We start from the raw sequence: 144,179 nt of genomic DNA, 5'->3' as shown, positions 1-144,179 counted from the left end.
CTTCTTACCCACCCCTAGCCCAAACACCCCTCCTCTTCTCAGCCACCTCTGTCAATTTTAAACACTTCAACTTGCTTAAAGACATGAAAGTCTTGCTGAAAGATCTTAAAACACACTTGTTTTTACATTTCACTTGCTTATCCCACTATCTACGTATATTCATCTCATTAAAGTTGAAATTAGATTTAAAATTTAGTTAGTTAACAAATTAAATTTTTTAAAGTTATATTTTAAATATTTAAAAGTTATATTCATGAAGCAATTCTATAAGAAAAATTAAAAATATACCAGCATAGAAAAAACAAAAAAGATTGAGAAGAAACCCCCAAAATGTAAAAGTAGCAGTGTCTATGTGGTAGCCTTATAGGTACTTTTTATGTTCACGTTTTTCACATTTTCCCACAATAAGCCTTAACAATCAGAAAATAAAAACAATCAGCTTCCCCAGTGGCTCAGCAGTAAAGAATCTGCCTGCAATGCAGGAGATCCAAGAGACGTGGATTCAATTCCTGGGTCAGGAAGATACCCTGCAGAAGGGTATGGAAACCCACCCCAGTATTCTTGCTTGGAGAATCCCATGGGCAGAGAAGCTTGGCAGGCTACAGTCCATGGGGTTGCAGAGAGTTGGACATGACCGAAGCAACAAAGTATGCATGCATGCAATAAAAGCAAATCTTTTTTAATATAGTTGGAAAGTCAATTTTCCTGTCACACGCTCATTATTTCTGCTCTTTACTACAGATAAGCACTGGTCTTTTGTTTTTTAATTAATTCATTAATTTGGCTATACCAGGTCTTACTTGGTGGCACTTTCATGGTACCCTGCAGAATCTCTTAGCCGCAGTATGTGGGATCTAGTTCCCTGACCAGGGATCAGACCCAGGTACCCTGCATTGGCGGCACAGAGTCTTAACCATTGGACCACCAGGGAAGTCCCCTTGAAGTCTTTTCTAAGATTTCCCCTTGAGAGATCCTGGGTGCCCTTAGCTGGAAACAGAAGGCACTGTGGCAGAGGGGCACAGGCATTGATGGTTGACTCTCTGGAGCCCCCCTCCAAAGCCACCTCTTCAGGCACCTTAGTTGGGGCTGTTTATCTCCAAGATGCTCCTGCCTTCAATTCCAGAACACAGGCCTGCAAGACTGCTGCTGGCCTTGGTTTCTGAGAAAACTTTTTCCAGGCTTCACCTCTGGGTGGGTTATAACCACCCACTGGTAGAATCAAAGGGGCACTCATTTTTCTGCACTTCCAAGGGACTGACCATTTTTTCTGACTGGGAAGTTGGGTTTTACAGAGGAAAGGGTCCACTTGGTCAAGGTGGTCTCCAAAGGGAGGGTAAGCTCTGACGGCTGGTTAAGGATAAGGGAATGAGGAACTATGGAGCGGAGGTAAAACAGTGGTAAAATTCTGGAACCTCAGGAACTTCTCCACATGGGTCTTGACTGTTAACAGTCGCCTGCTCCGTAGTGATTAGCAGGAAAACTCTTGAAATGGAAACGGGTCAATGTGCTTGCCTTTGATAGCAGAAAGAAAGAGGGAAGCAGGGTGTTCTGGGCAGCCCTCCTCAGCAATCCAAAGAGTAGAAGGGTGAAGGGTGGGTCAAGCCCTCCTGCAGAGGGGGGAGATTTTCTGGGAGGATGGTCCTGATACAGGGGACTCTGGGCTGAGCATCGGGAAGTCCAGGGTGGAGCCCCCAGCAAAACTCACCTTCACATTATAAATCCCACATCCTAAGTGAAGCTCAGGAAGCCTGATTTAAAACCCACATAGAGACTTCCCTGGTGGTCCAGTAAGACTCTGCACTTCCACTGCAGGTGGACACTGGTTCCATCTGTGGTTGGGGAGTTAAGATTCCATGTGCATCGAGGCCCAGCCAAAAGAATAAAATAAAATAAAACCCAGATAAATATTAATAGTAACTTGTTGAATTTTTAGAGGCCAAAGATACTTCTTCGTAGTATGTCATCTTTTAAGTTTGTCTATGATGTCTTCATTGTTTACTTATTCATTTAACCAACACTTAGCTATAGTATGTCTTATTTGCCTGGTTCTGTTCTAAGTCCTTCAGAAAAAGATCAATACATTGAAACTACTGTATTTTATCTTAAAACTAGAAAGTAATTAATTTAAAAATCTCACTCCATATTTTTTTGTAATTTTTAAGAGAAAAATAAATATTTTTTTGCCTGGCTTTTACACAAAATTCAAGGCCATAGGTGCTTTCAACTAGATTGACGGTGTCTCTTTGTAGGTGGCATTTCTCTGTTTTAGGCATGAAACTCAGCCAACTTATCTATCAATCATTCTACAGATTTCAAGAAGTATATGAAACAGCGAGGACCTCCCCTTTAGGATGCTCTGTGTCCAGTTCACCTTCCAGGCCCTGCTGTGCTTGGTAGTGGATGGTGCCCCACCATTCAGTTGGGGAGCAGAGGTTGAGCCCCCATGACAGGGACACACAGAGGCTTAACTTCCTATGGACAGGAGATTAACAGGTGTTATATGATGCCTGAGGAGTGGGCTCCTTGTCCATTTTCCACGGCGCCTTCATGCCACAAACGATGTCCACTTCTATCTCAAGAAGCCTGTGAAGGGACGCCCCCCTCCCACAGATGCAGTTTCGCAAGCTCCTCCCATTAAAAATCAGATCTCTGAGGAAACCACAGGGCCTGACCTGAGTCTGACTGTTCTTGTCACAGGCCCTGTTTGTTCCAAAGCTGATCAAAGAAGCAGCAAGAAGCAAAGCTGGCAGCATTTCCAGGCCGGGAAAAGCACCTGGACCCTGTTTTGAAAAGCCTTTGCTCCATTGATAATTTGCCCCAAGGTGCTCAGCTGAGATATTTCAAGGGCAAATTAACCAAGTGTATTAGAGCTTCTCCCCTTTCATCTATCAAAGCACAGGATTGGGAAAGTCATTTTATATCCAGAAAACTATATGCCTCTCTGTTCTGAAAGCAGAAAATAGTTACCAAAAAGTTATTTTGTAGAAAATCTTTTAAAAATCTAAGTAGAAAAACATATCCTGTTCTATTCCAAGGAACACTCTTGGAACCACTATCTTGGAAGTTGCTTTATTTAATGGAAAGCAAATAAATTTATGGGCTGACATTAAATAAGTCATCAGGAAATCAGTGAATGGATATGAATGAATCACTTAACCTGCTGTCCTTCATTTTCTCTGATAGACAATGAGAGCTACCTTTATTTGCAAAATTAATAGTCCTAGTTGGTTTTGGGGGGTTTTGTTTGTTTTTTAGTTTTTGGCCCAGCCTAGTAGCGTGTGGGATCTTAGTTCCCGGACCAGGGATCGAATTGGCACCTCCTGCAATGGAGGCAGAGTCCTAACCACTAAACCCTCAAGGCCTAGTCCTACTTGTTTTATCTCATGGTGAGGGAGGTCTTGAAATCCCAGCCAATCTTTCTCTTAAAATGTAGTCTCAACTCTCCAATCTGCAAATGATAGTGGCTCAGTACTTCTGTTTTGCTTTAGAATGAAATTGAGTGATGTTACATTTAGAATGAAATAGAATGTAAGACAGTAAATTACAAGGACTTTGGATTAAAAACCCAGAAGGAGGTAAGAAAAGGCATAATGTAAAAACAGGGGCTTGAACTATAACAGGGGGTAGAATACTGAGGGTTTTTTTTTTTTTTCTTGTTTTGTTTTGTTGTTTTGCCAGTTTTTACCTGTCCTTGCCAATTTCCTGACCATAGGTTGTTAGATTTTTCCTGTTGGAGCTCAAGGGAACCTGAGGGGTCCTTTAACTAAGGGATTCCATGAAGGGAATCTGTGAGCCCTCAAATTTGACAGGTTAAAATGTTGTTGTATGAGGGTGTATTGATTCTAAGATATGCCCACAAATTCTTTGATAATTCTCCCCTCCAACAGTGTACGTTGATTCCTCTCCCCTTCCTCGTGGGCTTGTTCAGTGACGTGCTTCCAGAAACTCAGTCATAAAGGCGCTGCATACAGGTCCTCCTTGTCGTCTCTCTCAGTTCACTTGCGGAAAGCCAGCCACCACATTGTGAGGACACCGGCAGCCCTCACCAGCCACATGAGTGAGCCACCTCAGAATGGGGTCCACCCAACCCGGTCCGGCCTGTGGACCAGGGTTTCTCAGCTTCAGCACTCTTGACATTTGGAGCTGGATCATTTTTTGTGTGTGTTGAGCTCTCTAGTGCACTATGGGAGGTTTAGCAACATCTCTGACCTCCAGTCCCTAGGTTCTGATAGCACACACAACACACTCTTGGTGATAATCACACATGTCTTCAGACATTGTCAAATGTCCCCTGAGGGGCAAAGTCACTCTCAGCTGACAGCCACAGTGTTAGATGACTGCAGCCCTGGTCGACCTCTCAACTTTAACCTCATGAACCAGAATCTCCCAGCTAAACTGCTTCTGAATCCCTGACCCACAAAAACTGAGATAATAAGCCACTAAGTTCTCAGGGGTGATTTATTATGCAGCCATAAGTAATCAGTTCAGTGAGCATGTGAATTTTCAGAGGAAAACAAAGGTCCTTCCCTTTCTTCAGGTTCCTGGCGGCACCTGACCCTAAAAGGTTTAAGAACCCTGGGTCTAGTCCAGCCTCCTAACCTATGTAAAAATCCTTTCTAAAACATCCTTGAGTGTAGGTCAAACATATACTACTTGGATACTTCCAGTATTCCTACTTCACTCAGTTCATTTTTTTTTTTCAACAGTGACTTGTACTGAGCCAAAATCTACTACCTGAGCTCCTGCCTGTGTGGCTGGTGACCTGTGTATTTTCATTTGTCCTTCCCAGCTCCTCAATCCCTATCAATTTAGCTTTCCCCTGCCCTGTCTTCTTCATTTTTTTAAAGATCCCCGTTAACTAGTAAAATGTTTCTTGCTGCTCTGAAAATATCAGCTCCAAAAGAGAGTGAATATTCTGTGTAGCGTTTGTGGAATAAGAATGCCAGGCAAGGGGCTTCCCTGGGTGCTCAGTGGTAAAGAATCCACCTACCAATGCAGGAGACACAGGCTTGATCGCTGGTTTGGGAAGACCCCACGTGCTGAGGAACAAATAAGCCCATGCACCACAACTACTGAGCCTGGGCTCTAGGGCCCAGGAGCCACAACTACCAAGCCCACGTGCCACAACTACTGAAGCCCGCACACCCTAGAGCCCGTGCTCTGCAACAAGAGAAGCAACTGCAAGGGGAAACCCAGCACCACAACAAAGAGTAGCCCTGAGTCATCGCAACTAGAGAAAGCCCGCTTCCAGCAATGAAGACCCAATACAGCCAAAAATAATAAATAAATGAAGAAAGAAGTAGAAGAGGGAGTGCCTTCCCCTGGGTACTCTGAGTCTGGATGACTAGATGTGCCGTAACCGCCAATCACCACGAGAAGAGCTCTCTCAAGGACAAGGTGATGTGCTGAGAAAGGCAGAGCAAGAAGAGAGACGGGCCCAGGCCCTGCTAATCTCCCCAAACTGCACACCCACCAGCCCAAGGCTGCCTTCCTCCAGCAGTCTCGCTACCTGAGACAATACTACTTTATTGTTTAAAGTCACTCCAGTGAGGGTAGTCTGTTACTTGCAAAGATGCTAACTGATACAATTAAGAATTCTCAATATATAAAGGACTCACTACATAAAGGCCACCAGACGCAGAGAGCCAACTCATTGGAAAAGACCCTGAGGCTGGGAAAGATTGAAGGCAGGAGGAGAAGGGGGCGACAGAGGATGGGGTGGTTGGATGGTATCACCAAGTCAACAGACACGAGTTTGAGCAAACTCCAGGAGATAGTGAAGGACAGGGAAGCCCAGCGTGCTTCTGTTCATGGAGTCACAAAGAGTTGGACACAACTTAGTGACTGAACAACAACAACATAAAGGACTTTAAAAAGATATTCCTCACTGGAGGGAAAGCTCAGGAGTGGGAAGTGTGTGTGTGTGTGTGTGTGTGTGCGCTTGCATGTGTGTGTGTTTGCCCCAAGGGAATAGCAACATCTAAGGAACAAATGAAACAGAACAGAAAGGCAGAGGAAGATAGGGGAATAAGAAGTCAAGAGCTAAATATAGACAAAAACCCATATATATCGTTGAAGAGGAGATTATGTTTAGAAGAGGAATTAGAATGATACAAGAAGAAATTAAGAGGAGGTGCTGAATAACTTCAGGAATTTTAAAATACTGATGATTAGTGGAGAGGTAATATAGTTTTTGAACACAGAGGCCCAGGGAAAAGACGAGAATTAAAGGACTAAGGTAGTAGGAGAAAGCACCAGTTCTAGGACCAGGTGAGAAGAAGCAAATGCAAAATTACCTATTAGATACCCACTCTGTGTTTGCTCATGCAGGTGACACAATAAATCCAAGAAACGGTTGCAGCCAAAGTACAAGATTTTCTCTCAAAAAAGCAAGGGAGAGCATTCTATCCTGCGCATAAGATGCATACAATAAATATTGCTTGAATCAATTAGGAGCAATATTTGATCAAGAAGCAAATTGTCAGGTTAGGGTTATTGTGTCTTTGGAGTATAGGGAAAGGAAAATTAGCAGAGTGGCTAGAGTGATTCTGGAAGGGACCATGGAATATATGAACTGGGTCTTGAAATTTATAGGGAATTTATTTGGGCATGGAAAAATGTGTAGATACTTATTGATATTGTGGTGGGTCATTAAATTCTCAGTCATAAATGCCTGGCAGTTGCTGCAGTCTAAATAAGTCCTATTATTATGATCCAGAAACAAGCATATTATCAATGCAGTAGAATTGAATGTGTGACTAATTGTTTTTAACTTAAAAAGTAAAAAGGATTTCATTCAAACAGAAAAATGTATGAAAAAACTTGAGTGACTAATATAATCTTTGTGCCACTCTTTTCAATGTTAGCAGTTCTTACATTTTTTAATTAATAAACAGGCACCACAAAGAAGCTTAACTGAAAGACAGTCTTTGTTAAGCTTGGTGCTTGTGTCACTAAGAAATTGAAGCTGTCATAGTCACTCTGCAGTGAGGAGTGTAAGCTGCCTGACTGCTTCTTGCTAGCCATGTGATGATGAAAAGTTTTTTAAACTCTAGGAACATCAGTAAAATAAAGATAATAGTAGTGCTTCTCTCAATAGATTGTGAGAATGAACTGAGAAAAATGTGGGTAGTGATGATTGATGACTGGTACATACTAAGTATTCTTAAATAAGAGCTACTAGTCATTATAGAGGACTTCCCTGATGGCTCAGACTGTAAGGAATCTGCCTTTGGTGCAGGAGACCTGGGTTTAATCCCTGGGTCAGGAAGATCCCCTGAAGAAGGGAATGGCTACCCTTATTATATAAAATTTTTATAAAATAAAAAATTATTATATAAATGCACAATAACAATTATCACAGGGATGAAAAACAGTCTAAGGCCTAAAATCAAGTGGGCCAGAAAAAAGATAAAAGTAATGACCAATAATTATGAAATAATCACCAAATAACCAAAGTTACCTACTATTGACATTTTGGTATATTTCCTTCCAGTCTTTTCTCTATATAAAATGTTTTGGTTGTAACCATACTACATGTACAATTTTGCATCCTACTTTTCTTTAAAATTTACCACCTTCAAATCAATGATATATTTCTAAGTCTGTCCATGTACAGTGTTCTGAGCTCTTTGTTATGTATAATGTTTTTGAATTTGCAGAAAAGCTGTTTTTGAATTTGCAGAAAAACCTTCATTATTGGGGTCTCTGAAGTGTCATTCTGCCTTGGGCAGTGATGCTCTTCACCCTGTTCTGTGATTCTTGAGGGCAGTGGGCACCGTCTGATTCACCTTTGTTCTCTCATGTCTAAGCAAGTAAGTAGCTGACATCAGGGCAGGACTGAGGATACTCTGGCTGAATGAATGAATGAGTAAATGAGTTAACAGGGATGTAGGTTGCTTGAAGTTTATTTAAAGACTAAGGAGATCATTTTAAGGTCAACCAGCTTTATTTTGATTTGAATACTCTCTCATGCACATGTGGCAAAACAGGATCATGTCTAGATTATGACTCTTATTTTTTGCACAACCTTAGGTCTCTCCCCAAAAATGCACATTTGGGGTGCAATGCAGAAGTACACTAAAGATCCAAAAGGCTCAATGAACCTGAAGCAGGAAAAACTCAAATAGACAACATGCCAAAGGACATTCTAATCAAATTGCTGAAAACAAGCGATAGAGCTCTTAAAAGTAGAGAAGACCAAAGATACGTTACATATTAGAGGACCGAACAGTTTTCATCAGAAACAATGCAAGCACCCGCTCCCAAAATGCCATCTTTAAAATGCTGAAAGATGTGAAGTAATTAGCCTCCAACTAATAAAAAAATAAAAAATAAATAAATTTTAAAAAGTGATTACAAAAAAATAAATAAATAAAATGCTGAAAGAAAAAAACTTACCAGTCTAATGAAATAAAGATACTTTCAGATAAGCAAAGGCTGAGAGGGTAATTTCCCGCAGAATTGCATTATTAAGAAATGCTTTTAAAACAGTTCCTCAGGTTGAAGGAAAATGATGTCAAATAGAAAATTCAGAGCAGCCCAAAGAAATTAAGAGTGGCTGAAATGATAAGTACATAGATAAATACCAAATAGTTTCAAAAAATCTTTAAAAGACAATTGATCACTTAAAGAAAAATAAAAATATATTTTGAGCTTTATAACATATATAAAAATAAAATATATTAAGACAATAGGCATAAAGTTTGTGAGGGGAAAGTGGAGGTATACTATTAAAAGTTATTGTATGTAAAGTAGGATAACAGTATTTAAAAATATGTGGTTAAGTTTCACATTATAAACTCTAGCATGAACACTAAAAAAAAGAAATAATAAAGAGGTATAGCTAATAAGTCAACCAGTTCAGTTCAGTCACTCAGTTGTATCTGACTCTCTGCAACCCCATGAACCACAGCATGCCAGGCCTCCCTGTCCATCACCAACCCCCGGCGTCCACCCAAACCCATGTCTATCGAGTCGATGATGTAATCCAACCATCTCATCCTCTGTTGTTCCCTTCTCCTCCTGTCGTCAGTCTTTCCCAGCATCAGGATCTTTTCCAATGAGTCAGTTCTTCTCATCAGGTGGCCAAAGCATTGGAGTTTCAGCTTCAGCATCAGTCCTTCCAATGAACACCCAAGACTGGTCTCCTTTAGGATGGACTGGTTGGATCTCCTTGCAGTCCAAGGGACTCTCAAGAGTCTTCTCCAACACCGCAGTCCAAAAGCATCAATTCTAGAATAAATGAATGGAAAAAATGCAAACACCAATCATAAGCAACCTAAACTACTATCAGACAAAGTAAATTCCAGAATAAGGAGTACCACCAGAGATTTTAAACATTTCTTCATGGTGACAAAAAGGACAATCCATCAAGAAGATAAGAATCCTAAGTATGTGTATACTTAGTAAATGAAATTCAAAATAGAGGAAACCAAAAATGTAATGAGAAATAAATCCACAATGACAATTTCAAATTTCAACAATTCTCTCTGGGCAATCGATAGGTTAAGTAGGGAGAAAATCAATATGTGCAGATTTGAACATTATCAATCAACTCGACCTAACTGTTATTTATAGAACATGCCACCTAATGATTGCAAAATACACATTCTTCTCAAGCGCAAATGTAACATTCACCAACATAGTCTATATTCTGGGCATAAAACAAGTCTCACATTTAAAAGGACTGAAACAGTGTAGGGTATATTCTTTGACCACAAAAGAATCAGAATGACAACAACAACAAATAAAAAAAAAATGACAATATATTCACCTTCCAGGGTAAATCTCATCCAATTAGATGTTCATGTGGGCTTTTCTATCTCAGCTCAGTTCAAGAAAACTCACTAGTTTGAAGTATTTTCATAGTTGAGACCACCAGGTAGAACTAACCATTCTAGTTCTTTTGCCTGCACTGTATTCGGTATGAATATCTGTATATAAGTATGAATATATGCCATGCAATAAATACAGAGATTATGTTGATATTTTATGTACAGACACACATATGTAATTCTTATTTTGTAGTCAGTATCATCTAATCCTTTCACTTTTGATAAAGGACCGACTCTAAAATCAAATTTTAAAAATACAATAAACTATAATGGAATATAATTTGCAAAAATACTAAGTCAGGATGCTGTACACCTAAAACTAACACAAAAGGGACTTCCCTGGTGGTCCAGTGGCTAAGGCTCCAAGCTCCCAATGCAGGGACTTTGGGTTTGATCCCTGGTCGGGGAACTCAATCCCACATGCTGTGACTAAAGATGCCACATACTGCAACTAAAAAAAAGATCCTGTGTGCTGCAACTAAGACCCATGCAGCCGAATTAAAAAACAAACAAAGGAAAACTAACACAATATTGTAAATCAATGACACTTCTGTTAAAAAAAAAAAAAAAGGAAAGAAATGGAAAGAGCCCTGGGAGCACTGCTAGGGCTCAACCTCTCTCCTCTCTCTGCACCTTGAGTCCACCACTTTCTTTTCTGTGGACCGACTTTTTCTAGCCACAGGGCAGAAAACAAAGGCAAAGAAAAGGACACATTTGTGCCTTACCGTGTAACCATTTGGCAAGTGACTAAGTCCACTCTTTCAGACCCCATTCCCTACAATCCCTACAGGAGAGAATCACTGATTCAGTTTCCTATTCTTGAACCGATCACCTGTGGCAAAGTGAGAGAAAGCAAATCTCAGGTAGGAGTTACATTTGAGCCAATCAGCTGTGACCTGCAAGTCCTAGTGGAGACACATTTCAAGTCCCACTCTGTTTTCTTGGTTCTTGCTGTCTGACTCCGCCCTGGGACCTTCTGCTGCAGCCAGAGCAAGGATATTTAGGACAGTATAGACATGTACTAACAGTGCCGGAAACAAATATTGACAATTCTGATGAGCAATGATTTCCATTTCTGGCAGTGATGTATATTCTTATCCATGAAAATGACCACAAAATTAGACCTAGAATCAAAATAAATTGTGACTTAGATGAAAACATTGCGAAAAGACTATTGCATCAAGGCTTAAGTGTCATCTTATTCAACACAGAAAATCAACTCCTGATATAGCAGAGATCAGATGCTAAAATTTCCTTTCCATTTTGTTTTACCAGCACTTGCAATTACCCATTAAGTCATAAAGGGGAACTTGAAGAAAATAATGCAGTTGAAATATGAAGGGCATGGGAAAAAAAAAAAAGAAATACGAAGGGCAGCACAGAGGCCTTTAAAAACTGAATTAGGAATTTCCATGGCACGGGTTTCCCCAGAAGATACTAACTTTTAAAATTTTATTTATTTTTTACTGCATCTGGTCTTAGTTGCAGCAGCGGGATTTTTTCCATTGCAGCATGTGGGTTTCTCTAGTTTGTGGCGCGTGGGCTTAGTAGTTGAAGCATGTGGGCTTAGTTGCCCTGAGGCATGTGGGATCTTAGTTCCCAGACCAGGGGTCGAACCTGAGTCCCCTGCATCAGAACGCAGACTCTTAATGACTGGACCACTAGAGAAGTCCTTTTTTAAAATTTTATTGGGATATAGTTGATTTACAATGCTGGGCTAGTTTCTATTGTGCAGCAGAGTGACTCAGTTATACATATACATACATCCACTCTTTTTTAGATTCTTTTCCTGTATAGGCCACTACAAAGTATTGAGACGAGTTCCATGTACTATAGGTTCTTCTTAGTTATCTGTTTACATATATTAGTGTGTATATGTCAAACCCAATCATCCAATTTATCCCTCCCCCAGATCCTCTGGTAACCAGAAGTTTATTTTCTACATCTGTATTTCTGTTTTATAAATAAGTTCACTTGTGTTTTTCTTTTTAGATTCTACATATAAGCAATATGCTATGGTATTTGTCTTTCTCTGTCTGACTTACTTCACTCGGTATGACAATCTTTAGGTCCATCCATGTTGATGCAAATGACATGATGTCATTTTTTAATGACTGAATAATATTCCATCGTGTATATGTACCACATCTTCTTTATCCATTCCTCTGTTGCTTGACATTTAGGTTGTTTCTACATCTTGTCTATGGTAAATAGTGCTGCAATGAATATTGGTGTGCATTATTCTTTTGGATAGTGTTTTTCTCTGGATATACGCCCAGGAGTGGATTGCTGAGTCATATGGTAACTCTATTTTTAGTGTTTTAAGGAACCTCCGTAGCGAATACACCAGTTTACATTTCCACCAACAGTGTGGGAGGGTTCCCTTTTCTCCACACCCTCTCTAGCATTTACTGTGTAGATTTTTTTTGACAATGGCCATTCTGATCGGTGTGAGATGACCCCTCATTGTAGTTTTGATTTGCATTTCTGTAATAATTAGTGATGTTGAGCATCTGTTCATGTGCTTTTTAACCATTCATGTGTTTTCTTTGGCGATTTAAACATTTGAATATTTTGATACTCAAATTGATATTCAATTTGAACATTTGAATATCTGTTTAGATCTTCCATCCATTTTTAAAATTGGATTGTTTGTTTTTTCGATATTGAGCTGCATGATCCATTGGTATGTTTTGGAGATTAACCCATTGTTGTTGTCGGTTGTTTCATTTGCAAATATGTTCTCCCATTTTGAGGGTTGAAAGACAATAATTTTTTAATGAGAATTCACTGCAATCTGATGACATTTGGGGTGAAATTAGGTGCATTTTGCTTGTGAGGAAGAACGTATTAATAGCTTTGGATTCCAATGCCTGTGAGATTAAGAGCTATTGTTATGTGTCCAAGGGAGAACTAGAAGATTTCTGAGAAAAGTAGCCAATGGTGTAATCAAGATAACGTCAGGGTTTATTTATTTATTTATTTTTTAACGTCAGGGTTTAAAATGATCTCACAGATTTTTCTTTTCACATGTTGAGGTAACTTTATTTGAATCAGTTCATTGAACTTTAGAAAACATGAACATGAAAGTTCATGAATGATTTTACAAGTACTGAAAAACTGGTCCGTATTAAAAGAGACTGATGATGACCTCAGGCCTATGACTATCAAACTCAGATGTATGTTCAGAAGTCCTTGAAACATCTAGGTATCCGCTTTTCCTCAGTGTATTGTCACTTGAATAAACAGGTTCCTTTGAGGAATGACTAGGAATCATTAACCACATGAATCAAGGGTGCTTCCTCCTAGGGACTTGGCCAGCTCTTCCATCAGTGCGTCCCAGATCTGTATGTAATTTGGCTCAGGGTTGGGAAATGAGCAAGGCATCAAGACTTTTTATTAGGGTGACTGCCCTCCTGTTCCTACTCTTCCAACCTTGTCTTGACCGTAGATATTAAGTAGTTGCTTTGTTGGCTACCCATCTATTTTGCCCCTAGAGACACCATATCTTACTAACTATTTCCATTTCCACATGTTTCTGTGGGTCAACTCCCTTGGCTGTCCCTTTAACCATGCCATTTTTTGTGGTAGAAGCATCCCCCACCCACACGACTTTCCCATGATTAAATACTGCCATCTGGCCTCTGTTATTTAAAAAAAAATTCTTTTATATTTGGTTTTGGCTACATCAGGTCTTAGTCATAGGCTCAGTAGTTGATCTGTGAGATGTGGCATCTTAGTTCTTCAACCACAGATCGAACCCATGTCCCTTGCACTACAAAGCAGATTCTTAACCCCTGGACTACCAGCGAAGTCCCTAGCTGCTGTTTTTTTCAATAGGCCCCACATCATTCCCAGCACTCTTAAGGAGCCCAGCCTGAGACTGCCTCTCCTGTGATCACCCCTGGCCTGTAGAGGAGAACCACTGCTGAATTTCTCCACACTAGCACTTTCTGAATGACATGTCCTCTGGGCTTTCCCAAATAGCACACTTCTCTGCTGATTATTCTGGCTTGTATGAAGTATCCATTGCAGCAACCCACTTCTCTGAGCCCATTTATTCCTTCCTCTACAGTCTGCCAGGGCAACTCAGGAATTTCTACTTCATTCAGTGTAGACTGTTGCTTTCTCAAGGCTTCTTTGTGATATTGTAGTAACCCTTGAGACTTTTGTCAGGACATTAAATCCTACATCCCAAGAGAAGGTCCCCAAGTCAATGAATCCTTCCTCATCCATTTTATATTTATTTTAAATAAAATAAATATTTTATTTATTTAAAAATTTATTTTAAATATTTTAAATATTTTTATATTTTATCTTTATTTTATTTTTTAAAATATATATTATATATATAGTCTTCCTGATCAATAAACTTCAAAATCCAATCTAGGGACTTCCTTGGTGGTCCCCCTGGACTAAGACTCCATGCTCCCAATGCAGAGGACCCAGGTTCAATCCCTGGTCAGGGAACTAGATCCCACATGCCGCAGCTAATGACCACACATGCCACCACTGGAAGATCCTGCATGCCACAATTAAGACCCAGTGCAGCCAAATGAGTCAATAATTTTTTAAAAGTCTAATTCAAAATCTCCTTGTTTCTACCAGTATGTGCTGGGTAATTCTGGAAACTCCATCTGGTATAATCTCCTCCTTCTTTTTCAGTCTTAAGCTGGGATTTAACCTTGGTTATCAGTCTAGCAACCAAGAGAGGGTGATTGGGATGGGGGAACCCTGTTGTTTTGTCAGAGAGAAGATGCTTCAGTGTCTTCCTGAGTGGGAAGAGAACTAGTTCTAAAAGGAGGGCTGGATTTCTCTACACCTCCAAGGGTTCAGGAGAGTCTGCAGATCCAAATCCTCAGGGACATCCCCCTACAAGTCTCCTTCCCAACTGTTAGTCACTCAGTTGTGTCCAACTCTCTTGCAATCCCATGGACTATAGCATGGCTCCTCTGTCCATGGAATTATCCAGGCAAGAATACAGGAGTGGTTAGCCATTCCCTTCTCCAGGGGATCTTCCAGACCCATGGATCGAACACTGGTCTCCCACATTGCAGGCACATTCTTTACCATCTGAGCTGCCAGAAGAAGCCCTGTAAAAGGACTCCAGGTTTTCTCTAGGAGTCTGACTTAGACATGACATAACCTGCCCTGGCTGAACATTTAAATGTCTCTGGAGCTCAGTGACTCTAGCTATCAAATCCTACTCTTACTCTTTTGCTGTGTTTTCTCTTCATGGAAGTGATAAAGACCTCTTAATAAACTAGCCAAGAACCCTCTGGCTCTCCACTTAGCTTTTAGGTTGGATAACTTTTTTTTCATTATTCCTGTGCAAGACATCAATACAACTTAGTAATAACCAGCCAATCCACTGTCCTTGTAAGCACCATTTTCCCCTTTTCTGTCAATGCCTGAATCATTGCATCAATGAAGGTGTGTTCCCCTCCCCTGGGATATTTTTCTAGGACACCACAAGTGAAATCTTCAGTTACCAATGTGCCAAGAATTATGTCCCACATTCCAGCTGGGTTGGGATATTCCCTGCCAGCCAGGTGATGAGTTATCCAGTTCAAAGTCACTGTAACACCTGCTTTTCCAGACTATTTCCTAATACACACAGTTCCAGTTCGGGTGCTCTGAGAAGCAGATGTCAGGAGGGAATCAGATATGCAGAAGATTTATTTGGGGAAACAGTTTTGAGAGATAAAGCAGAGAGGGAGCAAGAGGCTGTGGGGAGACCTTCAGAGCAGACTCCAGGTCTGACACCTGTAAAAGGAGATGAAAGGAAGGAAAGAGCTTCTCATAGGAGGAGGCTCCAATTGTAGTGCAGCTCCAGGACCATCTTGGGCAGGCCAGTTGGGAGACTGTTAACTATGCTTTAATCACTTTCAATGTTTGATTGCTGGAAGGACTCACAGGACTCCAACAGTTTACACTCATAGTTTTTTTGTTTATGTGTTTTTAGACTTTATTTTTAAAGAGCAATTTTAGTAGCAAAATTGAACAGAAGGTACAGGGGTTTCTTATACACCCCCTGTCCCCAATACATGCACAGCCTCCCCATTTACACATCTCCCACCAGAGTGGTACATTTGTTACAACTCATGAAGCTATGTGGACATACCATTATCCCTCAAAGTCCACAGTTTACATTAGTGTTCAATCTTGGCACAAGACAATTTTTCTATTTGTTTGTTTTTATTTTTTATTTTTTTTTTACTATTTGGCCATGCCCTGTAGCATGTGGGGTCCTTGTTCCCTGACTAGGGATTGAACCCATACCCCTTGCATTGAAGTGCAGAGTCTTAACCACTGGGCCACCAGTGGTTAAGGAATTCCCAGTCCCTGTTTGCTTTTTAACAAGCAAAGGATACAGTATGGCAACAGCAAAATTATGCAATGAAGGGGCTGGAGATCTCAGATACAGCCTTCTTTGTTCACCCACTGCTGCATCCCACGGCATGCATTTATCTCCAGGTCTCAAACACCATTCACTTGTGTACCAAGAAGTCCAAAATTGACTCATGGTGGAGATCACTTAGAGTGAGCTGACAGTGTAGGCATATTCTAGCTCCATGACCAGCTCTAATCATTGAAATCCCCAAGACTCCACCAAAGAAACAACTGTGAATCAATGCTGACAAGCTGGTATATCTTGCACCCCAGATACAGACCAGCAGTCACAGAACATTATTTATTATGTTCCGTAGTGTTGCCAAGGGTCACCGTCATGTTGCAGGCAGCTAGATGAGTATGCAGCCAACCCAGACCATGCCATGCAGGAGCCCCAGAGCCAAGATTGCCCAACACAGGAGGCCCATATTGAGTACAAATGGTTTGGCTCTGGCAGCTCTGCCATGCTCAGTTACTGGCTAGGAGCAGCAGCCCGAGGAGAGCCTGGCATCAGGAGAAATGCTGAGCAGACCTTAGGGTGCAGCAGGGGGGGCCCGTCAACCAACCACATTCCTCACAGCTGGAGATCTCTGAGGCGTCTACCACCATAGCTAGCAAAATTCACTTCAGGAAAAGTTTTTCAAGCTCCCTCTGACTCTTGTGTGACCCATGTTTATTTCTCTAGTTTTTCCCCTTGACCTATCTTTAAAAAAAAAAATTTAATTAATTTATTTATTTGACTGTGCCAGGTTTTAGTTGTGGCATGTGGGATCTAGTTCCCCTAGCTAACAAGGGTCAAACCCAGGCCCCCTGCATTGGGAATGTGGAGTCTTAGCCACTGGACTACCAGGGAAGTGCTCTCTTGCTATATCTTAAACTCTCCAGCCATCCTGAACTACTTAAATATCCTGGAATAAAAGTCATTTACTTTCTCACCTCTGGACCTCTGCTCATGACCCTCTGCCATTAATACTATTATTTTCTTCTTCCACTTCCTTCCCCTAACTTCTACTCATTCTTCAGGTCTCAGTTCAGACATCATTTCCCTATGAAAACTTTCCAGCTCCCTGTCCCTCTATGCTTCTATAGCATCCTGTCCTCAACCTCATGGTAGCATTCATTACACTACTGTAATAGGTGGAAGAATCTGTGTCTTCCACTAGTTCACACAATATGTAAGGGTAGGTAGGCACTATGTCACACTGAATGTTACCTAATGCATGTCACACTAGGTGCTTAATAAATATTTGCTGATCAACTACTGGATAATTTCACCCTTTTGAATTGCTTAAAATCTGAGGGTTTAGAAATGAAAGCAAAATCAATGATTATCCAACTCTTAATGTTTTCTTACATCCCATAGACATATACACGTCCTGAAGGGACAATCTTTTTGGGGTTAGAATCCATAAATCCACTTCATGAAGCCATCTTTCTGGCTTGGGCATCACTGATGACACGGCACTCCTTATTGGGTAGTCTCGTCTCATGTGCCCCCTTGTTGATGTTCCCCAGTTCATTTAGAAAATTCTAGACAATGGTTGAGTATGTTCATTTCTGTAGGGAGTATGTTTTTCTACTTTCCCTCCCACGGGATAATCTAGTACAACTTTTTCCATAGTTTGTTATGAAAGATACTTGGTGAAAGAGGTTGCTCTTATTCCTTCAAGGAAGGAATCACTATCACTTATCACTTCAAGGAAGTGATGTTTTTCCTTAGGTTTGACTCCATTTTGTAGAATGAAAAACAAAGAGATCTTCACTAAAAAAAAAAAAAAAAAAAAAAAAAACTGGGATATGCTACTAAAGTTTGCTAAGCATAATGTCTTTAGAAGCAGTTTCTCAGAAATATAGCTCCCAACATTTAGTTTCTTCTTGGTACAGTTAGTGAAACAGGACATAGGAAAGAGTGGCAGGAGATGGTGTTTCTGTGCTGGGATATGGGCCAGGTGTTTTACATAAGGGATCTCATTTAATTCACAGTACAGCCTTAGGAAATAGGTTTAATGATCCCCTCCTCTGTTGTTGTTTTTAAACTAAATGATACTTTTACCTGGGTCTCAGGAAAAATTGGTATTGGATGACCCTCCTAAGGGTCATTCTAAAGAAATAGGATCTGTCAAGAATTCAATTTGCATCTTCCTGTAGTCACTTGGGTTGAACAGGAAAAGCAGCATCTCTTTTCAGCACAGTTTGCAGAATAGGAAGTAGAATGTTTGGCATAAAAGACAGAGTGGACAGGAAAGCATTTTGATATGGGTCATTTGTTTGCATCTATCATTTAAAATTGCCCAGCAGAGTGCAGTTGACTTTGCATCTTCATTGAGTGACTTAGAAAAGGATTCTACAAAAAGTGACTGTGGGGATTTGCCTGGTGGCTCAGATGGTAAAGCGTCTGCCTGAAATGCGGGACACCCGAGTTCAATCCCTGGGTCGGGAAGATCCCCTGGAGAAGGATCCCACTCCAATACTCTTGCCTAGAAAATTCCATGGATGGAGGAGCCTGGTGGGCTACAGTCCATGGGGTCGCAAAGAGTCGGACACGACTGAGGGACTTCACTTTCTTTCTTTTCAGTGGTAAAGAATCCGCCTGCCAGTGCAGGGGATGCAGGTTTGATCCCTGGTCCGGAAAGACCCCACAGGCCTCGGAGCAACTAAGCCCAAACGTCACAACTACTGAGCCAGGGCTCTAGAGTCCGTGAACCACAACTACTGAAGCCTGTGCTCTGCAACAAGAGGAGCCACCGCAACGACACCTGGGCACCAACAAGAGGAGCCTGGGCGCACCGTGAAGAGTAGCCCCAGCTGGTCACAACTAGAGAAAGCCTGCGTGCAGCGACGAAGACCCAGCACAGCCAGAAAGTGATAAATAAATAAACCTTATTTTTTTTAAGTGACGACCAAAGATTTTAGATCGAGACAAAACCCAAAGATTCTGAAAATAAGATTTATGTAACAACTTTATTGAGAGATAATTCACATACCATGAAATTTATCTGTTTAAAACTTACAATTCAGCGGGTTGTAGTACATGCACAGAGGTGTGCAGCCATCACTGCAATAAGTCAATTTTAGAACATTTACTTCCAAAAAGAAGCGCTGCATCCTTGAGTAGTTATTCCCAATTCTCCCACCTCCAGTCCCTCCTCTGTCTCCTCAACTCCATCCTTGAGCTGTGCTCTGCTTAGTCGCTCAGTTGTGTCTGGCTCTGCAATCCCGAGGACTGCAGCCCATCAGGCTTCACTGTCCAAGGGCATTCTCCAGGCAAGAATACTGGAGAGGGTTGCCATGCCCTCCTCCAGCGGATCTTCCCAACCCAGGGACTGAACCCAGGTCTCCTACATTTGCCAACTCCAGCCTTAGGTAACCATTAATCTACTTTCTCTCACTGTGGATTTGCCTATTCTGGACATTTCATATGAATGGAATCATACAATATGTGGTCTTTTGTGACTGGCTTTTTTCACTTAGCATGTTTTCAAGGTTCACCTACATTGTAGCATGCATTAGTACATTTCTTTCTATGGCTAGGTAATATCCCATTATTAATATTACTATTATATACCACTTTTTTTAACAACCGGTTTTATCATGAAAGTAACAAAAATCTTACTGTAGAAAAATGATAAATACAGATATAAAGAGAATAAAAATCACCCATAATCCTACCACTAAGAGACAGCTACCATTGCATATCTTTTGTTTTAGATTTTAGTCTCTGCATTTGTATTTATAAATGAGATCACATTGTGTACTATTTGTACAATGTGTATTTTTAATAGTGGTAAAATATACATAATATAAAACTTAACCATATTAACTATTTTTAAGTGTACAGTTCAGTAGCATTAAGTACATTCATACACTGCACAAACATTACCACCATCCATCTCAGAACTTTATCTTTCCAAATTGAAGCTCCATAACCATTAAACAGTAACTCCCCATTTCCCCCTCTCCCAGTCCCTGGCAACCACCATTCTGCTTTCTGTTTCTATGAATCTGATTATCTCATGTAAAAGGAATCATACAATACTTTTGTGTGTGTGTGGCTGGCTTATTTTACTTAGCATGATGTCTTCAAAGTTCATCTATATTGTGCATATGTTAGACTTTCCTTCCTTTCTGAGGCTGAGGAACAATATAATATCCCATTCTATGCATTTAACATATTTTGTTTATCCATTCAATATTGATGGACACCTTGGTTACTTCCACCTCTTTACTATTGTGAATAATGCTTCTATGAACATAGGTCTACAAGTATTTCAAGACCTTGCTTTCAACACTCAGAAGTAGAATTACTAGAGGAACCACCATACTATTTTCCACAGTGGCTACACCAGTTTACATTCCTGGCATCTGTACACAAAGATTTCAATTCTTCCATACTTTGTCAACACTTGCTATTATCTGTCTTGTTGAGCATAGCCACCCCAGTGAATGTGAAGTGGTATCTCATTGTTTTTTTTTTTTTTTAATATATTTGTTATTTATTTATTTGGCTGCACCAGGGTCTTAGTTGTGGCATGTGGGATCTAGTTCCCTGACCAGGGGTTGAACCTGGGCTCCCTGCATTGGGAGCCTAGAGTCTTAGCCACTGGACCAACACGGAAGTCCCTCATTGTAGTTTTGATTTATATTTCCCTGACTAATGATATTGAGCATCTTTTCAGGTGCTTATCGGCTTATATCTTCTTTGAATCCTTTGCCCATCTTTGAGTTGGGTTATCTTTTCATTATCAAGTTGTAAGATTTCTTTATATATTTTAAACACAAGTTCCTTATTGTGATTTACAAATATTTCTCCCATTCTGAGGGCTTTTTTTTTTTTTCTTTCTTGATAGTGTCCTTTGAAGTACCTGTGCATGAGTGCTAAGTCACTTCAGTTGTGTCCGACTCTTTGTGACCCTATGGACTATAACCCGCCAGGCTCCTCTGTCCATGGGATTCTCCAGGTAAGAATAGTGGAGTGGGTTGCTACGTCCTCCTCCAGGGGATCTTCCCAAACCAGTGATAGAACTCACTTCTCTTATGTCTCCTGTGTTGGCAGATTGGTTCTTTACCACAGTGGGGGAAGGAAAGTGTGGGATGAATTCAGTGAAACATATACATATGAAACATGAAACATATACATTACCATATTGTAAAACAGATAGCTAGTGGGAAGTTGCTGTGTAACACAAGGAGCTCAACCCAGTGTTCTGTGACAACCTAGAGGGGTGGGATGGAGTAGGGGGTGGAAAGGAGGTTCTAGAGGGCGGGGACATATGTATACTTATAGCTGATTCATATTGCTATATGGCAGAAACCAACACAACATCATAAAGCAATCATCCTCCAATTAAAAATAAATTTTTTAATGTTTTAAATAAACAAGAAACAAACAATGACTCTTATATAATCATGCCATTTTAAATTGGAATACACAATTGGAGGAAATTTAACAACATCATGATGTATGTATTATCTTCACATCATAGAGGGAGAAACTGAAGCTCTGAGAGTGGGCTAGAGTTCTAATTCTATCACCCAGTCAATGTTGTCCTTGAACAAGTCACCAGATTGTAAGCAATGATTATAAACATCCTCATATTAATATCCAGTAAAGAATCTCATTGAAAATAATAAATAGTTCAGTTTCTTGTTTGTAGTCACAAAACTAATAAGCAGTAGATCTGAGGCTGGGATACAGCTTCAGACTTCAGAGTGTGAGAAGATTCATTTAGGGTTCTTGTTTAAAATGCAGATTATCAGTGGAAATGGAGTACGTCAAGGCTGTATATTGTCACCACGCTTATTTAACTTATATGCAGAGTACATCATGAGAAACACTGGGTTGGATGAAGCATAAGCTGGAATCAAGATTGCCAAGAGAAATATCAATAACCTCAGATATGCAGATGACACCACCCTTATGGCAGAAAGTGAAGAACTAAAGAGCCTCTTGATGAAAGTCAAAGAGGAGAGTGAAAAAGTTGGCTTAAAGCTCAACATTCAGAAAACTAAGATCATGGCATCCGGTCCCATCACTTCATGGCAAATAGATGGGGAAACAGTGGAAATAATGGCTGACTTTATTTTCTTGGGCTCCAAAATCACTGCAGATGGTGACTGCAGCCATGAAATTAAAAGATGCTTGCTCCTTGGAAGAAAAGTGATGACCAACCTAGACAGCATATTAAAAAGCAGAGACATTACTTTGCCAACAAAAGTCCGTCTAGTCAAGGCTATGGTTTTTCCAGTAGTCATGTATAGATGTGAGAGTTGGACTGTAAAGAAAGCTGAGTGCCTAAGAATTGATGTTTTTGAACTGTGGTGTTGGAGAAGACTCTTGAGAGTCCCTTGGACTGCAAGGAGATCCAACCAGTCCATCCTAAAAGGAGATCAGTCCTGGGTGTTCACTGGAAGGACTGATGTTGAAGCTGAAACTCCGATACTTTGGCCACTTGATGTGAAGAGCTGACTCATTTGAAAAGACCCTGATGTTGGGAAAGAGTGAAGGCAGGAGGAAAAGCAGACGACAGAGGGTGAGATGGTTGGATGGTATCACCGACTCAACGGACATGAGTTTGGGTAAACTCTGGGAGTTGGTGATGGACAGGGAGGCCTGGTGTGCTGGGGTCACAAAGAGTCAGACACAACTGAGCAACTGAACCGAACTGAACTGTTGTGTATATGTGTATGTGTGAAAACTGCCTTAAAACCTCATTTGCCATAAGTTGTTTTTCATCTTTGTAGAAGGTAGATCAGAATGTGATTAAAAGGCGCAGAAGGGGTTAAGTTACCAATGAAAGGATTACTTGTAAAATTTAGTCACCCCTTTCTTTTTGCACCCTGCTTCACCTCCTCCTACCTCAGCAAGCGGCAGCACCCAGTTACCCAAGGTACAAAGTTGGCATCCAGTGATACTCTCTAAAGTAAGTAAAGTGGTGGTGGCAATAGCTAACATTTGAGCCAAAATGTGTTCCAGTAAGTATTATGAGGTCTTTATATTCACCAAGTCATTTATCCTCAAAACAACCCTGCTATTATGAGAAACTGAGGCACAGAGAATTAAGTTAAGAAACAAACTTGCCTGAGACTATACAACTAGCAGCCAGAATCCCAGGCCTTGGGGCTCCTGAGTCCACCCTCTGAAGCTCTAGGGTGGTTGGTACTGATTATCTGCTCTCCTTTGCCTGCCTGCCCCAGCAAGCTTCCTCCTGACTGGTTTCCAGAACTCTCAAGTTGTCACACTCAGTTTCCCACATTTTTATTCTACAACACAAATGGAAACATGCCAGTTCTACATTTTAAAACCCCACCTATCCACTGCTCCATTGCTCCAGTGCTCTTAGCAAGTTCAGCTCCTTAGCCCAGGCTGGCCTGTGTTCTGCTGTCTTCATCTCTACCACCTATCTCCGTCTACCACCTTTTAACTCTTTAGTTCCTGGAATTCATCCATGTTGTATTCACATTCCTTAACTATCTCCCTCCCCAACCCCTCCCCCATATATCCCTGGAAAGAAAGGACTGGCGCTCAATAACATTGTTAGATGAATTGTTGAAAAGCAACAGTGGTTTATTACTGCACAGTTAAAAAGTCTGAAATTGTGAAATCCTTCCCTGGGCTTCTTTCAAAATTGGATGAATTCTCATTCAGTGTTCTCATAACATTTCCATCAGGATACTTCATCATCTTGAAGTGTCACTGTCGAGTTTTGTCTGTATCCTCTCCAAGCCTCCACTTCCTGGTTCTGGAATTCTATCCCAGCTCACTACATGATCTAGTGTAAATGTATCAAAGAGCTGAGCAAAACAGTTCTTCGGCTGCCGACCCAAGTGACTAACTTCACGACCTCTCAAGGTCTCACCTCCAAGCTCCACGCAATTGGAAGGAGTGGCCCTGGCTAGCGAGGGGCTATGGGCACCGCGAGTCCAAGGCAGACAAGCTGTGGGGCTGAGGCGGTCCGAGCCCTCCTCCCCTCCAGCTCTCTGGAGAAGGGAGGGGATGGGAACGCGGCAGAAACGTGGGCTTGGGGAGCCGTGAAAATTTTACTTCGAGTTAAACCCCCTAGGGGAAAACGGCCAAGAACCTGGGGCCTCTCCCCGTGCCAGGCCCACAGGTGATGCCTCCCTTCCCCGCTCCTTAACCGGCCCGGGCCTCCTCCCCACCTTCCCTCCTTTTCCCCACTCGGAATAAACAGCCTGCAGTTCCCGCAGCTGCAGCGAGAGACGCGAAACGCGCGCCGGGAGCGAGCCCCGAAGGAGGAGGGCCGCGCGGGCCGAGAGCGGGCCCGGGCGGGACACAGCAGCTCGCGCCGCTCCCCCCGCGCTCCGGCGCCGGGCCCGGGCAGGGGCGGCGCGAGACGGGCCTGTCCGCGCGGCCTCCCTCCCCTCCCTCCGGCCCGGCCGGGGGCGGGGGTGGAGGGGCGAGACGCGGCCCCACTAGGCTGTATACCCTCCCCTGGCAGGAGCGGGCGGAGCCGGGCCCGCCTCAGCCGGCCGCGGCGGGAGGAACGCCGCGCTGCGCCGCGGGCAGCGAGCTCCGCATTCGAACCTCCCTCGCAAAGACAGTCTCCGCCCCACAATGCACCGCGGCGGGCAGCCTTTGAAAAAGCGGCGCGGCTCGTTCAAGATGGCGGAGCTCGACCAGTTGCCTGATGAGAGTGAGTAGCACCTCAAAGCACCCCCACTCTTCCCGCCTGCCGCTTGCCCCCGGGTTGCATCGGCCGGGATGGGCGGCCGTGCCCTCTGCCGAGCAAGTGGGCTGACTGCCAGCCCCGCCGTGGTCCCCTAGTCCTTCCACCTCGGTGTTGCCGCCGCGTCGCCGCCTTTGTTATGGTGTCTGTGTGTTGCTTTCTGGGGTGTGTGAGCGCCAGGGCCGGAAACCGAAAGCCCAGGGGTCCAGCCCGTGCGAGGCGGAGGCAGTGGCAGCTCCCCTGGCCCTGCTTGGGCCCCGGGCCGCGGTGGGGGAAGAGCGGCCCCCGGTCGCGGGGGCTGTCCTCGCCGCCTGCACCGTTCGCCTGGCGCGGAGAGACGCCTGACGGGGTTATGTAACTCGTTGTCCGGGGCCGAGAAGGTCTTGGGCTGGGGAGGGGGTGGTCACAGCCCTTCTTCTTGCCCGGCTCTCTGATCCTGTCCTGACACAGTTTCTGCCGCTACGGGCACTTGTGATCATCACTGCCCTTCCTTCCCTCCTCCGGTGTGTCCACCCCTAGAAGCGTTTCCGTGTCAAAGGGCTGGCCCCTTCCCCTGGGACCACAGGTGGCTGTGGACCTTTCCAGAGGTAATACAGACGGGGTCCACAAGTGTTCAGGGAGCCCCCATCCGACAGACTTTCTTCTGTGCGTGTGTGTCTTAGGAATCCTGGGGGGACCTTTATGCAGGGATGTGACCATCACACCAGGCACATACAGCACTCTCCCTGACCCCCACCCTGTGCATTGCCTCCCTTAACCGTGTTTATTCATCTGATATTCACTTGTGTTTAGTAAGTAAAAGCACTAATTCGTAGTTTAAGCACAATAGAACTTAATTTTGTAGTTTACAATATTGTATAAAGTATACAGGATAAAGGCAGATATTTTAGTTAATCACAAAAGAGACCCGATTCACACTCACTATTCAGTTTATGTATCCATATTATTTATGAGAGTTTTAGTATAAAGAAAACAAAAGTGATTTAACCATCACTGTTAAAATCTGTCTGTGCAAGACCCTTAAAATGAGAGCTGAAAACTGCCAATTCTGTTTTCCTTGTGTGGTCATATAATCTTAATGTGTTGTAAAGTTGAAATTTCAAGTTGCCAAACCGGCAAAAAGTTGTATTAAGAGAGTTTGTGTTTCAAATTTGCTCTAGACCAGTGCTGAATTCCAATGGAACTTTCTCAGTGATGGAGATTGTTCTGTTTTGCAACATCCAGTAGGGTAGCCACTGGCCATATTGGCTCTTGGAACTCTTCAGAAATGGCTACAGTGACTTTTAAATTTCATTTGATTTTTGTTAATTTAAGTCTGAATAATCACATATGGCTGTTGACTACTGTACTGGACAAGGCACAACCATAGGCCACCAGTGAATATTATTATTTCTTGTATGGAGGATATCTTTGTGATTTAGGATGCTCCTAAATAAAGGTGGGCCTCCACAATGCACTCATCATCTGGAAATCTTTGCTCTCTTTGTGATAATCTTTTATCACCTCTTGGAAGTCCCAGCCACTTGATAACTGTCATTTAGAATGACACACTAGGGTTCAAATTCCAGTTGCACTCTCAGACTGTACAAGGTAGTCATGTATATTGCTTTGTGATGTCGCTGGTACACTAGGGTGTGTGTGGCGTGCACCTTAGCTTGTCCAGTATATGTCTTGTTTAGCTTGACCAGAGCTTATTGAAAGCAGGGATTGCTTTACCTGGTTTGTCACACAGTGCCACAAGTCAGGTATATATGTATATATGCTTAGTTTACATGGGATTGAATGTAGGGTAAGAGGCATGGTTAATGACTGGAGCAGAAGTGATTTCAGTTTGATACTAGAAGTAGCAATATGTTTCTTTGCCAGATGTGGTCAAGGGGGCTAGTTGTAAGTTATCCAATAGTCTGTATAACATTATCAATGAAAAAGCTACTCTTTATTCAGTCCTAATTATGTATCAGGTGCTGTGCAAAACATTGGATACATTTGCTCATTTAATCCTCATTCCAGTTGAGGTAAGTACTCTTAATGAGGTAGTTGAGGCTATCTTCAGCCCAGAACTTTCCAGTGAGCCTCTGTGCTTAACAGCTCCTGCTCATTTCACACATCATCTTAGAGGCCCCTCAGACTTCATGGGTTCAAGATCTACCTCATCATCCTACCCCAGTACAGAGATACTTTCAGTGGTTCTGGTTAAATGAATGGCTCCACTGCAATCAGCTAAAACCTAGACTGAAGTTACCTTCCTTACTCCTCATATTTAAGCTTTTACTAAATCTTGTAACTTTTACCTTTTAAATATCTCTCAGTTTTACCTACTTTTTTACCTTCATCCTCATCCAAGTTGTCACCATCTTTCTGCATTATTCACTTCAGTCTCCCATTAATCCACCACCCCAACCCCCTCCCTTAGCCTACACACAGCCAGAGAGATCCTTTCAAAATATATGTATGTCATCCTATTGCTGAAAACTCTAATGACTACAAGATCCTTTGTGGTCTGGCCATTCCCCATCTCTCCAGCACTATTTTGTACCACTCTCCCTCTCATTCTATCCCTTTGAGCTAAACTGGACCTTTTTCAAGCCATATAATCACTTGGCTTTCTTTTTTGTAGGGCCTTTGCACATGCTATTCTGTCTACCTGGAAGGCTCTTCCTTCCCCTCACTTCCAGTTAACTTCTACTTTATCCTTTAGATCCCATTTAGGCTTCTGTCCTCCCTGACAAATAAATGTTTTCATACCACTGTGTAATTTCTTAGTGGCAGCTGTCACAATTGCAACTTTACATTTGCTACCTTTGGTTAGAAGCCCTACCAGAGAAGGTGCCATTTCTGTTTTTCTTCATGTTTGCAGTTTCATGCTTGACATCTGGTTTCTTTCTCTGCTCTTTTTTCATACCACCCTTCTCCTGCCAATGAGTCCCCAAGCTTAATATTGCCCCCTACCCTTCCTTCGTATTCCAAGTGATCTACCTCAGGGCTTTTTTACTTGCTGTTTCTACCACCCTGACTTGTTGCTTTCACCTCCTGTTCTCTCATGACTAGTGTTTTTCATGAGTTACCTTCTCAGAGAAGCCTTCCCTAACTACCATATATAAAGTTAGTTACTCTCCACACTGCGATCCCCTACTTATTTCCTTTACAGCCAGCTACCACCATTGTTGTCGTCATTTTATGTTCTTGTTTAATGTATGCCTCCTTCTGCTACACTGTAAGCTTCCCTGAGAACAGAGGCTTTGTCTGTCTTTTCCTTCAGTTAACCCTAGTCCCTAGGGCAGGTATTCAGTGAATATATGTTGAATGAATGAACATACCCAGGAAAAGCAGGATTCTAACTTAAGTGAATTCACCTGCCTGTAAAATACTATAACCTAATTCTTTTTTTTTGATCAAAATAATACTATCAATAAACATGGTCTGAAAATTAGTCTTGTGCTATGTACATTTTTCTGTAAGCAGTTTTACATGTACCAACTCATTTAATCTCCCATTTTACGAAAGAAGAGTAAGTAGCACAGAGAGGTTAAGTAACTTGCTTTAGATAACACGAAGTAGCAGAGCCAAGATTCAAACACAGGTAGTCTTCATCTGTGTTCTTAACCTCTGTGCTATACTATCTCTCAAGAAAGAAAGAAGGTTAAAGGTAGTAGGTCAGAATCTGCAAGATGCAGTCCCTGCCTTCATGGAGCAAAAATGATATCCTTACAGCTCACATCTCTTCTTTCAGATCTCTGCTCAGATATTACCTTTCAGAGAAGCTAATCATGAGCACCTTTTATAGAAATAGTCTTCCCTCCACCAGCTCCCACCCATGTTGCTTTATTTTTTTTTACCGGTGGTGCTTATCTTCCCTTGATATGTGTATATGTGTTTATTTCCCCTTGGTAGGATGTAAATTCCCAGGGGAGCATCAGGAGCAGGGACTTCCTCTGTTTTGCATGCTGTCAGTGTCCCCAGTGCCTACAGCAGGGGCCAGGATGCAGTCATACTCTCTGAATGAGTGAATGGTTACTGCTTTTTCTCAGATGAACCTTGTTTTTCTTGGTAACTACATGGATATGTGTTGCTTCCCAGTTGTGTTGTGTTGTTTGATCCTTCTTAGCAAGACATCATGGCCTCTCTCCCCCACGTTTCCCCTTACAGCTTTACTGCCTTTGGTCGTTAAACTTCAGTTTGCCGCGCAGAAGCTGGTTAAGGTGCCCTGTTAGCCATTCTCCACATCTAGGCAAGAGAATAGGGGCAAAGCAAGAGTGGCTTTGATATTGGTGGGTTGTCTGTTCTACAAGCCTCTCGTACTGCCTCGATGAGAAGTCAGTTGAGGTTTGGATACCTGAGATGCATAAAAATGTTTCATAGGCAGAACCATGATACTTTATCTGTTACTTCTCATTTAAAGTCTGCTGTCCATTTGTATGAGTTGTAAATAAATCATTGCTGCTTCTGTCTGATTTTTGTACTGAGTTCATGTTTTTCTATCTTCTACTTTATCCCCTGAGATCATAATTTATTTATTTATTTATTTTTGTGTTTTGTGTAATGTCATAATGGACTGGCTCCTTTTTGATGTTAACAGACATTTATAACAAACCACTTAGAAGTCTGCCTTTTCTCAATATAAGTAAATGGCTAACCTTTCAAATAACATCACTACTGCCTGATCTTACATTATATGTTTTTTAAGCATAAATGGATGTCACAGTAACTGAGGTGAAAAATAGCTGGTTCTAAAATAAAATAAATTTTAAAATGAGGAATGATAAGAAATAATGATTTGACTATAGTAAAAAAAAAGGTATTCAGTTTTTTATTTTTATTTATTTTAAACAGTTTTTCAAATTTAAAAAGGGTGATTTTGCTCACTAATAATTCTGTGAATAATTTCTATTTTGGACCACAGAAAGGTTTTTTCCCTCCCTATTATTTCTTTTATTGAGATATAATTAACATGTAACATTGTATTAGTTTTAGATATGAGTATAATGATTTGATATTTGTATATATTGTAAAAACAATTGCCACAGTAAGTTTAGTTAACACCCATCACCACACAGATAACAATTTTTTTCTTGTGATGAAGACTTTTAAGATCTACTCTTTTAGCAATTTTCAGAAATATAGTACAGTATTGTAAACTTTAGTTACCATGCTGTATATTACATCCCCAGGACTTATTTATCTTATAACTGGAAGTTTGTATCTTTTGACCCCCTTCACCTATTTTGCCTATCCTCCACCCCTGCCTCTGACAACTGCCAATTTGTTCTCTGTATCTCTCAGTTTGGTAGGGTTTTTTTTGTTGTTGTTGTTGTTTATTTATTTATTAAAAAAATTTTTTTTTCCGTTTATTTTTATTAGTTGGAGGCTAATTACTTTACAGTATTGTAGTGGTTTTTGCCATACATTGACATGAATCAGCCATGGATTTACATGTGTTCCCCATCCTGATCCCCCCTCCCTGTTGTTGTTTAAATTAAAAAATTTTTATTACTATTTTTTGGCTATCTGGGTGGATTGTGGGATCTTAGTTCCCTGACCAGGGATTGAACCCCAGCCCTCAGCAGTCAAAGTACAGAGTTCTAACCACTGGACTGCCAGAGAAGTCCCTTTTTTATTTTTTCTAGATGTCCCATATAAGTGAGAGAGATCATACTTTATTATTTTTCAAATGGCTTTATCTTCTTTGCAGTATACATATCTGACTCTGAGATTTTCAATTTAGTGCTCTCCCTCTCTCATAAAAGCTTCTTTGCCTATCAATTTTCTTACAGCTCCTCACCCAAATATCCTATATCCTTTATTTACACTAGAACCTGTAGTCCAGTGTTTCTCAATATGGGCTTGAGAGTTACCTACAACAGAATCCCCTGGAGGCCTTTATTACTCCTTCAGTTCTACATGTAGGAGGAGCTTCCGGGTTATTCTGCTGTTTTAGTTAGTGAATCCCTCCAGCTTTACGCTAGTCCTTCTTGGCTTCTCTGAATGCCCTAGTCAGACTTGTATCTTTTAAGTGTACATACTTGCATTCTAGACTTCCATTCTAGACTGCTATGACAGTCCCTGGATCATTTCCATCTTCTCTTTTCTAAAACTCTATTACCACTTTTGATCTTTGTCTCAATAAATGTCAGTTCCCTTTCTCTTTTCCTTTTCCAGAACCAGCACACTTTTGGTTGAGGATCCAAAATTGCTTCTGTCCCTACTCTTCCTCTTGACTCTCTTTCTATGTTTTTCTGTCTTACAACGTTCACCAGTTCTCATAGTTTCCAACAAAACTCCCAAAGGTCTCCAGTTCTTCCATATGTTGTCTGAGTTCTGGTCAATAGCTTGAACTATTAGTTATTTCTAATTGCACATTCAACTATGACTTCAACATTGCTAAAACTAAGTGGATCACCAAGTTCATTTTCTCTCACTCTGATTATAAAGTAATACTGATTTGTTTTCATTGCAGGCTCTTCAGCAAAAGCACTTGTCAGTTTAAAAGGTAAGAATCAGAGCTTGATTCTTTAGATATGGCATAAACTAGGAATTCAATTCATTAAATTAATTTGGTTATAGTATTTGTCTTTTCTTTCTAAGTTATGATTCACTATAGCTTTTAAATACTGGTTTTCACTGATGATAATTTTAAATTCATATGGGAATTTGGCCCTTGTTTTTCTCCCTCTGGAATTATTGATTAAAGTACTTTGTAACTAAACATTCTGAGCAGTTCTTACTGGATTTAAATAATGTATTAACAACTGGGCTAAGCTGTATTTTGAGGGCTTTCCAGGTGGCTCAGTGGTTTTTTATTTTTAAAGAATTTTGTGAGCTAAGTAATAATGCAAGTCTCTTGAAATAAAACAGTGATAGTGTTATTTTGAGAAAAAGTTAGATTTGTTCCGTGGTCTTGCTATTTCTTTGTATAAGTAGATTAGACCAGTCCTTTTAATATAATTTTGAAATTTTATCTCTTGAGCAAGATTCTACTGGTAAGTACATTTGGAACCAATCTAAATCTTTTCATAGGCTCATTAGTACTTTTTTAGTTTTTAAAGCTACTATGTTGTACCTTGGATGCGTGATGTACCAGATCAAGTCCTTCTGGCTTGAGAACACTTATCTTCCAGGATTACCCTCATTTATTTGTCTAGAAGGATCAACCCCATCTGATCTCTTTTGTACTTATTACAATATATGTCAGAAAAACAACTCCACTATTTTTTTCTTCAAATATTAAAGCCATGTTTCTTTTTAAATATATATAAGGAATATAAAATTTTTATAGGAAAATTAGAAAATGCTATCAGGTAATTAAAAGGAAATAAAAACAAATATCCTGTGTATATTCATCTCAATTTTCTCTCTCTCCAAATAAACATATTTTTATGAAAATTAAACTCACCTTCTTTAATTTCACAATTTTCATGTTTTTTTTTTTGGTTTTTTTTTTTTAAATATTTATTTATTTATTTGACTGCATGAGGTCTTAGTTACAGCACATGGGATCTTGTTCCCTGACCAGGGTTTGAACCCGGGCCCCCTGCATTGGAAGCACAGAGTCTTAGCCACTGAACCACCAGGGAAGTCCCCAATTTTCATGTTTAATATGTTTAATCAGTTGATCAGATTTTTTTCTGGTTGACTACAACTCTGGAGACGTTTCACAGAATTAAGGGAAAAAAATACCACATATGTCATTTTTGGATATTAAGGGTTTTACATATTGAAGCAGAAGACGTTTAGAAATATGCTGTAAGTTCAAAGTTAAAACTTTTCTCATTTTTCCTTGCCTGCTTTCAGTCAGACTCTACTGAGACAGTTCTTGACAAATTAGAATAGAGGAATTATTGAAAACCAAAATGAAATAAGCCACACATGTTTTAATATGAAAATGTAATAGTTTTAAGTAGAATTGGCTTGTCAAATTATTTAGAAAGTTTGACAAGAAAATACAGAAGAGATTTTTTCATTTGTAATAAACAAATTATGGGCAGTATATTTTTTCTGTATTGGTAAATATTTCAGATATATTGCTATTATTAAAAGGCCATATTTATAGTATAAAGTCCTTTGAACTAAACTTAAATAATCATAAATAATAATTATTTATTACAGAGGGAAGCTTATCTAACACATGGAATGAAAAGTACAGTTCTTTACAAAAAACACCTGTTTGGAAAGGCAGGAATACAGGCTCTGCTGTGGAAATGGTAAGGAATTAGTTTTTCTTACTCTTTAGAATATGATAGCTAAATTGTCTGTATTATTATCATGTACACATTCTTATAGCACTATAAAACTTTTTCTAAGGTTTTTCCCCATTTCCAACCACTTGTGTCTTTAAGTGTCATTGAACAGTATTTGGTCATATCTAGATAAATAATCTGTGATGTCTGTTCATCATTAAGCATTTGTAAGTAATTGTTGCTTTAACTAGGCAAACCAAAAAAACTCCTCAACAACCCAAAAATCTTACTTTTAATAGATTTTTAATGATTTAGTAGATTTTTTTAAAATAAAAAAATTGTGTGGGACTCTGGACCCTACAAAAAGATTTCTAGATAAGTGGTGAGATATTGAAATCTTGTGGAGGTCAAGGGTAAATGCATTTAAGTTGGGAAGTAGAGATGAGCACATGATTGGGATAACTAACAATTTTGGGGGCCTTTCCTCCTCCCCTAGCCCCAGGGAATTTTCGGGGTCAGTCAGAGCTGGGTCAGACAGTAGCTGTCTCAGGAGCCTGGGCAGTTGGCCGTACTCTTATCAATCCTGTTGTCATCATTTTCTTCTTCCTCTCTGCCCACGGTCAGGGGAGGAAAGCAGGGTAGAGGGGACTTCCTGTTAGGGCTATGCGTTCTTAAGGCTCTCAGTGGGTTTAATTTCAAGGGTCCATACCTCTAGTGTCATTTCAGTTGGATGCTTCCCATATGTTGCTATCCCACTTCCCCTGCTTCAGTTCAAAGTAGGCGTGGAACTGTCTTGAATGATAAGAGAAGGATTTGAAAAGGGTGTGGGTGTTATGGGGATATTATTTCTGGTGTTCTCTATTAATAAAGGCTCTGAACCTAGGATGGACTGTAAGTTTTTTCATATTACAGATGCTTAAGTGTGTAATGTATTTTGGATACTTAAAAGTTTTCAGTTCGTATGTACTTATCAAGCGTCTGTTATTATCTCATATTTTTATTAAATGGAAATTTGTCAACAATTTTTCATAGCAGATCTAGTATAATATTATATACCTTTAGATTTACTCTCTAAAATGAGTAAATGCACTCTCAAAGTCTAGTTAATTTGTCCCAATCCAGTCCTACACAGCAGACACATCCTGTGAAACACCCAGTTGGTTGGTATTAATCCAAGCACCAACATAATGAGAACTGGAATTTCCGGAACTTAATTTTCAAGACTACCAGCATACTATATGAAGACTTGGGTTCTAGTTTTAATTATCAGCTGGGTGTTTCATTTTTAAACAAATTGCATAAATATGTATATTTCTACTTTATAAAATCTAAGATTATTTGTATGCTTTGTATTTTCTGTTCTTCATTCTTCAGTACTGATGATAATTCAGCTAGCAGTATTTTCTAAGTGTAGAATTGTGCTTTGGAACAAAAATTAGATATGTTTGGTCTTTTCATTAAATAAAAAATTTCTATCATAGCCTTTCAGAAATTCAAAACGAAGTCGGCTCTTTTCTGATGAAGATGACAGACAAATAAATACAAGGTCACCTAAAAGAAACCAGAGGGTAGCAATGGTTCCACAGGTATGTGTGTGCTAAAATTTTGTTTCATTGAAAGGAAATGAGCAATCACTCAGCATAATAAAGTTTGTATTTATCATTCTATCACATTTTGAGTGACAAGTTCTTTTCTTTAAATCATTACTTCAGCTCAGCTCTGTTTCAGTTACCTGAAAGGGGGCATTATTTTATTGATGAACTTTAAACCAGAGTAGAAAGCCAATCCTCAGTCTTACAAATGCACACTCTTTTTTTTTGAGGGGCAGGGGGCTCTGCCCCACAACATGCAGGGTCTTAGTTCCCTGACCAGGGATCTAACCTGTGCCCCCTGCAGTGGAAGTGCAGAATCCTAAGCACTGGACCGCCAGGGAAGTCCCATGTACACTCCTTTTAAGCATGGAGATAGTGGACATTAAACAAATGAATTTGGCAAATTGGGATCAACTTGGCATTTTGCATAGAATTCAGAGGGGAAAAATCATTTTACTTTATCACTAAGGGAAGTATGTTGAAGACTTTCTTTATCCAGAAGAGGAAAATGTATAGTGAAAAATCGTATTTCCTTTTTCATTTTTGACATCTTTTTTCTTTTTAAAAAGTGATAGTAGACATATAAGAGTTAAAAGAATGAATGAAAATTAGAAAAGGAAATATTAACTTTAAAAATAAAGTAATTTTCTTCTGTGAAACTTAAAATTTTTGATAAAGTTATTCCCTACTTTCATTTTTTTTCAAAAGTGTTTTAAGATTTTCTAGTAGGATATATTATAGTAGAGATAATTTTCTTAACCAAAGATTTGGCATCAAATAAATTAGAAGTATTACCAGCAATACGCCCTACCAAAAAAAATCCAAAGTTTTTACATACCTTTATGGTCATTTCAAATAGTAAAATATATTGTTCTCTATAAAATGAACAAAAATTATGAATTCTTTTTTAACATCAAGGACAAGTGTGCGTCCGCATCTAAATTTCAACTTAAAAATTTGAACAATTGAAACTAATACACAACATGCATAGCCTGGCTCAGTAGATGTTGGTACAGGTTGAATGAACTTTGCAGGAGCTATCATTTTGGGGAAAAAAGATAATGTTTCTTTATCATCTAGAGAATTCCATGTAAACAGCAGGGGCAATAATCAGTGGCCTTGAGAATAAAATAGTGTAGTTTAACTTCTTTACCACCCTGCTGTATAGTACTTATTAGTATTATTATGGACATTGCTGTGGTTTTTAACCTTTGTAATACGTCAAAATTCCTGCTGCTTTTTACCTTGTTAAGAGTTATTTTTATTTTTTATCAAAACTATGCACTATGTATAGTTTTGAAATAAAAGGCTTATAACAACAACAAAAAAGAATAGTCAACAACTATTTTTGTATTGACTTTGATTTTTATATATTTAAAAAATTTTTGGCCACACCATGTGGCATGTGGGATCTTAGTTCTCTGACCAGGGATTAAATCCATGCACCTGCATTGGAAGTTTAGCATCTTAACTTACTGTGATCTTGGGTGGCCTCGGCCTGCAGAAGCTTGAAGTGAGGCTTTGGTTTTCTAGCCAGAGATTGAGGGTGGCTAGCACTGGTGAGAGCACTGAATACTGACTAGTAGACCAGTGGTCAGTGACAAGGGCCCTGGCCATTCAGCTTTGCAGAAAAAGAATTCCAACAAAGATAGAAAATAGTGAAGCAAGTAAAGTATTTATTAGGAGGATTAAAAAAGTACAGTGGATAGACACAGGGGCAGACTCAGAGAGAGAGAATCATCCCCTCACAGCAGTTTGAATCACTTACCTGGGGCTTTTCTTCCTGTCTTCCTCTGGCCAGTCATTTTGATTTGCCTGGTTCAGAGTCCATATCTGGTATATTACAGGATTCTCCCCAGTGTGCGCACGTATCTCTCAGCCAAGATGGATTCTACCAAAGAGACATATGGGTAGAGTATCAGTTAGCACCACTCTGCTTTTGACCTCCAAGGAGCCTTTCTGCACATATGTGGTCAGGGAGATCTCCTGACTTCGAGAATGAGAAATATGTGGTCTGGGCAGGGTCCAGTCTCCTCTCTTAATTGTTTTGCTATTCTTGTCTTGGAGTTTCTGTCCACAGGGGATGAATCTCCTATCGCTTTACCCTGGGTGGGAGCCCGATCTACCTCCTGCCTCAACTGGACTGCCAGGGAAGTCCCCTGTGTTGACCTTGGAAGAGCTGTATTATTAGGATAATTTGGATATTTTAATTCTACTTAGATTTTTTTAAATTTCCAAACATATGGAGTTTAAAAAAAATTGTTTTTTAAATCACTCTTCAGCTGTTTATTAGGAAAAATTTCAAACATACAGAGAACTCTGGTCTTTGTGACTGTGAAACCATCCTCCCCCAAGTCTATCCAAAGCCCTCCTCCCCGGGCACATTTCATTCCTTCTGGGACTGTTTTACAAAGACCTTTCAACTTCTGAGCAATACAGAACGAATATAACATAGGACAGATATGATATGAGACTTATTCAAATATGTGAAAAAATTTTATATCCTCTGAGTTTTCTCTTTTCTAGTCTTACATGCCTAGTTCTTTCAGTCTTCATTTATATGATATGTCTTATTTCCTTACCCTCCTAATCACAGCCTCTAATCTGTTGTATTCTTTTTGTTTAAAGAGCACCACTCAGAGCTGAAAGATTACTAAAATCCAATTTTTACTGAGTCCTTAGTATGTTCCAGATCCTGTTCTAAGCACTTCTTGTGTAATACTTAGATTTAATCTTCAAATTCCCCATGAGTTAGGTTACTTATTTCACATTTTTCAGATGAGAAAGCAGACACAGAGAAGTTATCTTGTTCAAGATCATAAAGCTGGGAAGTGAAAGCTGATACTGAATGGCAGACAGCCTGTCTTCAGAGCCTTTCTTTTTTTGTTGTAGCTTTATTGAGATGTAATTAAGAAAGCAGACAATTCAGTATGCTTTAAATATATGCATAGACGTGTGCAACAGTTACCACAGCCAATTTAAGACATTTTGATCATCTCAAAAAAAGAAAAAGCAGTAGTAGTCACTCCATTTTCCATTTATTGAATAAACCCTTAGAAGTGTAATTGCTGCAAGGGTCTTTACACTTAAACTTTGGAAGATACTACCTAATAATCTATTTATAAAAGTTGTAATAACTTGTATTTCCACTAACAAATTGACTGTATTTCTTCATACTCAACAGAGGGATCTTCAATAGTTTTATGTCCAATGAGCCACCAATACCCTGTTTTAAAATCTGGGTCAATAACTCAAAAGAAATAAGAATAGCACTCTTTCTGATAGTAATATTTTATAATAATTTGGTTATTATTTATGCTAAATGACTCATATAATTTTTTTTTTTGGTACATTAAAAAGTCAACTTTCTAAGTACCACATGGTATCCTGAATTGGATTCTGGGCCAGAAAAAGGACATTAATGGAAAAACTGAAAAAATCCAAATAAAGTCTGTGGTTTAGTTAATAGTATTATACCAGTGTTAATTTCTTAGTTTTGACAAACCATGGTTATATAAGATGTTAACATTAGGGAAAGCTGGATGAAGGGCATATGGGAACTCTGTACTGTCTTTGCAACTTTTCTATAAATCTACAGTCTTTCCAAAATAAACTTTTATATTTAGAAATAGTTAATTTTAACCTTCATCTACCCTTCAGATCTGCTTCCCTCTTCCATTGGTAACCAACCACTTTTAGACCTCTTTAATACTTCTAAACCTTTCTATATGTATTCATAGAAAATATATAGTATTGTTTTGTGTATGTAGTTTAAAAATTACATTTGTAGTAGTATTTTCATGATATTGTATCAGTCATCATTCTGTAATTTATTTTTTCACTCAAAAGTCTGTTTTTTTGTTTTTGTTTTGTCTTGTGGCTTGTGGAGATCTTAGTTCCCTGACCAGGGATTGAAGGTAGGCCCCCTGCAGTGGAATCAAAAGTTTGTTTTTGAGATCTGGCCATGCTGACTGATTTAGTTAGACAGGCTTTGGTGTTTCATTTCTTTTTGCTGTTTTGTAGTATTCAACCTTATACCATAATTTATTTATAAATTCTCTATTTATGGGCATTCAAGTGGTTTCTGAGTTTTCACTGTTATACACAATGCTGTGGTGAACATCCCAAGCATGTTTGTATAAATTTGCAAGTGTTTTCTAGGACAGATGCCTAAAATGTGGAATTGCTGATCACAGGATATGCACATTTAAAGTTTTTAAAGTAGTGCCAGATTATTCTCCAAAGAAATTGTACTGGCTTATACTTTCAGCCAATAATATATCACAGTACCTATTGTCTAATGCTTGTCAATCCAGTATATAACCAAACAGCTAGATTTTTGCTAATCTCATAACAGCATCTCATTTGTTTTTAGTTAGTATGTCATCTATGAGTGATGGTGAGATACTTTTCATATACATTTATAAACTTTCTTTCCTTTGTTCTAAACTTTCTATTTTTTTTTTTAATTTTTAATTTTATTTATTTTTTTCTGTGTTGGGTCTTTGTTGCTGCACATTGGCTTTCTCTAGTTGCAGCAAGTAGGGCCTACTCCTTGTTGTAGTATGTGGGCTTCTCATTGCAGTGGCTTCTGTTGTTGCAGAATACAGGTTCTAGAGTGTGGACTCAGTAGTTGTAGCTCATGGGCTTAGTTGCTGGACCAGGGATCAAACCTGTGTCTCCTACATTGGCAGGTGGATTCTTATCCGCTATAACACCAGGGAGTCTTTCTCCCATTTTTAAAAATTAAATTGTTGGTCATTTCTGATTAATTTGTAAGAACTTTGTATATATTAAGTATATTAGTCCTTTGGCTATTTATATTATAATTTTTTTCAGAGTTTGTACAGTAGTTTGTCTTTTGCTTTATTTCTGTGTTTTTCACCATAGAGGACTGAAAAAGATTCTATAGGTCAAATATACCTGTTTCCTTTTAATGAGTTTTTGATTGTATGATCAGAAAAACCTTCCCTAGTCTAAAATGTATAGTTTTAGAGTTCTCTATTTCTTATTTCATTTTTTAAAAAAATGTTTAAATCTTCAACTGTCTGAAATTTATTTTGGAGTAAGAAATGAGGTAAGACTGCAACCAGATTTTTTTCCCAGAGGACTGTTTAGTTGTCCTGGTAACATTTACTGAATAATCCATCTTTTTTACATTGGTTTATAATGCTACTGCATGACAAGCTAAATTCTGTATATATTTGGGTTTATTTCTAGACTTCCTATCTCTTTATATCTAGTATATCTCTATGTGCTAGTATCAAATTATTTTAATGTGTCTTTATATTATGTTTTGGAGAAGGAAATGGCAACCCACTCCAGTATTCTTGCCTGGAGAATCCCATGGACAGGGGAGCCTGGTGGGCTGCTGTCTTCATGGGGTCGCACAGAGTCGGACACAACTGAAGCAACTTAGCATATATTATGTTTTAGCTGCTGATATAACATTACTTATTCTTTTTTAAGATTTTCCTGAGTATTCTTTCACATTTATTTTCCCAAATGAACTTTAGAATCAACTTGACTAGGAAAAAGAGTCTGTTGGGATTTTCATTGATATTGCAGTAGTATTATAAATTAATTTGGGGAATATGACATGTAACATTGGGATTACCCTTCCGAGAACTGGTTGTAGTTCCACTTATTCAAGCCTTTTTGTCCCTTTTTTGTTGTCGTTTAGTTGCTAGGTCATGTTCGACTCCATGTACTGCAGCACAGCAGGCTTCCCTGTCCTTTGCTATCTCCCAGAGTTTGCTCAAACTCATGTCCGTTGAATGAGTGATGCCATCCAACCATCTCATCCTCTGTCGCCCCTTTCACCTTCTCCTGCCTTCAGTCTTTCCCAGCATCAGGGTCTTTTCCAAGGAGTCAGTTCTTCACGTCAGGTGGCCAAAGTATTGGACTTTTCAGCTTTAGCATCAGTCCTTCCAATGAAGATGCAGTACTGATTTCCTTTCAGATTGACTGGTTTGATCTCCTTGCAGTCCAAGGGATTCTCAAGAGTCTTCTCCAACACCACAATTCAAAGGCATCAATTCTTCGGTGCTCAGCTTTCTTTATGGTCCAACTCTCACATCCATACATGACTCCTGCAAAAACCATAGTTTTGACTAGACAGACCTTTGTTGGCAAAGTAACATCTCTGCTTTTTAATACACTGTCTAGGTTGGTCATAGTTTTTCTTCCAAGGAGCAAGCGTCTTTTAGTTTCATGGCTGCAGTCACCATCCACAGTGATTTTGGAGCTTTAGAAAATAAAATCTGCCACTGTTTCCATTTTTTCCCCATCTGTTTGCCATGAAGTGATGGAACTGGATGCCATGATCTTAGTTTTTTGAATGTTTGGTTTTTAAACCAGCTTTTTCCACTCTCCTCATCTTCATCAAGAGGCTCTTTAGTTCTTCTTCACCTTCTGCCATTAGGTTGGTGTCATCTGCCTCTATGTGGTTGTTGATATTTCTCCTGGCAGTCTTGATTCCAGACTAAGTTTCTTTTCCATGTCAATCTTGCACATTTCTTAAGTGTATTCCTAGGTGTTTAATGCTTTGTTCTCACCATTGTTGCTGTAATAAACAATATATTTCTTGTTTTATTGTCTAATCTGTTTTCATTTATATAGAGAGATGATAATATCTTTTAAAAATAGAGAATTTTGGATAACAGCTTTGTTTTCTCCTACTTTATTAAATTTTTATTCTTATTAAGTTCTTAAAGTTGATTTTTTTGAGTTTTCTGGGGAAGTCATGTTACCTGCAAATTTACAGTTTTATTCCTTTTCTTCAATTGGCTAATTCTACCATCAAAACAATGTCAAAATAGTATAATCAACATCTTTATCATATTCCTCACTTTAATGAGAAATGTTCAGAATTTTAATGTTGAATATGATCCTGACTTTTGGATTGGGTTGGGGAGAAATGTGTTAATTTATTTATTTTTGGCTGTGCTAGATCTTCCTTGATGCATGGGCTTTTCTTTAGTTGTGTAGAGCAGGGGCTGCTCTCGTTGCCGTGCACAAGCTTCTCATTGCAGTAGCTTTTGTTGCGGAGCACGGGCTCCAGAGCACACGAGCATCAGTAATTGTGGCCCTCTAGTTGCGATTCGTGGGCTCTGGAGCACAGGCACAATGGTTGTAGCACGTGGGTTTATTTGCTCTGTGGCATGGATCTTCCCAGATCAGGGATCGAACTCATGTCTCCCGAATTGAAGGTGTATTCTTTACCACTGAGCCACCAGGGAAGCCCAAGAAATGTGTTTTGAAGGTTAAGAAAGTATTCATTTATTTTTATTTTCTTGGTCAGTATAACTAAAGGCTTATTAATTTTGTTGATTTTTTCCTTCAGTTTTTTATTTTATTGATTTTTCTTCTATTGGTTTTCTGTTTTTTATTTCTATTATTTTTGCTCTGATTTTTATTATTTTTTTCCTCTAGTTGCTTTGAGTTTTCTTTGTTCTCTTTTTTCTCATTTCTTAAGATGGAAGGATAGATCATATTTGAAACTTTTCTTTTTTTCCTAGTACAAGCATTTACCCAATGAATTAAATGTTTCTTTCAGGTACTGCTTTAGCTGTATCACTTAACTTTTGGCATATTGTGTTTTTTTAGTCATTTTGCCTATCTTTATTCCATTAAGAGTTTTTTTAGTAGGTATTGGATTTTATCAAGTGTTTTAGCATCAGTGGAAGTGATCATATGATTTTCATTATTTCATTTATTAATAATGGCACATTATACTAATAGTTTTCTAATACTGGCTCTTTCTTGTATTCTTGACATGAATTTCATGTGGTTGTGTGGTATTTTTTTGATGTTCTGATGATGTTTTTTAAGCTTTTGTAAAAATGAAATATAATTGATATATTACCTTTAGGTATACAATGTAATGATTTCACTATTTGTGTATATTGTGAAATGATCATCATAGTAAGTCTAGTCTAGTTAACATCCATCCCCATAGTTAAAATTTTTTTTCTTGTGATGAGAACTTTAAAAATTTATTCTTTTAGCAACTTCCAGATATATAGTATGATATAGTCACCATGCTGTACATTACATACCCATAACTTACTTATTTTATAACTGAAAGTTTGTATCCTTTGACCATTTTTTATCCATTTTATCTGTCCCCCTGTCCTGTCTGGCAACCACCAGTCTGTTCTCTGTATCTGTTTTCTATAGAGTTTGAGTTTTTTGAGGGGAGAGGAGTGATTTTTTTTTTTTTAAGTTACACATATAAGTAAAAGTATATGGTGTTTATCTTTCTCTGACTTATTTCACTTAGCATGGTGTCCTCAAGCCCTATCCATGTTGTCACAAATGGCAAAATTTCCTTCTTTTTAACGACTGAATAATATTCCATCTGCATACATACCACATTTTCTTTACTTGTTCATTTGTCAGTGTATGCAGCAGTTGCTTCCATGTCTTGGCTATTGTAAATAATTCTACAGTGTACTTGGGAGTGCATGTATTTTTGGAGATAGTTCATTTCCTTTGGATAAACACCCAGAATTAGAATTGCTGGATTATATGGTACATCTATTTTTAATTTTTTGAGCAACCTCCATACTGTTTTGCCTTCTGGCCACACCAATTTACATTTCCACCAGCAGTTTACAAGGGTTCTCTTTTTTCCATGTGCTCTCCAACACTTGTTATTTCTTTAATTTTGGTAATGGTCATTCTTACAGATGTCAAGTAATATCTTACTGTGGCATTTCCTTGATAGTGATGTTGAGCTCTCCAACACTTGTTATTTCTTTAATTTTGGTAATGGTCATTCTTACAGATGTCAAGTAATATCTTACTGTGGCATTTCCTTGATAGTGATGTTGAGCACCTTTTCACATACCCGTTTGCCATTTGTGTGTCATCTTTGGAAAAATGTCTATTCAACTCCTCTGCCCATTTTTAAATCAGATTGTCTTTTTGTCGTGGAGTTGTATGAGTTCCTTATATTTTTTGGGTATTAACCTCTTGTCAGATATATGATTTGGAAATATTTTCTCCCATTCTGTAGCCTGCCTTTTCATTTTGTTGATTGTTTCTTTTGTAGTGCAGGAGCTTTTTAGTTTGGTGTAGTCCCACTTGTTGATTGTTGCTTCTGTTGTCTTTGCTTTTGGTGTCATCTCCAAAAAAAATTATCACCAAGACCAATGTCAAGGAGATTTTCCCCTATATTTTCTTCTAGGAATTTTATCGTGTCAGGTCTTACGTTTACATTTAAGGCTTTAATCTGTTTGAGTTTATTTTTGTGATGTAAGACAGGTAGCCAGTTTTATTCTTTGGCTTGTGAAAACCATTTCCAACACCATTTACCAAAGAGACTATCTTTTCCCCAATTGAGTATTCTTGGTTTCCTTGTCAAATATCAATTGACCATATTTGCATGCATTTATTTCTGGGCTCAGTTCTGTTCCATTGGCCTAACCTATCTGTTTTTAGGCTAGTTCTATCACATTTTGATTACTATAGATTTGTAATATAGTATATAATCTATATTATTAGATTAGGGAGTGTGATGCCTCTGGCTTTGTCCTTTTTTCTCAAGATTACTTTGGCTACTCAGGGTTTTTTTTTGTGGTTTCATAACAGTTTTTGGATTGCTTGTTCTGTTTCTATGAAAAATGCCATTGAAATTTTACTAGAGATTGCATTGAATCTGTAGATTGCTTTGGGTATTATGGACATTTTAACAATATTCTCCCAATCCATGAATACAAAACATCTTTCCCAGCATTTTTAAAATTCATATAAATTAGTGGTATTTTCTGCATGTTCTTTCTCTTAATCTCTCTCACAATTGTATCAGAGTCCTTACTGGTCTTTTCTAGCCCAAGAACTGCAGAAATAGTTTTTGTAAGTACCTTTTTTCTACATACTTAAATTGAAATTGTACTGTAGTGTAAGCATGGTGGGAGCAAATATTTCACCCTCCTTGTCAAAATTTGTTATGAAACTGGAGGCTTTAACTTTGTAAGATAATCAAAATGTGTATTTGTTAAATAGTGGCAAATTTATTTTGTATATTGTTGAATCTTTTTGAGTACTTAACCATAATCTTTACCTTTTTACAAATGTAGTCAGTGTTATGGATGTTCAGTTTTACTTAATGGGACTGTAATTAATCTCTTTTTTTCATTGTATAGAAATTTACAGCAACAATGTCAACACCAGATAAGAAGGCCTCACAGAAGATTGGTTTTCGATTACGTAATTTACTCAAGCTTCCCAAAGCACATAAATGGTGCATATATGAGTGGTTCTACTCAAATATAGATAAGTATGTATCACGGCTCATATCATGAATATCATTTGAATCAGAAGTTTAAGATTTTCACATGTTAAAAGCCTCAACGTTTTCTAGAGGTCTATTTTGATTCTGTTTTTTTCCTGAATTTCTTTTCCTATTCCTCATTCTAGTTTGATCTGTTTCCGTTTTTCATGCTTTTCTTGCTTCCTCTCTTTTGGAGAAGAACTTGTTATAAGTTTTTGTGAAAAATCAAATGAAAATATAATTTCTATATTATAATTTGCAAAGACTATGCAGTGGAGATACCCTGAAACCAAAGCACCATTATTTGCAGTGAATGGGACTTGTTTTATAAATCTTAAGATTTTAAATGCTAGTATAGTAGTGGAGAAACAGTTATGAATGGTAAAAGTGATTAAGGAAGATTTTTAAGAGTCTCTCTATTTAGGGGATGATATTCATGCACTTTTTAGTTATATGTAAGTGTTTAAGTAGAACATAGTAAGAGATTTCAGTGAAATTCAGTTATTTAACAACAGAATTCATTGAGGAAAGATTCTGATTTCTCATCCACTGCAATCTAATCTAATCTAACCCATGCTTGTCAGTGGTGCTTGCTTTGCTGGCTACTTATCTTTATTTCCTTTCTCTGTTGTTACCAGTTGCCTACTCTGAATCTTGTTAATCTCATGAACATTTCATATTTAAGCCCAAGACATTCATGTGTCATTACTAAGTTCCTTGTTTCCCAAATTCATCAATAAAATTGTCTTATTTTTGTCCACAAATTTTTTCATTATCTTAATTAAGAGAGCTCTCAGGGTGTCCTAGTATAATCTGTGTTCTGCATTTCCTCAGAACTAATTTAACTCTTTAGAGTCCCCTCCTTTCCTAAAACTAATTTAATATCAAAGAGAACTCCTTGGTGATGGTATTTATTGTCTTTGGGACAAAGATACTTTGTAGCTTATATTCTTTATCCTCACTAGATACAATGATAGTGCTAAAATAACTTCCCAAAGGATAGACTCCTATAGGAGATTTAATGAAAATCAGTGTCTCCTGGAATCTCAAGCACAGACAGTACCTGTTGAATAACTTTTACACATTATTTGTTTTATAAATGTAAATGATTTAGTTTAATTTTAACACTTGGAATTTGTGCCCATTTTGTATATATTTTGGGTAGAAGTGAAAGTTTGGTGTCTTGGGATTGATTGATGTTCAAAATTGGAATGCAAGTTTTGAATTTTATATCTCAAGCTGTATATTAACTCAAAATACCATTTCTCTTTTACAGACCGCTTTTTGAAGGTGACAATGACTTCTGTGTGTGTCTAAAGGAATCTTTTCCTAATTTGAAAACAAGAAAATTAACAAGAGTGGAATGGGGGAAAATCAGGAGGCTTATGGGGAAACCACGGAGGTAAAAATAATGTTTTGTTTAAAAGATTAGTACCAAAACATGACTTTCCAGAGTAATTAGTTATATGTTAAATATATTCTATTGACCAGCATTAATGTAGTGCTTTTTATACTTAGGCAACTTGTAATTAAATACACAATTTCATTTTTCTTCAGATCATAGGCTTTGAACATAATTTTTTTATATTATCTATGCCTCACTAAGAGAAACCCAAGTTAGACGGTGGGCGCTGAGAGAGGGCATCAGAGGGCAGACAGACTAAAATCACAATCACAGAAAACTTAGCCTAGCTAATCTGATCACATGGACCACAGCCTTGTCTAACTAAATGAAACTAAGCCATGCCGTGTGGGGCCACCCAAGATGGTCAGGTCGTGGTGACCTGAGAGGTCACCTGAGAGGTCTGACAGAATGTGGTCCACTGGAGAAGGGAATGGCAAACCACTTCAGTATTCTTGCCTTGAGAACCCCATGTTCTGAACAGTATGAAAAGGCAAAAAGATAGGACACCTTCCCAGGACACACCTGGGAAGATGAACTTCCCAGGTTGGTAGGTGCCCAATATGCTACTGGAGATCAGTGGAGAAATAACTCCAGAAAGAATGAAGGGATGGAGCCAAAGAAAAACCAACACCCAGTTGTGGATGTGACTGGTGATAGAAACAAGGTCTGGTGCTGTAAAGAGCAGTATTGCATAGGAACCTGGAATGTTCTATCCATGAATCAAGGCAAATTGGAAGTGGTCAGACAGGAGATGGCAAGAGTGAACGTTGACATTCTAGGAATGCAAACTAAAACAGACTGGAATATGTGAATTTAACTCAGATGACCATTATATCTACTACTGTGGGCAGGAATCCCTTAGAAGAAATGGAGTAGCCATCATGGTCAACAAAAGAGTCTGAAATGCAGTACTTGGATGCAATCTCAAAAACGACAGAATGATCTCTCTTCGTTTCCAAGGCAAACCATTCAATATCACGGTAATCCAAATCTATGTCCTGACCAGTAACACTGAAAAAGCTGAGGTTGAACAGTTATGAAGACCTACAAGACCTTTTAGAACTAACACCCAAAAAAGATGTCCTTTTCATTATAGGGGACTGGAATGCAAAAGTAGGAAGTCAAGAAACACCTGGAGTAACAGGCAGATTTGGCCTTGGAGTACAGAATGAAGCAGGGCAAAGGCTAATAGAGTTTTGCCAAGAGAACGCACTGGTCATAGCAAACACCCTCTTCCAACAACACAAGAGAAGACTCTACACATGGACATCACCAGATGGCCAACACAGAAATCAGATTGATTGTATTCTTTGCAGCCAAAGATGGAGAAGCTCTATACAGTCAGCAAAAACAAGACCAGGAGCTGACTGTGGCTCAGATCATGAACTCCTTATTGCAAAATTCAGACTTATATTGAAGAAAGTGGGGAAAACCACTAGACCATTCAGGTATGACCTAAATCAAATCCCTTATGATTATACAGTGGAAGTGACAAATAGATTTAAGGGACTAGATCTGATAGACAGAGTGCCTGATGAACTTTGGACGGAGGTTCGTGACACTGTACAGGAGACAAGGATCAAGACCATCCCCAAGAAAAAGAAATGCAAAACAGCAAAATGGCTGTCTGAGAAGGCCTTACAAATAGCTGTGAAAAGAAGAGAACTGAAAAGCAAAGGAGAAAAGGAAAGATGTACCCATTTGAACGCAGAGTTCCAAAGAATAGCAAGGAGAGATAAGAAAGCCTTCCTCAGCGATCAGTGCAATGAAAGAGAGGAAAACAACAGAATGGGAAAGACTAGAGATCTCTTCAAGAAAATTAGAGAGACCAAGGGAACATTTCATGCAAAGATAGGCTCAATAAGGACAGAAATGGTATGAATCTGACAGAAGCAGAAGATATTAAGAAGAGGTGGCAAGAATACACAGAAGAACTGTACAAAAAAGATCTTCGTGACCCAGATAATCACGATGATGTGATTACTCACCTAGAGCCAGACATCCTGGAATGTGAAGTCAAGTGGGCCTTAGGAAGCATCACTACAAACACAGCCAGTGCAGGTGATGGAATTCCAGTTGAGCTATTTCAAATCCTAAAAGATGATGCTGTAAAAGTGCTGCACTCAACATGCCAGCAAATTTGGAAAACTCAGCAGTGGCCACAGGACTGGAAAAGGTCAGTTTTCATTCCAATCCCAAAGAAGGGCAATGCCAAAGAATGCTTAAACTACTGCACAATTGCACTCATCTCATACGCTAGCAAAGTACTGCTCAAAATTCTCCAAGCCAGGCTTCAGCAGTACGTGAACTGTGAACTTCCAGATGTTCAAGCTGGTTTTAGAAAAGGCAGAGGAACCAGAGATCAAATTGCCAGCATTTGCTGGATCATCAAAAAAGCAAGTGAGTTCCAGAAAAACATCTATTTCTGCTTTATTGACTATGCCAAAGCCTTTGACTGTGTGGATCACAATAATCTGTGGAAAATTCTGAAGAGATGGGAGTACCAGACCATCTGACCTGCCTCTTGAGAAACCTGTATGCAGGTCAAGAAGCAACAGTTAGAACTGGACATGGAACAACAGACTGGTTCCAGATAGGAAAAGGAGTACGTCAAGGCTGTATATTGTCACCCTGCTTATTTAACTCACATGCAGAGTACATCATGAGAAACACTGGTCTGGAAGAAGCACAGTCGGGACTCAAGATTGCTGGGAGAAATACCAATAACCTCAGATATGCAGGTGATACCACCCTTATGGCAGAAAGTGAAGAACTAAAGAGCCCCTTGATGAAAGTGAAACAGGAGAGTAAAAAGGTTGGCTTAAAGCTCAACATTCAGAAAACTAAGATCATGGCATCTGGTCCCATCACTTCATGGCAAATAGATGGGGAAACAGTGGAAGCAGTAGCTGACTTTATTTTTCTGGGCTTCAAAGTCACTGCATATGGTGATTGCAGCCATGAAATTAAAAGACGCTTACTCCTTGGAAGGAAAGTTATGACCAACCTAGATAGCATATTAAAAAGCAGAGACATTGCTTTGCCAACAAAGGTCCCTCTAGTCAAAGCTATGGTTTTTCCAGTAGTCATGTATGGATGTGAGAGTTGGGCTATAAAGAAAGCTGAGCACTGAAGAATTGATCCTTTTGAACTGTGGTGTTGGAGAAGACTCTTGAGAGTCCCTTGGACTGCAAGGAGATCCAACCAGTCCATCCTAAAGGAAATCAGTCCTGGGTGTTCTTTAGAAGGACTGATGCTGAAGCTGAGACTCCAATACTTTGGCCACCTCATGAAAAGAGCTGACTCATTTGAAAAGACCCTGATGCTGGGAAAGATTGAGGGCAGGAAGAGAAGGGGATGACAAAGGATGAGATGGCTGGATGGCATCACAGACTCAATGGACATGAGTTTGGGTAATCTCCGGGAGTTGGTGAGGGATAGAGAGGCCGGCATGCTATGGTTCATGGGGTCGCAAAGAGTCGGACATGACTGAGCAACTGAACTGAAACTGATGCCCCACTATGTTCCAGAAAATATTTAATGATGCCCTCACAAGCATTTAATGAAGCTGTGAGATTATACATACATTATTATTACCTTTTTAAAAACTCTTATCATTTCAAGATAATAAGTGATCCACTTATTATCCTTTCCACAAATGCATGTTTTACTTTATGTAAAAATGAATCAAGTGAATATATCCAATATGTTACTTCTTGAGAATTACTTTTCAAATTACCTTTCATGTGAAACTACCTTTCCTTTTTCTAGTATTACATTGCTTTCTTAATATATCAGAAAATCTTACATTACTTTTGAGTGAAATTTTGTAATATACTATATATCATTAGTTCTCATGTTTGATCTGTCAGCCTAGTAAAAGCATGTTTAAGAGTTTTTCATTTTAAATGGTAGGAAAATTTAGGGGAGACTTGAAATATAAAGTGACTTGAACAAATAGACCTGGAATTTAGTTTACATGATTTCTATAGATAATAATGAAATTCAAGGAGAACTTTTCATTGAACTGGTTTATTTTTATTTTATCCCTTATATTAAAAGGTGTCACTGCTCCTGTTAAGTATTTCCCTCATTTATAAGAACAAATTAAAATGTGATGTGTATTGTGTTTCACACAGGTAATTTATTGTCTTTGGTAATTACTTTAGGCCATTTGAGGGCTTTTTGCTGTAACTTTACATGTTTGAGTAAATTGAGCCACACTGTTTCTAATTATTGTCAGAGTGAAGTATTACTCACTATTTTATTGTTTAGTTATAATTCTGCAGTTTGTCATTATTTCTCTTGTTAGTTTATCCTCTATTAATAGGGTTACCATAACATTGTTGAATCTTAGAGTTCTTTACTTCATCAAGATAGATTAACAGTTTAAATGAAGTCTTTATTATCAGCAAAAGTTTGTAGATTTTCTTTTTTTGAGGAAGCTGATGTACACTACAAATTATTGATATAATACACTTTTTCAAATATCCTTAAAAAAATCCAGGAAAGAGCTTAGCAGAAAATGTGCAGAATACTCAGCATTCTAAAATCAGTCCAGTGAAAATATCAGTAGGCCTTTTAAAAAAAAAAAACTAGACCAACTCATTCTAAATTTCACATAAAGAGAAGAAATCAAGCAGGAAGAGCCAGGAAAATTCTGAAGAAACAAAGTAATGAGGGGAGATTATGTAGTATCATACATATATTGTAGTGTGTATTACCAGATATTAGCACTGATATAACATGATCATAATCAAAATGATGTACTCAAAATGATGTCATAGTGTACTTGAATAAAAAGATGAATTAAAAAGGAGAGAAAGTCCATGAAATTGACACAACACTGTAAATCAGCTATACTCCAGTAAGGTTACAATATCTTTATTGAATCAAAGATGTCCACAAAATTTTAATACATAATAACACTGACTGCATCTCAGGCATAGAGGGGAGAAGGAGATTATTGTTCAGTGGATATTGAGACCACTCTGAAGCAATCTAAGAAAACACAAGTTGATTTCATACCTCAGACCTTACACCAGAAAAGATTTGAAAGGATCAAAGATTCAGATTTTTTAAATGAAACAGTAAAACTACTAGGGGAACCTGTAGGAGAGTTTTGCTTAATCTTGAATTGGGGAAGATCTTTTTAACAGTCCCCAGAGCTAGGAATCATAAAAGAAAATATTGATAAATTTGATTTTGTTTAAAAAAAAAAGCATTTTGCATTGCTCACCCCCAAAAAAACCCATAAAGTCAAAAGACAATGACAGAAATATTTATAATTCTTACCACAAAGGACCAATTTCTAAATATTTGAAGAACTACAAATCAGTTCAGTTCAGTCGCTCAGTCGTGTCTGACTCTGCCACCCCATGGACTGCAGCACACCAGGCCTCCCTGTCCATCACCAACTCCCGGAGTTTCCTCAAACTCATGTCGATTGAATCGGTGATGCCATCCAACCATCTCATCCTCTGTAGTCCCCTTCTCCTCCCACCCTCAATCTTTACGAATCAGTAAAAAATATCAAATAACCTGTAATAAAAATGTCTGTTTATACAAACAGTACCCAAGAAAGGAGAAAGAAGTGGCTCTTCTAAACAGATGAAAGAGTTCAATTTTACTTATAATGAGAAATACAAAATCAAAGTATGCCAAGATACTGTTTTTTAGCTGTCAGAACAATAGAGTTCCTAAAGTTTGAATATACTGGGTTGGCAATGGCGTGGTGAAAAAGCCACTGCTGGTGGTGAGAGAATAAATTTATGTAACCTCTGTGGAGGGCAGTTTGGTAATACCTGTCAAATTTACGAATTCCCATACTCTTTGACCTAGTACTTCTATGAGTACTTATACATGAATAAAATGACATGTACAGTGCTATTTGTAGAAGCAAAAGATTTTTAAAAACCTAAGTGTTCATAAATAGAGGAATGATTAATTAAAGTAGGATACCTCAATATCGGAGAACACTGAAATCATTTAATTTAAAATCAGAGAAAGTTTCTTATGTACTGCTAAGATACTTTAAGAAAGCAGAATACACAACAGAGCATATTGTAGCTATTTGAGGAAAATAGGAAGGAAACATAAGCATTTCTTGCATGTATATTTCTAAAGTATAATATCAGTAAAGGGCATGTACAAAATTTATTGTCATCATCTGGAAGACACTAGGAAACCGAGGGATAAGAATATTAGAGTTTTCTTTTTTAATCTCATTTAGTTATTTTTGGCTATGCCGGATCTTCATCGCTACACAAGATTCTCTGGTTGCAGTGAGTGAGGGCTCTTCCTTGCAGTTTGTAGGCTTCTCGGTTGCAGCAGCTTCTCTTGCTGAGGGCATGGGCTCTGGAGTGCGGGCTCACTAGCTGCAGCGCATGGGCCTAGTTTCTCTGTGGCACGTGGTGTCTTCCCGGACCAGGGATCAAACCAGTGTCCCCTGCATTGCAAAGCAGACACTTGACCACTTGACCACAAGGGAAGCCCTAGAGTTTGCAGTGCCTTTTGAACCTTTTAAATTAGAAGCCTATGAATGTATTTACTATGCAAAAATGCTATTTGAATAAAATTTGATTGCCAAAAGTGTGTATTATATCCAGAATGTATGAAGAACTCTGAAAATTCAGTAATAAAACTCAAACAGGGGAATTCCCTGGTGGTCCGCTGATTAGGGATCCACATTTTTCACTGCAGAGGGCACATGTTTGATCCCTGGTTGGGGAACTAAGATTCTGTATGCCGCGTGGCACAGCTCAAAAATAAAAAGAATCAAACATCCCATTTAACAAATTGGTAAAAAAAAATTTGAATAGATAATTCATCAGTGATATAGAGGTATCATATAAACCAATGAGAGGATGTTAAACATAATTAATCTTTAGGAAAATGCAAATTAAAACCAGTGTTAAAAACTTACACGACTAAGCATGCCAAGTGTTGGTGAATCTGTGGGAAAACTTGAACTCTTATACACTGCTGATGGGAGTATAAAATGGTATAACCAGTTTGAAAAAACTGGCAGTTTCTGCCCCCTCCCCCTTTTTATGACTTATTTTTTTAAGAGCAGTTTTAGATTTGCAACAAAATTGAGAGGAAGATACAGAGATTTTCCATTTATTGCCCCTCCCCCCACATACGTAGCCTCTCATTGTTAGTATCCTCTGTCAGAGTGGTACAGTTTTGACAGTTGATGAACCTGCACCAACACATGATAATCTCCAAAGTCCATAGTTTACATTAGAGTTCACTCTTGGTGGTGTGCATTCTATGGGTTTTGACAAATGGTGACATAGCCACCATTATAATATCAGTATTTTACAGAGTATTTTCACTGCCCTAAAAATCCTCCAAGTTCTACCAGTTCACCAATTGCTGGTAACCATGGATCTTTTCATGGATCTTTTTCCTTGTCTTCATACCCTTGCATTTTCTGGAATGTCATATATTGGGATCACACAAAGTGTAACCTTTTCAGATTGGCTTCATTTACTTGGTAGGATGCATTTCAGGTTCCTCCATGTCTTTTCATGGTTTTAGAGCTCATTCTTCTTTTTTTTTTTAACTTTTAATTTTGTCTTGGGGTATAACCAACTAACAATGTTGTGATAGTTTCAGATGAACAGCGAGGGGACCCAGCCATGTATATACATGTATCCATTCTCCCCCAAATTCCCCTCCCATCCAGGCTGATTGATATCTTCATATGTTCATTATCTTGACTGTAGTGATAGTTTTATGGATATATATTCTATGGCATGAAAGCTATGTTTAAATACCTTTGGTTCATCCTGGAATTTGAAAATAGAAATAAGATGGGCCCTAAAAATAAGAGTACATTTAATATTCATATTTAAAGACAGAAGATATGATTAAAAGTTTACACAGTGGCAAGTCTCATTTTTAATTCCTATATTGATATGCTCACTAGGTCTCAGGGAAAATTATCATGTTCTTTTGAATAGAATATTGAAATTTTGTTCTTAAGAGAGGACCTGGGATCCAGATGCAGTTTTGTCAGAGGATGGTGAACAGTAGATCCTTCCGCTTTGTAGGAAGAAGCAATCTGCTTATGTATCTTTCAATCTTGCAAGGTCCTGTTTTTAAAACAACATAAAGGTAATTTACTGTGAGGAGAAAATTATTTATTTATTTTTTTTTTTGAGAAAATTATTTTTAAGAACCCATTTTTAAATACAGCACTCAATGAAAGAAATAAAGGGATTAGTGATATGGATGGTGTGACTTGAAGTTTTTATATAGGACAGTTATCACTTTATATGATTTTTATAATTTATTCTAGATGTTCTTCTGCATTTTTTGAGGAAGAAAGATCAGCATTAAAACAGAAACGGCAGAAAATAAGGCTCTTACAACAAAGGAAAGTTGCAGATGTTTCACAATTCAAAGATCTCCCAGATGAGATTCCTTTGCCCTTGGTTATTGGAACCAAAGTTACTGGTAGGTAAACATAAGCTTATTACTATTTTGACTTGTGGTTTTTCACCAAGATAACTTTTATTAGACAAATGGACTTTACATTTAGAAAGCTTAAACTATATTTCTGTAGCAATATTCTGTAGAGGTTACTGTTGGTCATCTGTGAAGTCTGTTTTTTAAAGTAGTTGGATAAAAGTGTACATCTTCAAAACAGTGTCTTCCACAATGTAAACTGCCACAAAGATGAAATTTAAAGTTAAGTGTAATGTTTAAATTTTTTAAATTTTGTTTTTGCTTCTATATTATATTGATTTTCTTTTCTGACCAGTCTTACCTGGTTAGTTCACAAACACTGTTGTTCTTGTGATCTTTGGGTTTAGAAATACTCCATTTCTAATGACTAAATGACTAAACTACCTACTGAATAATTTAGTTTGCTCAAAATTTTGTAAAGATGTAAATTCTGTCAATTTGTAGGTAGTGATTCTATATGACCACTTCAGTTACAACATTGAGGGAAAGTGCTACTAAAATCTCAAATTTAGGTTAATTCTTAATAATTTAGTAATCTAAAATTACAATTTTTGTAGTACACGCAGTAGCAAGATGTTCAGTGAGTAGATAGAGTTAAAGTTTGAAAAATCATTGGATTAATCAGAGAGTTTTTTCTGGAGGAAAGGGATCCTGGTTTTTTCCTGGTTATAGAGTGGTACCTTTTTTCACTATATTGTAAAAATGGGTAGTGAAGAGGAAAAGTAGACAACAGGGAAAAGGCTGTATCATGCATATGAAATGCAATTGGAAAAGAGAAGAATGCATGTAGTCATAACCCACCATGTACAGAAGTTATAGGAGATATATATGATCTCTCCCTTAACAAAATTAGTCTGGGAGTGAGGATGGAGATAGAGTGAGGAAGAGATAGCTTTCCTGAAAACATGTGTCAGTTCTAGAAATCCCATATGAATAAGTACATATACAAAGTCTGCAATGTAACTGCTCATCAGAGAAGTGCTGACGTGAACAGAGTGACTCATAGATCCAGTTAGGAAATCTGTAAAAGTTAATTGCTCCAGAATTTTAAGTACTGGTGGTATTATTTAATAAGAACTGAAAGTTTTACAGAGGCTCAATAAGTAGGTACTTTTTTACAATGCAGAATAGGCAGACTAGATGTATCAAGATATGCAAGAAGTTTGTAGGAATCAACTACTAGAGCTTTTGAAAGTTTCTATTTGGTCTAGGGGATGTGTCAGCATATGATAAAAAATTACTAAACCTATGAAGAAACAGAAAAACAGGTTCGATAGTTAAGACCAAAAGCAAACAAGATAATTAGATGCTAGGCTGACTCAGATATTGGAATTAGTTTCAAAATATATGTTATAAAACATGTTCAAGAACTTAAATGTAAATGTGGTCATAATTAATGGGAATATCACAGATAAATGGTAATTACTTATATAAAACAAATAGAACATTAAAAGTATAAATGGTCTTAAAAGCATATTGAAAACAACAAAAAGAGTCAATGAACTTCAGAATAAATCAGTATAAATGATTCATTGTGAAAACATGGAGGAAAAAAGTGGAAAAAACATTCATAGAGCCTCAGAGACCTGTGGGACAATATTAAGCAAATAATAAACATATAACTAGTGTTCTTTAAAAAAGAGAGGCACAGTGGCATGTAAAAAGACAAAAGATTTGATTTTTTTTCTTCCAGTTTTATTGAGATATAATTGACATACAGTATTATAGCGTCCCAGGTGGCACAGTTGGTAAAGAATCCACCTGCCAGTGCAGGAGACACAAGAGATGTGGGCTCGATCCCTGGGTCAGGACGATCCCCTGGAGGAGGAAATGGCAACCTACTCTAGTATTCTTGCCTGGAAAATTCCATGGACAGAGAAACCTGGTGGCCTACAGTCCATGGGGTCTCAAAGAGTTGGACACAACTGATCATGTGTACATGCACACACGTGTATACACGCACAGACAAACACACAAGAGTCAAGTGTAGGTCATAAAGATTTAACTTACACCCACAACATTTCCTGGCCTCAGAGAAGTGACCTTTTGTAAGAACTCCTGTGCTTCCCAGCAGCTCACTTCCCTCTGGTCACCAGAGCTATATTCTCTAGGGGTGCCCCCTATGTGGGCTGCCTGGATCCTTCTGTTGTGGTGGACTATTTATGGGCAGTCTGGTAGGTGTGGCTGACCCTCCTTCTGGTTGGTTGCTAGGCTCTGCCTTGTGGAGGGCTTCTGTCTGTGGGCTAGGTCATCAGGTGGCTGGTTGCGGAAAAGGGTGGGGAGTCCTGGGACTGATGCTGGCTCACTGGTGGGTGGAGCTGGGTTTGGGGTGGGTGGTTGCAGATCTAGATCTGGGATCCCAGATCTAGTGCTGGTAGGTGGGCCAGTTCCTGGCATGGCTGTCTGGGGGCGGGGGTATGGTCTGGATATCCCAAAGTTTGTATCAACAGAACTGGATCTTGGGGCTACTGGTTGAGGGGTCCAGAGCGTCTAGTAGCAGCTATCAGCCTGCTGTTGGCAGACCAGAGCCCCTGGTATTCCCTGGGCTAGTGTCCCACCACTGGTGGATGGGGGCATTTCCACCAGGCGCAGCTAGCTGAGGGGCTAAAGGTGTCCCAGAGCTGGTATTAGCCTGCTGGTGGCTAGCACCAGGACTCAGTGGGTCTTGGGCTGGTGCTGGCCTGCTGGTGTGTGGGCTGCATCCTGAAATAGCAGGCCCTAGGGCTGTGGTGGTCCTGGGGCTGGTGTCCACCCAGTGGAGGATGAGACAGGGCATCAGATCCCCTAGCTGGTGCCCACCCCTTGATAGGTGGAGCCGGGTCCTGGATTCTCCATCTGCAGGACTGGGATACTGGAGCTGGTGTCCACCTACTGATAGGTGAGGCTCGGTCCTGGGGCTAGTACCAGCTCACTGGTGGGTGGAGCCAGTCCCAAAGTCCCTGGCTGCAGGGCCCTAGGGGTGTGTTGGTGTCAGTGGTCGGTCCTAGGCCCTCTGGTGGATAAGGCCCGGTCCTGAAGCGGCTGTGGGCTCAGAGACTCCCTGCTGGCCAGCTGGTGGGCGGAGCTGTGTTCCCGCCCAGCTAGCTGCTTGGCCTGAGGTGTCCCAGCACTGGTGTGGACAGGCTGGTGGGCGGGGCCTTAGAGGGAGGATTAAAAAATGGCGCTTGCCAGCACCAGTGTCATGGTTGAACAAGCTTCCAGAAATGCCTGCCACAAGTGTCTTTTACCCCTGGATGAGCTCCACTTGGCTCCTGCCTCGCAGGGAGGCTCTCCGAGATCAGCAGGTGGGTCTAACCAAGGCTCCTCTTGAATTACTGCTCTTGCACTGCGTCCCAGAACGTCTGAGGTTTTTTGTGCACCCTTTAAGAATGGAGTTTATTTCCCACAGCCCTCTGGCTCTCCTGAATGTACGCCCTGCTGGCCTTCAAGGGCAGACTTTGTGGGGTTTGTTTTCCCGGTGCAGGGCTTCCGGTTTGGAGAGCCACAACTGGAAGTTTGTGGAGTTCAGATCCCTTGCTCCTTGGGAAGAAATTCTGTAGAAGTTGTGATTATCCTCCCCTTTGTGGGTCACCCTTGTGGAGGTATAGTTCTTGGCTGTACTGCACCCCTGTCCCTCCTTCTTGTCTGGTTATGGTTCCTTTATGTCTTTAGTTGTAGAAGATCTTTGCTTGTCTTCTGCTCTTTCTTATCAATATTTGCTCTGTAGTAGTTATAATTCTGGTGTGCCACTGGAAAGAGGTGAGCTGAAGATCTTCCTACTCCGCCATTTTGGCCACTTTACTCAAATTTAATTTAAAAAAAAAGTACGGGTCTTTAATACTCTTGGGCTTTCCGGGTCACTCAGTGGTAAAGAATCCGCCTGCCAGTGCAGGAGATGCAAGAGGTCAATCCCTAGGTTGGGAAGATCGCCTGGAAAAGGGAATGGCAACCCGATCCAGTATTTTTGCCTGAAAAAATACTGTAGCCCATTAGTCTCTCCCGTGCATGGGATCACAGAGTCGGGCATGACTGAGTGACACACACATACCACATACCACACCTTAGTACTCTAAACCCCAAGTCATACAACCCACATGTATACACAACCCCATAATTAGGGCAAATCTTGAAAGCAATCTTAGGAAAACAATATATATGAGGAACAGTGATACAGATAGGTGCTGACTTCTCATGGGAAAAGAACCCTAGATGTTACGTCAAATGAAAATTTCAGGTTGAGGGGAAATGATACTAAATGGAACCTTGACTATACAGTAAGAACACCAGAAATGGTAAATGTATGTATAAAATGTAACTGTTGTGTTTCAAGTTTCTTAAATTTGTTGTGAGGGCCTGCAGTATTAATTATTAGTAGAGTGTAATAAGTGAAGAGTGGATATTGTAAGCCTTAGAATATTAAGGTTCAAAAACCTTAGTGTACATCAGATTAGCTGGAGAGCTTTATAAAGGACAAATTGCTGGCCCCCGCCCTAGAGTTTCTGATTCAGAGAGTCAGGGGTAGAGCCTGAGAATTTGCATTTTAAGAAGTTCCCAAGTGTCAGGTGTTGACACTGCTGGAGTGGGCTGTACTTTGAGAATTGGTAAAGGAATTTCTTTTTTTTTTTAATTTAATTTTTATTAAGGTAACTTTGGTTTATAACATAAGTTTCATGTGTATATTTTTTCTTCTCCTTACACTGTAGCATGCTCACCACAAAAAAATGTAGTTCTTATCTCTCACCATATTGGTGACCCCGTTTATCTGTTTTACCCCCCACCCCCCATCCCACTCCTTCGCCTCTGGTAACGACTACTCTGTTTTATGGCTGAGTGGTATTCCATTTATGGTAGTCACTATTCTTTTTTTTTTTTTTTTACAGTGGAACTGTATTTAGTATGTATGTGTGTCTATGTGTGTAGCATATCTTTTTCCATTCATTCATTGATAGTCACTTAGGTTATTTCCATATCTTGGCTGTTCTAAATAAAACTGTGATGAACATAGAGGTGCATATATCTTTTTGAATTAGTATTTTTGTATTCTTTGGATAAATACACAAGTGGGATAGATATCGATAGATCATGTGATAGTTCTAATCTTAATTTGGAGGGGACTGTTTCTCCATAGTGACTGCAGCTGTTTACAGTCTCACCAACAGTGTATGAGGGTTTCCTTTTCTCCACTTCCTTGCCAACCCTGTTATTTCTTGTCTTTTTGATAATAGCCATTCTAACATATGCGAGGTGATGTCTCGTTGTGGTTTTTTTTTAATTGAAGTACAGTTAATAAACAATTTTGTGAATACAGTTCCCTGTGCTATACAGTAAGTCCTTGTTGCTTGTCTGTTTTATGTATAGTGGTTTGTTAATTCCGTACCCCTAATTTACACCTCCCTCTCACCTCCCTCTCCCCTTTGGTAGCTACAAGTTTGTTTTTTATGTTTGTGAATCTGTTTCTGTTTGGTATATAAATTCATTTGTGTTATTTTTTAGATTCCATATACAAGTGATGTCATATAATTTGTCTGTCTGACTTACTTCACTTACTGTTATTCTCTAGTCCATCCATGTTGTTGCAAATGTTTCATTCTTCTTTATGGTTGAGTAATATCCCATTGTGTGTGTGTGTGATATATATATATACATATATATATATATATATATTCATATCTTCTTAAACCAGTCATCTATTGCTGGGCATTTGAGTTGCTTCTGTCTTGGCTATTGCAAATAATACTGCTATTTGCAATGCTGATAGACACTGGGGTGCGTGTATCTTTTCAGATTAGAGTTTTTCTCATTCCTGGATAAATAAATACCCAGGAGTGGGATTGATGGATCGTATGATAACTCTATTTTTTGTTTTTTAAGGAACTTACAGACTGTTTTCCATAGTGGCTACACCAATTTACATTCCCACCAATAGTGTATGAGGGTTCCCTTTTCTCCACACCCCCTCCAATATTTTTTTTTTCCAATATTTTTTATTTGTAGACTTTTTAATGATGACCATTCTGACTAGTGTGATGTGGTGCTTCATTCCAGTTTTGATTTGCACTTCTCTGATAATTAACAATTTTGAGCATCTTTTCATGTGCCTTTTGGCCACCTGGGTGTCTTCGTTGGAGAAATGTCTGTTTAGATCTTCTGCCCACTTCATGATTAGGTTGTTTGGTGGCTTTCTGTGGTTTTTTTTAATTGCGTCATGGTTTTGATTTGCATTTCCCTAACAATTAGTGATGAATATCTTTTCATGTGCCTGTGGCCATCTATATGTCTTCCTTGGAAAAATGTCTATTCAGCTTTTCTGCCCATTTTTTAATTGGGTTGTTTGTCTTTTTGTTGTTGAGTTCTTTATATATTTGAGATATTAGCCAATTAATGTATATATGAGTTGCAAATATTTTCTCCCATTTGGTATGTTGTCTTTTCATTTTGTTGATGGTTTCCTTTGCTGTGCAGAAACTTTTTAGCTTGATATGATCCCATGTATTCAATTTTGTTTTTGTTTCCCTTGCCTGAGGAGACATATCCAGAAAGATATTGCTGAGATCAATGTCAAAGAGCATGCTACATGTGTTTTCTTCTAGAAGTTTTATTGTTTGAAGTCTCGCATTCAAGTCTTTAATCCATTTTGAGTTGATTTTTCTGTATGATGTGACATAGTGGTTTAGTCATCTTTTGCATCTGGCTGTCCAAGTTGAAGGAATTACTTTTTAAAGTGTTGAGAGATATACCTAAAAAGCCAATAAAGAAATTAAATTAACATACTAACAAATTCTCAGTTAAGTGAAAAGATGACAGGAAAGAAAGGACAGAGAAGTAGAAAATAAATAGCAAGATGGTAAACTTAAATCTCACCCTTTTAAAATTATATTAAATCTCAATGAACTGAATACTATACTTAAAAAGTAGAGATTATCAAACTGAATTTATTTATTTTTTTTAAAAAGTCACACTCAACTACAGTTGACCATGAACAGCATCGATCTGACATGTTTGAATTGTGCAAATCCATTTATTTGTGGATTTTTTTTTTCAATAAACATTGACAATTTTGGGGGAGATTTGACAGTGTGAAAAAACTTGCAGATGAATTGCTTAACCTTGAAATATTGAAAAAAATTTTAAAAGTTGATAAGTCATGAATGCAGAAGATAGATGTAGACATAGTCTATTTTATCATTTGCTTACCACAAAATACAACAGTAAAATTTATCAAAATTTACTCCCACAAACATAATCTATACATTTACCATTGAGAGAAATGGAAGCAAACATAAAGATGCTGTATTAAACTGTAACTTCTCAAAATTAACTGTAGTGCACACTGCACTACTGTAAAAATTCCATAGCAACCTTCTCTTGCTATTGCAGTGAGCCCAGGTGTTGCAAGTATCTGCTTAAAATGCTGTGTGATAGTAATCATCTCCATGTGATCAGTTTGTCTGCAGCAAAATACATGTGATTGCCTTAAAAAGTGATTTCTTACAGTTCTCAGATATTTTTCATTATGTTTAGTGCAACATCATAGACTATGAATAGTTTCATAGGGCCCATGTGAAGTGCCACAGTGATACTCGAGTTGCTCCCAAGAAGCAGAGAAAGGTTATGACACTACAAGAAAAAGTTGGATTGCTTGATATGTATTGTAAATTGAGGTCTTCAGCTGTCATTGCCCACTATTTCAAGATAAATGAATCCACATAAGGACCAGTGTTTAAAAAAAAAAAAAAGGAAATTTGTGAAGCTATAGCTTCAGCTATGCCAGCAGGCATGAATACCATGCATTTTTTGAAATATCTTTTTATCTCATAATGAAAATGTAGCTCTTATGTGAGTGCAGGATCGATATAAGGAAGACAGACCTATGGACTCTGATAAGACAACAAAGCAAAAGGGATTGCAGGATCTAAAGCTGAAGAATTCAGTGCCAGCAAAAGATGGTTTGATAATTTTAAAAAGAGGTTTGGTTTAATAAATACCAAGATGATAGGAACCAAGAGGCAACAGACAGGTTCCAAATGCTCTTAAGGAAATCATGGAAGAGAAAGGATATCTGCATGAACAAGTTTTTAATGCCAACAAGTGTCCTGTTCTGGGTTTTAAAAAAATGCCTTATTAGTAAGGAAGAAAAGCAAGCACTGGGATTTAAAGCAGAAAGAGATGGGCTAACAACTGCAGATACAGTTGGGTTTATGATCAAGACTGCCCTTATATATCGGAGAAGGCAATAGCACCCCACTCTAGTACTCTTGCCTGGAAAATCCCATGGACAGAGGAGCCAGTCCATGGGGTCGCTAAGAGTCGGCCATGACTGAGCGACTTCACTTTCACTTTTCACTTTCCTGCATTGGAGAAGGAAATGGCAACCCACTCCAGTGTTCTTGCCTGGAGAATCCCAGGGATGGGGGAGCCTGGTGGGCTGCCGTCTGTGGGGTCGCACAGAGTCGGACACGACTGAAGCGACTCAGCAGCAGCAGCAGCCCTTATATGTAAAACTGCTGGCCTCGGAGCCTTGAGGGGAAAAGTGAACGAGTTGCCAGTCTTTCGGTTGTACAGCAAGGAGTCCTGGATGACAAAACCCCCTTTTCTGGGTTGGTTCCATTGATGCTTTGTCCCTGAAGTCAGGAGGTACTTTGCCAGTGAGGACCTGCCTTTTAAAGTTCTTTTGATATTGAACAATGCCCCTGGCTACCCAGAACCCCATGAGTTCAGCCCTGAAGGCACTGAACACAGATACAACATGTATAATTCAGCCTCTAGCCTTAAGGACCTTTAAGGCTCGTTACACATGGTACTCTATGGAAAGGATTGTCAACGCTGTGGAAGAGAATGCAAATAGAGAAAACATGGCGAAAATCTGGAAGGATTATATCATTGAAGATGTCATTGCTGTTATAGAAAAAGTCCAATAGAGCCAGTCAAGGAAATCATGACAGAGATTGCAGCTGTATGGGGTGAGGGGGGGGAAGGTTGGGGGTTTGAGATGCAGATATTTTCAAGAACTAATAGATACCACACCAGAGGAATTAACAAGCACAACTTGATGGAGATGATTGCTTCCGAATTAGTGCCACAAAAATAAGGCAGAAGACATAGAAGATGCAGTGCTAAGAAATAGATCAGCATCAGACAATCATGCGTCATCAGGGAAATGCACACTGAACAGTGAAATACCATTATAGACCTAGTGGAGTGGCCAAAATCAAGAACTTGACAGCACCAAACATTAGTGAGAATGTGGAGCAACAGGTGAGAGTGCAAGACGGTACAGCCACTTTGGAAACCTGTTTGGCAGTTTTTTACAAAGTTAAATATATTCTTACCACATAATCCAGCAGTCACACTCCTTGTTGTTTACCCAAATGAGTTCAAAACTTATTTTTGCACAATAAAGTGCACATGGATGTTTACAGCAGCTTTATTTGTAATTGTCAAAATTGGAAGAACCACTGTGTCCTTCATTAGATGAATAAACTGGTACATCCACACATGGAATATTATTTGAAGCTGAAGTGAAATGAGCAGGAATTCCCTGGCAGTCCAGTGGTTAAGACTGCACTTCCACTGCACGGGGTGCAGGTTTGATCCCTGATTGGTAACTAAGATCCCACATGCTGCACAGCCAAAAAAGAATAGATAAAATAGCAATAAGAATTAAAAAATAATTATACAAATAAATGACTGATCAACTAGATATCTATATGGAAATGAGCCTTGACCTTTCCTCATGCTATACAAAAAGCTTAATTTAAAATGGACCAAAGGACTAAATGTAAAAGCTATAACTATAAAACTTCAGTAAGTAGACACAGGAAAATATCTTGTGATCTGTAAGTAGGCAGAAATTTCTTGGATCTGACAAAAAAGTAATTATCAAAAAAATAAAGGTGATTTTTACATTAGGCTTAAATTTAAAACTTCTGCCCACTAAAAGCCAACACCAAGAAAACAAATAGGCAAGCCATATACTAGGAAAAAATATTTCCAAATTTTATATCTGAAAAGGGACTACATCTAGAAAATATAAATAACTCATTTAGTGATAAATATAAATAATTCAGTTAAAAAATTAGACAAAATACTTGTGTAGAGGCTTCCCAGAGGAAGATATATGAATGGTCAATAAGCACATGAAACAGCACTCAGCATCAATTAATCATCATGGAAGTGCAAATTAAAAGCATAATGAAATACCACTACACACACCAGAATGGCTAAAATTGAAACTCCTGATAACACCAAATGTTGACAAAGATGTGGATCTACCGTAATTCATTGTTGATAGGATGGTGTACCACTTTGGAGAAAAGCATGACAATTTTTTTAATTAATTTATTTTAATTGGAGGCTAATTACTTTACAATATTGTGGTGGTTTTTGCCATACATTGACATGAATCAGCCATGGGTATACATGTGTTCCCCATCCTGAACCCCACTCCCACCTCCCTCCCCATCCCATCCCTCTGGGTCATCCCAGTGCACCAGCCCTGAGCACCCTGTCTCATGCATCAAACTTGGACTGGTGATCTATTTCACACATGGTAATATACATGTTTCAGTGCTATTCTCTCAAATCATCCCACCCTCGTCTTCTCCCACAGAGTCCAAAAGTTCTTTACATCTGTGTCTCTTTTGCTGTCTCACATATAGGGTCATCGTTACTCTTTCTAAATTCCATGTATATCATTAATACACTGTATGGTGTTTTTCTTTCTGATTTACTTCACTCTGTATAATAGGCTCCAGTTTCATCCACCTCATTAGAACTGATTCAAATGCATTCAATAGCTGAGTAATATTCTATTGTGTATATGTACCACAGTTTTCTTATCCATTCGTCTACCGATGGACATCTAGGTAAAAGCGTGACAATTTTTAATAAAATTAGATTTATGCCTGCCGTATGACCTACCAGTTCTGCTGCACAGTATTTAAGTAAGAGAAATGAAAAGTGCTATTCGCAGAAGGCTATGTACAAGAATGTTCATAGCATCTTTGTTCCAATTTTATAGCCAAAACCCAGATTCACGCCAACAGTAGGCAAATGGATAAACATAACATGGAATTGTCTCGCAGTGAAATATAAATTGACAATAAAAAGAAACTACTGACGTTTAGATTAACTTCAGACAGTATGCTAAGTGAAAGAAGCTGAAAACTCAAAAATGTGTATTATATGGTTCAATTTATATGAAGTTGTAGAACAGACAAAATTAGTTTATGGTAGAAAAATATTGTCAGAAAAGTGGTCACTTCTGAAGAAAGGATTGCCTGGGAATGGGGATCTTTCTGGGATAAGAATATTTCATGACTTCATAAGGATGGATGATTTCATTTGTCAAAACTTATAGAATTATATGCTTACGTTTTCATTTTACCTAGAGAGAAAAAGTATATAATCAAGCAAAATTTCACACTCCTTATTGGGAAGAAAATTCTTAGTAAAGAAGAAGTAGTAGACAGATTTTTCCTCAAAAACAGCAACAAAAGGAATTTTTTTTTTTTAATTAGTTGGAGGCTAATTACTTCACAACATTTCAGTGGGTTTTGTCATACATTGATATGAATCAGCCATAGAGTTACATGTATTCCCCATCCTGATCCCCCCTCCCACCTCCCTCTCCACCCGATTCCTCTGGGTCTTCCCAGTGCACCAGGCCCGAGCACTTGTCTCATGCATCCCACCTGGGCTGGTGATCTGTTTCACCATAGATAATATACACGCTGTTCTTTCGAAACATCCCACCCTCACCTTCTCCCACAGAGTTCAAAAGTCTGTTCTATACTTCTGTGTCTCTTTTTCTGTTTTGCATATAGGGTTATCATTACCATCTTTCTAAATTCCATATATATGTGTTAGTATGCTATAATGTTCTTTATCTTTCTGGCTTACTTCACTCTGTATAATGGGCTCCAGTTTCATCCATCTCATTAGAACTGATTCAAATGAATTCTTTTTAATGGCTGAGCAATATTCCATGGTGTATATATACATGGTATTTTATATATATATATATATGGTATTATATATATATAATTATATATATATAATTTTTAAAGTAACTGATTTGAGATTGTGCAGTAAGTGAAAAAGCAACCGGTAAAAAGTGACTGTACATGATTCTTAGATACACAGTTAAGAACACAAGAATTTTGACAAACACCAAAATGATGGAAAATTTGAATAGTGGAGAAATTTTGGGGAAATGTCTAGACATCATACTTTAGCCACATTGTATTAATTTAAGAAGTTGTTCATCAGTTGTCCTTTGCTCTGAGTAGTTCTAGAACTCTATGTAGTCAGAGAAGTCAGGGTTTAAGAAGAGATTTTTTAAATGATTGGCTTGTTAAGAAATTTAAAGAATTGGAACTGTCCTAAAAGTAATGTAGGTTATCTAAGTCTCTTTTTGTTGCATTGTGTATTTGAGCCTATAAACAGTCAGAGGAGTAGAGCGGCCGTGTAATTATTGCCCACCTGAGCGTCTTCCGAGAGTAGGGGAGGAGGTGCTGTTAATAACTGAGGTAGGGTAACAAGTGTAAGTGGACACTGTCTAGTATGATTTATGGATTAGTAGGATTTACTCTGCCTGATGTTTTTGAAATTTCTTAATTGTAAAGTATTCTCAAAACCTTAGGATAGAGGAAGTGCTGATAACAACAGCAATATTTTTCTCTTACTTTCCTGACCAGGAGTGCTTTTCATCCCTGAGTTATCATGTGTAATATACTAACTTACATTGTTGCTTTTGCTTCTGTTATTTTAGGTTTGCTTTGTCGGCACCAGTAATCTAGTACAGAAATGGCTGTTAATGAGAGGGCTGCCTTAGAGATGAAGACGTTTAAATATTTTTAAAAATCTTTGAACCAGTTAAGTAAAACTGGTTAGAATTTAGTCATCACTCGAACTGATAGATACTCCTATGATAATAGGGGAACTTGATTTAAAATATAGGTCTGTGGTAGAGGGACATAATGACATCCACATAAAAAATTACGGAAATGTCTTCTTTTTGTTGATTTATAAAAGCAATACATTCTCAAAGCAAACAAAACAAAAATACCACAGAAGTGTAGAAAGAGAGTTTTCTCTAAGGTTTATAAATCTCCCTCTAAAGTTTGGTGTATCTAAGTATACAGTATATATCAGAACATAAGATGGTCCTCCATCCAGAATATATTTGAGTTCTTACACTATTCATGTTATAAGTATTTTCTTGGTTTATTTTATATAACGAAGTCTGCTTGATGAAGACTCAGTAATTTCTAATTTCTTTTTGTTTTGGCTGGAGAAAGTACTCTGTATAGTTTTACTTCTTTTAACGTTGTTGAGACTTGTTTTATGGCCTGTCATTTGGTCTGCCTTGCAGAGTGTCCCATGTGTATTTCAAAGGACTGTGTATTTTGCTGTTGGGTTGATCATTCCATATATGTTAGGTCGAATTGATTGATAGTGTTATTCATATCTTCCATATTCTTACTGATTTTCTGTTTTATCGTTATATCAGTTACTGAGTGAATATTAAAATCTCTAACTATAACTTTATTTTGTCAGATTTTGCTTCAGGTATTTTGGTGCTTTGTTAAGGTGCATATTTATTTATATTTGTAGTATTTTCCTGATACATTGACTCTATTGTCACTATGAAATGTTCCTCTTTGTTTCGGTGTTATCACTTACTTTTGCTGTTGTTCAGTGAGTCACGTCTGACTTTTGCTGAGTCACGTCTGACTCTGTGTGTGTGTGTGTGTGTCCGACTCTTTTGCAACTCCGTGGACTGTAGCCCGCTCAGCTCTTCTGTTCCTGGGATTTTTCAGGCAAGAATAATGGAGTGGGTTGCCATTTTCTTCTCCAGGGGATCTTCCCAACCCAGGAATCAAACCCACATCTCCAGCATTGCAAGCGGATTCTTTACCGCTGAGCCACGAGGGAAGCTCGTGCCTTATCTTCAGTGTTTATTATATAGCCATCCCAGTATGTAACAGTTGTTACTGTGGTAAATGTTTTTCCATTCTTTCACTTTTAACCTGTTTGTGTCTGTGAATCTGAAGTGTGTCTCACGCGTACCCCAGTGTTCATCACAGCACTGTTTACAATAGCTAGGACATGGAAGCAACCTAGATGTCCGTCGGCAGACAAATGGATAAGAAAGTTGTGGTTCATATACACAATGGAATATTACTCAGCTGTTAAAAAGAACGCATTTGAGTCAGTTCTAATGAGGTGGGTGAAACTGGAGCCTATTATATAGAGTGAATTAAGTCAGAAAGAAAAACAGCAGTACAGTATATTAGCGCATATATATATATATATGGAATTTAGAAAGATGGTAAGGACAACTCTATACGTGAGACAGCAAAAGAGACACAGGTATAAAGAACAGACTTTTGGATTCTGTGGGAGAAGGTGAGGGTGGGATGATTTGAGAGAATAGCACTGAAACATGTATATTACCATATGTGAAACAAATGACCAGTCCAGCTCGATGCATGAAACAGGGCTCTCAAAGCTGATGCACTGGGACAACCCAGAGGGATGGGATGGGGGATGGAGGTGGGAGGGGGTGTTCAGGGCAGGGGGGACACATGTATACCTGTGACTGATTCATGTCAATGTATGGCAAAAACCATCACAATATTGTAATTAGCCTCCAATTAAAATTAATTAATTAAAATTTTTAAAAACAATAAAGTGTGTCTCAGACACATGTAGAAGCATATAGACAGCATATAGTTGAGTCTTGCTCTCTTTAAGCCAGTCTGTAAACCTCTGCCTTTTTAAAAATTTGAGAAATTTTTATCTAATTGTATTTTTTATTGAGGTATAATTGACATCTACCACTAGTTTCAGGTGTACAATATAATGATTCAGTATTTGTGTATATTATGAAATGATCACAATAATTCTAGCTAATAATGATTACCATACATAGTTTCAAAAAAGTTACAACTTTTTAAAGATTTACTTTTTTAACAACTTTCAGGTTTATAATTCAGTATTAATTATAGTCACCATGTTTTACATTTTGTACATGGCTTTTTGTATGTTTACAATTTTAAAAAATTTTATGGAAATATAGTTGATTTACAGTGTGTTGGTTTCAGGTATATAGCAGAATGATTCAGTTATATATGTGTGTTTGTATGGATGTGTCCATGTGTGTATATATATATTCTTTTTTAGATTCTTTTCCATTATAACTTATTACCAAATATTGAGTATAGTTCTCCCTGCTATACAGTAGGTCCTTGTTGGTTATCTATTTTATATAGACTTAACTTATTTTATATTCCTTCCCTGTGGTGGCTCAGACAGTAAAGAATCTGCTTGCAATGCAGGAGACCTGAGTTCGACCCCTGAGTGGGGGAAAATCCCCTGAAGAGGGGAATAGCAACCCACTCCAGTATTCTTGCCTGGGAAATCCAGTTATTTTATAATAGAAGGTTTATAACTTTTGACCCCCTTCACCCTCTGCTTTTTAATCAGTGATTAGTCTGTTTACAGTTAATGTAGTAGTTGATATGGTTGAATTTATGCTAAAAAACCTCTTGATGAAAGTGAAAGAGGAGAGTGAAAAAGTTGGCTTAAAGCTCAACATTCAGAAAACTAAGATCATGGCATCCGGTCCCATCACTTCATGGCAAATAGATGGGGAAACAGTGGAAGCAGTGTCAGACTTTATTTTGGGGGGCTCTGAAATCACTACAGATGGTGATTGCAGCCATGAAATTAAAAGACGCTTACTCCTTGGAAGGAAAGTTATGACCAACCTAGATAGCATATTAAAAAGCAGAGACATTACTTTGCCAACAAAGGTCCGTCTAGTCAAGGCTGTGGTTTTTCCAGTGGTCATGTATAGATGTGAGAGTTGGACTGTGAAGAAAGCTGAGCACTGAAAAATTGATGCTTTTGAACTGTGGTGTTGGAGAAGACTCTTGAGAGTCCCTTGGACTGCAAGGAGATCCAACCAGTCCATCCTAAAGGAGATCAGTCCTGGGTGTTCATTGGAAGGACTGATGCTGAAGCTGAAACTCCAATACTTTGGCCACCTCATGCGAAGAGTTGACTCATTGGAAAAGACCCTGATGCTGGGAGGGATTGGGGGCAGGAGGAGAAGGGGACGACAGAGGATGAGATGGTTGGATGGCATCACCAACTCGATGGGCATGAGTTTGAGTAAACTCCGGGGGTTGGTGATGGATAGGGAGGCCTGGCGTGCTGCGATTCATGGGGTCGCAGAGAGTCGGACACGACTGAGCGACTGAGCTGAACTGATGCCTGTCATGCTGTTTGTTACAGTGTGTCTCATCCTTCATGCTCCTTTGTGTTAAGTACTGTTTGGTATACAAATTTTACTTAGTATAGTTATATAGTTAGGATTTGTATATTAGTGTACAAATTTAGTAGACAATTTTAATTTCTCTGTTATTTTTAGATGGGGTGTGTGTGTGTGTGTGTGTGTGTGTGTGTGTGTGTGTTGCTCTGGGAAATACAACATGAAGGTTTTTTTTCCAGTATGAAGTTTGAACATATCACAATCTAATTAATACTGAATTAATTCTGATAAAATATAGCACATTTACTCCACTATAGCTCCCTTTTCTCCCACTTCCTTATTATTGTCATCATCAAATGTGTTAGATTTATAATTATTGCTTTAAATAATCTTACTTTTTAAAAATGAAATGAAGGAAATAGAAAAAGTGTCATATTTTGTATACACTGTTTTTTATATGCACCCACAAATTTACCATTTCTGGCATTTTTCTTTTTTTGCTGTGGATTTTAGTTACAGTCTGGTATTGTTTCCTTTTATCACAAAGGATGTGTTTTAGTATTTCTTCCTATCTTGTCTAGTAGCAGCAGATTCTGTTTTGTTTATGTGAAAATGTTTCCATTTCTCCTGCATTTGTGAAAAATAGTTTCACAGGATATAGAATTCTTGACAGTTTTTTCTTGTTAGCACCCTATTGCCTTCTGACTTTCATTGTTTCTGATGAGAAGTGAGAAATGTACCTGTTCATTGTGCTGCTATTCTCCTACATGTGATGACTCATTTTTCTCTTGAAGCTCTCAGTATTCTTTCTTTGTCCTTGGATTTTGAAAATCTCACTGTGTTGTGTCTGGGTTTGATGCTCTTTATATTTATCCTGTTTGAGGTTTATTGAGTTTCATTGATTAGTAGGATTTAATTTTAAAATTGAATATGGGAGATTTTTGGCCATAGTTTCTTCCAGTTTCTTTTTCTGTTACTTTCTCTCCTTCCCTTTCCATCTCTCACTACAAATATGCTGGTACACTTGATATCTTTCTCCAGCTCTCTGAGGCTGTCTTCATTTTTCTTCAGTCTTTCGTTCTCTGTGTTCTTCTGATTGGATAATCTCTATCTTGATCTCTCTTTAATAGAGTAGAATCCAAACTTATTACAATATATTATCTAAAATGTTCCCTGATGCTTTTCTTCATATCGTCTTTTTAACTCTAGAGTTTCTCTTTGGTTCTTTTGTACAGTTTCTGTGAGATTCCTATTAAGTCATTGTCTTTAATTCTCTGAACATATTTTTAAAACCTACTTTTGAAGACTCTGCTAATATATCATCTCTTTCAGTTTCTACCTGCTATACTTTTATTCTGGGTAAGAATCACACTTTTTTACTTTATTACATGTCTGGTAATTTTTGGTTGAAAACTAGATATTTTAGATAATGTATTATAGCAAGTCTGTTTTCTATTTGTGTGTGTGTGTATGTGTGTGTGTGAATTGTTGTATTTCCTTTAGTAACTTGCCCTGGGAGCTCAGACGGTAAAGAATCTGCCTGCAATCCAGGATATCCTGGGTTCAATCCCTGAGTCGGGAAGATCCCCTGGAGAAGGGATGGCAACCCATTCCAGTATTGTTACCTGGAGAATTCCATGGACACACATGGAGTCACAGAGTCAGACATGACTGAGCAGCTGACACTTTGTGCAACCACTGATATCTCTGTGCAGTTTTTGTTTGCCCTTTTATTTATTTTTAATAAATAAAGTCATGCAGACTTGGTGGTCAGCCAGTGACTTAGGCAGAGGTTTTACTCAAACCTCTTTATCCAGAAAGGCCTCAGACTAGTCTGTGTGTGTAGCTGGGTAACACATACAAAGCTGATGTCAGTTTCCAGGTCATCCTTTAGTTTTTGCTCTTTACCAGACTCTCTTGGGTCTTTCCCACCAAATCACAGTTTTCCACTTAGGCAAAAATTTATGGAGAGTTTATTTCAGTCTTTTTATGGCTTTCTAGTTTACAGGAACTCCCTCTTAAATTCCTGCCTATTCTGCCACTCACCTCAGACAGGACTGCATCTTAGGCTTCCAGAGTTGTAGGGTTTTCTTATTCTTTCCTAATTGAGTTCACCACTCTTAGCTAACACAGTCACAGGTTTTTACTCACTGGTCCACAACCAGTCTGCCCCTCTGGCAACAAACAGCATTGTTTCCATGACCAACCATACACTAGAAAAACTCTTCACCAGTCAAGCTATTGGTGATGGTGGAATGTGAATAGCCTCTTGCAAAAAGGCCACTGAGTTCACCTATCCTTACCTGAAGTTCTAGCAATTTTCTAACAGTGCTTATTTCTTTTTTTTTACAAAGCTACTTTTAATACTTTGGGGTGAGCCCCACAGGAATAAAAAACACTGGGAGGGGGTAACCCCCTCACCCCCAGGAGTGGCCCAGGGGGAGAGAGGCTACCTGAGGGGAAGGAAGCACAGAAGGGACCCGCTGCAGACTCAGGGCAGAGGGAGTGGCATCGGTGCTGGGACCCGTGACTGACAGTGCTCATTTCTTAATTGTTTTCTGCATTTAGTCTATTTCCAGAACCTTAAAATGGTAGTCTTTGACAATCTTGTACAGGTTTATACAAGTCTTTTTGCAGAGAAGAATCAGCAACCTCTTCATACTGCCATAACTAGAAATTCTAATTCTCTGTTTATTCAACTTTATTGCTCCTGTCTTCTATATACCTGTTTAATTTTCCCTTAATTGGTCAAAGACTAAAAATGATATTTTAGTCTTCTGCACTTGAGTTTTTAATCAGTTGATCCTTTTAAATAGCTTTGCATTGAACATTTGTGTTCTATTAAAATGATATCATTTTTATGTGTATAAAAATAGAGAATCACCATGGACAAAGGAGCCTGGCAGGCTACAGTCCAAGAGTTGGATACAACTAAGTGACTAAGCACAGCACACAGCAAAATGTGTCATTTTGCCTAGTTTAATGTCTTAAATGTTCTTATTTTTTCACTCATCCTTGTTGTTTCCTTGGATTTTCCTCATGTTATTTCAAACTGTGAATTTAAATAATAGTGGCACAAGAATTCATCTATGTGAGGGATCCCCAAGACCACACCCGGGTTTGGTTTGGTGATTCACTAGAAAGACTCAAGTGTGTGTACAAGTGTGCCCAATCGCTCAGTTGTACCTGACTCTTTGCGACCCCATGGACTGTAGCCCAACAGGCTCCTTTGTCCATGGGATTTTCCAGGCAAGAATACTGAGTTGGGTTGCCCTTTCTTCCTCCAGGGCATCTTCCTAACCCAGATATCAAACCTGCATCTCCCACATCTCCTGTATTGGCAGGTGAATTCTTTACCACTGAGCCACTAGGGAAGCCCCAGAAAAACTCAAGACTACTTGGCAAATAGTTGTGTTCATGGCCATGGCTTATCACAGAAAAGGATACGAAGCAAAATAAGCAGAGGGGAAAGTCAGTTCAGTTCAGTGGTTCAGTTGTGTCTGACTCTTTGCAACCCCATGGACTGTAGCACTCCAGGCCTCCCTGTCCATCACCAACTCCTGGAGTTTACTCAAACTCATGTCCATTGAGTTGGTGATGCCATCTAACCATCTCATCCTCTGTCGTCCCCTTCTCCTCCTGCCTTCAATCTTTCCCAGCATCAGAGTCTTTTCAAATGAGTCAATTCTTCTCATCAGATGGCCAAAGTATTGGTGTTTCAGCTTCAACATCTGTCCTTCCAGTGAATATTCAGGACTGATCTCCTTTAGGGTGGACTGGTTGGATCTCCTTGCAGTCCAAGGGACTCTCAAGAGTCTTCTTCAACACCACAGTTCAAAAGCATCAATTCTTTGGTGCTCAGCTTTCTTTATAGTCCAACTCTCACATTCATACATGACCACTGGAAAAACCATAGCTTTGACTAGACAGACCTTTGTTGGCAAAGAAATGTCTCTGCTTTTTAATATGCTGTTTAGATTGGTTATAACTTTTCTTCCAAAAGCAAGTGTCCTTTAATTTCATGGCTGCAATCACCATCTGCAGTGATTTTGGAGCCCCAAAATATAAAGTCTGTCACTGTTTCCACTGTTTCCCCATCTATTTGCCATGAAGTGATGGGACCGGATGCCATGATCTTGGTTTTCTGAATGTTGAGCTTTAAGCCAACTTTTTCACTCTCCTCTTTCACTTTCATCAAGAGGCTCTTTAGTTCTTCTTCGCTTTCTGCCATAAGGTTGGTGTCATCTGCATATCTGAGGTTATTGATATTTCTCCCAGCAATCTTGATTCCAGCTTGTGCTTCCTCCAGCCCAGCATTTCTCATGATGTACTCTGCATATAAGTTAAATAATTAGGGTGACAATATGCAGCCTTGACATACTCCTTTCCCTGTTTGGAACCAATCTGTTGTTCTGTGTCCAGTTCTAACTGTTGCTTCCTGACCTGCATACAGATTTCTCAAGAGGCAGGTCAGGTAGTCTGGTATTTCCATCTCTTTAAGAATTTTCCAGAGTTTGTGGTGGTCCATATAGTCAAAGGCGTTGGCATAGTCAGTAAAGCAGAAGTAGATATTTTTCTGGCGCTCTCTTGCTTTTTCGATGAGTCAAGGGAAAAGTACAAGGGGCCAAAGTCCAGAGAAAAACAGGTGTAAGCTTCCAAGAGTCCCCTCCCTGTGGTGTCACACAAGACTTGCAGTATTCCTTCAGCAACAAGTTGTAACCACACTTAAGAAGTGTTCTCTACCAGGGAAACTCATTACTCAATGCCCAAGTTTTCTATAGGGGACTGGTTACGTAGGCACCTTTTGCCTGGCATATGCAAGAATTGGAAATCTGGTAACCACATTGTTTGCACAAGCAGTCTGGGCACAGTAAACCACCTTTCTTAGTATGGCAACAGTGGAAACACTCTCAAAGTTCAGGCTCCCAGAAGTCAACCTTGTAGGCGACCCTTTCTAAGGATAGCAGTTTGAAGCCTAGTAAATCTTTTCCGCATAGCATCCTTGTCTTTTTTTCATTTGAATTATTCCTAGTGCTTCCTTCATTCATGAGTATAATGACCAAGTTTCTTTTGTTGACTTTTTTAAAAAGTATTTTCCCCCTAGTTTGGTAGATATATGGTTTCATTCACTTATCAAATTAAGGATCACCATTTATAGTTTTGTTGTTTGTTTCAAAAGTTTTTAAATTATTCTTCTAAACCTAAATACCTTTTTTGGAAACTTTAATAGACAGCAGTACTGTACTTTCTCCACTTTGAAGTACATGCTTGGAGCAGTTCTGTATGTGGTAGTTTTTTGTATCCTAAATACCATAATGCCTTTTTGTTTCTTTTTTCAGCACGATTACGTGGTGTTCATGATGGTCTCTTCACTGGACAAATAGATGCTGTGGATACTCTTAACGCTACTTATAGAGTAACATTTGATAGGGCAGGGCTTGGAACTCATACTATCCCTGACTATGAAGTTCTTGTGAGTATTTATTTCACAGTACGTATTTGGTTTACGCGTATAAAATATGTTTTATAGAGTGTTCTTAGTGGTTGTGTGTATGATAGAATCAAATTTCAAGTCACAAAGGAAGAGATCTTTAGGGGGTTCCCAGCCCTGCCTCCTGGACTCCTGGAGCAGAACTCTAATTTTCTTCTACATTTTTCAGAGTCTAGCATCCCTCTGCCTTCCCCACATCAAATTATAGTGTGACACAACTGATCACTCTTGACTAAATAGCTACACAACACTTGCACCTGGGGAATAGCTACACAACACTTGGGTTTCAGCTGTTTTTATAAAACAACTGAAACAAGTTGTTTCAGTTTACAAAAACAAGTTGTTTTGTAAAACAACTTTGAAGGTTGAAGTAACATAATTTGAAATATGTATTTTTTTATATGTTCCTATTTTATCCTCAGAATATACAAGTTGGATGTTAATAACCTCCACTTTTCATAAGGTGAAACTGAGACATAAGTACATTAGGTAATTTATTCAAGGCTTTCAAGATGGATTCTTGCCACGTTGAGTCTTGAATCCAGATCTTTTGAACCTCTGATATAGTCCATTAAACTTTGAACCATTATTTCATGATCATGCTTAATTTAGCAATGTAATGGAAATTATATACTTTCCTAACTAGTTAAAATATAAAGAATAAATATAACTCTCTGATAGTTTTTTTAATGAGTAATAAACTTTTTGAAAAAAAATTGTTTGCCTCTAAGTATTATGGAAACTTAACTCTTTGCATTAATCCCCCTGCCTCTTCCTTCCTTTGTTATAAACTTGCTTTTCAAGGATTGTGAACTTACAATTAAAAATCAAAATTTCTTTATCTCCTTAATATAAAAATAGAAGACTCTTTTTCTGCTCCATACTTTTAAAAAAACTGTGACTCTGCTTATTGTAAGAATTTCCTTATCAAACGTACCTTAGAGAGGAGTAGGAGAGAAAGATAATTTGGACTAAATATAGAGCAAGGTATATCAATCTTATTTTTTTCATTAAAGGATGAAATTTTTAAACCTCCCATTTCAAAAAGGAAAAATTACTCTTCTGTTGCATTAATGTAATTTCCTTTATGAATCACCAAAACATCTCTCCCTGGCCAGATAAGAATTGCCTTTAATTACAGTGGGTAATACTCAGATAGTCTTTAACACAGAGACAGCCAAGGGTGGCCATAGATCACTTTCCTTTCTTTCATAGATCACTTTCTTCTGTTTTGTGGATTCAGCATCTTAGTAGCCAAGTAGTATTCATATTCTGATTTAAGTTCTAGCTGTTTGATCTTCGTAGTTAATATATTTTATGATAAATCATAATAAACTAGTGTGCATTTAATGCTAAAATAGAATTTTTGTAAAACTAAAATGATTAGTAAAGTTCTTCAAGTTTTGGGGCCTGTTCTCTTTTCCCAAAGAGTAATGAGCCTCATGAGACGATGCCAATTGCTGCCTTTGGACAAAAACAGCGGCCTTCTCGATTTTTTATGACTCCACCACGGTTACATTATACTCCTCCTCTCCAATCACCGATTACAGTAAGTAATATTTTTAAAATATCACCAGTAATTTAAATGATTATTATGAATGTAAACTATGTTCTTACGAAACATACATTGATTGTAGGAACTTTAGGTGGTGCCCACATTATTTTGAGTTGTCAGATATTAAATAAAAAGCTAATAAAGTAAATAAAATAGTTACTTCAGCTTGGAAATATTTTCCTTTTTATAGGATTTTTAATACAATATTAATTATAATAGAATTTGCTCTTTATTTAAAAATTTTATGAGAGTTCCTACTGTGTAGCACAAAGAACTGTATTCAGTATCCTATGATAAACCATAATGAAATAGAATATTTTAAAAATGTAACATGTGTAGAAATGAATCACTTTGCTGTATAATAGAAGTTAGGACAGTATTATAAATCAACTATATTTCAATAAAATAAAGTTTTAAAAAATTTAAATGCTTCATTTTGAAAGGTCAGTGGTTAAATGGTTCCCTTTTATTCCCACAGGATAATGATCCCTTATTAGGACAGTCACCTTGGAGAAGTAAAATTTCTGGCTCTGACACTGAAACGTTAGGTGGTTTTCCAGTAGAATTCCTTATCCAAGTGGTAAGAATTGCTCTGAATATTTTGCTCATTTGTTAAAAAAAATTCAATACCTTTTGTGTTATTAAAGTTGAAAATTTTTCTAGGACCAAATATTTTTACACTTTTTAAATCATTGTGTTTTAAGAACTCTGTTATTTCCAACAAAGCTTGAAAATAAGTTATAACAGCCAAAAAAGACTTAGAGGTCTATTTTTGTTGGGCTTTTCTTGGATTGGGTTCTTATTATTTTGCTATGTTAAGGACTCTAGTATAAGTGTTCTAGCATATACTCTATGAAATGAATGGTTAGCTGTTAATAAATTGTATAAATATAAGGGTTTTTATTTAGTAACCTCAGTAATCCTGCCATTATCAGTCACCTCAAAACTTAAGGTATGTTGACCAACTCTGGTTAGCAGGAACTTTAGTTTTTTTCTGAGACTACAAATAGCTATTCATTTGCTAAGTACTTAATGATGAGACACAAAGAAATCTAAAGCTAAAGTGAAACAAATAGCACTTATTATATAGAACAGTTTTCTTGAATAGCCTGACTCTTAATATAATGAGCTGTTTGTTTTGAAAATTAGGTTGAATAAATTATTTAGTTTGAATCATAGTCTAATGATGTTTGATTTGTTTCTTTTCCTTTTCTTTTCTTTTTTGAAAATAAATCTGTTTGGCTTGGGATAGATAAAGTCTTTATAAATAAAAATGTTTATAACATAAGCCATTAAAATATTCAGTGTTACCCTTTACAATTAATGTTATTTGAGGAAATGGCTTATCATTTGTATGTATATGTATAGCATTTCTTATTCCTTAGTTATATGTTGTTAATTATCCTTGGAATACAGAATTACACCTTTTGACTTTCAAAGGTAGATATTTTTATATGAAAATTTTTAAATATGAAAAGAGCCAAGGCGTATCATTTCACAACTAGGACACTTGTTTTTTAAAGACATTCTTTCTTTTACTAAATAGCGGAAGTAAAAGCAAATGTCACATTTGGGCAAGGGGTAGAGGGAGATGGGGAAGGAGGGTGAGGAGGAGGAGAAGGAGCGAGAGCAGGAGATCCACCAGCAGAGGGAGTCAGAAGCCAAATGCTAATTAATACACCACTACTAAGGATTGGTGTTTTTATTGCTGCTTAGATGTTTTGATTGCAGTGCTTAATTTTAACTTCAAAATCTATGTGTCATGCCTAGTTGAAACACTGCTTTCGTTATTTTAAGCTTTCTAGCAGGTAAAAATAAAAGCCCTTTTATGTACTGGTCGTTTGTAATATCTAGAGTTTTATGAAACTCAGGTTTGCTCTTGTTGAGCTGTAAGGTATGTTTTTGTCTTTTTCTGTTACTATTTTTTTCTTATGACAAAATAAACATCATTTTTTGCTAGTTTTATAATTCATAGTTCGCAATGAATTTTTTTTCTTGGGGTTAGGGATTTTGAGGAATCTAAAAAGACTGACCCTTTCAAAGAGAGGACTAAGTTTTGAAAAGAATGAGAAGGAAACAGCATGATTTTCTATCAAAAACTAACAAGAAACAGAACTGAAAGAGAAACCAAAAATGGGAGAAAGATGTTGCCTTCATCCATCTTTTACTGTTTCTTACTCAATAGAATCTCACAGATTTCCATAAAACCCAACAACTCAAGACAGGAGACCAGTCCAGAGCTCTGGACCTACTAATAAGGGTCAGTGTCAACAAGTATGTAACATATCTTACCAGGCCTTCCCTCTACCTGTATCAACTTAGGTCAGTTGTTTTTTTTTTTTTTTTAATTATCAAAAATTTAGTACATATAAAAGCAGACAGAGTTGTATAAGGTATCTCTCTGAACCCATTATCTAGCTATAGCAGTTATCAAAAACTCCTGGCCATTTCTATTTCATATATACTCCTACCCTCTTTCTCTCTTTTGAGAAATTAAACATCATATCATTTATCTGTAAATATTTTGTTATGTATCTTTAAGTGGTAAGGGCCCTTTTTTTTAAAGACACATGACTGTAATATTATTATTACATCTAAAAAGTTAATAAAAACATGTCTTAATATCATCACATATCCAGTCAGCATTCCAGTTGTCTAGCTGGGTCTTAAATATTGGCTCTTCTTTTTTCCCATTAACCTCTTTGTTGCATAAATTGTATTATTTGTCCATAGAGTCTCCCACTGTTTGGATTTTGCTGACTGAATCTTTGTAATAATATGAGTATACTCTTCTGTCTTTGTACTTCATGTAAATTGCTCATTGAATATAAAGGTTTGATTCGATTTGGGTTCTTTATTTGATTGATATAGTTGTTTTTATATGACTACTTTTATGCATACTTTTGTATTCTGATAGGATGTGTGGTAATAGTGCTCAGCCATGTGCGACTCTTTGTGACCCCGTGGACTATAGTCCACCAGGCTCCTCTGTCCATGGAACTTCCCAGGCAGGAATACTGGAGTGGGTTGTCATTTCCTACTCCAGGGGATCTTCCCGAACCAGAAATCAAACACACATCTCTTGTGTCTCCTGCATTGGCAGGTGGTTTCTTTACCACTAGCTCCACCTGGAAAGCCCTGATAGGATACCCCTGTTTTTTTTATCTTTTTTAATATAATGTTAGCTGCTACAAATTATCAATGCCTTGATCCATTCATTCATTCATTAGGGTTGCAAAATAGTGCCATTCTTGTTCTTTGTTTATTAGCTGAAATCGTTCTGAGAGGAACAGCTTCCCCAAGTCTATTATTTGGTTACCTAATGGCATAGTTTGTATAGGAAAGGCAGAATAAATGCTTGATTTTTTTACTTTGTTTTCCAGTTGATGAGTTTGGTTACTAGTGTTCTCCAACAGTGGTTAATTTTGTTTAAGTATCAGCCTGAATGCATGGATTTTAATATATTTGTGCTTCAATTAATTATAGTTATTATTCTGATTGGTCCACACATTGTTCCAGTAAAAGCTTATTTGGGTTGACTTCTTACTCGTTTTGATGTACCTTCTTACAGTAGATTTTAAAATATCTTCCACTCAGCCAGTCAGATTTCTAAAATAGTGTCCGTGCTATATTTATATTGAAACACATCTGCTAAAATATCTTAGTGGAAACTTACAAGTTTGATGTCTACCTGGTATATTTAAGTGCCTCTCTTTATTCCAAAACATCTCTTTTTCATTGTCTGTAGACCAGACTATCAAAAATTCTCATGATTAAAAAGGAACATATCAAGAAATTAAGGGAAATGAACACAGAAGCAGAAAAACTGGTAAGGATATTTTTTTGTTTACTTGTCTCATTTTCAAATGATGGGGGCTTCTATATTTAAGGGTTGAAAATATTTTATGAAAAAACCTAGAGATAACTGTTATTTTAAAATCCTGATTTACTCTCACTGTGTTTTATTATACTGAACACATGCTCAATTAGCGATACAGTACAGTTCATTACCCTAGACCTCCTTTATGTAATTGAATAGGATTAATGGATATATATTAGATTCTTAGACAGTTTGCATGAGTGTAGAATTCCTAGCATTGGTGCTTCTGACTAAGGAAATCATATTAGCAGAGGTTATTCAAAGTGGTTCAGAATAAATAAATCAGGAAATATGTAGGCTGGTATCTTCAGGTTATCTTGACAATACTTATATCCTATTTTATCAATCTAATGAGTACAATATATAAGAGTTAATTTAATTCATAGGAGATAATTATCAGAATTTTTTAAGATGTAGAAAATATTCACTAAGAAAGTTTTTTAATCATACTGAAAATCATAGTTATGATTTTATAGGATGGTGAATAGTTTTTATCTCAAATACCATCTCCAACTGATTAGAAATGGTTGCTAGAAAGTATGAAAGAAAAGGAGAGCTCAGTGACCAGACTTGGAATCAAAGGGCTTTAGCGAATTACCGGAGTCTGTCATGAGTACAAGAATAGGGAGTTGTCATAACATTAATCACCTCTTGCATGGAATGGTGTGAGGGGTAGGTGTGAATAAGCAGCTGGACAAGTAGATACAGAACTGAATGAGGAACAATCTTCTTGTAGATGTTTTTTTTAATCTGAACATGACTTTGAATTATCCAATTCAAACCCATCATTTTTATGGAATTGAAAACTGAAGACCAAAGATGTCAAGGGATTTTGACCTAAGATTTTGCTGCTATTTAGTAGTACAGATACCAGAACAGGCTTCTTGGTCCCAGTTTAACTCATGTGGGCATGTTATAAAATCGGTGTTGTCAAATACGCAGACTATCAAAGATCGAAAAAAATTAGCCATAACATATTGCTATTGTATATCCTAAACATAATAATATTAATGTGCTTGCTTCTTTGCTACTGGACTCTAATTCTTATCGTGGTTTCCATTAGTTCTACTTCTGCCCTTTATACTATGGTTTTTCAATGTTCCCCCGCTGCATTTCCTCTGATCATCTTATCATCTTTTCCATCTTGAAAAAAGTGTTAAGTTCCTCAGTTGTGTCCGACTGTTTGTGACCCCATGAACTGTAGCTCACCAGGCTCCTCTGTCCGTAGAATTCTCCAGGCAAGAATACTGGAGTGGGTTGCCATTCCCTTCTCCAGGAGATCTTACCAACCCAGGAATCGAACCTGGGTCTCCTGCATTACAGGAAGATCCTTAGGGAAGCCATTTCATCTTCATTCATAATCAAATTATTTTACTTTCACACCACTAACTAGGACTTTTCCCTGTAGCTGGGTTTCACAACTTAAAGTATTAGATTTGACTCAGCCAAATTAATGTTACCTACTTTAAAATAAAGGCCTATTTTGATGTCGGCTTGGCTTCTTGGCGTGTGGGAACTCTGCAGAAATCTAATTTTCTTGATAGACTTTATAATTTTATTTATGATTAGAAATAATTTCCATTATAAAAATTCAAATATTGTGAAACTAGTATATGGTTTAAATATGTTTTTATGCTTAGCATATGGATTTCTTCTTCCATGCATTTACTTTCATATTTTGTTTTGTTTTTTGAAGTACAGTTGATTTATCGTATTGTCTTAGTCTCAGGTATACAGCATACTGATTTAGTGCTTTTGTCAGATTATATTCCATGATAGGTTGTAAGATACTGGGTATAATTCCAAGTGTTATTCAGTATATTCTTGTTGCTTATCTACTTTGTATGTAGTAGGTTATATCTGTTAATCAATCCCATACCCCTAATTTATCCCTCCCTATTTTCCTCTCTCCTTTGTAACCACTGGTTTGTTTTCTGTATCTGTGAGTCTCTTTCTTTCTGTATACACATTCATTTGCATTGCTTTTTAGATTCCACATATAAGTGATATCATATAAGTGATATCATGCAGTATTTTCCTTCCTCTGTCTGACTTATTTCACTAAGCATAACATTCTCTAGGTCTGTCCACATTGCTGCTAATGGTTTTATTTCACTCTTTTTTGTGACTAAGTAATACTTCGTGTGTGTGTGTGTGTGCGCGCGCACGCATGCACATGTGTGCACGCAATGTATGCCGTGTCTTCATAAATCAATCTGTTGCTGGCCACTTGGGTTGTTTCCATTGTCTTGGCTATTTTATATGTGCTGCTATGAATATTGGGATGCATGTATCCTTTTGAATCAGTGTTTTCATTTTTTCTGGATATATACTCAGAAGTGAAATTGCTGGATCCTATATACGGTAGTTCTATTTTTAGCTTTTTGAGGAACCTCCATATTGTTCTTGGTACTGACTATACCAGTTTACATTCCCAGCCATGTACAAGGGTTCCCTTTTCTCCACACCCTGACATTTGTTTTCTGTAGACTTTTGACTATAGCCATTTAGACTGGTATGATGTGATACCTAATTGTGGTTTTTGTTTGCATTTCACTAATAATTGGTGATGTTGAGCATCTTTTCATGTGCCTTTTAGCCATCTTCATGTCCTTTTTGGAGAAGTGTCTATTCAAGTTTTTTGCCCATTTTTGGATTGAATTGTTTGTTTGGTTTCTTAGAATTGTATGAGCTGTTTATGTATTTTGGATATGAACCCCTTGTCAGCTTCATCATTTGCAAATATTTCCTCCCATTTCACAGTTTTTTTCTTTTGTTGATAGTTTCCTTAGCTATGCAGAAGTTTTAAGTTTAATTAGGCCCCATTTGTTTATTTTTGCTTTTATTTATTTTGCCTTAGGAGACTGAGCCAAGAAAATATTGCTACCAGTTTCTGTCAAAGAGTATTCTGCCTCTGTCCGAGTGTTATGGTTTCGGGGCTTGCATTTAGGTCTTTAAACCATTTTGAAGGGGTTTTTGATTTGGTTTGGTTTGTTTTTTTGCATAGAAAGTGACAGGGTCAAAATGTATGAGCATTTTAAAGATTTAACTCCTAACTTAAGATGGTAGGCTGGGTAAGATGGTAGGCTGGACATGTCTTTTCTTCTTGTCCCTTAAAATTTCCACATAAAATAAGTATGAAAAAAAGTAAATAGAATATATGGAAACAGATTGTTTAACAATGTATGAAAGGATTTTTTTTTTTTCCTGATGTGTTGGATGAAATTAAAACCTTGGCTGAAAGAGGCTGCATGTTGGAACCCTGAAGAGACTCCAGGCCAAGAGTTGCAAATATGATAGAGGAATGCAGAAGTGAGATGCTATACTTTAAAAGGAATTGATTTAATGTTTGTTCCCACATTCCTGATATTCATCCGAGTGACAGAATGTAAATGTGGCTTTTACCCAAGTTAAAGGAGAGAAAGAAACTGACACTCCTCTAAAGAATATGAACATACTGCTTGGGAAAAGTTAATGTGCTTCTGCTTAATGGTAGGCTAGATGATTTGGATTAGTCTTCCTAGTCTTATTAGTCTTCCTAATCCAAATAGTTAAGAACAGCTATTTCCCCTGGAATAAAATGTAAAAACAAGCCGAAGACACTGGAGCATTAATAAGATATTTAAGAATTTTAGGGATAGGATCTAGGAAAAGAATTAAACTCAGAAGGAGGATTCTGGTAGATAGGATTCCTTTTTCCTTAGGGGCTTATGCAAATTTCAGAAAACGTGGCTGAGAAACCAAGTGAAGTTCTCAAAGGGTTTACAGGAGTGGGGAGGACAAAAATTAAGAGTCCAGAGAACCAGCAGGGGTTGAGAGAAATTGGCAAATTCCTTCCATATTCTGGATTGGAAACCAAAAAGGCTACATTGGCCCAGCTTCAGATTATTTTATCTCTGAAACTGAACTAAGTTGATTATGGAGTTTCCCAGGCGGCGCTAGTGGTAAAGAGCTCTACTGCCAATGCAGGAGCCATAAGAGATGCAGGCTCGATCCCTGGGTAGGGAAGATCCCCTGGAGGAGGGCATGGCAACCCACTCCAGTATTTTTGCCTGGAGAATCCCATGGACAGAGGAGCCTGGCGGGCTACTGTCCACTGGGTCTCAAAGAGTCAGACACAACTAAAGTGACTTAACACACACAGGCCCCAAGCAGCCATCCAGAAGTAAGTAGTCCTCTTAGAGGAATATGATATCATACTAGACCTGAAATTATTTCTACAGTTATTAACATACAGTATCTAATACTCAATTTTAAATCCCAGAAACAGTAGGAGACATGATTACACTAACGAAAAACACAAGAAAATATGAACAGAGGGCAGATTAAAGAGAATGTTATTTTTAGACATAGATTTTGAATACTTATTTTGTCTAACGAGATGAGACAAAACAGAATTTTACAAGAGAACTAGAAAAAACAACTAAAATGATCTAATGAAAACTCAGGAAATAAACTATAGTAATCAAAATTAAGAATTCAATTGGTAGATATAACAGCAAATTAGGAACAGCTGAAGAGATAGCTAATGGTTGAGAACAGATCAGAATAAAATATCCAGAATTAAGCATGGAAAGATGGATAGAAAGTACAGAAGAGAGGAATAAGATAAATAAGGGATATAGTGAGGAGTCTAACATGTCTAATAGGGTAGCAGAAGGAGAAGAGAAAGAAAAATGAGACAAAAGGAGAATTTCTGAGAGATAACTGAGAATTTTTCAGAACTCTCAAAATTCAACAGGCTACAAATTCAAGACCCCCATAAATCATAAGGTAAATAAAAAGATAATGACTCCAAAACACATCATAGCAAAACTGCTGAAAGCTAAACACAAAGTGGGAGGTATTTAAAGTACCCAGAATAGGATGGAGATGGGGAAGTACTTTCAAAAAAGTAACAGTTTGTTTGACAGCTGACTTCTCCACAGAAAACACAGAGGACATAAGAGAATGGAATGACATCTTTATAGGGCTGAAACAAAATTACTGCCAACCTAGATTTCTATATCCAGTGAAAATTTCATAAGGGTAAAGTTAATACAAGGACATTTGCAGGCAAGTTATAGAATTTGTTACCAGAATACCTGTACTAAAGGAAATAATACAGGTTTTGTTCAAGCGGGGGAGGGGGGGGGGTGTTTAAGACACTTAAAAGTTTTAAAAAGGAATGAAAAACAACAAAAAGAATGACTATGTACATTAGTCTAAGTGTCACCGTATAAAATAATAAAATTGTATCTTGTGGCATTTAAAATATAAAGGTTTAAAAATACAGTCCGACATTTGTTTGTTGGTTAGAGTAAGGAGTGTGTATTCCACATAGATTTTGAAAAATGAAGAATGTACAGTTTATTCTCTGCTGCTGCTGATAAATCACTTCAGTCGTGTCTGACTCTGCGACCCCATAGATGGCAGCCCACCAGGCTCCCCTGTCCCTTGGATTCTCCAGTTAAGAACACTGGAGTGGGTTGCCATTTCCTTCTCCAATGCATGAAAGTGAAAAGTGAAAGTGAAGTCGCTCAGTCGTGTCCAACTCTTAGCGACCCCATGGGCCGCAGCCTACCAGGCTCCTGCATCCATGGGATTTTCCAGGCAAGAGTACTAGAGTGGGGTGCCGTTGCCTTCTCCGTTACTCTGTAAGGCACCTATTAAAATAATGGTAAAAGATTAATAACTACCAAGCTTATCAGGGGGAGCTGCATGAGGGAATGGAACAATTAAGTGTTCATTCAGTCCAGGAGAAGGCAACAAAGGAAAGAAAAAAATGACACCAAACAAGTGGGACACATAGAAGGAAAATAGTAAGATGGTAGATTTAAATCTAAACATATTGATAAATAGCATTGAGTATAAGTGGACTAAATTTCTTGAATAAAAAACAAAGATTGCCAGACTGGATGAAAAATAAAACCCAGTTCCTACCATATGATTCAGCAGTTCTACTCCTGGGTATATATTTGAAGAAAACAGAAACACTAATTCAAAAAGATACATGCATTTCAATGTTCATAGCAGCCTTATTTACAGTAGCCAAGATATGGAAGCAACCTAAGTGTCCATCAACAGATGAGTGGATAAAGAAGATGTAGTCTGTATATATGTGTGTACATGTATATATACACATGCATGCATACATGCACACATACACACACACAGTGGAATATTACTCATCCATAAAAACAGAAATGCTGCTGTTTACAATAACATGGATCAACATAGAAGGTATTATGCTTAGTGAAAGAAGTCAGACAGAGAAAGATGACTCCTAGTCTGTGTTATTACTTAAATGTGGAATCTAGAAAATAAACACGGATATAACAAAACAGAAACAGACTCACAGATAAAAAAAACTCTTGGTTACCAGTGGGAAAAGGGTAAGGGAGATGGGCAAAACAGAGGTAGGGGATTGAGAGTTAGTGTATAAAACAAATAAGCAACAAGGATACTACACAAAGAAATTATTTGTACTACACAAGGAAATTTAGCCATTATTTTATAATTTTAAATGAAGTATAATCTATAAAAAAATATTGAATCACTGTGTTGTGTACTTGAAACTAATATATTAGTTTAAATAGTTGTAAATCAACTACAACTTTTAAAAAAAATCCAGCTGTATGATTCTTTTTTTTTTTTCCCCAACTGTTAATGATTCTTGAAAGAGACACATTTAATATAAAAGAATCCAGGATAAAATTGTTAATGTATAAAAAGATAAACAATACAATTATTTATTTTTTTATGGCTATGCTGGGTCTTTGTTGCTATGCGGGCTTTTCTCTAGTTGTGGTGCATGGGTTTCTCATTGCAGTGGCTTCTTGTTGCAGAGCAGGGCTCTAGGGTGGTTGGGCTCAGTAGCTGTGGCACATGGGCCTAGTTGCTCAGTGGCATGTGGGATCATCCCAGATTAGGGATCAAATCCATGTATCCTGCATTGGCAGGTGGATTCTTTACCATTGAGCCACCAGGGAAACCCCAGCAATACAAATTTTAAAGTAACAACAGAAAGGCATGTAACTGTATTAGTATCTGATAATGAAATGTAGGGCAACAGATATTACTGGTATTACTGGATAGAGAGTTATGCTTTCTAATGAAGAAAAGTTTAATTCACCATATCTTATTTGGATGTAAAGAGGTGTGATTCTTAATGATGAAAGGTATAATTTCAAAATAATAACTTGAAATTTTTATGTACTTAATAACATAGCATCCAAATATATAAAGCAAAAATTGGTAAAACTCAAAGGAAAAATACAAATCCACTGTTCAAGCAACACAGTTTTCATAGCCCTCTTAGTAACTAATAAAACAAGTAGTCAAAAATCAGTTAGAGGGCTTCCCTGATGGCTCAGTGGTAAAAGATCCACCTGCCAATGCAGGAGACACGGGTTCAATCCCTAGTCCAGGAAGATCCCACATGCCGCAGAGCAACTAAGCCGGTGCGCCACAGCCACTGAGCCTGTGCTCTGGAGCCCAGGAGCTGCAGCTACTGAAGCCTGCGTGCCCTAGAGCCCGTGTTCTGTAACAAGAGAAGCCCATGCACTGCGGTTCTCTTTTACCACTAGAGAAAAAGCCTGTGTAGCAGTGAAGACCCAGAGCAGTCAAAACTAAATTAATTAATTAATTATATTTTTAAAAAAATCAGAATATATATTTGAAAAACAGTTAACAAATGATTTCATTAGCATATGGAGACAGTTACACCTGTCAACTGTAGGATGCCTACTATTTTCAAGCCTGCGTGGAATATTTACAAAAGTTAATTATACTCTGGTCTTAGATTTCAACAAATTGCAGAATGATTAAAACTCTCCAAAGTAAGTTCTCTGACCACAATATACAGATAAACTTAGACGTTAATAACTAAAGGATCAGTTCCATTGCTCAGTCGTGGCTGACTCTTTGCAACCCCATGGACTGCAGCACACCAGGCTTCCCTGTCCATCACCAACTCCCGGAGCTTGCTCAGACTCATGTCCATCGAGTTGGTTATGCCATCCAATCATCTCATCTTCTGTCGTCCCCTTCTCCTCCTGCCTTCAGTCTTTCCCAGCATCAGGGTCTTTTCTAATGAGTCAGTTCTTAACTAAAAGATACCAAGAATAAAACTCATGCTTGAAAATTAAAGAATACAGTGCTAAATAAACCATAGACCAAAGAATGAGTTATCAGAGAATAGAAAATGTTTTTAATTTAGTAGTATTGAAAATTACATACATCAAAATGTTGTTATGCAGCCATGCCTATTTTAGAGTAAAAGACATGTTTAAATTGTAGATGGACTGAAAAAAATTAGTAAGTTACATCTATTTCAGTAAGTTAGAATGAGAACAACAAATTAAATCCAGAGAGAAAAGTAATGAAATAGAAAACAAATCTAAAATAGAGATGATCAACAGAGTAAAAGTTGGGCCCTTTGAAAGACCTAATAAAATTGATAACCCTGAAAATGCTAATCAGGAAAGATACAAATTACTGCTGTTAAGAAAGACGGTGGTCCAGTGGTGGGGAGTCATCCTGCCAAGGCAGGAGACTCAAGCTCTGTCCCTGGCCTGTGCGCCACGACTACAAAGCCTGCAGTCTAGAGCCTGCAAGCAGCGCAGTGAGAAGCCCAGGCACTACAACACAGAGTAGCCCCAGCTCGGAAAAGCCCACAGGCAGCAGTGAAGGGCCAGCACAGCCACAAAAAGAAAGAAAGAGGGAACGTCGCTATAAAACCTACAGACATGAAAAAGATCTTGAGAGGATACTGTGGGATTGAGTTTTGTGTGCTTCAAATTCATAAATTGATGCCCTAAGCCACAGTGTAACTGTATTTAGAGAGAGGGCCTCTAAGGAGGTAATTTAGGTTAAATGAAGAAGAGGAAGAGACCCCAAGGGATCTCTCCATGTATGCACAGAAGGAAGGCCATCTGAGGATACAATGAGAAGGCAGCTATCTGCAAGCCAGATAAAGTTCTTAAGTTCTGTTCAGAAACCATCCCTGACAGCACCTTGATCTTGAACTTACAACCTTCATAACTACAAAAAAATTTATTGCTATTTTTTAAGCCACCCAGTCATGGTATCCTGTTATAGCATCCCGAGCAGACTAATACAGTTTATTAACAGCTTCCTGTAAATATGTTTGAAAATTGAAATGGAGGCAAGTTCTTAGAAAAATACTTGTCAACACTGATATGGAAAGAAAGTCTGAATAGTCCCATTACTGCCTTATAAATGAATCTATAATGTAAAACTTGACCACAAAGAACCTACACCACCAGATGAATTCTTCCATACCAGTGAATTCAACTAAATATTTACCATTACCATCACCTTGAAAAAACTTTTTTTAGAGAATAGGAGAAAAACTAGGAACATTTTCCAATTCCTCTTTGTAATTCTTGAATACATTGATATTAAAACCTAACAAAGATATTACAAAAGAGAATAACTACTAGCCAATCTCATTTATGAATATAGGTGAAAGAATCCTAAGCAAAGTGTTAACAAATGGGGATATTTAAAAGGTACATCATGCCAGCCAGTAGATTTATTCCAGAAATGCAAAGATAGTTTAACATTCAGAAATAAGTAAGTGGAATCTCGACCACTGAAGATAATGATGGTCTCCACAGACAGATTATGAAAATAGAATCTAAAACATGGAAGTCAAAGTGACCTAAATATCCAGAAGCTCCTCCATTAGGTAGATTTACAAGAAAATATGAAAAGAGTATTTCTAATGGGGTGGCAGATTCACAGAACATACTAATGTTAAGCAAAATGTCAGAATTCATATTAGCTTTAAAACATTGTTTCAGATTCTTTTCCTGCTTAAGTTGTTGTATAATATTGAGCAGAGTTCGCTGTGCTATATAGTAGGTCCTTATTGGTTATCTATTTTAATTATAGCAGTGTATACATGTCAATCCAAAAAAATAGATACATGTATATGTATAATTGAACCACTTTCCTGCACACAGGAAACTATCACAACCAACTGTATATACTGTTAACCAGCTGTACTCCAATATAAGATAAAAGGGTAAAAGATAAAAAAGAACTAGGAAATCTAATGCTGTCCAAAGAAAATATGAAACTTCCACAGGCATTTATATAAGAAATAACAGTTGATTTTAGGGGATATCTAGCTTACTGTTTTGGTTATTATTGTGCAAAAAACTCAAACATTTAATAAAGTTATTCCAGCTGGTAAACATAACATGTTCATTCGTTGGTAATAAAATATTTAAAACATGTATAGTCATGATGTTTTCAGACAACAGGAGGACAATGTGCCACTGTTTTTCTTTTCTCATATCAAGGACTGTCATTTAAACATAAACCTGGAATTCAGTTTTATAGGGTAAGATCAAAGTATGAAGTATCAGACTGCTTTAGAATAAAACTGTTCCCCAAAGAAGAAAAAGCATAAATCACATGCTTGCCTGGCAAAAGAGTTGAAATTTAGATTGTTCAGTGTAGCAGGTAAAATGAATGCTATTGCAAATCCTGTTGATTTTTGAAGAGTTGCTAACTGCTAGTAGTATAAAAAGTATATTCAAGGTTATTTGATCCTTGTACTCATTAAAAACAAATGGTGGAGAGGGGTGGATTTCTATTCACAGTAGCTCCCGTGTATAACATGTAACATGCATGGTAATTGTTTGGTCTTAACCTTTGTTTAATACATTTTGGAGAAGGAAATGGCAACCTACTCCAGTATTCTTGCCTGGAGAATCCCATGGACAGAGGAGCCTGGTAGGCTACAGTCCATAGGGTTGCAAAGAGTTGGACACGACTGAGTGACTTCACTTTCACTTTCACCCTTAAATTTAAGTGGAATCATCCAAAAGGAAATAGTATGGTGTATGATGGCTCAGATGGTAAGGAATCCGCCTGCAGTGCAGGAGACCCAGGTTTGATCCCTGGGTCGGAAAGATCCCCTGGAGAGGGCAACCCACTCCAGTTTTCTTGCCTGGAGACTCCCATGGACAGAGGCGCCTGGTGGGCTACAGTCCCAGGGGTCGCAAAGAATCGGACATGACTGAGCGACTAACACTTCATATGTGATTTGAGATTAGTTTTAAAAAGTAAATAATACGTGAGAATTATCTTCAGAGACTGTACCATTTCTATCATATTGATATAAGTATAGTGCCTTATAGAAGTAGTAAAAATCAAATTATATCCATTAATCATAACATACCTATTATTTATTCTGTTTCGTATATCACTTGTGAATTGAAATTTTGTAGAATATTTTAGGGACAAATACAAATTATTCAGTTAGTTTAATTCCTTCTTTACAGAAGGAAGAATCCTAGGTATTATAAGGAGATTTTATTTTTAATATATCCAGAAATGTTATTTTTTTAAAACCTTCAGAGGTATAACAGTTCTTTCATTTTTATGGATTACAGATTTTCTTGGTATGCATTTTTTCCTAATTTTCTGTGATACATCAGGTTAGTGACATTGAACTAATGTAATGTTTATGTTAAACCCAAATGATTTTCTCACTGAGTGGTTTTATGGAGAAAAGGAAAGATATACCCATTTGAATGCAGAGTTCCAAAGAATACCAAGGAGAGATAAGAAAGCCTTCCTCAGTGATCAGTGCAGAGAAACAGAGGAAGACAATAGAATGGGAAAGACTAGAGATCTCTTCAAGGAAATTAGAGATACCAAGGGAACATTTCATTCAAGGATGGGCACAATAAAGGACAGAAATGATATGAACCTAACAGAAGCACAAGATACTATGAAGAGGTGGCAAGAATACACAGAAGAGCTATACAAAAAAGATCTTCGTGACCCAGATAAGCACGATGGTGTGATCACTCACCTAGAGCCAGACATCCTGGAATGCAAAGTCAAGTGGGCCTTAGGAAGCATCACTGCAAACAAAACGAGTGGAGGTGATGGAATTCCAGTTGAGCTATTTCAAGCCCTAGAAGATGATGCTGTGAAGATGCTGTGAAAGTGCTGCACTCAATATGCCAGCAAATTTGGAAAATTCAGCAGTGGCCACAGGACTGGAAAAGGTCAGTTTTCATTCCAATCCCAAAGAAGGGCAATGCCAAAGAATGTTCAAACTACTGCACAATTGCACTCATCTCACGCGCTAGTAAAGTAATGCTTAAAATTCTCCAAGCCAACAACTGTTGAATTCTACAGTTCAACAGAACTTGAACCATCAACTTCTAGATGTTCAAGTTAAATATAGAAAAGGCAGAGGAACCAGAGATCAAATTGCCAACATCCGTTGGATCATAGAAAAAGCAAGAGAATTCCAGAAAAACATCTACTTCTGCTTTATTGACTACGCCAAAGCCTTTGACTATGTAGGTCACAACAAAATGTGGAAAATTCTTAAAGAGATGGAAATACCAGACCACCTTACCCACTTCCTGAGAAATCTGTATGCAGGTCAAGAAGCAACAGTTAGAACTAGACAAGGAACAACAGAGTGCTTCCAAGTTGGGAAAGGAGTACATCAAGGCTGTATATTGTCATCCTGCCTATTTAACTTCTGTGCAGAGTACATCATGCGAAATGCTGGGCTGGATGAAGCACAAGCTGGAATCAGGATTGCGGGGAGAAGTATCAATAACCTCAGATACGCAGATGACACCACCCTTATGGCAGAAAGTAAAGAGGAACTATAGAGCCTCTTGGTGAAAGTGAAAGAGGAGAGTAAAAAAGTTGGCTTAAAAGTCAACATTCAGAAAACAAAAATCATGGCATCCAGTCCCATCACTCCATGACAAATAGATGGAGAAACAATGGAAGCAGTGACAGATTTTTTTTTCTTGGGCTCCAAAATCACTGTAGATTTTGCAATGATTTCCACTCCTTGGAAGAAAAGTTATGACCAACCTAGACAGCTTATTAAAAAGCAGAGACATTACTTTGCCAACAAAGGTCTGTCTAGTCAAAGCTATGGTTTTTCCAGTTGTCATGTATGGATGTGAGAGTTGAACTATAAGAAAGCTGAGTGCCAAAGAATTTATGCTTTTGAACTGTGGTGGTGGAGAAGACTCTTGAGAGTCCCTTGGACTGCAAGGAGATCCAACCAGTCAATCTTCAAGGAGATCAGCCCTGAATATTCATTGGAAGGACTGATGCTGAAGCTGAAACTCCAGTACTTTGGCCACCTGATGCGAAGAATTGACTCGTACGAAGAAAAAGACCCTGATGCTGGGAAAGATTGAAGGCAGGAGAAGGTGATGACAGAGGACGAAATGGTTGGATGGCATCACCAACTCGACGGACATGATGAGTTTGAGCAAGCTCTGGGAGTTGGTGATGGACACGGAAGCCTGGCATGCTGCAGTCCGTGGGGTCGCAAAGAGTTGGATATGACTGAGCGACTGAACTGATCCCTACCCAGTCTCTGCTCTAATAAATATGTAATTTTATTTAATCAGTATAACTTAATTTTGAAGCTGAGAGCTAATTTCTATTCTGTTTTTACCAAAATGACCTGAGTAGTTCACTATATTGCACTTCAAAGGACTGGACATATTACTTTGCCCAAAGTATATATATTTTTTCTTTTTAACTTTTTATTTTATATTGGAATATAGTTGATTAACAGTGTTGGGAGAGTTCCAGATATATAGCAAAGTGATTTAACTATACATATACATGTATCTACTTTTTTCAAATTCTTTTCTCATTTAGATTGTTACATCATATTGAGCAGAGTCCCCTCTGGTATACAGTAGGCCCTTGTTAGTTATGCATTTTTAATATAGCAGTGTGTATATGTCAGTCCCAAACTCCCTGACTATCCGTTCCCCTCACCCTTCTCCTCTGGTAACCATAAGTTCTATTCTCTTAAGTCTGTGAGTCTTTCTGTTTTGTAAATCAGCTCATTTGTATCATTTCTTTTTAGATTCCTCATATAAGCTATATCATACAATATTTCTGTTTCTCTGTATGATCATCTCTGGGTCCATCCATGTTGCTGCAAATGGCATTATTTTGTTCAATGGCTGAGTAATATTCCATTGTAAATATATACCATATTTTCTTTCTCCATTCTTCTGTCCATTGCTGTTTAGGTTGCTTTCATGTCTTAGCTGTGGTGAACAGTGCCACACCAAATACTGGGGTGCAAGTATTCTTTCAGACCATGTTTTTCTCTGAATATATGCACAGGAGTAGGATTGTAGGATTATATGGTTTAGTTTAGTTTTTTAATGAACCTCCATACTGTTCTTCATACTGGCTGTACCAATTTACATTCCTACCAGCAGTGTAGGAGTGTTCCCAAGTTCTCTCCACACCCTCTCCAGCATTTATTATTTTTGGATTTTTTTTATGGAGACACAAAAATTTATTTCTTGATGGAATTTATTAAAAATGGGAACATTGGTCTGATAAAGTCTCCTTTAATTTTGGAATACGTAAGTGTTTATCTCACTCTTACTTTACCCAGCAAAAGCAAACTAAAGGCACACTAGTCAAAATATGAAATTAAATGTTCAAACTTTCAATTTGCAAAGCAAAGGGAGGAAAATTACTTTAAAATACTTTAGTCACTTTTATGATATAATGAAGAAAAAGTTTTCAGTCATACATCTGAGGAATTTTTGTCAAGTTCTTTTAGATTTAAAGTTTTGAAAAAAAAAAAATAAATAAATAAAGTTTTGAACTATCTTTTCTTGACCTGATTATATAGTATGTTAAAGTCAGTGAAGGTTTGTCCAAGCTTATTAACTTCAATCTACCTGTTCTATTTTGGACTATCAAAACATTTTTAAAATACATATACAGAGCATCCACATACAAATTAATTAGTGTATGGAATTTTTTAAAATAGATTTGGATTGCTTCAACATTATATAAAAGTAGATATTACACTAGCAGTCTCAGTCTTTGATCATTGCTTTTCCACTCTGGAAATTTGTCTTGTCATACATGGACATTAATAATATTCAGGAGTAGGAAAGGGGATTTATCCTAGACAGTTCTGTTTTAACCACTTTTAAAACTGTATTAGTGGCTTTGGAAAACTCTGGATACTGTTTTCTCTGTACTCCTTCCCTCTCTCCATCACCACTACGAAGGTGGTTCTTTTCCAAATATGTTCTCAGAATTGTCTTATCATGATTGTTAGTCCTCTTTTTATTTTCAAAATTGTGACTCTCTGCAGAAATCTGCTTACTAATTTGAAAGTAGAATACATAAAAAAAAAAAAAAGAGTCCATTTTGTGTGCTGCACTCAACCCGTATGTGACAGCCTAGAAGCACATTAGTTGATTATATAGGAGGGATAGAAAACCATGCTCAAGTATAATAACTTATTTAATGGGGCAGATTTTTAAAATAACAGCCTTATTGAGATATTATTCACATACCATACAATTCACCCATTTAAGTGGACAATTTTGTGGTGTTTAGTTTACGGTTCAGTTCACAGATTGTACAGGCATCATCAGAGTTGATTTTAGAACATTTCATTATCCCAAAAAGAAACCCTATATATTTAGCAGCTACTCCTCATTTCCCCCAAATCAGTTTCCACCCCAAACGTAGGCAACCAATAATCTAATTTCTCTCCAGCTGTTCTGGACATTTAATGTAAATGGAATCTTGTGATATGTAATCATTTGTGACTGTATTCTTTCAAGTAGTGTAATGTTTTGAAGGTTCATCCATGTTGTAACATGTATCAGTACTTCTTATTGCCAAATAATATTCCATTGTAAGGACATATCACATTTTACTTGTCCATTCATCAGTTGAGGGACATTTGAGTTGTTTCCACTCTGGCTATTTTGAGTAAGACGACTATGAACGTTCATGTATGGATTTTTGTGTAGATGTATATTTTCATTTCTATGAGTATGTATCTAAAAGTAAAATTGCTGAGTCATGTCAACCCTTTCCTTAATCTTTTGTGTAACTGCCAGGCTATTTTCCAAAAAGACAGGCGTGATGCAGTTTTCCTTTTTATCTGTTTTATAAAGTAGCCAAGCTTGTAAAAGTGTGTGTTATTCACCTTTAAATGAACTATAAAACTGCCTTAGATACTTGTTTAAAAGACTAACAGGTAAGGCTCTTAAAGCTAATCACTTACTAATTTAAAAAAAAAATTTTTTTAAGTGTAATTTGCAGTGTAAGAAAGTAAAAAAGGGGATTTCCCTGGTTGCCTAGTGGTTAGGATTCCAGATTTCCACTGCTGTAACCCATGTTCAATCCCTGGTCAGAGAACAGAGACCCCGCAAGCTGTGCAGCATGGCCCCCCAAAAAAGTAGAGAACACACAAGATCATCTCAATGGATGCATAAAAACCATCTTACAAAATTAAACATCTCTTCATGGTGGAAAAGCAAACATTCTTATCAAACTAGGAATAGAATGAACATTCTTTAACCTAACAGAGAATATTTACCAAGAAAACTTATAGCACGTATCATACTTACTAATGAAGTGTTAAAAACTTTCTCTTTAAGACTGGAAATAAGATAAGGGAGCCTACAATCACAGCTTTTATTCAATAGTACACTAGAGGGCCTACCCAATGTAATAAAACAAGAAAATGAAGTAAGAGCTATAAAGATTGGAAAGGAAAAAATAAAACCCTTTTATTCACAGATGATGTGGCTGTGTACCTAGAAAATGTAAAAGAATATGCAATTATTAGAATTAATATATGAGTTTAGCAAAGTTGTAAGATTCAAGGTCAGTTTTTTTAAGCAGTTTTTCTATATATCAGCAATAAGCAGTTAAAAATGAAATTTCAAAAAATACCATTTAAAACTGCATACCTTGATATAAATATAAGATATATTAAACTTCTATGTAGAAAACTATTAAATATTGAGTGAAATTAAAGAAGTCCTAAATAAAAAGAGATACTCATGATTTCAAACACTATTTTTTGAATGGTGTCATTTTCACCAAATTTATCCATAAATTGAATGAAATCTCAAGTGAATTTTGCGTGTATGTGTGTGAGCGCATGTATGCATAAATGCATTCAAACTGACAAGCTGATTCTAAAATGTATGTGGCACTGCAATAAAGTAGGATGATTTACTCTTGTATATCAAGACTTATTACAAAGCTGGAGTTTCTGAAGACTGTGTGCTACTGGCCCAACATAGACAAATAGACCATGCGACAGAATAGAGAGCCCAGGAATAGATTTGCATGTGTGCACACTCTTGATCTATGAAAAGGTGGTCCTGCATAGCAGTGGGAAAGAAAGGTCTTTGAAATAATGGTGCTGGATTAACTGGATATCCATGTGGGGAGGAAGATAAATCTCATAACATAGTCAGATGACTGGCATTTTAGATCTAAATGTGAAAGGCAAAACTGTAAAGCTTCTAGAGGTGATTAGGAGAGTAATTTTAAGATCTTGAGGTAAGAATTTTTTTAATGAAATAAATGTGAATAGACAGTTCATAGGGGAAAAAAATACAAATGACTCATATATGTGAAAAGGGATATGTGTGTATGTGTGTGTGTGTTCAGTAGCTTAGTCGTGTCTGATTCTTTGTGAACCTGTAGACTGTAGCCTGCCAGGCTCCTCTGTCCATGGGATTTCCCAGGCGAGAATACTGGAGTGGGTTGCCATTTCCTTCTCCAGGGGATCTTCCCAACCCAGGGATCAAACCAACATCTCTTATATCTCCAGTACTGACAGGCAGATTCTTTACCATTAGCACCACCTGAGAGGCCCCATGTGAAAAGGTGGTCAAAGAAACAGTTAAAAAAGATCCTACTTTTTAGTGAAATTGGCAAAAATTAAAAGTTGTAACAAAACATTACAGTGATACTGAGCCTGCACATTCTAGAGCCCAGCCTCCAAAATGAGAGAAGCCACAGAGCACCACACAGCCAAAAAAATTTTTTTTAATTATTGGTAAGGCTATGGGGAAATAAGCATTCTTTTTTTTTTTTTTTTAAGAGAAAAATATTAAGGTATTTATTAATAAGTATAATAAATCCCATGTAAAATACTTTTTTTAGATTCAGCCCCCTGTAAAGCCATCAGACAATCTGAAAAAAACTTTTAAAACATGAATAAAGTCAAGTTTTACGAACTTAGCTCTGAATGGGTGAGATCATTACCCGTTTAATACAGTTTCTCCCACCCCATCCCCCCACAAATAACAAGAGAATGTGTAAAATGAAAGGAGGGTCCCTTCGAGTTTGAAATCCTTCTGGTGCCCAGCCCCGTCGTCTTTGTTGAAGAAGTCTGTAGTCATCTTCAGGAATCCACTCCAGTAGACAGAATTCTTTAGGTATCAGGCAAACCATTCATGGCAAAAAATAAAAATGGATTAGTACATTAAAAATGGATTAGTACATCTTCTATGAAGGGTATTTTGTCAATATCTATTGAAATTTAAAATGCACAATGCACAAGCCCTTTGATTTAGTGGTTGCACTTCTAGGAACTTCTGCAGAGAGATTTCCTTTATTTTTCCCCCCAAACAAATAGCCGTAGTCTCAATTTAATAATAGTTTATCTTTCCCCACCGATTTGAAAGGGCAACTCTATTGTATACAAATTCCCATGTATGAATGAATACACAAGCATACATATATATATATATATAGGAATTACCATATATTAAAGACTGCCCACTGTTCTATTCCTTTGGAAGATTTGTTACCCATGCCAGTTCCACAGTTTAATCTGCCATCTACCAGTATCAGTTCCCTATTTGTCCTTTTTCAAAATGGTTTTGGTCATTCTTGTACATTTATTATTCTACTTTCTGTGTTAGTACTTAATTCTCTGACTATTTTAAAACATAAGGGAATTATTTGTCTTCATTTAGGTTATTCAGAAAGAAGTGCTGAAGACTTTGAGGGCAGTTTCAAAAGAGGGGTCTCCAGCAGTATTTGAGAAGTTGGAGATACAAGCAGATGATAATTTTGAAGAGGATGATATCTGTTTCATTTTAGGATTCTTTTCAAAAATTATTCATTTGTTATTTCACTGTAGATAAAGTCCTTGTATGTCTTTATTTAAATAACTCATGAATATGTTGAACACAAAAATTGAGGATCAACACTTTTGATACCCTCACCCTCTAATAATTTTGACTATTTCTGAGTCTGCCACAATACACGCTTACACTCAAAAATTTAACCAAATGCTTAAACTCAACACCGTGTCCCCAATCCAGCCCAACAGGGGAATGGAGTTAAATTAACCATGTTCTGTTTATCCTTGCATAGGAAATACCAATTTTTTTGATAATACAGTGGGCTTAACTCCACAAAAACTAAAGCTTAGGAACAGGAATTCAGGAAGCACCAGTGGATGTACTGGGTGTGACTCTGGGCTGGTAAAAGAACTTGTGTGTGTGTGCTCAGTCGTGTTCAACTTTTTGCAGCCCCGTCAACTATATCCCACCAGGCTCCTCTGTCCATGAGATTTTCCAGGCAAGAATACTGGAGCAGGTTGCCATTTCCTACTCTAGGGGATCTTCCCAACCCAGGGATTGAACCCACATCTCTTATATCTCCTGCATTGGCAGGCAGATTCCTTATCACTGCACCACCTGGGAAGCCCACTCTAGAATTTACCTTTCCAACCAATGATGTATGTTCTCACTTATATATGGAATCTAAAAAAAACAAGAAACAAGAAACCAAGCTCTTAAGTACAGAGAGCAGATGGTTGGTTGCCAGAGCTTGGTGGAGGAGTTGGGTGGGTAGGGTGAAATGGGTAAAGGGGATCAAAAGGTACAAGCTTACAATTATAAAATAACTGTCATAGGGATGTAATGTGCAGTATGGTGGCTATGGTTAATAATACTGTATTGCATATTTGAAAGTTGCTAAGTAAATCTTAAAAGTTCTCATTGCAAGGAAAAAAATTATGTATGGTGACAGATGCTAACTAGACTTGTAGTAATCGTTTTGCAATTTATACAAATATAGAATCATTGTGTTGTACACCTGAAACTAATAGAATGTCGTGTGTCAATTTACCTCAATTTAAAAACTAATTATGAAATAATCTTTAAGTGACTTATCCCTTCCCTTGTCTCCCCGTGACATTGTTTCCCTTCCTCCTCTTTCACTGCATCAGATCCCATGGTGGAGGAATTCTGATGCAGTCTGCCTTCAGATCCTGCATGCTTACCACTTATTGACTGTGGTACATGGACCTCAGATTCCTCCATATGTAATGTGGGGATCATTATAGTACCCTTCTTGGGATGGTTGTAAGGATTCTGTGAGATTCTCTTAAACACTTAGAACAGTACCCAGTACATTATTAATAGTGTGTGCTGTTGAGCAAAACATTTAACTTTCCCGGGCCTCAGTTTTCTCATCTATAACATGACAAGGCTGAACAAGATGGTCGCCAGGTTTCTGTTAGCTCAAACAGTGAAGACACTGAGATTGGTTACTAGTGTAAGCAGTTTATCCCTACCAGTCCAGGCACACTTTTCTTTCTTAACCGTACTTGTTTCCCCAGTGTACAATGATCTGCTTTCTTGGAAATCCTGTGAAAAAAAAGAAGTATGGTTCAATTTGGCTTGACTAAAGAAGTCTCATTGCAGCATTTGTAGCTGGAGTGGAATGGATAGTGTAATTTATTGGAGGTGTTATGAAGAGAGGAAAGGAAATGGAATCAAAGTCCATTTACACTTACTGGTAGGAAGCAGATACAAAATGATGGCAATGGTGATAACAGTTAATACTTAATGAATATTTTCTATGTGGAAGGCAATATGCTACCTATATTATTTCATTTAATCTTTGCCATAATCTCATTAGATAGAAGTTCTTTTATCCCCAGTTTGCAGATGAGAAAACAGGCACAGAAAAATTAAGGAACTTGCTTAAAGTAACATAGCTAGTATGTAATAGTGTTGAGTTTTGAATATGTAATCTGATTCTAGCACCCATACTCTTATCCATTATGCTATACTGAATTGAGTCCAAATGGAGAATCAATTAAATAACTAGAACACTTCAAATGAATATATATAATATTTTGCCAACTTTTTATTTTTGAAAATGATAAAGTTATTAGAAAGTTGAAAGATTTCTTTAAGAAATATACATAGATTCAACAATTTTGCTTCATTTAGTCTGTCTTGCACACACACACACTCTCTCTCTCTCTGTACAATCTCTGTTTTTAAAAAAGTAAATGACAGACATCATGACACTCCTAAGAACAAAGATAATCACCTAAATAACAATAATACCATTATCACATGTAAGTAGTATAACATTGAGCATAGTCTGTTTTAATAACCTGTTTGTCTATTTTGAATAAGTCCAGTGTCCTATTAGATCGTTGAAATTGCATTGTTAAAAAAACCTTATCAAAATCTGACTTTTTTTCCTTCTCAGAAATCATATTCCATGCCCATTGGCATTGAATTTCAGCGGAGATATGCAACGATTGTTTTAGAGCTTGAACAACTGAACAAGGACCTAAACAAAGTTTTGCATAAAGTTCAACAGTACTGCTATGAGGTAGGTAGTTTGTGTGAAGTTCCCTTGAGGGGTCTGACCACCTGTCTTACTTGAAACTGATACTGTTACCACCCCATTTTAGAAAACCCAAACTAAGCCAAGATCTTTCAGCAGAACCATATTTTATATATATATTTTTTCCTTATAGCATCAGCATTGAAGACTCCATTAGGAAATGAGTCTATCACATATGACCTTGTGTCATATGTGCTTTATACACAGTGACCTGTCAATTCTGTTGATTTTCTGTTTGAATTATAAATGATTATAGCTCTCTAAAAATTTAGAAACATCCAGAAAAATAATTACTCTTAATTCTACTACCATAAAAACTGTATTTTTATTTCCTGCTGTTTGGGTTTTTTTCACCGTACATGCTTTTTCTCACAAAGTTATGATCATGCTGTGTATTCAGTTTTGTTTACTCCTTTTTAAACTTTACATTTGGGAATTCCCTGGTGGTCCAATGGTTAGGACTCGGTGTTTTCACTGCCAAGGGCCTATGTTCAATGTCTGCTTGGGGAACTAAAATCCCACAGGCTGTGAGGCACAGTCAAAAAAAAAAAAAAAGAAAATTTTAAAATAAACTTTACATTAGAACTATGGATTCTTGAACTGCAGTCACATACATTATAGGATTATTTGTAAATTATCATTATCGTTATGCACATATGTATGAAGGTGTTTCACCAGTTTCACCTAAAATTTGAGTTTCTTACAAAGTAAGAACGAAATGATTGTGATGAGTTTAGTATGCTCCAGTATTTGCATTCTTAGAGGTTGTATATTTCCAGTAAAATCACTTTTTTTTTTTGAAGTAGAGTTTTTTGAATTAGCATTCCAAAAGTATCTTTTTGAATTAGAGGTTTCATCTTTTCCGTGAGCGGGATTATTAGATCATAATGGTAACTCTGTTTTTAGTTTTTAAGGAACCTCCATACTGTTTTCCATACTGACTGTGCCAATTTACCTTCCTACCATCAGTGTAGGAGGAGGGTTCCTTTTCTCCATACCCTTTCCAGCATTTACTATCAGTAGACTAGTTGATTTACAGTGTTTGAAATGGATGCAGAGTAATTCAGAGACATATATTCTTTTCCACTTTCTTTTCCATTACAGATTATTACTGAATATAGTTCCCTATACTATACAGTAGGACCTTGTTTTATATATGGTAGTATGTATCTGTTAATCCAAAATTCCTAATTTATCCTTCCCCACCCCTTTTCCACTATGTCCTCTTTTCTATGTCTGAGGGTCCATTTTGGTTTTGTAAAAAATTTTATTTGTATCACTCTTTGATCCTTCCTTTGGTACCATGTTTTTAAATTCTACAAATAAATGTTATCATAATGATATTTGCCTTGCTCTGTCTGACTTACTTCACTTAGTATGATAATCTCTAGGTCCATCCATGTTGCTATAAATGGCATTATTTCATTCTTGAGTTTATTTTTTATATGGTAATACCATATAAATGTTCTATTTCATTATTTTCCATATAGCTGTCCAGTTTTCCCAGCACCATTTATTGAAGAGACTACTACCTTTTTTCCATTGTATATTTGTATATTTGTGCCTCTTTGCTGTAGATTGACCATAAGTGCACAGGTTTAGGACTTCCCTGGTGGCTCAGACGGTAAAGAATCCACCTGCAATGTGAGAGGTTCTATCCCTGGGTTGGGAAGACCCCCTGGAGAAATGAACTGTGATTACCTTTAACAGTTCTGTGTATATTTTGCTCATTCCTTTAGCCATTATTATTTTTATTTTCCTGATAATTGTCATTTACCTACATAGCAATATATGTTGTCCTAGCAAATAGAGTTCTCCTCCTGGACTAGCAGCCATCCACAAGAGGTACAAACCAAGCAGTCCAAGATGACATATAACAAAACATGCAGAAGTGGATGTCTTTTTGTATCTCAGTGTACACAAGGTCATATGTGATAGACTCATTTCCTAATGGAGTAAATTTAATTTTCACAAAGCTCTTGTGGAAAGTACAATATTGATTTTAAAATAAGAACAAGCAATTCCACTTCTGTGTATATATCAAAGATATATGAACATGTATTTACCAAAAGATAGACACTAGAACATACATAGCATCACTGTTCATTATAGCCAAAAATTAGAAATTACCCAAATACCCATCAATACTAAAATGAATCAGTAAATTATCATATAATATACAATGGAATTCTTAGCAATAAGAATGAATGTGTGAACATATTTGTTCATATAGAACATGCAAATATTGAACAGATAAAGTCAGACACAAAGGAATATATAATGCATAATTTCATATTATGTAAAGCTCAAAAGCCAGCAAAAACTAATATATATAATAAATAATACATAGCTCTGTATTATGTTATATATATAAAAGTCAGGATGGTGGCTACCCTTGGAGTATTATATATTTATGTATACTTCAGTTTAAAAAAATGTTAAGTGTTGGAAGACAAGATTATTCATTGCAGTATTACTGACAGTCACAAAATATTAGAAGTAACCTAAATGCCCATACATAGGGAATTGGCTGAATAACTTATGGCATATCCCACAGTGGAGTGGTGTGCTGCTATAAGAACAATCGAGGAAGCTCTCTGTGCTAATGGAGGCACATAGTTTCCTTAACCGAGTGATCAAAGATAACATAAGCAGTAGTGGGACAGATAAACATCATATGCCTCCTAGCCACAATGAACTGAGAACAACATCATTTTTGTGGTGTTCCCGCCAAAGACCTATTACCTTAGTCTAATCAAGAGGAAACAGACAAACCCACATTGAGGGATATTATGCAAAATACTTGGCTGATAATCTTCAAAGCTATCAAGGTTATGAAAGACTGAGGAACTGTTCCAGAGTAAAGGAGTCTAGAGAGACAGGACAACCAGATGTATTCAGAGGGAAAAATAGCTAGGTATTGGGACAGTTGATGAAATCTGAATATACACTGTTAGAAAATGGTATTATGTCTGTGCTAAACTTCCTGATTGTGATCAGATCATTGTTCTGTGGTTATTAAGTATTTAGAAGTAAAGAGGCAGAGTGCTTGGCAACTTATTCTCAAATAGTTAAGAGAAAAAAAGTTATATACAGACAAAGATCAAATGTTAAGTCAAACACAGTAAACGATAAGCAGTTAGTGAATCTGGGTAAAAGGCTGTCAAGAAATTTTTGTTCTATTCTTTTTTTAGAAGTATCTCAAAATTAAAAGTTACCCAAAATATAAAACAAATCAAAAAATAAATACTCTTAGAGGGGAAAAAATTTCTAAGGTAAGAGTGAGATTGTTTTTGTTATACAAATGCTACTTTTATAAAAATCCTAATCTGAAAACAGGGCACAAACACCCAGAAATTATCATGGCCTTATGAATGTATAGCTTATGTTTTAATCATCTGTATTTAGCTTGCTCCAGACCAAGGGCTCCAGCCTGCAGATCAGCCGACAGACATGAGACGAAGGTGTGAGGAAGAAGCACAGGAGATAGTTCGGCATGCAAATTCCTCAGCAGGACAGCCCTGTGTTGAAAATGAAAATCTGACAGACTTAATCTCCAGGCTTACAGCTATTTTATTACAAATCAAGGTAAATTTTGGAGGACCTTTTGGAGAAAATATTAAGAATACTTTCTTCATTTTGACACCTAAACAAACTTCTAATTTGGTGCTAAAAAATTAAACTGTATATTAGAGCAGAGTTTTTGTCTGTATTCGAAGTACAATTAAATTTTGAAATTTTTTTTTCTTTAGTGTCTAGCAGAAGGAGGAGACCTGAATTCCTTTGAATTTAAATCACTTACAGATTCACTAAATGATATCAAGAGTACAATAGACGCTTCTAATATCAGGTAATTCATTAGATGTACTCTATTTTTTTTGTTTTTTTAGATGTACTCTATTTTTATATGAAATTCATAGTGATTTCCAGTATAAGCTTTAAGAATTGTACATATTTATGAAGTAGTCACGATTTTTATCCTTTAAGTAAGTTGTAAATGAGCTTTCATGTTATGTGCAGTCTATTGACAGAATTTTCAGATGGATTTTTTTATATAAAGGAATCAAAAGACATAATATTTAGGCTTGGGTTTGGCATAGAGGTTTAACTTTGAAGTAAGTCTTCCCCAAAGAGATTTGTCCATCCTCTCTTTCCAGCACTCCCATGGCTTCTTTGCTTCTTTCAAGCGTACCTTTTCAGTTACTGCTGAAATAGAATTATAGCTAATGTAAAGGGAAGATACATTACTTACATGGGGTTGTTATATCCTAGCTATTCCCTAACTGAAATTCAGCTTTTTCTTTTTAAAAAAACTGTTTTTCTTAATTTTGTGAGATAAAGTAGTTAACCATGTTTCTTCTTTCTTTAGTTGCTTTCAGAATAATGTAGAAATTCATGTTGCACATATTCAAAGCGGCCTGAGCCAGATGGGAAACTTACATGCCTTTGCAGCAAATAACACCAACAGAGACTGAATAGAAGATTTAATTATCCCAACTGCATAGGACATTGTTTTTGTGAAGTTCTCTTCCTTTATATAGGCTTCCAACACCAAATAACCTATCTGCTGGAAAACAAGGAAAATTTAAATCTCCAAATAAGGCATTTTAATATACTTTACTGCTTCTTAAACCAGCATTGCTGACCAGCGTTATATTTATTTTTCTTTTATTACTCAGCTGCAGTAGCACTGCTTATATTATATATGTTTATTAGCAAGTATTTTTAAACTGAAAATGTCTGAACATAATATAATTTCATGGAAGAATATGTTGACCATTTTTTTAATGTGCATGAATTCAACTCAACCCAGGCAGACAACTACTGCAGTGGAGAACATGAAGAAACATGGTCTTTTGTGCATTATGCATGGCAATGTGGAAATTCTATCTAGAAAATTACAACTCCAGTTCATTTAGTTGATCACCACTTCAGTCTTCAAAAGATAACATCATGAGATATGGGAAGTCCTCATTTTTAGGAAGCCACTGGAATATAGGTGGGAAATACGGACTTTACAAGTATATATGATATATACTTGCAATGTGACATGGTTCTATAGATCATTTTATAATAATAAATATTTTAATTTATCATAATTTATAAAAGAAACCTTTGTTGTTTGTCTGTTGAAAGAAAATGAAGGAGCAGGAAAGAAACATTACTGCAAGATGCTAAATTTCAGCAAATGGATTTGGCATGTCTTTTCCCATCAATTCAGGGCAAAAAGTGCTATTGTTATGGGATTTATTTTCAAAAGACTGAAAACACACTATTTTCATATTTTTTTGTTTATTTGCACAATTTGTGAACCAGATTACTGGTTAAAATCCAACAGTTACACAATTTTTAAAGCAAAAAAGTTTTATAAGGAAAACAAATATAATAGCCAGTGCTAGAAAATGGAGAAAAAAGGTTTGTATTTGGTTGTGGGCTTTTTTGGTTTTCGGTTTTTTAAGGAAAACCCTGCCTAAGATGTTAATCTTGTAAAAAGTGTGTATTTGGAATTTTCTCTGTTTTAATATAGAATATTATAAAGTCAAAATATAATAAATTGTTTTCAGATTTGGAGTTTAAGATATAGCTGTAGAAGTGGCTTTGATTCTTTTAGATGTCTCATAAAATGAGACTTTTTATATGTTAATGTATAATAAAACTGAAACAAGATTATTTTCCATTTGAAATTTTTGTATAGTTTAAAAATGCTTCCATATTCTTTGTTGGTATTGTGCCACTGCAGAACTTTAGTGCAGAGTTTATATTTAGCTAAACTGTTACGTTTAATTAAGAAAAGCATAAATCTTTTATTCTTAATATTTGTAATTCTAAATAAATTGATCTATGAAAATTAAATGATCTTCATTTTCATTTAATTAATACAAGTTGATAAATATTTCTTCTATTTAAAATGTTTTTTAAATTTATCTTTTCCACTAAACTATATTTTTAGAAGGAACAGTACAAATTTATTACTGTCATTTTGAATTAAAATACCATTAGAATTTTTTTTCCCATGGCTAAGTAATCACTGTGGAAAACACTGTGAGCCTGTAAGTTACTTGGCTTACTATAGATCTAGAGAAAGGTTGATTTTTAATATATTCTGCCTAGACTTAGGTAAGCATTTTTTATGTTTTTTTCTTCTATATTTCTTAAGGCTGACTTGTCACACTTAAATTATACCTAGTTTTGCACTTATGTAATTAAGCATCATCTATATCTTTCAGTGCCATCATGTGTTGATAACAAGAACTGTGCCTAAGAATATATTTGAATTTTATTTTTGTTTAAGGAAGAAGAAATCTATATAATTCAAAGTAGTCATTTGGGATTGGCTGTGCATTAATTTAAATGATGCTGCCACTGCTTAACACCTTTATGGAGCCCTAAAGAAAACTATCAAAGCCAGATTGAGCGAGCAAGCAAGTACATCATGCTTTATGTAGATTTGGTTCTGAATTTCTGTTAGTTCCAAAAATCAGATTCACTTGCTACCATTGAGAATCTACAAACAAACTTGCCTGTTAAATTTTTTTCCTTGAATTCAAGCCCTTTCTCCATCTTCACTATCACCCGTACTGTCAGCCCAGCGCCCTCATCCCTATCCTGGAACACACCAGTCAGTTCCTAACTTGTCTCCCAGCGTCCACTCAGCTCTCCTCAGAAGCAGCCGAAGCGATGCTCTTAAAATGAAGAACTGGCCAGGTTATCCCCAACTAAAGTCTAATGTCTCTCAGGACAAATTCAGAACTCTTCTGCAAGACCTACACAGCCATGCCTGATCTGGCCTCCCCTGCAGTTTCTCCATCCTGCTCCTTAAGCCTCCAGGGCCTTTGCACACACAGTGCCCTCTGTGTTCCCTCCCCCTTTACTTTGGTAACCCCTGATGGTCCTGCAGATTTCACCTTCAGCATCACTGTCTGAAGGTGTCTTCAGACAGGAACATCATCTTTGACCACAGGGTTTCCTCTCCAGGCCCTCACATGCCTCCTCCATCCAGCACTTGTCACATTTGCAATTTTGTATTTCTTCTGTCACCATCCTGGCCTCTTGGGTCCATTAGGTGGGGAACTGCTGCTGGTTTTGCTCACCATTTTATTTCCAGGCCCTGCTAAAGTGCCTTTCATAGGCACCAAATATGTGTGGAATAAATGAACAAGTAAGAGTTTCAAAGGAGTTCTAAGCAACATTTGTGTCCCTGGAATAAAAGTAGGGTCCTTCATGATGACTGCTTTGAAAGATGAGACATACTCACTTGAATGTACAAATACTGATCTGCACATAGGTTTAAAAGAGTTGCCTTTAAACCTATCACATTATCATTAGTCCTAACTAAAAGGTCAGGCCAGTATAACAGGTGTTATATGGTGGTGAATAAATGGTGGACTGAGTCCTAGATTTGAGTCCTGGCCATCATTTTATTAGCTATGTGACTGTCAACCACTACTTAAATTTTGTAATCTTTCAAATAACAACAGTCCCTACCTTACATGTCAGTTGTAAGGATTAAATCTATAATGCCTGTAATATATTCAACAATTAGGGTCTCTTAAGACTGAACTGAACTGAACTGAAGAGTTTCAGAGCAGTACAAACCACTCTTAAAGGATCCTATATTAAAAATTGTGACAGTACTTAAACATTTATAGATTTTTTAACTGTTCACTGGAGAAAAGAGAACATAATATAAATGCAATAATGAAATTAATAAGCTAATTACAAGATTTCCTTTAAATGTGATCCTTAATGGACTGTTAAGTTTAAATGATATGCCTCTCAGTTGTGAATGTATTTATATCATCTCATTTGGCCTTGTCACAAGTCTAAATGCAAAGGAAGCTGTGATTGTGAGACCTGGCCAGCCCCATAGTAGGCCCCAAGCATGATGTATAATACAAAGCAAGAACTGAAAATAAGACCTAATGTTTATCATTTTTGGTTTCAGACAGTTTTCAAGGGTTTAGAAGTCATCTGCTACTAAAGCCTGAACTATATGTCCTGGTTGCTTGTAATAGTGGATTTGCTTCTCTGAAAAGTACAGGCCACTCAACAGCTGTATGGAAATCAGGATAACGGGCATGTATAATCTGAGGTCTTCAGTGTAGCTCAGGCTCCTGGTAATCACCAGGACCTGAGTCCTGTGGCATTCCCTGGTATCCAGTCCCGGGGAATTTCCTGGTGGGCCCTCACTTTCACAGCCAGGGGCCCAGGTTTGATCCCTGGTTTGGTAACTAATATCCCACAAGCCATGCCAAGGCATGTGTGCTGAGTCACTTCAGTTGTGTCTGACTCTTTGCAACGCTATGGACTCTAAGCCCACCAGGCTCCTCTGTCCATGGGGATTCTCCAGGCAAGAACACTGCTGTGGATTACCATGCCCTCCTCCAGTGAATCTTCCCGACCCAGGAATCTAACCCACATCTCTGGTCTCCTGCACTGCCACCTGGGAAGCCCCATGCCAAGACATATCCAAATAAAAAAAATATTCCATTAAAAAAAAAGAAACACCTGAATCCTAGCCCCAGCCCTGGTTTCTCATGAGCTGCCTCCAAAGCACAATTTACAAAAAAACCTCACCTGTGATTACCTCATATACAAAGAGTTTCCTTTTGCCTTTAGAAGTTAAAAAACCCTCAAAATAACACGACAATAATTTATCTCACAATAACTTGAAAACAATAATTTGCATACATCCTTATCATATAAATTGGGAACAAGAAATCTCCTGGAACCAAAAGATTCATGTTACTAAACTTTGAACAAGCTGGACAGATTTTTAACCAAGTTAAACTTAGTACAGTGGCCTCCGGATATAACAGTGACTGGCTTTAGAAACTACATTTGCAGAAACTTCTTGTAGAAATGTTTTTCATGGCCACAAAATATGTGCTGAGCAGTTATGGAGTGAAGTGCTCTACTAAGAGCTGTCTAAAGAACAGAACTCATTTAAATAGAATTAACAATGAAACATTTGTGGAAAACATTTAATAATAATAAACTAAAGTTGCACAGAAGTACAGTTAACAAGTGCTAAGGGTAATGCTGCAGTGACTGAAGTAACGGGTACAAAATCAGGATTAGAAAAAGTTATAGCCTTCAGCAAGAGGGAGGTCTAGAGTGTTTTGAAAAGAGAGAGGTTATGCACTTGCTTCCAAAACTGAAAGAAATGGCTTTAGGACAGAGACATATATTGTGGATGGGTGAAATTAAGATGTGCATAACTGTCCTATAGGCTCTCAATGTCAGTTACCTAGAAGGGTAACCAAAAGGTCTTTACACTTTGGCAGCAACTGAAAGCTACTACAGGTTTTAGAGAGTAGTTTTTTTTTTTAAGTTGAGAAAATAGAGGCAGGGGTCTCTTGAATAATCTGGATGCAGAATCACTGGAACTATGAAGGAGTGTAAAGATGTGAGGCCCGATTTTAAGAGGAGTAAATCTTGATGGTAGGAGGGTTGAAGGAGCTGGGTTAACATAAGTTTAAGGTTATTAGCCTTTGGGGGAGCCATATGAAGACAGCAGCTGTCAAGGACAAGAGGAAACAGAGTCACACTGAGGAGTTCTTGTGAAGATGATGAGTTCTGAGAAACTAATTCGGAAAAATTACAACAGGGCTGGTAAGAAGGAACAGATAAGGGGACCAAAATGAATGTGCATATTTGGAGATGTGTTGGTAAAAATAAATGCCAGAACTCCTAGGTGGTGTGTACTATGAAGAAAGAACAGGCCATGGGCAACAGGGGAGGAGGCTTCACAGGTGAGAGATGACTCAAGACCATTATCAAGGTTAACACGGATGAGTCCTTAACATGGAAGCCAGAAAGGACAGTATTCCGATGTGCATCCCCCTGACTGTCAGTCATGGTTCCTCTGAGCTCACCCTGAATCCTCCCAGACTCAAGAGTGACCAAAGGCAGAGAAGATGTGTTCCTCCCATGAGTCCAGCTTTGAACCAATGTCTTCAGAGAGAGAAGAACAGGTTTCAAAATTCTGACCCTGAGAGTTAGGGTCAGAGATGCCTCCTCCAACCCTGTTGGGATCGGGCAGGCAGTTCACATCTACCTCCAGAGGCAGCTGGGGCTTCAAATACTTTGCTTCAGTTTCACAAGCAGAGTGGTGGAGGAATAGCTCTGGCCTGGCTGAGGGTTGAAAGGGTTTCCCGCTCTGACGACGTGACTTGGCCCGCCTGTTCTGGAACCACACCTGGAAGAGGAAGAGAGAAACTGCTTTTGGTTGGAGTCCTTGTGCTACTTTTACCTTCATAGTTCACTGTAAGTTCCAGTACCTGGCTCCCTGCTCTGGAACCTTATGGTTTTCACAAAACACTTCACAAAATAAGAGCACCTGGCTTTCTCGACCTCATCATTACCAGGTGCAAAACTGCAGTAATGCCTAGTGCTTTATATAGGGACATCTGCAATGAAAAAATGAGGCCACAGCAGCAGCAGCACTTAGAATTTTAGGGGGAAAAAATGCTACTATGCCTTAAAAGAATCTGGAGAATCAATTTTCAAAAGTGTGCTCCCTTGTCAAATTACTTAAGGAGGCATTTTTCTCAGTGGACTTCATTCACTTAGGTGAATAAAATTTTTGCTCACTATTTCCCCACAAATACCGACAACCTGTCCTGTTTAGGAAGCTTCTGTGCCAGCTGTTGAAACTGACAGATGCATTCCACCAAAGATGCATAAAAACAAGCTCACTCTCTCCCAGTGTGAAAATCAGGGCTCCTACTTAGAACTGCTCTTAGGTACAGACCACGGTGCTATAGATCAGGCAAAAAAGGCAGGCTTCTTATGACCACCAAGCTCCAGGATTCTGGTCTAAATTACTTTAGGCAATAAACACACCTTGCACTAAACTTTTCAAACCGTGACAAGAAACTCCATATGCTTCAGGCTTTACCCCCAAGACACATCCTTTCCAACCCACATTCCAAATCCAACACCTGCCAAGGAAGTGGCCTAGGGGCCCAGGGGGGGCACCTTGGTGAGCCAGCAGGGGAAACACCAACTGCACCTCATCTGCCCCTTCTTGCTGGGTAAAGAAAAAAGTGTGAAAATAATCCCTATTACCTTCCTGCTGAGGATTTATTTTCTGACCATTTCAAGAGATCAGCTAGCCTCCAGGGAGGAGCCCTTATATTCAGCAATGAGAGACAGAAGTCATTGAGCATGAGCCTGAATTACTTCATTCAAGCCTCACGATCACCGTAGCCCACAGACACTGATTTTACAGCCTAGGACACTGAGGCTCGAGGGAAATAACTTGCCCAACGTCAAGTACGTGGCACCGGCGAACTCGCCAGCCCGCCGCGGGCCGCTCACCTGGATCCTGGACTCGGGGAGCAAGGTAAGAGCGGCCAGGCGCTCACGCAGGTGGATGTCGGGGTACATGGTCCGGCGGAAGACCAGCTCCAGCAGCTGCAGCTGCTCCGGCCTGAACGACGTGCGCTTGCGGCGCTGCGACGCCGACGAGACGGCCGCGCCTTTAGGGGGCGCAGGCGGGCCCAGGGCGGCGGGGGGCGGCGCGGCGGGCCCGGGACCCCTCCCGAGAAAGCCGGCGAAGGCTCCCGGGGCGCCGAGCTCCGGAGCAGAGCCCGAGGGGCGCGCGAGGAGCAGGCCAGCGGCGGGGTTCGGGGGCGGCAGGAACGCCCCGCCGGGGTGGGCGGGCAGGTAGGCGGGGGGCGCGGCGATCTCCTCGAACTGGAGCTGGCTGGACTCCGCTGCGGCCATCGCTGCCCGACCCCAGTGCATCGCCGGGAGGGGCACGGCCTTTAGTTATACTGGCCCCGGGGCCGAGGGCGGGGGCCCGGGGTGGCGGTGCGATCAAAGCGGTGGACGCGGGGAGGCCCGTGTCTCTTCGGGGTGCGAGCCCGCCCCCCACCCCGCCAGACGCCGGTGGGGAATAATCGCTTCCGCTGCCCGTGGGATGGAGGGAGGGAGGCGTGAACTTGGGCCTGGGCCCCTCCGCCCCTTCCCCCGTCCATCTGCCCGGCCAGCCCCACCACCGCCACCGCAATCAACATCCCCCAGAGCAGGTCTGCCCGAGGGCAGTGCCTTAGGGGCCCGAGTGGGTGGGCGGAGTGGGGCAGAACCGCCCTCCTCGAGGGCCAGGTGCCCCACGCAGGGCAGCGAGGGGCCAGCCGCCTATCTCTCCCATGGCCGGGCAGAGAGCCTTGCCCGCTGCCCTGTCTGTAGTCATCAAAGGTATTTATTTACACCCCCTGCTATGTGCTAGACCCAGTACCAGGTTGGTCAAACAGCCCAGCCCCTGTGCTCCTCAGACCTCCGTAACAAATCCTGAATCAGAAGGAGGGGGTGCAGATAAAGGGACCTCAAAGAGAGGCAGTAAACTCACCTTGGAGGGGAGGAGACCTTTTGTCTGGAATGTCCCAGTGGGCCTACGAATAAGGGTACCCTAGACACAGCAGAGTTACGAATGTGCCTTTCTAGATTCAGTTATTGACTCCTGATCTGGCCTCTCTGGAGATACCCGGCAATGCTTAAGGCGCCTCTTAGCTGGAAGGGAGAAGATGAAAGGGGCACCCCGAAGTTTCCACTCCCTCTTGCCTCTGCCCTCTGGGCCTCCTTTAAGGTTCCTATTTTATTCTTATTTGTACTGTGGTTACGGTGCCTGTACCTGCCTCCCCTCCTAGATTGTAACGGCTTAGGGAGCAGGAGCCGCTTCTCTTGATCAAGTCTGTCGAGTGTCTGCCTTGTATGTCTACTGCTCTGCATGCATAAGACACCATGCCAGACTCTCAGTGAAGGTCTGTAGAAGTGGATGCCGCTGAACTGATGTATCGAAGCTCATGTCCGGAATGGAAGCAGCTCCACCACAGTGCAGTCTTCAGGAGAGGAGCACAGAGACCCGGCTCTTCTTGCTCCCAGAACCTGAGCCCTGATTTCACCAGGACCACATACTGTCATTGGCTCCAAGGGGACTCTGAGCTAGAAGGATCTTTTAGGCCACAGCCCCTGCCTGTCTCTATCCATTCTAGAATGCTTAGAGACAACCTCAGGAAGAGCTTGGATATTTTCGTCCTGAGTGGACCTTCCAGGTGTCAAAGCAGAAAGGATTCTTTTTTTTAACTTTTTGGTTGCACCTGCGCAACTTCTTACTTTCTCGACCAGGGATCGAGCCCTCACCCGCCCTGCAATGGAAGCATGGAGTCTTAACCACTGGTCTGCCAGGGAAGTCCCCAGAAAGGATTATTGGGGCTGCTGCAAATAGGAGCCCTGTGCTTGATTCTCTCCCTGTGGATGTGGGGGTGGAAGATGGGGTCTAGGACACAGTCCCAGAGGCTCTTGCAGGTGGTCTGACCATTCTCACAGCCTGCTTGCTCCTCCATCAACCCCATGGCACCCCTCTTTCTCTTCCCCCCTCCTCCTTCCTTCTTATCCCTTAGCCTGGTCATTGGAGTTTTCAGACATAGGCTGTATGGGATGGGAGGTCAGACCCTTTTATTTTACTCCGTGCCTTCATTCTTTCATTAATTAAAAAACCACTAATGAAGTGTCACTGTCCTAGACTATGCTTTGCATATGTACCTGTGAAGTCGATATTCCTATCCCAGTTTTCCAGATCAAGAAGTACTCCACAGTCTAGACGAGGCCCAGATGACCCCAAAGCCACCATGCTAAGCTGGTCTCCAGACGTGACCCCTGGGTCCCCTGCTGATCTTCCCAGCCGCCCTCAGAGGGGGGGTGAAGCCCCTGGCCCTCTCACATCACAGGGTTGTTCTCTTCCAGGCCCGTTGGGCCCACTGGGTTCCCAGGCACAGGTGATGGAGGTGACGGGGCCAGATCCACTGCTTGCATTGCTTCGCTCTGGCACCGTTAGGCCAACCACGCGAGGAAAGCAGAGCTTGGCTTGGCTGCTGACTGCCAGCTGACGTCTAACAGCCAGATGGCCCAGCAATCCAGAAACTCACCACAGAGGTCGAGTCGGAATTCTCTAGCCTATGTGAAAATCCCCGCTAGTCCAGTGCCCAGGCCTCATTCCTCTGCTGCTGTCTGCTCACCTGTGAGGGGCCCTCCCCCTACCCCCGAGCCTGCCTGCTTTACCGTGGGCCGGGAAAATGGACCTGCAGAGACAAATGGAGTGCCTGGTGACGATCTGATGAAGGAATCTAAACCTCTAAGACAGTCTTCTCTCTGTCTTTCAAACTAGTGGTAGAAAATTGCAGTGTTCAATTTGTGGCTTGATAATCCTCCAAACTGACTAAACATGCATTATCTTCTTATGACTTTTCCTGAGAGTCTATGAGAGTCTGTGTGCAATTAGAATCCTCGATGTTGAAATAAGATTTCAGCCTTTCCCCTTCTTTCCTGCTTTTGCCCTAAAATGAAGCTTTAATGTCATATACTTGTATATCCCTACAAAATAACTTCAGTGAGGAGACGGTACTGCAAACCCAGGGTTGGAAATTGGAATCAAGTATTAGAGATGGAGACTTTATTGTATACCCTCCAGTGCTGTTTTTTTTATTTTTTTAATCATGTGCCTGTATTGTCATTGTAAGTATATTTTTAAAACTTAGTTTTGTGATGTGCTATGTTATTCTGAGTTGGGTTGTTAGAAAAGAAAAAAGAACATTAGTGGGAAAACTGGTAAAATTGAATTTTTTTAGCAAACTAAACTAAAAGTTTTTTAGCAAACTTTTAAAAACTGAAGCAAAGAATGCAGGGGAATGTATCTGGAAAGAGATATTACTTCACGGTAGGAATGGATTTCCCAGTTCTCTTGGATTTTCATTGACTAAAATCGGTAAGCTGTAAGTGTCTAGAGGGTCGCTGCAAAGCTCTGCAAAGTTCATTCACTTGAAAGTTATTTTCTGCTTCTCCTTTGTTTGACAAACACCTATAAAATCATGAGTGAGTGAGTGAAAGTCGCTGAGTTGTGTCCAACTCCTTGCAACCCTGTGGACTGCACCCCACCAGGCTCCTCTGACCATGGACTTCTGCAGGGCAGAATACTGGATTGGGTAGCATTCTCTTCTCCTTCTCCAGGGGATCTTCGCGACCCAGGGATCAAACCCAGGTCTCCCACATTGCAGGCAGATTCTTTATCATCTGAGCCACCAGAAAAGTCTCAAAATCATGAGTGGTTTTCACTAAATCCAAGTTTTAGATTCCTTAGTTTTAGATTTCTTACCGTGCTGCAAGCACACAATGAATAGTTTTTCTTTCTCTCATACCTGTTCTCCAAATGCAAAGTGGAAAGAGCTCGATCCTTGGCACAATATCTTAAAAAACAATTATTGCAAGTGATTTTCCCAAAGTAGATGATCTGTGAAATTTAAGTGCATTTTAAATAAACTCTGTAAAGTACTTGTTTCTATCAAAGGAAGTCAGTTTACCAGTTTCAGAATAGCAGACAAGTTCAGGGTTAGCTGAAGATGAGGATCTCTGAGATCAGGGGTCTGATTCCCCCTCGCCAACACCTGGGCTCTGCTCCTCACCTCTTGATGTGCTGAGAATTTGGGGCCATTATTTTATTCGGCCTGTCAGGTATGCCTACTGAAATATACACAGGGAAGGACAAGGTGAAATAGCAGACAATTTGCAAGGCTGCTTCCTGTACTAAGAGGGAAGTCTGGTAAAATACAAGTAAAAATGCAACAGAAAAGTGATGCAGAGAGAAAACATTATTCTCCAGAGTCACACTGGCTCTGAGGCAGCCAGGGCCAGGGAGGATGGAGCCATTCGGGGTCACCATCCTGTTCTGCTTGCTCCACATTTCCCACCACGGTGCCTGTCACCGACTCCCCCAAACTTCACAGAGGCCTGCCTTTCCTCTCCAAGTGCTAAGTACTCTCTTCCCCTCTGCGCTGCCCTCAAACCTGGCCCTGGAGCCCCGGGTGTTTATTAAAGAGAGAGCCAGGAAAAGGCAGCCGAGGGGAGTCAATGGCTCTGCTTTCACCTTGAGATCCCAGAGCTGTTGGCCCCTTTGATCCTGGCCTCGCTTTGATTTCATATCCTCGGCTGCCCAGGCCTCTTTGGTTTCTGAAGTTTATTTCAGAACCAGTGGTTACAAGAGATTGAAAGACAACACCCACCCTCCCACCCCCGCAAAGGTATCAATGTGCCAGGAAAGTGATAAAATGTTAAGAAGCTTTTTTGTTGTTGATGAGTCAGCGTCATATAAATTCAAATAACAAACACAAAACAGATTTGGAACCTAGCCTGTTGAGCTTTTTGAAAGGATGATTCCTTTTCTTCTTTCAAGAATTTTTACCTAAAAGCCTCTGAGCAGGAAAGACTCTCCTGGGTGTCTTTCACGATCCTGATTCCCGTAGCTGAGAAGTAAAAGAACACTTCAACCTCAGAGAAAGGAAACCATAAATTTTCTAAGTTTATGTCTACACACTTGAAAAACTGAAACAACTATAAGAGTATTTTGTCCTGACACCACATTTGTCTGACCTTTCTACAACATACCTACTGAGCACTTTAAATAGGGCTGGTTCCACCAAGGAACTGGATTTTTAATTTTATTTCCATTCAGTGATTTAAAATCAAGCAGACACACGCGGCTAGTGGCTGTTATATTTAAGCTCTATATGATCCAGCAAATCACCCTTCTTTGATCTTTTTTTTCATATAAAGTTTTTTGTTTGCTAAGTGCTAGGTTTTGTAGCTTAGGTTTTGAAAATTTCCGTATTTTGTCCACAGTCTGTATGTCTGTGCTCCCCTTTGTTTTGATTCTATTTATTTTTAATTGAAATATAGTTGATATTTTTTATTGATGTATAGTTGATTTATATTGTGTTAGTTTCAGATGTACAGCAAAGTGATTCGGTGTTGTATGTTTAAACTTAGTTACATATGTAAATATATATGTATGCTTTTTCAGGTTCTTTTCCCTTATAGGCTATTACAAAATATTGAGTATAGTTCCCTGTGTTATACACCAGGACCTTGTTGGTTAACTATTTTACGTATATTAATGTGTACATGTTAATCTCGAATTTTAATGTATCCCTCCCCCCTCTTTTCCCTCTGGTAAACGTAAGTTTGTTTGCTATGTCTGTGGGTCTATTTCTGTTTTGTAAATAAGTTCATTTGTATAATTTGTTTAGACTCCACCTGTAAGCAATATCATATGATATTTGTTTTTCTCTGATTTACTTCACTTAGTATGATAATCTCTAGATCCATGATAATTTTTTTTTTGGTCGTGCCTTGCCGCTTGTGGGATGTCAGTTCCCCGACCAGGGATTGAACCTGGGCCATGTCTGTGAAAGCCCAGAATCCTAACCACCTAACCAAGGAACTCTCCAATGGTAATTTTTTTTTTTTTTATACTCACTTTTTATTTTATTTTATTTTTTTTCCCCAGTGGGTTTTGTCATACATTGATATGAATCAGCCATGGATTTACATGTATTCCCAATCCCGATCCCCCCTCCCACCTCCCTCTCCACCCGATTCCTCTGGGTCTTCCCAGTGCACCAGGCCCGAGCACTTGTCTCATGCATCCCACCTGGGCTGGTGATCTGTTTCACCATAGATAGTATACATGCTGTTCTTTTGAAATATCCCACCCTCACATTCTCCCACAAAGTTCAAAAGTCTGTTCTGTATTTCTGTGTCTCTTTTTCTGTTTTGCATATAGGGTTATCGTTATCATCCAATGGTAATTTTTTATATTTAGATACCAAAAGGTTTTCAGCTGATGCAAAATCATACACTAGATTTGAACTCTAGAATCTCATTTTTATTGTTTAAACAGAACTCTGGATCATCAAAATGATCACCACATTTTCCAGCCAGACAGTCTCATACAGATTTGACTAGCAGCATGTGAAGTATTCCTGTAGCATTCATGAAAGGTCTCTCTCCGAAGTGACAGTGTAAGAGAGCATTGCTGATTGAAGTCTTATGATACCATGAGTTTCTTCAGTATTGTCATTTGACTTAAACTCCATTTCATTTTGATCATTCTGTTCTCTTCTAAGTAGGTAATGAAATTCAGCTTCAGAATTCCCTGATCCTTTGTGGAGTATGGCATGGTATTGAATTAATGCATATCATGTGTCTTGCACAAAGTTAAACTGAACCAGGACAAGTAAAGAGAGAGGTATTAGGAGAACACAGAATCTGCCAATACCTGTCTTTTCTGCCCCCAAATAATTTATTTATGTGTTAGCAGATACCCAAAGTAATCTAAGATCAGTACTGGACTCTATCCCAGCCAGCATGTACTGGGTCTGAATTTCCAATACATTGTCTTTTACTGGATATATTATAAGCCTGTAATAGATGGGGCTTCTCAAGTGATTCTAGTGATGAAGAACCTGCCTACCAATACAGGAGATGTAAGAGAGGCGGGCTCAATCCCTGGGTTGAGAAAATTCCCTAGTGGAGGGCACAGCAACCAACTCTAGTATTCTTGCCTGGAGAATCCCCGTGGACAGAGGAACCTGGTAGGCTACAATCCATAGGGTTGCACAGAGTCAGACATGACTGACGTGACTTAGCACACACGCATGCTGTAACAGATGAGAAATTTTGTGCAAGTAAGATACCACCTAAAGTTAGTCTAATCAATCACAGATTCTTGGCAGATATAGGATATAATAAGGCACTTTGAGGGCTTCCCAGGTAGCTTAAGTGATGAAGAATCTGCCTGCCTACGCAGGAGACATCCCCTGGAGGAAGAAATAGCAACCCACTCCGGTATTCTTGCCTGAAAAATCCCATAGACTGGCAGGCTGCAGTCCATGGGGTCGCAAGGAGTCGGACACGACTGAACATGTACACACACGCAAGGCACTTTCAAATAGATCCTAGTTTTAGTGTGCACCAGAAGGGTGATTTTTAAATAAACAGATCCACTCTTTCAGAGAGTTGGGCATTTAGCTTTTCACAGTCTCAGCATTCAGACTCCTTTGGAAGAGGAAGTAACCTTGACCTCCCCTTCTTTTAGACAGCACTCCCTTGCTTGGTGGCCAGCTCTGCTCCAGACACCAAGCCACAGAACCACGAGGAAGATGTCCTTACTCCTGGGCCTTCTGCTTTCCAGCTTGGCTTCTTGGGCCAGTGGCCATCCCATGAAGCCCACCCCATGCAGCTGAGCCACCACTCTGAGGCCCCAGCTGTAGACCCAGACTCAGCCCACTCCCTTTTATTGCCCAAAATATGCTTGCCTTGGGTTTATCACTTGTGCATAGTGCAAAAGTGGGCCCTGCTTTTTAATTTGGTTGCTTATTCTAGGGTTATTTAAACTCATTAGCACTGAGACTTTGGCTTCTACATACTATTTCCTAAAAGGAAAAAAAAATGCTCCTTTTCAAAATGCCTCATTCTAGGCCTAGAACAGCAAATGTATAAGTCTGAAATATTTAGTCATATCTGAAAATGACAAAATTATTAAGCACGACCAAGGAGCCTTCACTGGAGACAATCTGAAGAGGCTCCTGCTGGCCAAACACTGGAACAGTTTGAGCATCAATAAGAATCCTGAAAGCAAAAACAAAACAAAAAGTCAAAAGCAGATACTAATAGCAATAAACCTATCAAGCATGTTAAAATCCTTTATTTCATAATGATCACAAAAAAACAAAAATTGGTCAGAATTTCCTTCATTGGAAAATGAAGGAAAAATCCTTCATTCTGTCTTTTCTGTATGACTTTGGAAAAATCCTTCATTCTATCTTTCCTAAACAAATTATACAAATGAACTTATTTACAAAACAGAAATAGACCCACAGACATAGCAAACAAACTTACGTTTACCAGAGGGAAAAGAGGGGGGAGGGATACATTAAAATTCGACTGTACCTCCTGGGAAACAAACTCTTGATAATGAAAAACTTCTCCTTATAGAGGTATTTTGCTATTACATGAAGAAGAAATGATAGAATATTCCCGTTTGCAACTTCTAATGAAATAGTGGACCTAAGCAGTGATCATCATGGCTGCTAACTGTACTTTCTTTAGAAATGCACATCACCACCTATAACTCGTTCTCAACAAAATTTAGAACCAGAATCTCATCCAGTTATTAGAACTCCCTAACGGTTCAGAAGAAGTACAGGGAACAGGCACAGTCTCACAAGGATACTCTCTCAAAACCCAGATTGTGGAAAATTCTGCAGGACAAACCAACAGCTGCTTCATCAAATAAATTGCAGAGAGAAAAAACTGAAAGACTAAACGAAACCAAAGAGATGTGCAACATTTGGGTCCTGATGCCAACAAACCATCTGTAAAAATTCATTTCAAAACCAAGGTAGGACATTTAAACAGTAGATGGGAAATGATATTAGGGAATTGCTGTTAACATCTTTTTCATTATGGTGATTTTGTGTTCTATTTTTTAAAGATTCATTGTCTTTTAGAGATATATGGAAATACTGGCAAATGAAATAAGATGTTTGGGGGTCATGTATTTTGGGGTTTGGGAGAAGAGAGGGAAAATATAGCAGAAACAGGATTAGGTATGAATTGATAACAGTTAAATTTATGTCATGATCTTTCATGATGTTGCTGTCTCTACTTTTGTAAATGTTTGAGATTTTTCCAGAATAGAAAGTTTTAAAATGCATTAGGCAGTATTTTTGAAAGAAGTGGAGATAGATGCTGAGCCTGAGGACAAAAGTATCGCTTTGGAGCAGCAGGGTCTGCTGGCCTAGAGGTGGCACTTGCTTTGTGAACCCAGAGGAGAGCAGAGTCACTGCTTTCAGAGGTGGGGCTGGAGGAAGGGGGCTGGTGCTGGAGATGAGCAGGATCTGTAGCTGGGTCTTTCCTCTAGGGAATCTGCCACAAGCCAGGCTGTGCAGATCACAGCCAGCAATCAGTCCCTACTGCACAACCATGATACTGCCACGCTACTGCATCAAATGAAGGGACACTGGCAGGGCTGCAGGAGGAGGAGAGGACGTGGGGGAGAGCTGAAGGTGGGCTTGGTGGGCCTAGTGGTGCAGAAGCAGTTCCTGTGTGAAGAGTGGCTGGGCTGAGCCTCGAAGACGGTTGTCAGGCTTTAGGGAGGCTGTAAGAAGGACTTCACCTGGTGGCTCAGAGGTTAAAGCATCTGCCTGCAATGCGGGAGACCTGGTTTCGATCCCTGGGTTGGGAAGATCCCCTGGAGAAGGAAATGGCAACCCACTCCAGTATTCTTGCCTGGAGAATCCCATGGACGGAGGAGCCTGGTGGGCTACAGTCCACGGGGTCGCAAAGAGTCAGACACGACTGAGCGACTTAACTAAGAAGGACTTTGGGAAAAGAGGGTATGAACCAGGTACGAATGCAGGAATAAACAAGGGCCAGTCAGGGAGCTTGGATCCCCACCACCAAGTGTCAGCCTGGGGACAGGGACCTGGAAGAAGAGCTAATACACCAGAGGGAAGAAAATCAAGCTTCTCATTTCGCCACTCTTAAGGAGTTTTCTCTTCTTCTGCAAACAGTTCTTCATGCAGAAGGCCCCTTTTTCTTCCCCATCATCCTGTGCAAGTTTCTGGGGCCTCTGAATTGAGTTCTGGGGCATCCCCGGAATTTGTCTCATCTGTTCTTAAGTCTTTTTCAGAGGAGAAGTTGCTGGAAGTCATGCCCACCGTGGTGGCAGAGAGCCAGTGATTGCAGAGGGCAGTTTGGGACTGATCCATTGTAAGTCTGCAAAGAGACTCCTCAGCTGCAGCCATGTCCTAAGATGTCTTTGAGTAGGGCTTAAGGAAACAGCCCACTATGGGATGGCCCCTGTCCAACCTTGGGCACTGGGGGTGGGTGTGCCTTGGGGTGCGTGCTGCTTGGGGACCCTCACCTTCCTGCATTCCTGGGCCTGGGAGCAAGGGCCGGAGCAGGGGTATGGGTGATGGGGAACCTCCCCCAGAGGTGCCAAGCTCAGGAGCCCACCCTGGGAACTTTCTAGAACAGGAAAGACCGCCTCAGCCTGTTGCCAGTTCTCCACGTTGTCCCTGTGGGCCTAGCGGAGGGCTTATCAGAGGCGGCCCGGCCTGGAGCTCCCTGTGTGGAGACCGTGCAAACCTGATCTCATGGAGCCTTGGCTCCCTGGGGTGAAGGGTGACCCAAGAAGGGGACAGGCCCAGGAGGCCCCAGGGGGTTGGAATCAGAGCCAGGCTGACCCAATCCAGAGCCTGTGCCACCTGCTCCCCATCAGGCCATCCCCCCACCCCACAGCCTGTCAGATCTGCTCATCTATTCCTCCTCCTTCTCTGGAGTAACTTGGGTCCTCCTCCTGATACTTGTTCCAGATCCCACCCCCACCCACTGCCAGACCAGGTTCCAGTCCTCCTCCCCCAACTGCCGCTGTTCCTTGGTTGTGTATATGGGGCTCTCCAGCCAATTCCTCTGAATCCTGGTTTCCGCAGAAGTCAAATATAAACCACAGAAAAAAGAAAAGACCCAGAAATAAATCTATAAGAGGTCAGCCGTGATCAACTCATTCATATAAAATCTTTTCTTTGTAGCCATGTGTGTGGGTGTGTGTATTTATACATATATTTATATAATTTTATGTATAGTTTTATGCAGTCGAATCTTGTTTCCTTAGCCAGACTATAATTGCTTTGTTTGATATTACTGTGCCCACGCCATGTGCCTAGCACACTGTAAAAATCTGTCATGGACTGGAAAGAAATCACAATCTAAAACCTGTGCATGTGCCCATCTCTGCAGGAAGGGGACGGGAGCTAGGTGGGAGAGAGAGGTTTTCACACTTTACCTTACAGACTTTAACGGTTGTATCTGTATTTATTGTACAGCAAGCAATCTCAAATTCTTGTAATCTTCTCTGTGTTCTAGGTTTGAAAGGACTCAGGCAATGCCCAAGGATGGATGCCCCCATGGAAATCCCTAGATTCCCAGCTCTGGGACAACCCCACTTTATTGGAGTCAGTCCTGCTTTGGAAGCATCTGATACTGACTCTGCATGAGCCTCTTGATGAGGGTGAAAGAGGAGAGTGAAAAAAAATAACTTAAAACTCAGTGTTAGAGAAACTTAAGATCATGGCATCTGATTCCATCACTTCATGGCAAATAGAAGGGGGAAAAGTGGAAACAGAGACAGATTTTATTTGCTTGGGCTCCCAAATCACTGTAGATAGTAACTTCAGCCATGAAATTAAAAGACACTTGCTGATTGTAAGAAAAGCTATGACAAACCTAGACAGGGTATTAAAAAGCAGAGATATCACTTTGCCAACAAAGGTCCATATCATCAAAGCTATAGTTTTTCCAGTAGTCATGTATGAATGTGAGAGTGGGGCCATAAAGAAGGCTGAGCGCCGAAGAATTGATGCTTTCAAATTGTGGTGCTGGAGAAGACTCTTGAGAGTCCCTTGGACAGCAAAGATATCAAACCAGTCAATCCTAAAGAAGATCAACTCTGAATATTCATTGGAAGGACTGATGCTGAAGCTAAAGCTCCAATACTTTGGCCACCTGATGCAAAGGGCTGACTTATTAGAAAAAAGACGTTGATGCTGGGAAAGATTGTGGGCAAGAAGAGAAGCAGGTGACAGAGGATGAGATGGTTGAATGACATCACTGACTCAATGGATGTGAGTTTGAGCAAGCTCTGGGAGACAGTGAAGGACAGGGAAACCTGGCATGCTGCAGTTAATGGGGTCGTAAAAGGTCCACAGGGCTTAGCAACTAAACAACAACAATAAAGATGTTCTGCAAGCCTTTAAATTAGGAGAGAGTCAGAAACGTGAGCACACCTCTCCTTCTCCTGTGACCAGAAAGGAATGAGGATGAGTAGAGAGCGTGGCTAAGTGTGCATCTCTTACTTGGGGTCCATGAGCCACCTTAAGTCTGTGGGCTGAAGGGGTGGAGTCTGCAGGAACTTGGATGAGGAAGGGCTGACTGAGCTGTTTGGGGAGCACCCGTCTTAGACTCTAAAAGGTCACTCCCTGTGTTAGCCCCAGCTTTTCCTCAAAGCAAGAGTCAGTTCAGGAATATAACTGGCTGTATTTGAGTGTATTTGACATCCTGGAGCCAGATAGGGGTGACACTCTGGCACGCAGTCCATCTTCATGACTGCTCCCTCCTTCCCACACAGTCACTAAATTTCCTAATCTGAGTTAGATGGCCTTGGGTTCTGTCCCAGGTAGAAGTGTGGTGTGAACACCCGAAAGGAGTGCTGAGCCCAAGACCAAAGCCCCTGCATGTTGCCTGGGATGCCTGACTAAACGTTGACCTGCCCTGGGAGACTGGCAGAGCTGGATCTGACTTACTCGCCACTCCCTCAACACCAGCCTGGTATCCAGCACACAGCAGAGGCTCAGTGCACTTTCCATCATGATAAACACCTAGCAGGTCAGGGCATCTTGGGGGCTGGCACACTGCACAAGCTTGGGGGTCCTGCCCGCTCTGGGTCAGGTTACCAGCCCTGGGAAGGGTGCAGATTCTTGCTTTTGTTTTCACTTTAGTCTTGATTAGTCATTGGACCTTGGGCAAGGGCTTTAACATCTTCAGGCTTTCGTTTTCTCCTCTGCAAAATGTGCCCATGGAGAGTAGAGGCCCTTCCCTTCCTGCCACCCGCTCCCCACCTCCCAAGAAGGCTTTTTTTTTTTAAAATATTTATTTATTTGGCTGCACCGAGGTCATAGTTGCAGCAGGTGGGATCTAGTTCCCTGACCAAGGATTGAACATAGGTTCCCTGCGCTGGGAGCCTGGAGTCTTGACCACTGGACTACCAGGGAAGTCCCCCGAGAAGGCTTTTTAAGCTGGGTAGCCCAGGCCATGTGCACGCCTCGGCTGGCATGGCTACGAACATTCTGAAGACTGCGCATGGAGCCCCTGGCTGGTCCTTAGGACATTTCTGGTAGTGCTGCAGATTGAGTGAGGCAGAGGGACCCTGTGCACTCGCTTTGGCTCTGCCCTCGCGCCCTCCCACCCCCCATGACCTTCACTGCTGGGTCTCTCACATCTCACATGCTGCTTTGCAGTGTTTTTTCAGGTGTTCTCATCTCGGCTCCCATCTGGCCTGTGAGCTCCCAGAGGGCAGGTCCCCTGGTGTCTGCTGAGCTCCGGGGCTAGCTCCAACGTGGCTGCACGGGCGGTGGTTGTATGAGGCTGGGGCCTTTGGCTCCTGAGGGTACAAAAGTAAGGGGGCGCAGCACCCACCCCAGATTCCAAGACACAAGAAGACACAGGAGGCTGTCCAAGCCAAAGCCACTGTCTAGTCCACCAGCTCTCTCTGGAAGACTCAGTGGGGTTTCTGTCAGCACCTGCAGATTTCTGTCAACTGATTTATCTCAAGAGGAACTAGAGGGCTGGGGGACGAGGAGAGGGGGGCAACTGACAGCTTCTTCCAGAGCCTCAGTTTTGCCAGCAGTGAAATGGGGAAAGTGGTACCTGCCTCCTACCTTCTTCCTGGGGGTTCTTTGATAGTTGAAACTTTTCACTTTTAAAAGGCTCAGATGAAAGGCACTGATGGGATGAAAGGGTCTTGGGGCCATATTAAGTTTCTCCACAGTTTTTGAAGCCTGAGAGGAGCGGCTGGAGGAAGTGGTCAGCTGACAGGTACTTGTGAAGCCGCCCAGAAGGTGATGCTGGGCAGAATTAGCATGCCAATCAGCCACACCTAGGGCGTGAGGGCAGCAGGGAGTGGAGCCCTTATCTGGGGCAAAACCTGTCATTTCCCTGAAGAGGGGGGTTGGGGCAATGTGCTGAGGAAGATGGACAAAGCCCAGACAGGCAAAGTCTCGGGCAAGCCCTCCCCTCTCTGGGCCTCAGTTTCCTAAGGTGCAAAAGGAGGAAACCGAGGAGAGAAGTGGCCCCCAAACTGGGCCGTGTTCACACTGTGATGTCATCTCCTGGGGACATCTTTAAAACCCTGACTCCAGATTGTTCTTCAGATGGAATAAACCTGAGCCTCTGGGGTGGAACCCTGGCATCAGAAGTTTTTAAAGCTATCAGGTGATTCCAACGTGCAGTCCAGTTTAAGCTCTGGAATAAAGGATTTCCAGGAGTCTAAGGTTCGCTGAGCATAAATTTCCCACCACTCAAAGAGTCTCTGAGGGATTCTGGGGGGGATTTGAAAATTTAACTCACATGTCTGAGTCTTTGGAGCCCTCTCTGTGTGCAGAACTCAAGTTATTAATTTATTTCCAACCATTTCTCAAGTATAAAATTTTCCTAGTGTTCTTTTTAGTCAGGTTTAGTTTTCTTCCTCCAAATTCCTTTTTTAAAAAACAGAGGACCTCCCTGGTGGTCCATTGGTTAAGACTCTGTGCTTCCAATGCAAGGGAGCATGGACTTGATCCCTGGTGGGGAGCTAAGATCCCCCATGCCTTGTGGTGTAACCAAAAAAATTTTTAATTTAAATTCAAAAAAAGAAAAAGAACAGTTGCAAGGGGAGAGGAGCAATATAGGGGAATGGGAATGAGAAATACAAACAGGTGTAAAATATGCTACAAAGTAGATAACCAATGGGCTTTCCTGATAGCTCAGCTGGTAAAGAATCTGCCTGCAATGCAGGAGAACCCAGTTCAGTTCCTGGGTCGGGAAGGGGAAAATGTTTAGGCTAGCCACTCCAGTATTCTTGCCTGAAGAATTCCATGGACAAGGGAGCCTGGCGGGCTACAGTCCATGGGGGTGCAAAGAGTCAGACACGACTGAGCAACTAAGCATAGCACAGCACAGGTGACTAATAAGAACCAACTGTATTTAAAAAACACACACAAAACTACTATATAGCACAGGGAACCCTACCCAATACTCTGTAATGACCTATATAGGAACAGAATCTAAAAAAAGAGTGGATATGTGTATACATATAACTGAGTCACTCTGCTGTCCAGCAGAAATTAACAACACTATAAATCAACTATACTGAATAAACATTAATTTAACAAATAAAGTGGAGTGACATGCTTTGGACCTTGAAAAAAAAATTTTAAAAAGCTACAAGGTTATATTGTACAACATGGGGGATATAGCCAATATTTTATAGTAATTAAATGGAGTATAATCTTTTAAAAATTGTAAATCACTCTATTGTACTTCTGTAAAACATAATATTGTACAACTATACTTCAATTTAAAAGAAAAGGTTTAATCATTAATTAATTTAATTTTAAAAACCAGAGTTGCAACCCCACTAGACTATTTGAGTTTTCAATCTCCTGTCATTTTTCCTGACCCTCTTTGGTAGAAACCTCGGTCAGCAGTGAGATGGACTCCAAAAGCCAGCAGCCAGGAGAGAGGGAGCAAGAATGACAGACTCTCCAGGCATCACCAGTAGGAGGGGTTTCCGCCTGATGCCAGCTCCTCTCCCTCTCTTTGCCACAGGGCCTCCACCCCCACCCAGCAGAAACTTGCCGGGGCAGGGACTGGTTTCAGGGTCTCACTGAGTCCCTTGAGGGGGCTCTGGACCTGCCCCAGGGTCGTGGGTGCAGAGAGCAAAACTGTAGTGCCTGAAGGTGACGAGGAGCCTGTGTTTGGCCTAACTTTAATCAGATTCCTAAAACTTTTCCTGGGCTCATCTGTGCACTTGAATCCAGTTTTAGCAAGAACCGTGGGCTTCCCTTGTAGCTCAGTCAGTAAAGAATCTGCCTGCAGTGCAGGAGACCCAGGTTCGATCCCTGTGTTGGGGAGATCCCCTGGAGAAGGAAATGGCAACCCACTCCAGTATCCTTGCCTGGAAAAATCTCATGGACACAGGAGCCTGGTGGGCTGCAGTCCTTGGGGTCTCAAAGAGTTGGGTACAACTGAATGACTAACACTTACTTACTGCTAAGTTAGTTTAGCAGGAACCCCCACCCCACCCTCCATGTCTGATCAGGTTCCCTGTCCTTCACTATCCCCAGGTGATATCTGGTCACCCTGGCCTGTCTTCAGCAAGAATCTTGTTAGCTTGATTAGCCAGAATACCCCTTTCCCCTGATGTAATTTTAGTAAATACCTCTTAGTAATTTTCCGTCCACTGATTCCCATCCTGCTCCTTGCCTAAGTTGTATTTGGAGCTGAGACCAATCTCTCTCCCTCCCTTGCAAAATTCGGTCATTGTGGTCTCTATGTCTATCAAGATGTTCCTGAATAGAGTCGACTCTACCATCTTTAACAAGTAGCATGAATACATTTTTTTTCCTTTAACATGCAGCCTGGCTGTCCATGGGATTCTCCAGATTCTCCAGGGCAGGGTTGCCATGCCCTCCTCCAGAGGATCTTCCCGACCCAGGGATTGAACCCGCGTCTTACGTACTCCAGGTAGACCCACATTAAACCCTCTTATGAGACTTCGCCCTCATACATATCTACTTAGAAACAGAGACTCAGTACAATCCAGTTAGGCCCTCTTCAGCCCCACTGAAAGGAGGAGGAAGGAGTGAGTATCCATGCTAGGCCAGGACCTTTTCTAGCTGCCATGCACCTATTACCTTAATCCATTCCTCAATAATCCACACTTTTTGTGCCTTTTCTCCCATTTTTCTTTTCTTTTTTTTTCTGTTGCCTTTTCGCTCATTTTATAGATAAGGAAACCGAGGCTCCAAGAATGTAGATGACCAACCCAAGATCTCACAGCTTGTATGTGGTGGGGATGGATCTGCCTACACCTCCAAGCCCCATGCAGTTCCCACTACCATCCTGCAGCTGGTACTCCTCTGGAGACAATGGGAAAGCCAGAGCCTTCTTCCTCAGCCACCCTGCCCTCTTTCATCCATCTAGGAACAGCTAGGTGTCAAGCAGATCTCTCGCAGGATCTCGAAAGGGACTGAGGCTTGAGATGACAACCCTCTCTTTCAGATGGCCACTCAGGACAAAACAGATGTTCCCCGACTTTTCTAGAGCCTGTTCTCTGCTCAGGGTGCCCTCGCTGCAGTTCTTTCTCAGCACACTCACCTCAGAAGTTTAGGATTTCTGAACCCCTGACGTCCCTTGTGAGCCTCAGATACTTTCTGGCCCTGAGCCCCCAACCCTGACACAAATTTCAGGGGCTGCACGCTGGCCTCCCGCCCTGACTCATTCAGAGGTGTCCCAGGGGTACCTACCTTCAGCCCAGCACTGTCCCAGGCGCTGGAACACAGCAATGCACCAAACAGCAAAACTCCTGCCCCCCATGGGGTTCTAACTGAGAGGAGACAGACAATGAGCAAAATAAGTGATCAGATATGAATTTGGGATGGTGTAACTACATAGTTTGGTAGAATTGGTATAAAGAGTAGGGAAGGAACATAGGGTGGGACATCTCTGATGGTCCAGTGGCTAAGACTCCATGCTCCCAGTGCAGGGGGCTCAGGTTCGATCCGTGGTCCGGGAACTAGATCCCACATGCTGCAACTAAGACCCGGTGCAGCCAAACAAATAATTTTTTTTTTTTTTTTAAGAAGGAAGACATTGTGAAGCAGACTGGTCATGGAAGCCTGAAACAAACAGTGAAGACGATGGCTGTGAGTGTCTGGAAGGCCAAAGCTAATGCAGAGGCCCTAGGGAGGCAGTGTGGTTGGTGGGTTGCAGGAACCCTAAGTACAGTGTACGCAGTAGGGGAAACAGTAGGAAAACAGGCCAAGGAGGGGATGGGCCCACATTAGGTCAAAGATGGAGTAATGACTTTGGCTCTTCCTGGGAATCCAAGCCCTGGAAGGCTTTGTTCAGAAGAGGGGCTTTGTAACCACAGCTGACACTAATTGAGTTTTCTGTGCTGAATTCTGCATTCAATGCTTTCTATTCTTTATCTCACTTCACTTTCACAGCCTCCCTATGTGGTAAGTACAGTTACTGTGACCATTTATTTTAAGGAGTGAAATTCACATAACCTAAAATTAACCACTTCAAAGTATACAGTGGCATTTAGTGTATGTACAATATTGTGCAACTATTGCTTCTATTTCCAAAGGATTTCATCACTCCCTGGGGGAGATGTCGTGTCCACTAAGCAGTTACTCCTCCTCTTCTCCTCCCCCAGCCTCTGTAGCCATCAGTCTACTTTCTTTCTCTATGCATTTGGTTATTCTGGATATTTTATAAAAGCCAAATCATTCAGTACGTGATCTTTTGAATTTGACTTCTTTCACTTCAGTGTAATACTTTAGAGGTTTGTCTAACGTTGTGACATGTATCAGCACTACATTCCTTTCTCACAGCTGGGAAATATCCCGTTGTATGGTTATCACTAGTTATTTCATGGATGAAGAGACTGAGGTTTGGGCACAGGACCGAATAACTTACTCAAGACCTCCTTACCCAAGCTGCTTAAGTGGCCCGGCCTGGACCCAAGCCCAGGTCTGCCTGACACCACAGTCTAACCTCCTCACCATGGCAACACTCCATCACTCTGTTCTCTCAGCTCGGGCACATTTATAACCTCCAGCAAAATGATACATGGTCTCCTGTCATTCTCCCCACCCCATACACCGCCCCTGCCAGCCACACAGTGCGGCATTCAGGATCTTAGTTCCCCCAGCAGGGATGGAACCCCCGGTTGCAGAGTCTTAACCACTGGACTGCTGGGAAAGTGCCTCCTCTCATTCTTGATCAGCGTTTGCAGATGTTTGGCTTCCGGAGGACAGGAGCTGTGACCAGCATTCTGCCCTTCCCTCAGCACATGCTGGACTCAGAGAAGGTACAGGAAATATGGACTGGGTGATAACTTAACCCCTTTACAGTTGATCTGATTACAAGCCAGCCCCAGCAGAAGGTTGGCTGGATAAATTATGGTAAAGTCATAATATAGAACATGATGCAACCATTGAAAACTGTGTTGTGATATAACATTTATTATCATGAGAAAATGATATATAGCCCCCTCCACCACAAAGGGGGAGAAACAAGCTGTGTGACAAAACTATGGAAAATATATCATTTTCTGAAGATAAAAAGCATACATACACATATAAATTCACAGAAAAATTTCTGGTGGGGCATCTTTGAAAATATTAATGCTGCTTCTTTTAAGATAATGAGATCATAGGTTGTATTCACTTATTCAATATGGGGGGAAATACTCCAATAAATCCGTTATTTTAAAAATCCATCAGTCAGATGGATTCACTCCCCAAAGAAGCTACATCAAAGGCCGCTTGCTGCCCTGACCCCTAGTTCTTAGAAAGGCCCCTCTCAGCAGTTTTCAAAGCTCTTCCCAGACGGAGAAGAGGAAGAGGCCAGAGTGGTGGAGTGTGGGGCGGGGGGATCGAATCCATAGGGAGGGGTGGTGGGTCAGCTGCACTGGGGAACTTTGGGTCAAGTACAGGCTTCCCTGGTAGCTCAGCTGGTAAAGAACCCATATGCAATGCAGGAGACACCAATTTGATTCCTGCATAGGGAAGATCCGCTAGAGAAGGGATAGGCTACCCACTTCAGTATTCTTGGGCTTCCCTGGGGGCTCAGCTGGTAAAGAATCTGCCTGCAATGCGGAGACCTTGGTTTGATCCCTGGGTTGGGAAGATCCTCTGGAGAAGGGAAAGGCTGCCCCCTCTAGTATTCTGGTCTGGAGAATTCCATGGACTATACAGTCCATAGGGTGGCAAAGAGTCAGATATGACTCAGCGACTTTCACTTCTCAGGCTCTTCCACCAGCTGGTGCTGACTTGGGTCAACACAACCCCTCAAGTTTCTCATTCATATGGTCTGTGCACTGGACTCTTTGTTGTTGATGTTTAGTTGCCAAATCACGTCCAACTCTTTTGTGACCCCATAGCCCACCAGGCTCCTATGCCTGTGGGATTTCGTACGCAAGAATACTGGAGTGGGTTGCCATTTTCTTCTCCAGGGGAACTGGAGTCTTAGGTCCCTTGCAATTCCAGGACTCAAACCCCTCCCCGGCCCGCAATGGGAGAAGAGATAATGACACACAACAGCCACCTTCTGGAAGGGGTCCCTCCGCCCCACCCTTCCCTAGGTGGCTGCAGGGCTGAGTGCGTCTTGTCAGGCTTGCTGTGCCCTCCACCGCCCAAGTTTCCAGACGGTGCCTATAATCCCTGATTTAATAAACTGGGGTACATTGGTTCAAAGGCGATCTAGACCCAAGCAAAAAGAATTTGTATGAATTGGCCAAAAAGGTTGTTCAGGTGTTCCCATAACATGGTTTGGAAAAACCCAAATGAACTTTTTGGTCAACCCAGTAGCTCTAAAGGTACTATCTGGAAAGAACTGTGAAATGAAAAAAGGAAATTGCCAAACAAGACTGTGTGTGCTGTGTGTGCTGTGCTTAGTCAGTCGTGTCCGACTCTTTGTGACCCCATGGACTGTAGCCCACCAGGCTCCTCTGTCTATGGGGATTCTCCGGGCAAGAATATTGGAGTGGGTTGCCATGTCCTCCTCCAGGGATCTTCCCAACCCGGGGATCAAACCCAGGTCTCCCATATTGCAGGAGGATTCTTTACTGTCTAAGCCACCAGGGAAGCCCGATGCTACTTTAAGCACATGTCTATGTTTCTAAAGAGGTTCTAGACTGTATATACATGAATATATTCGCGTATGCATAGAAAAAAATTTCAGGGAAGGATACTGGAGAAACTCTGACCTCTAGAAGGTGGGACTGGGGAGTTTAGGGGTAGGAGAGGGGAATTTAACTTTTCACTTTATATCCTGCAGTACTGTGTGAATATATTTTACCACAAATCTGTGTTATTTTGTGATCAATTTAAAAGTAAATATATTAGAAAGAAGTCAAGAGAAATAAAGAATATTTCTTTAAGAATTAATTACTATTGGTATTTATATAATTATTTTAATGATTATATTATAGCAATATGATGTATTTGGACTTCCCTGGTGGTTCAGTGGTAAAGAATCTGCTTGCAGTGCAGGAGACGCAGGAGATGCAGGTTCGATCCCTGGGTCGTGACAATCCCCTGGAGGAAGGTATGGCAACCCACTCCAGTATTCTTGCCTGTGAAATTCCACGGACAGAGGAGCCTGGTGGGCTACAGTCCATGGGGTCGCAAAGAGTTGGCCACGACTAAAGTGCCTGAATATGCACACACGCCCATGAGGCATTTATCTTTTAAAAAAAGCACCATATATTAAAGTTTATAAATTATAATTAAGTATTGATACATAAACTTCATAAGAAATAAAAATAATAAGAAAATATTGCCTGATCCCACTGTCTGTTTTTTGATCACTGAAATGTTCTCTAGGGCTCTCAAGAGTTGCCATCATCACTCTGCTTCTCAGGCAACTTAAAAAAATCTGCTTTTTTAAATAAATAGATATAGGCTGGCACATAACCCTATGACATGGGGGAGGGCATACGTAGCTGGCATGTTCCTGGTACTTATTTTAAAGCCCTTTGTGATGGGGGTTTTATTTGATTATCACCTTTACATCTGCCTCAGCCAGAATCCTGCTGTCTGGCACCTGGAAAGCCTACACCCGGGTCCCAGCACTGGGGCTTGCACACCACATTTTTCCTGGGTGTCGGGACTTCCTGCGGCTTGAAGATATGCAGTGTGACTGGGCTGGTTCTCTGCACCCTCCCGTGGCAGCCTCTAGACCTGGTGCTTTTAATGCCTTCCCTTGAGCATTTCTGCTTTTGTCACCCAAGCAGACAATGAACCTGGCAATTCCTGGGCAGGGCGGGGACACTCCACGTCCTTCAACTCTCGGTCAGGTCACCCAACTCCCACGTCCCACTGGGTGGTCATGGAGACAAAAAGCCAGTCTGCATTTATCCAAGCACAGACCCTGACTTTCACAAAGAATCACAGTGAATTTTTGCACCAAAATTTCCAGGGTAGTTATGCATAATTTCTTTTCAAGAGTCGTTCATAATTTCAAAAAGCTTATTGCCGGCAGCAACAACGTCCGTCCATCTGTATTTATAGCAGATGTTTTCAAGGTGGTACTATGTATGCATGCAAGTATCTGACCACTTCATTATTGTTCTAGAAGTCATGCTTAAACAACAACAGTTTTATTATTAATCGCTTTCCCTGCATTTCTCCTTTATATTAAATTTAGGACATAAAAAATGACTGTATAGATATGCCATTTTATCAATGGATTTCCTTCAGATAGGAAGAGGGATACTAAAAATGATTAGTTTTAAGAAGAGGCGTGGGGTAGAGTTGAGATTTGTGGCCTTTGACCTCCAGGTCCTTTAGTGCAGACACCACATCTGTTTTGCCCCTGCACCTGGAATACACGATAGATCCTCAGTAAATGTTTGTTGACTAAATAATAAATTGTCAAAGTAATTGGGGGAAGCTAACACCAGCCCCTTGCTCTGCCTTGTACATACAGTAAGTGACCAATAAATAGTTCCTAAATGAATGTGTGAAAATGTACTTTTGGGTAGAACACCAAGGCTGCAAAGGTTACATTTAAGATTACTTGCTCTGGGACTTCCCCAGTGGCCCAGTGGTTAACACTCCATGCTTCCAATGCAGAGGGCATGGGTTCAATTCCTGGTTGGGAAACTAAGATCCCATTCACTGAGAGAAACGCACTCCCCGCCAAAAAAAAAATGAATAAAATAAAAAAGATAACCTGCTCTTCAGAGACTGTGGGAGAGCTTGAGGGGCTTAGCTCCATAAGTGCAGGAAGTTAACCCAGGAAATGTTCTCTGAAGGTAAACAAAAGTCAGAAAGATATGCCTCCAATATATTCATCGAAAGTATTCATCCAATGAATAGTTTACTCAGTATCTACTATCCGCCAAGCACGAGGAGGGGTGGTAGTCGTGCTAGCAATAATGGCTATCACCTCAAAAATTCCTAAAATGGTCTTTGAATAAATGTTAATTTTTATGAATTCTATTTTACTGAAGTATAGTTGACTTACAATGTTGTGTTAATTTCTGCAGTACAGCAAAGTGATTCAGTCAAACATATATGCATGTGAAAATGTTAATTTTTAATATACAAGAATAGATTATTTGTAAGAGTAGAAGAGCCATGTATTTTGACACAAGAATACACAACAGATAGGTTTTAAAAATAAGCCATTATCTTCCTTCCCAGATGATCCTCAGTGGTATTTTAAAGTAAAGCCCATATAAGATTAGAACATTCAAACAGGACAGAAAGGTAGAAAATGAAAGGTTAAAAACCTCCCTCATATATCCCATATATATCAATTTCTTTAGCCACATAAATATTTTAATCTAAAAGAACCATGCTATAAATGTGGCTCTTAACACAGTAATATATTTTTGAGATCTTTCCATATTGGAACATTCTTTTTAATAGTTGCTAGAACTCTACTGAATGGATGTACCTTTATGTATGTTGCTTGTCCCTTATTGCTGGGCACTTTGGTTGCTATTAATTTTTTTCTACTATAAGTGCTGTTGTAATAAACATTCCTGTGCCTGTGATTTGGTACTCTTTTGAGGGACTCTGCACCTCTTGTCAAGAGGACAGGCTCACCCTGTATTCAAACAACCTTAACTGTACCTTGTGTCTTCTAATGTTGAAAGATAAGCAAGGTTGAACCTGGTTAATACCTGCATGGGAAGCCAGCTTCAAATCTTGTCTTGCTTGGCCTGCCCCAAGCAAAATAAGGGCACTGGGAAGGGGACTTTTGTCCTGGAGGGAGGATGTGCCAAAAAACTTTGCTGCTTCGTTTTTTAAAAAATAATTTATTTTTATGGACGTAAGGCTTCCTCAGTGGTTCAGCGGATGTGGGTTCATTCCCCAGATCTGAAAGATCCCCTGGAGGAGGAAATGGCAAACCACTCCAGTATTCTTGCCTGGAAAATCCCATGGACAGAGGCGCTTGGAGGGCTACAGTCCGTGGAGTCGCAAAGAGTTGGACACGACTAAGTACCTAGCCATCCATAGGTGATTAACAATATTATACTAGTTTAAAGTGTACAACATAGTGATCCAAAATTTGTATAGACTATACTCTATTTAAAATCACTATATTCCCTATGCTGTACAGTATATCCTTGTAGCTTATCTATTTTATACATAGTAGTTTGTATCTCTTAACCCCCTACCCCCATCTTGCCCTTCCTTGCTTTTCTCCCCTCTCTACTGGTAATAAACCACTAGTTTATTCTCTGTATCTGTGAATCTGTTTTGTTATATTCACTCATCTGTTTTATTTTTTAGATTCCACATATAAGTGACAACATACAGTATCTGTCTTTCTCTGTATGGCATTTCACTAAGCCTAATATCCTCTAGATCAATCTGTTTTGTTGCAAAATTTTTTGTTCCTTATGTTTGAATAGTATTCATGTGTGTGTGTGTGTGCACCTGTGTGTATCTTCTTTATCCATTCATCTGGTGATGGACACTTAAGTTGCTTCCATATCTTGGCTATTGTAACTAATGCTGCTATGAGCATTGGGGTGCATACATCTTTCTGAATTAGTGTTTTCATTTTCTTTAAACACATACCTAGCAGTAGAATTGCTGGATCATATGGCAGTTATGTTTTTAAGTTTTTGAGGACCCTCCATGCTGTTTTCTTTAGTGTCTGCACCAATGTACATGTCCACCAACAGTGCACAAGGTTTTTCTTTTTTCCACATCCTCACCAACATGTGTTCCTTTTTATTTACTTTTATTTTGACCATGAGGCACAGGTTGCAGGATCTCAGTTCCCTGACCAGAGACTGAACCCGGGCCAGGATAGTGAAGTGCTGAATCCTAACCACTAGACCACCAGGGAATTCCCAACATTTGTTATTTCTTGACTTTTTGATAATAGTCATTCTTACAGGTGTGAGGTGGTATCTTGTCGTGGTTTTGATTTGCAAAACCCTGATAATCAGTGATGTTGAGCACCTTTTCCTGTCCCTGTTGGTAGAGCTTACAATACAGAGCCTCTTCAGGGGAAAGGCTGTGCATATTCTGCATATGAAATGCAAGCGTCGATGGGCCAGCAAGATGCAGGAGATACTGGCAGAGAGGGCCGGAGGAACTGGCAAACCTCCAGGGTGGGGTCGGCTGTGGCTTTGGTGTCAGACAGCTTTGGGTACAAATCAAGGCTCCTCCACTTGCTCTGAACAAGGGTTTGTGACCCTATGCACGTGACTTAACCTCTGCAATTTCGTTTCCTCATTTTAAAATGAGGACAGTGATGCCTATTTCAAACAGCTACTGACTGTAAGGCTTCAACGGGAAAGGTACATCAAAAGTTTAGCCTAGTCCACAGCACATACAACATGTTCAGTAGCTATTACTGGTGTTCTTCAGCTGTCAGTTCTAATTTTTAGAAAGTCCTTCCTATTATTGAGCTGAAATTGGTCTCCTGTAACTTCCTTGCATTGCCATGAAATCTAATTATGCCCTGTTTTTTTAAAAATATATTTATAATGTTTTTTATTGTGGCATGTTCTTTCAGTCATTCGGCAAACATGGATTGGTTGTTTCTTGCCTGCCAGGGACTGGGCCAGGCCTGTGAGCACAAATGAGAAAAAGGACGGGTCCCTCATGTGGGAGAAGTACCCCTCCTCCACATGAGAGTCACTGGAGCATGTAAGGAGAACCATCACTTCCTCCTTGACATACCTTTTTCCCAGACTCAGCCCCCCTCTCCCACTTCTATTTAGCTGTACTTCTTGCTCTTGTTGCTTGTTGATTTCAATCAAGGCTCAAAATCATCCCTTCTCCAGGAAGTCTTCCCAAACTGCACTCAGCAACCAGATCCTCCTGCCCCAGTTACCCTATCAGCACGTGAGGACCCAGTTTCCATTCTCCCTGTTTGTTTGCACTTGCCAGTTTTCTGGTGTATGCCCACTTCTTTGGAGAGCAACCTAAGGCTCCCAGGCACTGTGCTAGGAAGGGGAAGACAGCAGTCACAGCCAGTGTCCCTCAGGAAATCTCAGGTCAGTCTTCGGCTTGGCCGCCAGGGAGCTGAAGCACATGTGCAGGTAAAGTGAGTTTTCGCTGCACCGAGTGTGTTGTGAAGCTGGAAGGAAGCACAGGTTGGATCTGAGATACAGGACAAGTGACCAAACCATCCCAGAAGTTGTGTCTCCAGCCTCAGTTCTATGCTCTTTGAAGAGCAGCCCTCCAGTGCAACAAGCAAGGACACATCCTGGCCTGAACCTTCTTCAACTTTGGGGGGACAGGGAACTCTTAAAGAAAAAAGATAAACAACTAGGTACAAAAATGAATGCTTAATTATACTGAGAAATGAAATCACAGTGAATCACGAATGTTAAAAAAGCTGACTAGCAATGACAAAATTCAAAGGACACACCTACAACAAAAGTCAACAACAGCTATTACTATTATTACTACTAATACTGTTATTTGATTCCCTGACACATCCTACATTTTTTTGGCTGCATCCTCCTTGTCCTCCATTTGATAACAGTTTCATAATTTAATTTTTTACTGAGAGCATGGAAAGATAATTTAGTCTTTTCCTCTAGCATGGCTGATCAAATTTTAGGTTTTATATTCATCATTTTGAAGTGTCATCATCTAGGCAAACCTGCCCAGGGCCCCAGACTTCATCCTGGCTCTGCAGCTCCCAGGTGGGGCCCCAGCAGCTGCTCCGCTGTGTGTGTTAGTTGCTCAGTCGTGTCTGACTCTTTGTGACCCCATGGTCTGTCCATGGAATTCTCTAGACAAGAATACTGGAAAAGAAAAAAAAAGAATACTGGAGTGGGTGGCCATTCCCTTCTCCAGGGGAATCTTCCTGACACAGGGATTGAACCCGCATTTCCTGCATTGCAGGCAGTTTCTTTGCCGTCTGAGCTACAAAGGAAGCCCAGCTCTTCCCCATGGCTGCCCGCATCTCTCTCTCCCAACCCAGGAGATGGTTAGAGGGCCGTGGATGCGGAGGCAAGTCTGGCAATCCCAGGAACACCAGGTGTGGACAATGAGCCCGGCTCAGGCAGCGCTACCTCCTCCCGCCAGCAGGTGGGGCTGAGAGGCCCTGAAGCTTAAGCATCAGTTTCGCATTTTTTTAATAGATCCCTTGCAATCAGGGCATCGATCTTCCTGAACGTTTCACCTCTCCTTACTATAAGTGGAGAATATTACTTTATAATCATCACCATTGTTATATGAATATTATTATTTGCAAGACAATGAAATAATGTACCCCACATTGCTAATACTGGTTAGATCTCAGTAATGGGATTATGGAAGAGTTATATTTTTACATACAAAAATCTATGTCTTTGACTTTTTTTTTAATGGAGCAAAAAAATGCTCTTTTATTAATCCGATGTCCATTGAATAGCTTTGCAGCTGTTCATGAATATTAGCTGTCTGGCACATAAATATATACACACTTCACAATTGAAAGATTTGTGCAGTACACCAGTCATCATTGTCTTTGACTTCTTTTATTTTTGAACTTTTACTTTTGAACCTGAAGAAATATACATTATTTCATAATGGAAAGTGGCCCTAAAGTGTTTTGGATGTGGAGGCCTGGGAAGAATGGTAGCAGCTTCCAAGCTAATCATATCTTATCTGTTCAGGAATTTTACAGTTTCTAAAGCACTTTCACAGTATAATTTAGGCCTTTTCACATCTTGTTGGATTTTGAAAGGCCAGAGCAGAAACAATTTCTACTTTTTTATAGATAAAGAGACGGAGGTCCAGAAAATGGCCCTAAGTTCACAACACCTAAAAAAGTGATGGATTCAGGCTCTTGCCCATACCAACTCTGACTGGCTCTGTTGTACATCTCTTTGGAATCTGTCTCTTCCTTGTCATCTCCTTAAGCTACTCCTCTTCAGGATCACCTGGTCTTCACCTGGGCTAGCAGCAGCTTCTTTCTGAGCTCCCTATGGCCTGCCTCCCCTCCAGGTTCTCCCTCCACCACTGCCTAAGTTATTTGTGAAACTCCCTCGCATAAAATCCTTCAGTTACTCCCCACCAGCTTCAAGACTGCCTCTGACCTACCCTTCCAGGCTCTGCACATCTGACGCCTCCTATCTCTTCAGGCTTTTCTCCTTCACTTCTCTGAGGCTAACCAAATCTGCCAGCTCTCTTAACCCTCAGGAAGTTAGCAAATGGTATCTCCTCTGCCTAGAATGTCGTTTCTCCTTTCCTCTAATGTAAACATGCACAGTGATCATACTTATCTCCTCTCTGAGGCCATCTCTAAACCCTCCTGGGAATATGTCATTCTCTTCCTTCTGCATTAGGAAGTTCCAAACACAATGCCTACAACAGCCAGACAAGTAGCAATATAAACAGAGTCAATATAAAATGAGCACTAGCCCAAGCTACAGGCCCACACTAAACACCAAGAACAGTGTCCGTCCCAGTGAGCTGGGGGGATTGTTGCAGACTTGAGAGCTTGTGTCCCTTCTTAAGAAGGCAGCCTGTACAAGGTTTTAGCTCATTGTTGTCTAGCACCAGTGCCAGGCCAGTGCTGCCAACTTTCTTAATTTTTTAAGGTAACTCAGATATCTGAATTTTTAATTTAAAATTCCAGATTTTTAGGGGGAACTCTCTGACAGGCTAACGGTTAGGACTCAGCTCTTTCACTGTTGTGGGCCCAGGTTTGATCCCTGGTTGGGGAACTAAGATCCCATAAGCCATGCACCAAGGCCAAAAAATAAATAAATAAAGCAAAATTTCTGTCTAAAAAATTCCAGATTTTAAAATACTAGCAACTGATTCAGATTTAAAGCACTTCAGGGACCAATACTTGCGAGCCAGGTGGAACACATTAGTGGGCAGGCTTCATTTGATGGGCCTCCGGTGTGCAATATTTCTTGTACATTTTTTGTCTGCATGGCCTGTAGGATCTTAGTTCCCCCATCAGGGACTGAACCTGTGCCCATGGTAGTGAAAACACAGAGTCCTAACCAGTGGACCACCA

At 39.4% G+C, this 144,179-nt stretch overlaps 2 protein-coding genes, 1 long non-coding RNA gene and 1 other non-coding gene across 5 annotated transcripts; 2 read left to right on the top strand and 2 right to left on the bottom strand.

The window, feature by feature from the left end:
• The first annotated feature begins 24,661 nt into the window (after positions 1-24,661).
• LIN9 (lin-9 DREAM MuvB core complex component) lies at positions 24,662-109,364 on the top strand. 2 transcript variants are annotated; one of them, XM_043923955.1, is made up of 16 exons: positions 24,662-24,880; positions 31,368-31,400; positions 33,017-33,111; positions 34,569-34,673; positions 44,831-44,964; positions 46,235-46,360; positions 54,672-54,829; positions 76,442-76,575; positions 78,023-78,142; positions 78,627-78,728; positions 80,334-80,408; positions 81,897-81,977; positions 103,371-103,496; positions 106,920-107,099; positions 107,264-107,361; positions 107,881-109,364. In XM_043923955.1, exons 1-16 carry the CDS (start codon positions 24,802-24,804, stop codon positions 107,984-107,986), a joined length of 1,752 nt encoding a protein of 583 aa, XP_043779890.1. In that variant the 5' UTR covers positions 24,662-24,801; the 3' UTR covers positions 107,987-109,364. The 2 variants fall into 2 exon arrangements, with proteins under 2 accessions (XP_043779890.1, XP_043779891.1); XM_043923956.1 differs by lacking the exon at positions 80,334-80,408 and having other exon boundaries at positions 24,670-24,880.
• TRNAG-UCC lies at positions 32,412-32,484 on the bottom strand. Its single transcript has one exon. It is a non-coding gene; the product is annotated as a tRNA-Gly (tRNA).
• A 3,124-nt stretch (positions 109,365-112,488) lies between the features above and the next one.
• MIXL1 (Mix paired-like homeobox) lies at positions 112,489-115,429 on the bottom strand. The gene is made up of 2 exons (XM_043923889.1): positions 114,837-115,429; positions 112,489-113,712 (listed from the first exon to the last, which is right to left on the bottom strand). The coding sequence occupies exons 1-2, from the start codon at positions 115,263-115,265 to the stop codon at positions 113,407-113,409; spliced, it is 735 nt and encodes a 244-aa protein (XP_043779824.1). The 5' UTR covers positions 115,266-115,429; the 3' UTR covers positions 112,489-113,406.
• Positions 115,430-124,648: 9,219 nt separating this feature from the next.
• LOC122708234 lies at positions 124,649-126,462 on the top strand. The gene is made up of 3 exons (XR_006345068.1): positions 124,649-125,123; positions 125,729-125,900; positions 126,279-126,462. It is a non-coding gene; the product is annotated as an uncharacterized LOC122708234 (long non-coding RNA).
• The last annotated feature ends 17,717 nt before the right edge of the window (positions 126,463-144,179 follow it).

This window comes from Cervus elaphus, chromosome 14 (genome assembly GCF_910594005.1).
Source record: "Cervus elaphus chromosome 14, mCerEla1.1, whole genome shotgun sequence".
Classification (NCBI taxonomy): Eukaryota; Metazoa; Chordata; class Mammalia; order Artiodactyla; family Cervidae; genus Cervus; species Cervus elaphus.
The sequence above is the reverse complement of the archived record's forward strand: the minus strand, read 5'-3'. Positions and strand labels throughout refer to the sequence as shown.

Excerpts from the sequence above, each read along its gene's own strand:
- MIXL1 (XM_043923889.1), bottom strand. The coding sequence starts at position 115,265 with ATGCACTGGGGTCGGGCAGCGATGGCCGCAGCGGAGTCCAGCCAGCTC. Across the intron at positions 113,713-114,836 it reads TCCCCGAGTCCAGGATCCAG|GTGTGGTTCCAGAACAGGCG; the intron begins GTGAGCGGCCCG and ends TTCCTCTTCCAG.
- LIN9 (XM_043923955.1), top strand. The coding sequence starts at position 24,802 with ATGCACCGCGGCGGGCAGCCTTTGAAAAAGCGGCGCGGCTCGTTCAAG. Across the intron at positions 31,401-33,016 it reads AGCACTTGTCAGTTTAAAAG|AGGGAAGCTTATCTAACACA; the intron begins GTAAGAATCAGA and ends TATTTATTACAG. Across the intron at positions 80,409-81,896 it reads CTCTGGACCTACTAATAAGG|ACCAGACTATCAAAAATTCT; the intron begins GTCAGTGTCAAC and ends CATTGTCTGTAG.